This window comes from Xyrauchen texanus, chromosome 6 (genome assembly GCF_025860055.1).
Source record: "Xyrauchen texanus isolate HMW12.3.18 chromosome 6, RBS_HiC_50CHRs, whole genome shotgun sequence".
Lineage (NCBI taxonomy): Eukaryota > Metazoa > Chordata > Actinopteri > Cypriniformes > Catostomidae > Xyrauchen > Xyrauchen texanus.
The window spans coordinates 12,588,039-12,732,217 of NC_068281.1; the positions used below are offsets into that span (position 1 = coordinate 12,588,039).

The 144,179-nt window shown below is 38.2% G+C and overlaps 1 protein-coding gene across 5 annotated transcripts; it reads left to right on the plus strand.

The window, feature by feature from the left end:
• The first annotated feature begins 5,423 nt into the window (after positions 1-5,423).
• On the plus strand, positions 5,424-72,548 carry epha4a (eph receptor A4a). 5 transcript variants are annotated; one of them, XM_052129298.1, is made up of 18 exons: positions 5,424-5,589; positions 6,844-6,911; positions 9,054-9,717; positions 36,595-36,750; positions 49,867-50,202; positions 51,859-51,983; positions 53,310-53,469; positions 54,899-55,010; positions 61,560-61,618; positions 61,869-61,982; positions 62,138-62,323; positions 67,327-67,388; positions 67,484-67,693; positions 67,887-68,063; positions 68,158-68,351; positions 69,358-69,553; positions 70,092-70,999; positions 71,382-72,548. In XM_052129298.1, the coding sequence occupies exons 1-16, from the start codon at positions 5,499-5,501 to the stop codon at positions 69,518-69,520; spliced, it is 2,877 nt and encodes a 958-aa protein (XP_051985258.1). In that variant the 5' UTR covers positions 5,424-5,498; the 3' UTR covers positions 69,521-69,553; positions 70,092-70,999; positions 71,382-72,548. The 5 variants fall into 5 exon arrangements, with proteins under 5 accessions (XP_051985258.1, XP_051985256.1, XP_051985259.1 ...); XM_052129296.1 differs by having other exon boundaries at positions 69,358-69,516; XM_052129299.1 differs by having other exon boundaries at positions 67,914-68,063.
• Positions 72,549-144,179: the final 71,631 nt, after the last annotated feature.

The following is a 144,179-nucleotide window of genomic DNA, read 5'->3' on the forward strand; positions in this document are numbered from 1 at the left end:
GTATCAATATTTGCGATTGTATTGTGTGTGTGTATACAAATGTAGCAAAATGTAAAGTTTGTTACGTGTTTGAATAAAGTACAATGTACAGAGTTGTCTAAGTAATTGTCTGAATTCAGAGATGAAATGAACAACCGTCTAACAATCTCCTGTGATTAAGTGCATGAAAAGAATAAAAATAAACAGTCAAATTAAACTCTTTAAATGTAAAACTAAAGGGGAGCAAACAATGCAGATTTGTGATTGGTCCTTGACAACGCTGTTTGCACATGCACAGCTCATTCATGTCTATGTCAGCTGCCGTGCGGTCAACTGATTGTGCTTCTCCGCCTTCTCGCCTGCACACCTCTCTCTCTGTCACTCTCACTGAACAGAGTAGAAGCAGAGAGAGGTGTGCCTCCAAGTCCGGGCAGGAAAGCAAGACCACGCACTCGCGGGACAGTATTGGTGACTTTGTTCTACGGAAGTAGCTACGGTTTGTCCAAAAAGTCGCTAGATTTGTCGCTAGTCACTTTTTGGAATAAAAGTAGCTAAAGAGGTCTGAAAAGTTGCTAAATCTAGCGACAAAGTTAATAAGTTGGCAACACTGTTAGTTTCAGTGACTTGGGCTCTGATTAAAATAAAGCTTTTTCTGTGTATAAAAATACATGCAAACATGATAGCACATGCAGAAAAAGTCTGAGCTAATCAACTAACGCAGTCTTCAAATGATTAGTTAAAGAGATAGTTCACCCAAAAATGACAATTCTGTCATCAGCATCACATCTGATGTGTATGACTTTATTCTACAGAACACAAATTACATTTTTTAAAGAATATTTCAGCTCTGTTGGTCCTCACTATGCGTCAATTGTGACCAGACCTTTGAAGGCCCAAAATTCAGCATAAAAGTAATGTAGATATCTGAAGCGATATGATAGGTGTGGGTGAAAAACAGATCAATATTTAAGTTCTATTTTAACTGTAAATCTACAATTTAACTTACACATTCTGTTGTGGATGTGACTTTCACTATCACATTCAGCCATCTCCTAGTTGGGGCTGGTCAAAGGGAGACTGATAGTAACTGTGGAGTTACATTTTGATCTGTTTCTCATCCACACCTATCATATTGCTTTAGAAAATATGGATTTAACCACTGGAGTTATATGGACTACTTTTATGCCTCCTTTATGTCATTTTTGGACCTTCCGAGTTCTAGTCATCATTCACTTGCAGTGTGAAAGTCATACACATCTGGGATAGCATGAGGATGAGTAAATTTAGTAAAGTAAATGTACATTTTTGGGTGACCTATCCCTTTAACTAATGTTAACGAATATTGTGAAGTGTTTACAATACGGTTATGTAATTTTGGCCAATAAGTAGCTTCAGTGTAGTTGGCTACTTTTCAGTATAAACTTTTTAAAAGGTTAGCTTGACTGTACTTTAACTACTTTAAATTATGTGTATCTTGTTGCTTGGAAAACAACCATTTCAAAGTAGCTTTCCCAGCACTGTTGTGCATGTAGCATTTACATAAAAACTGCCCAAACTCCTTTTGAGTGCCCAATACATTGATTGTTGGGTATTTGATGCTTTAGTTAGAAAAACATCAGGGACTCTCTTCTGCTGGTGATTAGAAGCTCTAACGCTATCCATTGATTTCTCCTCTACCCAGAGATGAACGGTTGAGAAGACAGAGCAGGGCTGATAGCTTTTTATTTGATTTGCAGAGTCTGGAATCCATTCACACACTCAAGGGAAGGGAACAGGACTCTATCTCAAACAAAAAGGTCTTTGGGAAAATCATGCATAGAGACAGAGAGCGTGAGACTCATTCCTCATCTTTATCGGAAGGAGGAAGAAAGTTTTGTGCAAAACCTTCAGCAAGGTATTTAGGATTTACTGAAAGACATTTTTCTCTCATTTGATTGCTCTGAATGGCTATAAAAGCATGTAGTAACCATACATCTTTATTGAAGATTTGAGACCAATCAATCTCTTTTTTCTTATACTGGACTTAGTCTCATCTCAATCTTAAAGCTGTGGGTGAAATAACCACCTGTGCTGTATTATAAGCTCATGTAAAATATGGGATTTGTAGCCCCCTAAGAAGAAGCTGAACTACCAAACCCTCTCCTTCAGTTGCTTTGTTCGTCTATCACAAACACCCACACGCTTTTCCAGACTGCTGAGCCCATCCTTTTCATTTGGCCTGTCTGCATTCAACCCTCTTTATATTACATCCTCTACTACATTTTAACCAATCTATCACACGTTCAGTTTTTGTATGTACACAGGATGTACACATTAAAGCAGAGTTCCACAAGACATGTGAGTGCATTGTGTGAACATTTTTGAGAGGCCAGAAAGTGGGGCTTACAGCGCGTAGATGACCGTTATCTTGTTCGAAGTTGGAAATTACAGACCGCACAGTGTCCCTTGGGTTTTCTTGGTGCACTTAGTCTGAAGATTTGTGTTTGCATCACACAATACAGATGTGTGGGCAGATGCCATCTGGGGCTCGGAGAACAAAACAGAGTGTGGGGATGCCTCTCAGGGAATTCTGTCAGGAGACCCAAGAATCTAGGAAGGGAATGGAAAATTATCTGACAGTAATCAATCAAAAAAACTGTGACACAAATGACCAAACACAACGGCCCAGAGCAAAGCCTCACAAAACACAACCCCTCTTGTCACTGCTGCCTGTGGCGACTCCCCGCCCACCAGCTATAACACGATCAATAGGCCTTCACCGATATAAGCAGAAGCCATTGGCCGAGACAACTAAAAGCAAACCGCCTCTTCGCTGGGTAATTGTGCCTTTATGATTGCGCAGTCTTTCGTGCACTTCGAGAAAATAAAACGCCATTCTCTTCATCAAATTGAGTGACAATCGATGTTGAGCACCCATCTCGGAACGCCAGATGCTCCATCCGACTTCATTATGCTCGGTGAAATGGTTTCGCCGGAGCAACGGCATCGCCACAAAGCGTCTTGATCATGGCCCTAGAGACAAAGTCCCGAACGTCACCTGCTCCTCAGTCTAATGCTATTAAAAAAAAGGGATCCCACAGAGGCCCCAACCACATATGGAAAAGAACAAAAACTTAACTCCTCCGGCCTATACATAAACAGGAAATGTTAGCTGTGGACATAAGTAACTTGAATGTAAAAGTACGAAAAGACTGTGCCCAATTCCTCAACTAAGGCAATTGGTAAATAAACCATTGAGGAGCTTCTCGCCTTCACCCAATCTGCAGAGACCACTACAACTTTCAAAAAACAGCTAAAGACCTTTTCCTCAAGCACCTTTTCTAAAAAAAAAAAAACTAAAAAAAGTCAGCTATTATCATTTATTAAAAATCAGTTTTGCAATTTCCTTGCTGCTCTAGCATTGGTAGTATTCTGGTTTACTGTTGAACCTCACCATTAGACCATTTCTAATATTGTAGAATCCTTTATTGTAGAGTCCTAATATTGTACAATACTTTTGACTGATTGCTTGTGTTTGGATAAAAGCAACTGAATACATATCAATATAAAATTCAGCTATCACTTTCAGTAGCAAGGGACATAATTATTGCTTTATTTATTTGTGCAACTATGCACATATTGCACAGTCTTTTATGTGTAAATACTGATACATTTACATTGTAGGCTGTTTGTAAACTGGCAGGTGGATTTCCGGTTGTCTAGCTATTAAAAAGGATCAGTTGATGCATACATAAGTTATACTGTATATACATAATGCTGATGGGTGGATGGATGGATGGATGGATGGAAAGATTTACATTTATATTTGGCTAAATATTTTATCAAAAGCATTTACAAATAGACAGACAGACAGCCAGACAGACAGCCAGACAGACAGACAGACAGACAGACAGACAGACAGACAGACAGACAGATAGACAGATAGATAGATAGATAGATAGATAGATAGATAGATAGATAGATAGATAGATAGATAGATAGATAGATAGATATTTTTGTTAGAGTGTTATCTGAGTTAGCTTGATTATTGAACATTTTCAGTACAAAAACACTGTTGATATCGCTCTTTATACGAGGCAGGAACATTTATCTTCAACTGACAAAACAATGAAGTGCTACAACTGTTAATGTTCAAAGTATAAACATTGGCTTGGCTCTTTCAGCTCGGTCAGCTTCGAGGGCGGCACCCAATAACTCACACAGCTACTCTCCCATGCCGGCCATCCATATGCAAACACACTGTTGTCAAAGTTGTCAACACACAGTCAGCCCCGCCACCCGTTACAGGATGTGGACTGGCTCATCAGGTGGGCCGCATTTAAGTCGCATCGCAGAGCGTGAATGAATCGAAATCAGCGCGATCTGCGAGCATCTGCAGAAATTGGTGGAATTCTACAGTGAAAAAGACACGTTTAATGCGCAACTCTGATTGTGGGCGTCATACTAACGCGTGATTGACAGGGGCCTGAGAGGTCATAAAGTGTAGGCGTCCAGTGGATAAAGGATGAATACATAAAAGGTCCTTATAATAACGTGTGGTTTTGCTTTGCAACAATAGACCTTATTCAGGGTAACGCCATAGGCCTATTTGATTTATGAAGGGATTAGGGAATGAAAACTGTGATAGACTTGCATTCTCTTTAATGGGTTGAATTATTGTTTAGGCCTACTTACTGAAACTGTAAGACTTAAGCGCTAAAATGTACATCAGGATGCAACAAATGTCGATTTACATGTAAAGCATTTTCATGCAACCTTAAATTAATGCATTAATTTAATTATTGTTTTATAGTAAGATATTGTAGCCTCAAATGTCTATTAATAGTAAACTCATTGATTAAAAAAATATATAATAAATTAAAAATAGTCCTTTCACTTTGTTGAGTGTTGTGGCCTTTAGAGGGATTGGTTCCAAACACTAGACGGCGCACTTGCTCTTCCCACTATTGGGACTATAAGTGACTAACTTCACTTAGATCAATGCCGTTTTGTGTATGACGTATAGCCTACAACAATAATAATTATGATCAGGGTATTTCCCATATATTATAAACCATGTCTTGTAGGCTATTTAAAACAGACTTTGCATTAAAATCTTCTTCTTATTATTATTCTTTTTCCTCTCTCTCTCTCTCTCTCTCTGTCTCTCTGTCTCTCTCACTCACACACACACGCACGCACGCACGCACGCACGCACACAGACACTTTTAAACATATACGCGTAGGTTTATAAACGCATACTTATGCGTTTATACGCATATGTATAAGTAAAAAAAAAATACTTATACATTCTTCAATTGCCATGTGGGCTACCTGACAAATGGGCTTGCTATTTACCCGGGCGGACAGTCTGTTGACATTTTGTGTCTCGCTGTGACAGCCGCGTCAGGCAGAAAAGATCCGCCCCTTGGCGTTGTTCAGAGCACTCGATGCATCACTCTCAAACGCTTATTCCACTGGGATAGACGCAACTTCGGTCCGTGCGCGGAGCGAAGGAGACGCATACCGAAATAACACCAATGGCTGCTCTTGTGTTCACAGCGACTTTTGCGCTAACAATTTGGATACCGACTTTCGCATTAACCGCACGGGTCTACCCACCTAATGAAGGTAAGGACTTGCCAAACCGAAGGAGTAAACGTGTATCCAAAAGTTGTTTTTCTTTGGGGTTACGACTTGAGACGGTGTAGAATGCACACTATTTCTTAATGCCATCTGGGGTTTTTGTGGAACTTTGTCGCGCCAGCGAAAAAGGAATTACATATATTTTACATAAAGTCCCTTTGGGCATCTCCAAGTGTCTATCGTTCCCAAATCCGCAGTCCAAATCGAAGACTGGGCCGATGTTTTCATCAAACGTATTTCAGTCAAACGCGGACTCTATTGGGACTGAACTAAACTGGTTCATCCTATTTCTGCTTTTATTGGAATGTACACAGTCCATACAATTCCATAAAATAGCCTATGCACGGACGACAAAGGAAAATATACCATTGGCTATTGGTAACGGCGGTATTTTGACGGTAACTTGTTTGACGATGTTTATTTATGTGGCGTGTTGAACGAAAATGTACGAATTTCGTACATCGTATTCAGCTGGGACGCTCAAAAGACATATGAAACATGCATTTCAGTCTAATTTAACAGTCTCTGTTAAACTCTTGGAACTATAACTTTACAGTGACTGCACGGTTTTAATTTACGAATTGGAGTGTGTTATATATATTTATATATTTGCATATATTTTGGGGTGTGTAGGCTATATATATATATATATATATATATATATATATATATATATATATATATATATATAGGCATATACCATCCAAAATTTAAGAGAGCTCTATTATAATGAGTGCTGCAGTCAAAGCCGCATCGAAGCAAAATTGAACTGCTTATTTAAACTATTAGTGAATCTGATTCTGTAACGCTTAGAATGATAGAAGAATAGAAACGTGTAAAAACGTACTGTGTATTACACGTCTTCATATTCCTTCATTCATTACCGGTCTCAATTGACTTAATTGTGCATGCAGAACTCGGCTTATAGAATATTGCTTAGCACAATCAGCTTTATAGCATTATAAAGCAACCCTTTAAAATATATATTTTGACTAAATTTTCGTCTGAATTATTTAACCATTCACAATCAATGTATTACAGCAAACGAACAGCTAACTTAAGCATAAATCAGTTAAGGCTACTTCGAGGAAATTAGGAAAAATAAATATATAAATAAAAAACAAATAGTGTAGCAAAAGAAACAAGTTGTGAATTAAGATTTATTTTGATCTAGTCATTATGGATGCTGGACGTTGATCATCCATCATCAGTGACTCACGGCATATTGTCTCTCCGCAGTGACGCTGCTGGACTCGAGGACTGTTCAAGGCGAACTGAAATGGGTTGCGAGTCCGACGGAAGGAGGGGTAAGTCCACAGACACAGAGGAAAGAAAATGTTGCTTTTATTTATTTTATTATAATTTTTTTAAGTGGAAAAAATGTATCGACAACTCCTTACAATCCTCAAAGCTGTTAAATTAATACTTTGTCTTGGGAACTATACACAGGGATAAAACAAAACAACACAAATTAAAAGACAGAACTTATTAATCTTGATTAATACTAATTCATAAATAAACAGTTGTTTATTGTTGGTTCATGTTAGCTCATGATGCATGAACTGGTGTTTGCATATACAACATTTATTGGTATTCAATTTATTAGTTGGCCTATATGTTGGTATTAAAATGACTATAGATTAGTAAGTGTTGTAAAATAATTTTTCATTGTTCACTTTACATTTTACCCACAAATTAAAGAACCTTTTTTTGACCACAGCAGAACTGGACTGTAAACCAGAGGGACTGTACAGGGTATTATTGAGGTCTTGTGTCTTGCCAAAAAACACACAGAAATGTGATGGAAAACAGCTTAAGAGGCAACACACTGCATTCATTTTTCGAGCATTGAAAGGGCACACAAAGACTAATTAAGACCTACACAAACATCTATAATTACAAATCCCGACATTATAATTTGATGCTTTACGCATGCTGAAAAATTACTTGAGTTTAAGTCATTTTACTCAGGATAATACATTTTCAAATTATATGCTTTTAATAATGCTAATTTATTTAGGTTATTTATGGGTTGTAGTCTAAGAATGAGTAGGCCTATAATGGAAAACATACTAATGTACCTGTCCTGACATCTTACATGCTGAGAATTTGATGTTATTCAGTTCATGCACCATCGTGGCCTATTCATTTTTCTTTGGAGAGGCCAAAAGAAAATATTTATTTTAGTTTCAAATTACAGTTTGTAAAAACTAATCTCAGACTGTCCCAACAAAAGCATATTTGCTCATAAAAAGGTTACTTTTTGGCCCCATTTAACATTAATTAATTGTATTTTCTGTAGATGTAATCAATGTAATATGGACATTGTAGTGTTGCCATTGTTGCCAATAAAAAAATGCCTAATATTGCATTGATTATGCCTAGAAAAACTTTCAATTATGTAGCTATGCTTGCAATATCTGAAGTGATCTTGGAACATTGTGTGAGGCAAATTATCTGCTCCATTTGATCAGCGATTAATTTAATTACAGCACAATTAGACTTCCTTGTCCAATAGGGCTGCTCTCTCTCTGTGCCAACTTTGGTTGGTTTCAGGTTCAATGCTGAACTTGGCATTTGAGAAAATGTGGTCGCCCTCCACTGTCGCTTTATCTCATCAACCCAGTTGATTGACAGGGTCCCGGCAGAGCCCCCCTCCCTTGTGCATTCGGGCCAAATGTACCGCTTTATCGGCATGACAGCTGGGATTTCTTCTTACAAAGACTAAAAAAGTGAGAAGAAAAGAAAGCATCATGGATCATGACAGGCCTTTTCAAAACTTTCCTTCATTCCATACATCTCATTTTAAACTCTCACCAGCAGGGAGCATCAAATTCTTAGGCCCCATAGTAGTACAATGGACTAATATGGGCTTAATGGTGACCAGGAAGTTAGTGGGTAATTTTTTTTTAAATATGTGTAAGGGTTTCACTAATGCTTTATTATTATTGTATAAAACAATTGTTTTGAAACATTTAGGGGCCTTAAAATTTACTTTAAATATTACTGTTCAGAAATGGTTGTAGACTGTAGTGCACACCCAGATATTTAAGTAGATATCACAGCCAATTAACTAAGATTTAAGGAATCACATTATCCTCATTTTGGTTATCAAACAATGTTCTTCTTTATCCCATATCTACAACAAGATCTTTAAGTCGCCATAATGTTTCCACACAATAGAGTTTATTTGCACAGCAGTGTACTGTTTACGTATTTTAAACTTGTCTTAAGCTATGGAGCAGTGCTTGCAGATAATAAGTAAACAGAAGCTGACAGATGTGTGATTAAATTCTAATCATCATACTCTAATCAAAGGAATCATTGCATTATTGCAGTCGTTGGTCTGTGGAAAATCTCCAGCATTGGGCCTGGAATTGTGTGCACCTGCATAGGCAAAGTCTTGCTTGATACTTACTTCTCTCTCTATCTTGGTTTCTTTTTCTCAGTGGGAAGAGGTGAGCATCATGGATGAGAAGAACACACCAATCAGGACGTACCAGGTATGCAACGTAATGGAACCCAGCCAGAACAACTGGCTCCGAACAGATTGGATACCCCGTGGCGGAGCCCAGCGCATCTACATTGAGATCAAATTTACCCTGCGTGACTGCAACAGCCTTCCTGGAGTCATGGGAACCTGCAAGGAGACCTTTAACCTCTACTACTACGAGTCTAGCAATGACAAAGAGAGGTACATCCGAGAAAACCAGTTCACCAAAATTGACACCATCGCTGCTGATGAGAGCTTCACACAGGTTGACATAGGTGACCGCATCATGAAACTGAACACAGAAGTGCGGGATGTGGGAATTTTGACAAGGAAAGGCTTCTATTTGGCCTTCCAGGATGTCGGGGCCTGTATTGCTCTAGTGTCAGTACGGATCTTCTATAAGAAATGCCCCCTCACCGTACGCAACCTGGCCCAGTTTCCAGATACCACCACAGGGGCGGACACCTCATCTCTAGTGGAGGTACGTGGATCTTGCGTGGACAACTCAGAAGAACGGGAGGTCCCAAAAATGTACTGTGGAGCAGATGGAGAATGGCTGGTGCCTATTGGAAACTGTTTGTGTAACCCTGGTTATGAGGAACATAGTGGATCTTGCCAAGGTAAGAGCCTGGATAACTCACTTGCTGAAGTTCTTAAGTTCCTTGTGGCCTGAGTTTAAAGAAATGCGTCCATTGTGATTAGAAATGTATGCACCGCCCACGCAGAAAACGAAAATGTAAAACAAACCCCAATCTCCCAGCAGCAGTATGTTCTATAATTTAAGGTTGCAAGGTGAGAGAACAATGAGATCATTATAACTGAAGCTGGCCTGGAAGTACTTTTCCCGCAGGGATGTTAAGGTTTACTCAGATGTAGAGAGCAGGCCACTCGGCGCATCAATGTGGATTAGGCGAGCATTGCTATTCGAGAGGTATGGTTATGATTATGAATTGCTCTGTTTGATATCAGAACACCTCCCTGCGGATTTGCGCATGACAATTTTAGTGCTAATTATTTTGTTGGAGCAACAGCCATGTGGTTTATGGGCAAAATCCACTTAATTATATCATGGGCGAAAACTCTCATGCAGCCTTTTGCTTTTTCGCTATCTCTCAAGAGCATGTGTGATGGTTTTCAGTTCACATTAAAAGGTAAGACGTAATTGGCGCAAGACTGAAAGAGCTAGAGAGATTAAAGAAGAAAAGGAGAGTATCAGATAGATTGCTTCTGTCACCAGAGGGCCGTTCCTCTCTCTGTGCTGGCTTTTGATTCCCAGTGTCCATAGTCAGGCCATACAGCACTAAAGCAGTGATATAGTGTTTGGGGTTATGCTGAGGTCAGAGTAGGCAAAAGGAAGAGCCAGAGAACATGTAGACAGTTTGAACACACCCCTTCTTTTTTTGTAAAAAAAAAAATGCATCTGGTCTAGGAGAGGATCATTGCTTGAGCAGGGTGATAAACGGCTGACTGGCCAGTCCATTGGCCTTTATTTATGAGTGCTATCTCAGCGGGCTAATTGCATGACAAATACGGGCTGTAATTTAGGGTTCTTGCGGGCCAAGGGAGGCAGGCGGCATTCACCGCGGGCAGTCTTACAGTGGATGTACTTGTGTGGGTCGTTAAAGGGGTACACTGGAAAGGCCTTTCTCTGGGTTTGGGCCGTTTCTCTAGGCCACTCGCTGGCAGCGACCGTGTTCCCCACTCGTTCCTTTGCTTTCTTTGTCTCTCCATCTGATTCTCTTTTTCCGTTCAGCTATGATGACATAAAGGCTGGAATTTACTAGGAACAGAAGGCCATTTCCACACAGAGACAATATTGCTGAAACAATTAGTGTTACATCTTAAATGCAATTATATTTAATGTATTACAGCTTTATAAAAGTTTATAAAAGTGAAAAAATACACTTGTATACATAATACAGTTATATTTAAGATACATTCTCTTAAAGCAAGTTTAAATATCTTATATATTGCTTCTCAAGTAAATTGATCTTGTTTTAAGGATTTCTAGACAATTTTAAATGGAAAACAAGACAAAAACACTTGATAACAATATGACTTTTTGCAGTGAATTTCTTTACTGAATTAAACTTAATAAGAAGTATTTTTCCCCCTTTAATTCAATGAATGTCAATTAGAGGTATTTTTAAAAGATGATTTTGTCATGTTTAATACAACTTTTTAAGTTGGTGCACAAGCTGAATAACCAGTAAAGAGCTAATGAATAATTGTTGAAATAATTGCTGAATAGTCAAATAATCATTATAATAATTATTAGATTAATGGATTATCAAAATAATGTTAGTTGCAGTCCTAGTTTGCAACAATGATTTCATAACTTTTACATATTTGGAAAAGGGCATTTTTTCTTCTCCCCAATTTGGAATGCCCAATTAGCGTGGTGGTGTAGTGACCTGCCTCAATCCAGGTGGCGGAGGATGAATCTCTGTTGCCTCCGTGTATGAGACCGTCAATCCGTGCATTTTATCACGTTTCTTGTTGAGGGCATTACCGCGGAGAGGTAGCACGTGTGGAGGCCCACGCTATTCTCCGCGGCATCCACGCACAACTCAGAGTGAAATGCAAACTGCCCCACCGAGAGTGAAAGCCACACATTATAGCGACCACAAGGAGGTTACCCCATGTGACTCTACCCTCCCTAGCAACCGGGCCAATATGGTTGCTTAGGAGACCTGGCTGGAGTCACTCAGCATGCCCTGGATTCGAACTCGCGACTCCAGGGGTGGTAGTTAGGGTCAATACTCACTGAGATACCCAGGACCCCGGAAGAGAGCGTTTTTAACATTTCTGAAGTATAATTTCTTTGTTGGCAGCTGCAGTCACCAAAACTTTACAGATTTAATTTCTCACTTCTCCACATCAATTAAAAACCCCTACAAAGTCCCAAAAGCTGAAATTGTATTGCAAGATATATGGGCACTTGCGTGTTGTTTAAATGGAAAAGTTTGCAAACTGTTAATATTTGATATTGTTAAATGTAAAAAGTGACCAATAAAAAGAAATCACACCTGCCTTAAGTGAAAAAATATGTTGTCTATTTCTCCTTTTTTTCTTAAAGAGATGTTTCAGCTTCAGTACAAGTTAAATTCAGTCGACAGCATTTCTGACATAATGTAGATTATCACAAAAAAAAAGCATTAACAATGGAAGTGAATTGGACCAGTCTATAAACATTAAAATACTCACTATTTCAAAAGTTTAGCCACAAGACATTAACATTATACATGTTAACTTGGTTTTAGTGTGATTAAAAACTCAGACAGGGTTTACCAGCATTATGTTGTCATGGCAATGAAGTTGTAATATTGGCTAAAACCTTACACTGATAATGTTAAGTAGCGATTTTACCACACTAAAATCATTTTAACATGTTTATTGTTTACGTCTTGCGGCTGTAGTTTGGAAACAGTGTGTATTTTAACATTAATAGACTGGTCCAATTCCCTTCCATTGTAAGTGCCTTACTATAACTGTGATTTTTGCTTTTCTATTTAAAGAAATGAGGAATGAGTCAATCTGTGGTAATCAACATTATGCCACAAATGCTCCTGATTGAGCTTAAATTGTATTGAACTCACAACATCCCTTTATCTATGGGCCTGTCATCATTGGCTGATTAAGCCATCAAATGCTGTCTTCAGCTATGCAACAGGGAGTTGCTTCCTGTTTCAAGCGGGTTCAAAAGGTGGCTTTCTCTCCCAGCATGGAGATGAGAGTCAGTCTGTTTAATAAGTCCATGCGTGCAACTAAGGCCTTGGTAGGCATGCCAAGGTTCACCTTCAATGTAAGGGCATAGGAGAGGGCGAGAACTTTCTAAATGGGGCGTCCCTAGGACCTTGTGAAAATAGCCCATTGAGGATATGGTATACAAGCCCCATACCCCAGAATGCATCAATGGGACCCTTTCCCCAATTGTTGAGAGGTTGGGATAGGGGAAGAGGGTGAGAGTGGAGGAACACAAGACAGGGTCAGGGGTGACCCCTGGCTTTATCCACCTCTCCTTCCCGAGAGACGGGGGTCATGGCTGAGATTTATTAAGATGTCAAAATTTTGACAGCTGCAACCTAGACGAGCAGGTCCAAGCATAGATGAGTGAGAAAAGGCCGCAAAACAGCCGCCTTTTGTTCGGTGAATGGAGCTGAGATGAGGCCAGAGGATTTTGTGCCTTTTTGTTTATTATAAGTGTTTGTTGTTTTCTCACTGCTCATCTGCTGTGTTGAGTAGGAGGTGAGGACAGAGAGGAAATCTCTGCTTGGTAGTGGGCGTCCAACGAGCTGGAGACGTGTAAGTGCCTGCTGAGGTGCTAGGCTGCAGTGGGAGAATGACAGCCCATCTCAATGTTTGTAGTGAAATAGCACATCGACATGTAGAAAAATTCACCCAACCAATCTTAAAGGGATTTAAGACCAAAAGAGATTGGAAGAATGTTTGTCTCAATCACCATTCACTTTCATTGCTCTTTTTTCCCATACATTTCTACCTATTTCCTTTTGTGTTCCACGGAAGAAAGTCATACAGCTTTTGGAAAATATGAGTGTGAGTAAATGACAAACAAAACAACCAAACTAGGGTTGCGCAAAATATTGGTGGACGTATTGTATCGTCTGCTAAATGTGAATTTTAAAGTTTCGGTTATCGGCACGATAAGAATATTTAGCCGCTATATTAAAACTGATAAATGATGGCTTTTTCAGGTACATGCTACTCACCATGTGGGTTTTGATTGGTGCCTTCTGGCTTTGCTTTGGAAGATCATACTGGATCTGAGTAAACAGTGTTTATTTATGTCACATGTTTGAGACTTGTTTGCATATTCCTTAATTTTGTCGTTTCACATGTTTGAATCAAGTGCAATGCATTGTATTTATAAAAGTATTTCACTCGTCAAATTCATTTTAAATTGCAGAGTCATTATAATTTTTTTTTTTAAAGGAAGTTGGCCGTAGGAATGTACAATGTCTTTATTAACTGATTCAAAGTAGGCTACTTTTGTTAAATGATTTCAAAATGTTCTATTTCTTGCAGGTTCCTTGTTTTCTGCAATTTAATTTGTTTTAAAATAAAAACAATTACTTTACATGACTGATTTAATTACAAGTGCTCCAGATGTGGCTTTATAATGTGTGCCTTTTGTTTTTGTAACCAGACAGATAAAATGTAGATTTCTATCCAGATTTATCTATACAAATATATCTGTTATCGGCCTCTAATTAATTATCGGTTATCGCATCGGCCAAAATTTCCATATCGGTGCATCCAAAGCCAAACTACTGATATACTAATTACACAAACATACCATGGCATTACTGCAAAAATATACCATAGATAAAACACAGTGACACCACCATGATGGCAATACCATGTTATTCTTTTAAGTGCTTTACAGTACCATTTCAGAACCATGGTAATTGATTATTGTAATTATATAATACCATTATAAACTACCATGGTATTACTCTTTCTATCTGATACTTTCACTGAACCATGGTACTTTCATTCTACCACAGTACTTTTTTAAAGGGTGTTCATTTAAAACAGACTAATGAGTTGCATTTAAGTAATTAGAAAGAAAAAGGTTTTTGAAATTGGCTTGAATAACTTGAAACATTGACTTTTGAATAAGAACAGACAGCAACTTGTGTAACTGGAAGAAAAACGATGCTTGACAAGACATTGTTTATGCATGAAACCCAAGATAATCTCTCAAGAGAACAGGATATGTATCGACTTTACTGTGCAAAAGCAAATTTTATTTCTAATTGCACACTAAGCAAATTGGTTTACTTAAGCAGAGATATTGATTGGTCTTCTAATGTGTTATTGTTGAGGTACAGCTTTTCTTGTGTATAAATTTGGCTCTTTAGTGGTGTTTTGCCCATGTGAATACTTTTATTAAAAGTTATAAAATGAGGTTTCTTAGACTATGATCTAAAACCAAGTAACATTGAAGCCATTTTTCCCAGTTTCAGTCAAGTGTCCTTTCTAGGCAAGTCAGTCCACTCGGCGGCCATCTTGGGAATGCTCCCAGGCAGCTATTTTCTTTGGATACGAATGGTTTATAAGTACAGCTCCTATCTACTTGAAATGGGGAAAGACCGTAATTCCAAAATGGTGTGTCAAGATTACGATCAAAGAACATATTACAAATCTGCAGTAAAATCAGACAACAATGATATCATAAATCCACAGGGACTACATTTTACATTTATTGGCAGACACTTTTATCCAAAGTGACTTACAGAGCCCTTATTACAGGGACAATCCCTCAGGAGCAACCTGGAGTTAAGTGCCTTGCTCAAGGACACAATTGTGGTGGCTGTGGGGCTCGAACCGACAACCTTCTGCTTAACAGTATAGTGCATTAGCCCACTACACCACCACCACTCCATAATGTCATTATTCTGCCATTGTAGGGATGTATATGTATGTGCCAAATTAAAAAAAGCTTGCGTGCGTATCTCATTGCTGTCATAATTATGGGCAGGTGTAGGAGACTCATCCTCAGTTGTGCATAATTTTTGCTCTTTTCTTTTATGTTTAACAAAAGCCAGTGCCTGCCAAAACACTCCTACCTATGAATATTCATCGCTTCCCTTTTTGCTTTTGATGGCAAGCACATATGTTGATTCTTGTCACGATCCTCCTCAGTTCTCCCCTATGCGCTCCTGCAACGGCCAGTGAATGGACTGTCAGTTGTCCCAGGAAAGAAAGATGGAGAGAAAGAGAGAAGAGATGGAGAGACATGCTCTTTGATATCAAACAAATATGTAATTTGCATATTTCACTTGTCCATGAAATGCAAAGTGAGCAAACTTCTCTCTCAAAAACAATGGTCGGCTCATCCTTTCAGAGAGAGTGAGCAAAGGTTGGGTCCATCCTCTACACCCTGTTATTATGACAGCATGCTGTATATGTATGAAATCATTTGGATAATATGATTTGGATGATTAAATACATTTTACATTTTTCGGCAGATTCCGGACATTTACATTTAGCTAATTTTCGCCAGTCGACAGCACAATGTCAAAAAATCCACCCAACATGAGACAGTTTTCAGCTCTCAGCAAATTGAAATACACCCCTTACTAGGTGTTATGGTATTACTGTACCAAAAAACTATATTTTTGGACACTACTGTGGTGGTAATACCATAGTATTTTTAATTATTGAGTGAATGGCAGAATTCTTATTTTTAGGTAAACTAGGAACTGTATGGTATACCGTAGGGATGAAACAGTTACCGGTTTTATGATAAACCATGATAAAATCCCTTGACGGTTAGTATTACTGTGTCATATTTAATTATCATTAAAACCGTGCGCGATTATCACGATTTGTAAAACTCGCATTGGTAAATGCTGTCAACACACACCCAGCATGAGTCTGATGCATGGACGCAGCATGCAACATGTTATTGTTGTATTTTTTGTGTTAAAACATGGTGGAAGGCAATGAGAGAAGAATTTCCAACCTTCCAAGAAGACCAAATCAGAAGTGAGGTCATATTATGGATTTTATAATGCTGAGGGGAAACATACTGTAATAGGGGACTGTAAGAAATGTTTTGTCAGATAACCTAAAAAAAACCATCTAAATTAATTGAAGAGAATGGGCGACTAATATTTCATGGAGAGTGAGTGAAGTTTTGGTCACTTTGTGGTAATGACAGCATACTGTGTACGTTTGAAGTCCTTTAGATTATGTTATTTGGATGATTAAATACAGATCTTTTGAATCGCCTGAGACCTGACATTTTCAACAAAGCAAGCTTCACATGCTGAGTTCAATCACTTAAGTGCATCTGCATCTCTCTCTTTCTCTCTCTGTATGTGTGCTATTGCTTGCTCATGTGTGTGTTGTTCTCCTTGACCTCTTCCTGTCCATCATCATTCGGTGCTCCTATACGTAAACTCCCCTGACAGCTCGCAGCCCTTCAGTTGTCATGTTGTGATAGATGCACTGGGTGCAGAAATTGGCCTGAAGGACATAACTGGTGTAAAGTGTGAGAGACTGCCTTTTAAGATTTCTTTTCAATGAAATTACTGGAATAGCCAAACATGGTAATAAGAATGGGGTGCACACATGTACATTTGATCATGAAGTGTTTATATCAAGCTACCATGGTATTCCCATCTGAGATGATCAATGTACCGTGGCACCACTTTAGAACTTTTTTGGTAAGTAACTATATAGTAATTTATTGCAGTGTCCTTGATAAATGCACAAAATTTCCCAAAAAATATTGTTGAAACTACATGCTAAGCATTTTTTCGCTAATGCGAACTACACTGACGCATGTCCTTTTGATAAATTCTGATACCGCTAGTCTCATTTCTCAGGAGTTTAATTATATTTGAATTTTGCTGTGTGGCACATGTTTTTCAGTAGCGGCTGTCTGGATCAGTTAGATCAGAAGAGCTCTCTTTAAGAGGCTATGGTATAGCGGCATGGACAGCGCTGTCTCAGCGTCCCCTTGTAAGGGTAAATACTGTATATTTTCGAGTGGATGAGCCTTATTGACTCACTGCTTGAGAGTGTCCACCCATTCTCCCTTATTAACCCAGGATCCATTTACCAGTTGCTCTCCACACATGCTTCATGCCAAAGGACCCATGTTCATTTGACAAGATGTTCATCAACAGCATACGTGATAGACCAACACAGATACTTATTCAAACTTCCTTGTTAGTTAATGCATAGATCCTTTCTCTTTACACTCCTTAAAGTTGGCTTCCTCCCAGAGAGGTCAGAGTTCAGCCTGAACTGGTGTCAGCGGGGGGTTTGATGGCAGGCTGGAGACAGAACGAAAGGAAGACCCGAGCCATCATTTTCCTTTAAAAGAGCTGTTTAAAGCAGCTGACCTGTTTTATGTAAGGGGAGCATGGATAACTTTACAGTCAGCACGACTGCTGCGCTCCTTTATCTTTGGTTTTGATTTGGATGCTGCCAAAATTTTTCTCTGTACAAACGCACCAGATGGAGATCATGAATGCAGTTGTTCTTGTACTAATGAAGTGTTTATGAAGGCATAATATGAATGGTTCGAATCATGATGATGGATGGCACAAATTAATCTTAGTGCTTCCAGTTCGAACAAAATGGCAAACCTTTTCTCTACAGTATGAATGACAAGAACTGAAGGGACTTTTTGTTTTCGCACTTAAAGGTAAAGTGTTTAATTTCTGCTGCACTAGCGTAATCAATTGGAATTGCAAAAATAATGACCCCCTCTGCCATTGGTTAAACAAAGATAGTCCCTCCCCCAAACTCATGCCATTGGTTGAACTGTTTCTATATCGGCTGTTTGTGATGTTCCAAATAAAAAAATTGAATATTGTATCGATTCCACTAAAGTTACAGTGTTTACACTTTCCGTGGAGATACAGATGGTTTACTTATGGTTGACTTTGCATATTAAGCTGGGTTTGCCATATATCTCAAACTTTTTAATTAATGGCTGATTTGTTTCTTGAAGGCACTGAGAATCGCCTCCTTGCATATGAGACACTGAGACATGTAACGACCCGTCACAGTTCGTTTGTTACATTTCATCGTGTTACTACAATAATAGACTGCTGTGCGACACAGTCTCATTTAAACGGTCCGCATATCAGAGCCGCCGCAGATGCGTTTGAGCTCAGAATGTTAAAGTGTTCACCTGTTGCATTCTCCCTCTCTCTCTCCCCAACATTTTCCTGTAACTTTTCTTTTCTAATGATTAAAAGGCAAATATCAATAAAACTAATATCATATACCATCTGCAAATATGCGCATATCTCTTTTAAACAGATGTAATAACCCAACCTCACACAATTCATCTGATCCAGCATCCTGTGGTGTGCTCATCTAATATCTTCCTCTGAAGTGCGTATTCCATCAGTCAGAATCAAAACTTCGGAATCAGGATCAAAAGTTGATCTGATTCACAAATCATAACGGTCAGTCTGTGTCAATCCAAGCAAGCAACCCAGCCAGTTTAAACTATCAGGAGATTGAGGCTCGAGCTGGACTCGCACGAGCGCATGTGTGCAACTTCAAGGCTGCCTACAAAACCAGGAAAATGCTGCCTCCGGAGGCTGTATACGGAAGTAGGTTGAAAATAAAATGCTTTTCAAACTGTTCGGAGACCAGTTTCATTAAGAGTTCTGTTCATTCAAAACAGCTGTCAGTTAAGCCATTAACTGATTAGGCAGCAAGGTAGCTGCCTACATTTTCGAATGCAGCCCAAAGTAAAAGCACTTTTAACCTGCGCTATAAATAAATGTCATATTCACTATTACTATTTGCACAACTTATTTGATTCTGTATTTGTTTGAGAAAATGCGATCACTATCATGGACATGCCATCCATTTTTGCTGGACTACTGTGTGTACTGTCATATCCTTCTTCCTGTATATATTAACAATTTATTCATGTGCAAATAAATGATTAAAATTTGATGACTAAACAGAAATCTGAAGAAACCGAAATCTACCATATTATTGAGTAAATATAGTGCTAAATATGAGTTTATAATATATATATATATATATATATATTGCAATTTTATGTTTCATATATCAGCGTTATATCAGCATTGTATCGGCCTATCGACCACCGTGCTCTCTGGATATTGGCATCGGCCATTAAAAAAGTATACAAATTACACACTCTACCTTTAAAGAGTTTACTCAAAATGAATATTCTGTCATCATTTACTCACTCTAATGTCATACAAAAAATGTATGATTATGTTAAGCAGAATGACGTTCTCAGTCACCATTAACTTCTATTGCATTTTCTTTCCATACAATAAAAGTGAATGTTGACTGAGAATAACATTCAACCTATCATTTCCTATTTCAAGTAAATGATTACAGAATTTTCAATTTCGGGTGAATCACTTAAAGGTAAATATGCAAACATTGGTGAAAGAAATGCTATTCATAAAAGCACACAAAAGCAGTTTTTAATCTGTCAGACTGTGTGAACACTCTGTTGCCCAAACATTTGTACTCAGGGATTCCTGACTGGAGTGCCCTTCCAAAAATTCTCACTCTGCACTTCTAAAAAGAGCTCCGGTAGGACATCAGTTAACAGATGTCAATTAGCTGAGAGTGTGTCTACAAGAACAGGAGCTGGAGAAAAGACAGACTTTGTAATGGGATTATTTTGGGGGTCGGCAGACCTGTTTCCACAACGCAATGCAACACTAGTGATAAGCCCGAAGGGGTCACTGCGGCGACTTCACAATGCACATTAATACCGGTAATTATTTGGAGGGGTTGAAGCATGGCTTGATCTAATACTCGCCATTAGACTTGAGGGTTTATTTCGTTCCTGGGGTTTCGCTGAAATGGATTGGTCTCTCTCAGACCAGCTGCTGTGGAAAAAGCCACTCAGTTTGTCACTGAATGCAATTAGATTTGACTTTATGTCTTTGTTAGTGCTGAGAGAAAAATGCTGAAGAGTGGGAGGGAAGGATGTAGAGCATTTGCTGAAGCTCTTCAGTTTATGTAAATCTCACAGAGGAGTTTTCGCTAAACATAAAGGAATGCAAGCCTTAAATAGCAGCATTAAAATGGAGCTAGACATTGTTGCTTGGCAATTTGTTTTCTTCAAATAGTAATGGTGACATCACAGAATAATGATAGTGAACATTATTAGTAGGCCTAGTGAGACAGTAGATCATCTGTTTTTAAAACAGCTAGGGCTGAAACACCTAGTCGATAAAATACATTTTCTTTGATTAAGGAAATCATCAACAACGAATTTCATTATCGATTAGTTCGATATATGCACGGAGAAGTTCTTTTACAGCCTGGTGAAAAATGTTTCATCATACTGCACTTTCAATGTAATCAATTGTGCAGCTTTCATTGATGTCACGATTATGTCTCAGAGATCAAAGTGTGCGGTTTAAAGTGTTTTAGATTGTTTCTCATCTTGTGAGCACATGTAATACAATGAGCAACGGGATGAGACTTTTGAGCACGTGAGTAAATCTGCACTGCGTTTACAGATTATTGTACTATATTAAACTGTATATGCTGAATATAATGTGCAATAATGCTAAGGGTCCTGATATTTGATCATCCTGATAATACCAGATGTATTGTCTGATTCCACCAGTGAATTTATACCATGGGAAACATTATTTTACTGGATAAACAGACATATTTTTGAAAAAGAATACTTTAGAAAAATGTAATCAGTGGCAATACTATTTAAAAACCAACAATGTTCATTTAAAATACTTAAAATGTATGTAATCAGAGACAGTGTTCAAGCATATGTATCTAACATAATTATGTTTTTTTCAGTTGGGCAGAATTATTCATATTTCTATTCTGGTGTCACCATTGCTCTCTGCTGAGCTGATTTTTTATCCCACTCCATCCCCGATGGATAATTTTACTTGTTAATGAACAGTACCTTTTGTTCTACAAAGTTTTACAAGTAATCAAAGATTTTGCATATGTCCTGAAAGTAATAATAATAATAATAATAATAATAATAAATTCAAACTAAACTTTTCATGATTCAGGCTTTGTTCAAAGTTTTGTGAGAGTATAGAATCATGGGTTCATTCAAAAAATGTTTTTTTTTTTTAAATATAAAATACAGGAAATACAAATATGTTTTTATCTGATTAATTAATTAATCAAAGAAATAATCAACGATTAATTGATTATCAAAATAATCATTAGTTGCAGCCCAAAAAACAGCTTTTCCAGTGGCAAGCTACATTTATTATCATCAAATGGTAGATTGCCATCTTTTATATCACATTGCATTGAGCATGCATATGTTTTGTCCTGTAGATAGTTTTCTAGTTCTGTAATCATGTATCATCATAAAAGATATGATTGAATATCTTTTAAAGTAGTTAGCTACGTTTTGGTAATACCTTGAAGTGTAGCTAACTACTTTTTAAATGGGTTACTTGATAGAATTTTAACCAATTTGATCATGTAATACAAGATGAAAACAATGCATTTTACCAAGTATTGAGTAGAAAGAAGACTGTAATCTGAGATCTTTCTTTTTATGCAGTTAAAGCAACTTTCCATTAGCAGTAGTTGCAGTGGTATATATTAACAAAACACCCACTTCATGAAATGATTTCTTCACTAAGTTGCTCCATATTTCACCAAAAGCTAGTATATGGTTAAATCAATATTCAAGTAAGGAACCCATCTGAAGCATTTTATAATTATCACACACACTCCTCTGCTGTGTGAACGACCCTTAACAGGATTACGAATGTTGTGTGGGTCCTCTAACACATGTGGCTCACTGAAATAAGCCAAGTATGTTCTCTTAAAGGAACAGTACAAAACATACATTTATGATAATTTACTTGCACTTAGGTTGTTTCAAACCCAATATATTTTCTTTCTTCCTGGGAACACAAAGTAGATGTTAAGCAGAATGTTACGTACGGACTGACAGCTCAAGTTCCCATTCAGTTAAATTATTTGAAAAGTGTTCTCAAAGTTTCTTATCAAGAAAGAAACTGATATGGGCTTGGAACAACATGAGGGTAAGTAAATTATAAAAAATAAAAAAATTGGGGACAACTAAACTTTTAATGTATGTGCGTGTTCACAGACTTGTACAACCCATTCCCACACACACAGACATGTCCTTCACTTATATTTGTACTACTCAACCTTCAAAAACTATCATACATGACAAAAAAAAGCATGAAATTTAAAAAGAGAGTGTTGCAAAGTGTAATTCAGTCATCATTGCCATGGTGTTGACACATTTACCCTTTAATAGCCCTGCTGGATATTAATCTGAGAATGCAGAACTCCTTGTCGCTCACCACCTCGTCCACACACACCTCTGCTTTGAGGCACAAGTACGTGACCGCAGCAAGCATGACACACATACATACAGCCTGTGGCTCAGGCGTTCCACCACAACCCATAGCACTTTACATGTGTGTTTCATATATCTGAGATATTCTTGTGCTGTGTCAAATATTGGCCTACTTCTGCCAGAGAGCCAATTTATTCTCTAATACAAATGTCATTTTAGTTTATTTTATCTGTGATTTGTAACTATTTTGGCTCTGGTTTGTTACATGTAATCAAACAATTCTGATTAAACAGATAGTTTCGGCTCTAAGTTCTAATTGCATGAGTCGTCAACACCTAGAAGGGTGAGATTCTAATGAAACCGGTCAAGAAAACGTTCTGGTCCATTTTTACTCCAAATTCCAAAGAAATAAATTGTAAATTACATTTTGCATAAAGAAAATGAAGCCTGTTTCTAGGGCCATCAATATTCATATCTTTATATGACACACATTTTACCCCTAAATTCTCATTACCATAATGCGGAAAAAGATGGTCATTATAATATTCTCCAGAAAAAGAAAAAAAATATTATTTAAATTGTAAAGTATTTATACATCATAGCAGAAGTACTCCCTTGGTAACAGGGACAGATTACCAACCGGGATAATGGGACCAGTGCACAGGGGCCCTTGACTACCAGGGGCCCTTGACTGCCCTGGGGGCCCCTGGGCTTTAAGGTTGCGCGATCCAGTTTGGCAGATTCCCCCACTCAAAATCCCATCAACAAACACAGAACAACAACTTTTGGAGGGGGGCACTTGGAGATAATTGGCCCGGGGCCTTTGCAAGTCATTATCCGTCCCTGCTTGGTACTATTTTTAAATTTACACATCTTTTGTTCCCTGTAAAATACAGTTTAAAAAGTAGTAGTGGTAATGAGAATCATCATTGAAAACAACAGTAAAAGTAAAACGTCTGGACGTGTTACGGTAATGGGAATTGGCATGTAAAATGTTCTCAAGTGTCCTGGAAAATTATGTCACAATGCAAAAAAATATGAACGGTCTAAATCTATGCCTCATTTTCACTATGCAAAATAGAATTTATATTTATTTGTATTGATCTGGGGTTAAATATGAACAGGACATATTCTTGGCAGGTTTATGAAGAATCTCCGTAAACATTTAACCATATATTCAATGGCCATGGCCTCACAAAAAGGTTTTAAGTTTCCTAACATCATCATTTTCCAAAGTATACGGTACAAGAAAGCATTTTTGAAAATCTCTGTTTTCTGTGGAGGATAACAATTTCCATTGTTGATGAGAGGAACTAGGAAAGTGGCTTATCCTGATTAATATTCATAAATATAATTGTTTATTGAACAATTGTGTCTTTTATCATACTGCTGTTGCCGGCATTTTCTAAAAGTAATAAATAGACAGGTTTTTACCTCGGGTATAGAGGTTTTAGGAACTCTAACTTGCTTTCACAGTGTTAAATTCACTGTATTGCATTGCTCAATGCTTTATTTCACCAGCTCAGTTTGGAATTTGGAAGAGACTGCATGTTTCTCCAATGCAGTGGTCTCCATGTCATGAGCTTGGAACAGGCGTTTTTTAAGGCACAGATTGCTCGTTAAGCAAAAGCGTCCATTCAGTGGGCAGCACAGTGCATTCTCCCTGTCTTTGTGTGGCAGCCTCACTTTGAAGGCCCTTGGCTGAGAGGAGGTGGGGGACCAAACATTTGCATGTCAAAAGCTCCCTGAATCAATAAGGGCCTTTTCTATCTCTCCTTTTCCCTCTCATTCTCTACCTTTCTCTCTCTCTATCACTACCCAGGGGCCACGACCCTCTCTGGCATCTAACAGCAGCACACAGACCTTCTCATTTATCTGTGTTCACTATGGTCCTCATAGACCAACTGTATCATAGGTGCTACCTTAATAAGATCACTGTGGGAACGAGAAATTTGAAAACTGATGCCCTAACTTATAGACCTCAATCATTTGCAAGCTTTACATAGAGGTTTTCTTGGTTATATTGGCCATTTCGGGCAATTTTATTGTGCTGCTTGACCACAGCTCTAAGAAAAATGGGAGCACAATTCATCACAAAATTTGTAGGTTTAAACATTTAGTTAAAAATGGATAGTTGCAACTGTAAATTCTGATTGGATGACTCACGTTCGAAGCCGTTGACTTTAAATGCACACCTGCAACCACATCTTCTATAGACATACAGATATATATTTTCACATATACAGTAGTTATAACTGATAGCATACTTGTACACAAAAAGACGTTTTCATATATGTCTCATATATTTTCACAAATATATATTTTGTTTACATATATGGCCATATATCAGATTTCTGTATGAAAATGTACCATGTTGCTGCATTGCTTGGCAGAAACAGCCCACAGTTAGGGAAAAGAATATTACACTTTATATGAATATCCTATATAATGAAGAATGTGTTGTTCTGATAATTATTAATTATGAACTGAATGTTTATTATACATTGGTGTTTTTATCAGACTACTGTTGCTGCCGGATTATAAAAGTGAAATCATTGTGATCCACAGCCTCTTAGTGGCTTAATTCTTGAAAAGGATTTAAAATAGATCTAAATCTGGATGATTTATCTCGCAAAATCTCTCTTTTAACTTCACCATGTGTTGTCAAAGCACATCCTGCTGGTACTGGCTGCGGCTCAGCTCAAAGTAGCCCTTTGCAGTCTCTTTGGTCTGGCTGCTGAACATAATAAGTGGATGGGACACGGCCCGTTCTCGTTTGTGTCAGCTCTTCAAGTGAGCACCACTTAGCCAGAGTTCAGGCCAGACGGACCCGCCCCAACCCCTCTGCAGAAGTTTATGTAGTAGTCCTGTGCCGGTACTGAGAGCCAACTGCCAAGCCTGCTTGAAGAGAGTGCGGTTTGCTAACGACTGTAAGAGTAATTCAGCCTTCTGCTCTCTGAGATGTGTTGAAAGAGACAGACAGAGCTGAGGGGGTGGGGGGTGCTTATGGAGTGCCAGAAATGTGATTGTGGGACAGAGCTTTTACAGTGAGGGGGAAAGAGTTGGCTGTGCAATGAGGGGACAATGATTCTGTTCCCTCTGGAGCGAGGTAATTATTACCACAAGTGAGTAAAAGACCTAAACAGAGAGAGAAAGAGAAAGTGATGAAAAGAGAAAGTCGGTGAGAGTTTGTGTGGAGAAACTGTATAGCTTGAAAAACTAGTGAGCTGCCTACCTGGGGATAACTTCAAAATAACAATTCTATCTTAATTAAACCTACTCTAGAAGATATATGGCAAAAATGGGAAAAAGATGCAATGAAAGTGAATGGTGACTGAGGCTAACATTTTGCCTTACAGCTCCATTTGTGTTCCACAGAAAAAAATTAAGTCAAACATGTTTGGAACAACATAAGCGTGAGTGAAGTTTAATTTTTGGGTGAACTATGCCTAGGGGTGTAACGGTTCTCGGTAAAAAACCTAACCTTACGGTTTGCCACCGAAAGTTCTGTTAGCATTGGCACCGTGGTTCACCAAAAATGTAATAACGCATCTGGAGCACAAGGTTTGCTGAAGAAAACAAACGTCCAATGGACACGCACAGTTACAACCTCCACTAATGCACCTGAATGGATCTGTAAATGGATACGCTTTGCCTTTGTTTCACATTGGTCAACTTGATGACATCACAGTTCTGCACACGTTGTGTATAATTGAAAATGGCAAGCGCCAAATGGAGATAACAATCCACTGTGTTGACGCGAGTGTTGTATACTGATAATATATTAGTATATGATTAGTAATTTACGCCGACATCACCCAGGAAATTCCGAAGGTGAGCACGAATCTGCATTCACTGCAACACTCCATTCCATTTCTAAGCAGGCACTCAGTGCTTATTCGGACATGAAACGATAACTTAAGTTATTTTGCCCTACTCTGGGGATAAGTATGCGGGACTTCCACATATGAATAAAACACTCAAGACCTGTTATGACTGCCCTTCTCGTATCCATATTAATAGCAAGGTTATTCCTTCTGTAGTGATGTACAGCTTCTGAATGTTGAATATGGGTTGAGGTGAATTTGAAATGCACTTTATGTTGATATGTGTAGCATAATAGTGCAGGTACCTGTATTAAGTTAAAATGTTTATTTAGTGATTAGAGAAAAAGATTTCTTTTAGTTAAGGTCCTTAACAAAAATTAACATTGGTTTTACTATAGTAATATTTAAGTAACCATGACTGTAATAACAATGACTGCTGTCACCATGGTTTTCTTAGCAGAAATCATGGTTTTGATACAATTAACCATCGTTTTACAGCAATAATGCATATACATATACATATAACCATGACAGTAACGATGTTGATTTTGTGGTTACAATGATTTTACTACAAATACCATGATTAAACTATGGTTACTGTAGTAAAACACAATTTGTATTATATTAAGTGTTTACAACATGTATTCTTACTTTGGATTTGGAAGTGATATTTTTTTTTATGAACATTGCAAATATGGACTGTGACCCAAAAAACGTGATACAAAAAAAAAAACATGTACTTCTAAAATCGAAATATTTTACCTCAGAAATATTTAATTAAATATTGAAAAAACCTGTTAGGACTTAAGATTTAATCTAATTAATAATGTACTACATTAAACATTATTTTTGTCTACTATGTACTTTAAACTTATTAGAGAAGTACATGGTTAGCTTAGCAACATGTGAACTTCAAACTCTATTGCAATCAATTGCTGAAACTCGAGTCACTCATGAGTTTCAAATGTATTGTTGTGGCCAAAAATTTCACTGCCAATGCTGAGGACTCCAAATCAGTCACTTATGAGGTCCTATTTAACTTATGAAGTTGCATATGAAGACCTGGGTTTTGAAACAGAGCTTATATATTTAAAATTCTCACACATTCATGCATATTCACGCCCACTCGCATACACACACCTTGGAAGGCATCTCCTCCTTGTTTGCTATGCTGGAATTGTTTGGAATGTGAGACGTTTGGCCCCCTGCCTCTCTCAGCTGCCCGCTACCCTCAGAGGACAGCAGACAAGACAATGAGCTGCATTTCTTAGAGACTTTACCTCCACATTCCTGCTGCTGCAGTGTCCCTAACCCCAGAGCAGGCAGACAGGGAAAAAGGGATTTCTTGTCACCTGCTTCAGCCAACCTTTCAGAGAGACCTTCCTGAAATGTCTTGTGAGTATGTGTAGGTGGAGTTCCTGCCTATCTGATCTGAACCTCTGGCTGTGATATTGATATGATGTAGAAAGGCCAACCCTGGAGATGCTGTCTGTGCTGCTCTGCCCCCTTCTTCCCTTCCTTCAACGTTTTACAAAAGCTCTTTACATAAAACACTGAAAATAATCTGGTGCTGTTATTAAGAATTAAGAGGCTGTATCTATGAAGAACTTAGTAATTTAGTAAAGTAATTTAATCCTAAACAAATTGACAGTATAGATATGAATGGTGATGACACTGCAATACTTTCACACCCACAAAGCATGGTAAACGAGACACAAAATCGAATAGAGCGTACATTTGAGCCATCATAGAAATGAATTAAAAGCGGTTAGCTGTGTTGAACTTGCTCCTCAGATGCTGACTGGGAGTGAGAGATGCTTTGCCGAAGCAATGACGCAAATCACAATGTTATAGATCATTTATGTTATTATCAGAAGTGTAAAAATATTTTTGGTTCATTATGAAACTGTGGCGGGACAAATTAGACTGGCGGGCCACCATAGTCTATGAAATTATTGGGAAACACAGCTATTTCTACATTTATCACAAGAACAGGCAACAACAAAGAAAGCAATGACACATTGTGCATGCTTTAGTGGTCTATAAAATAAATAACCATTCAAAATCAGCAAATCTTTACACAAAATTGACAAAGGCTGTTCTTTATATAATAATAATAACCCGACCAATCTACCCTCCAAACTTCAAAGTAGGCCTATGTTCAATTGCAACAATTAGGCTAAGTGCGTTCTGTGTACTTAGGTAAAGGGAGCCGGACAATTCTCTTCCTTTTTCCAGTTACACTTTCAAATCTGAGCTTGTAAAGGGCCTGGACTATTGTTTTGAAATGACAATCAGTTGGCTTGCCTACAATTTTCAGTAAATTTTGTGTCACAGGAGTAAGAATCGCTAATTTATATCTTTAAGCTTTTGCTTAAATGGGTGACAGGTCGGCTAATGTTTCTGATATCTAAATATGATTGACTATTAACCACAACATGCATATTTATTTGTTTCAGTTGCCTGACAAAGGAACTGGCCTACCGATGTTCACTAGTTTTTCATTGACGACAGCATCACAATGCTATATTATGCCAATGCCAGACTAGCTTGCTTGTTGTTAAGCTTAATGGAGGGCTATTGCCTAAGTTAGTCTGGCTGTATTAAGATGTTTTAATAGTGGTTTAATTTCAGAAAGTGACAAACAATGCCAAGGCTTAGGGGAAACACTATTGTTACCTAGTTGTCACCAATGAATACAGGTCAGAGTTAGATGGATGCTGCTCCGCAGGGCACTCGATTCGCGTGCGTTAACTGTGGTGGCTATAACAAGGGAAGTAGAAGAGGAAGGGACAGTTCTTTGTGTGGTCTTGCAGAATTAGAACTAAAATGCAGTTGTTGGGCTTTACAACACACTTTTAATTGAGAATTTATGCCATTGGCCAAATTTAAAAACTAAAATATAAAATGATGCATTCAAAATTGGCACTTATCTAGTCAGAGGCCAAAAGGGCAGGTGCTTGAGCACCACCTGGGGTCTATCTCTGTCTGTGTGTGTGTGTGTGTGTGTGTGTGTGTGTGTGTGTGTGTGTGTGTGTGTGTGTGTGTGTGTGTGTGTGTGTGTGAATGTTTGTCTTTTTTGACATGATTCACCTAATCAGCAAGGGCATATTTTTTTTTAATCCGGCCCTCACAAGTGAAGCAAAACCTGTGCACACACACACAGGTCAACTCTTTTTGTACAGCAGATGGCTAAGTAATGATTTACCTCAGAGTGGAACTCTCACATATAAAGGTTAACGCATGTCCTTTGTTTGTGTTCGCCTCTAGCTGTACCACCATACCTCACTTCAGCGAGACCTTGGGACTGTCTTTAGAAAAGTTTGAGGTAACTTTTGAAAATTTGTAGAGATTAGAGAGGGAGAGATCGAGGGCAGAAGAAGAGTACATAGAAAAAGAAACAGAAAAATGAGGGTCAACAACAGAGAGCGATAAATAAAATGTGAGCGAATGTATGGATTAAAGCCAGTAAGTTTTTATATAGATTGGCCCCTCAGATACAAATGTGCTTCTTAGGGTTTAGGGACACTATCAGTCACACAGTCAACAACCACACACACACACACACACACACACACACAAATGGTAGCAATGAGCAGTGTTTGCATGCAGTGAGCAGATCAAGATACATTAGTCACTGCAGATGTAATTAATAAGTAGATGAAGGCGGGAAACTGATCAATGAGGGAATTGGCATGTTCGTGCTTGAAGGCACAGATAATAATCATCTTTCATTTGTTCTATTTTTCTATGTACTTCTCTCCTTCTTTACTGTGTTCTTTCAGTCATATCATCAGATAAGAGGGAATGTAATGTTTGAAAAGCTCAAGAAAATGCATAATATGGGGAATTTCATGGAAGTGGAAACTAGGGTTAAATCAATATGGGTTTTTCCAATGGCTGACACTGATATATGTAGAAGAGGGTGGGCGATGACCAATATATAAGGGAAACTGGGGCTACTTGTCACACAGGGAAGTTGTCACAAAGGCCATATCTCTGTAACGATAAGATTTAGAGTCAAAAGTCAAATTGGGCAAATATGTGTTTTCTCCAGCAGAGGTTTTGAATGTTGGTTTTAATCCACTAGTTGAAAACCCTTTTGTGAATTCCACCCTCCATTGTATCAAAGGAAGGGTCTACTAGCCTATATTATGAAGGCACATTTTTACTGAAAGGTTTAAATGTGTTCTTAGGCCAAACATTTAATCATTACAGTATTTATTGACCAAAATTCTGTTTTGATATGTTTGTCTGTTTTCATTTCCATTTGTGTTGTTTAATTAATTGTTTTGTGCGCCATAATTGTTTTGCTTTATACATTTTGCTTAAAGCATATAATGTACTTTCTAATGCAGGCATACTGTAGATTTAAAGAGAGGCATAGATTTTGTTTAGGTGGTCACGATGGGGGAATGTTTCCTCCACAATGTTCATATGAAACCTACACTACTGGTTTAGTGGCAGACTCCATTGTGAAAACGTATCCCATATAGTGTGAAAACATGCCCCACAAAAGGTCAACCTGTTTAAAGAACTGAATATTTTTTCCTGGGCAAGAATGGTGAAACTTTTCAAAGCTTTTTTGTAGCCAAGACTTCAAGGAAAAGGGCTATGCACAAATTGACTTTAAAAATAAACCTACCATAAGAAATATTCACTGGAGTAAAAAGTGTCTCCTTTGGCAAATTACACTTATATACATGGGCCTAGATTTGGCTTGAACATTGTTTGGGGCGGACTTACATTGCATCCGGAAAGTATTCACATCGCTTCACTTTTTCCACATTTTGTTATGTTACAGCCTTATTCCAAAATTGATTAAATTCATTATTTTCCTCAAAATTCTACAAACAATACCCCATAATTACAACGTGAAAGAAGTTTGTTTGAAATCTTTGCCAATTTATTAAAAATAAAAAACAAAGAAAATCACATAAACATAAGTATTCACAGCCTTTGCCATGACACTCAAAATTGAGCTCAGGTGCATCCTGTTGCACTGATCATCCTTGAGATGTTTCTAGAACTTGATTGGAGTACACCTGTGGTAAATTCAGTTGATTGGACATGATTTGGAAAGGCACACACCTGTCTATATAAGGTCCCACAGTTAACATTGCATGTCAGAGCTCAAACCAAGCCATGAAGTCCAAGGAATTGTCTGTAGACCTCCGAGACAGGATTGTATTGAGGCACAGATCTGGGGAAGGGTACAGAAAAATTTCTGCAGCATTGAAGGTCCCAATGAGCACAGTGGCCTCCATCATCCATAATGGAGTGAAGTTTGGAACCACCAAGACTCTTCCTAGAGCTGGCCGCCCGGCCAAACTGAGTGATCGGGGGAGAAGGGCCTTAGTCAGGGATGTGACCATGAACCGGATGGTTACTCTGACAGAGCTCCAACATTTCTCTGTGGAGAGAGGAGAACCTTCCAGGTGAAGGTTCATCTTCCAACAGGACAACGACCCTAAGCACACAGCCAAGATAACAAAGGAGTGGCTACGGGACAACTCTGTGAATGTCTTTGAGTAGCCCAGACTTGAACTCGATTGAACATCTCTTGAGAGATCTGAAAATGGCTGTAACTTAACAAAATGTGGATAAAGTGAAGTGCTGTGAATACTTTCCGGATGCATTGTATGATAAAATGATAAGATGGCTCATTATTGTGTGTTACCGCTAATCACAAAAGACCAAATATCAGCTGATTAATTGACCTGGCTGATTTATAGGTCTGTGATTGTGCATATCATTTTTAAGGTTGACTTCAATTTAATTTCTGGAGGTACAGAAGAGAACAGGGTGGCAATATGTTAGCAAGACATTTAGCGTAAATGTTAAAAGATATGTAAAGAAAAGTACCTGAAATTCCAAAGTGAACCTGGTCACTGGATAATGGATCCTGGATAATCTCTATGTGTATTAGGTGGATTATCTGCTGTTGATCCCCCTGAGCAGTGGCTACAGAGATAAGCCAGCCTCATAAACTTGTCATAAATATGTTAGCCATTAGCTCATGAAAGCCCCACAGATCTTGATTTCACTTTCTCTTGTGTGTATTTGTATGTGGGTGGATGCTTTTGAGTGTATGAAAGAGAGACTATTCTCTCTTTTTTTCTGAATGCTGAAAATTAGATTTTAATTTTGAATAATATTCTCTGTTACATTTTGTATGTTGTAAGCTCAGTTTCTGAGTTGCAATATGATTATTGTTGTGCTTTTTTATTAATTATATTTCTGCTAGTGAACATGTGGTGGTAGAGGAAAAAGATGGACAGAAACGGAGACATATCTCAACTCTTTTGTGTGTGTGTGAGGGAGAAATATAACCTGGCAGATTTACATCAGTGTAGGATTTCCAAGTGGACTCACACTCCTAGACCACCCAGTACTGAAGCTCCATTTCCCACTTATTTTCCTGTATCTCTCTCTCTCTCTCTCTCTCTATTTGTTTGCTATCATTTCTATTTATTTTTCATGCAGTCTTACCTCTTTGTATGCCATATATTTATTTGTGATTGTCTAAATGGAAACCATTGATGTTTTTATTTACCCGAGTATCTTTCAAGCTTTTTACATGCTCAACCGAATGTCATCAAATTACATGCATCTAATTTAGGCCCTTTTGTCCTGTTTACATCTTTCAGTACTTTGAAACTGGCATGCATGCCTTGTGGAATTCAATAATTCATTCACCTCAACCTCAGCACAATATCCCATTCCGCTTTTGTCTCAACTCCACCTGCTCTTTTCTTTATAAGCAGGACAACAGGTGAATATTTTAAGGTATAAAGCCCATAAAAAGCATTCAGAGCTCCATCTGAGTTGGTGTCTCCATTTAGTAGAACATTGTCCCTGTGGTGGATGGTATGACGAGAGCGCTGACCCTGAATATTGGGGCATGGGCTGGTAATTACAACCCTATTATGTGACAGGCAGTAAGCTCATCTCTTCAATCAGGAACAATGAGACAATGATTGTCAAGCCCAGTGGCCATAGGCTCCATGGAGTGAGAGTGAAAAGGTCAGATCTGTAGGGTGGGGAGAGCTGCATGTGGAATGGAGACCAGGAACTGTAGAAAGGTCTCATGGGGGCCTAGTATGGAGGACTTAGGGAAGGAGGGGACAGCTGGAGGTCCTCCGTAGGGTCTGGGACTGAGAAAACACTCTTAGCAGGTGGAGGGTATTATATATCCTAAGTGCTTGAGAAAAGTGGTACAAGTCAATGAGTGCCTTCACTCATAAACAAGACTGAAGGGTGTACTGATCTCTCAATCATACATACAAACCCCTACCGTGGGCACGTTAAAGCTCCCCAAGAATCCTCTTCAATTAATTCTGTCCTCCAGCCAGAATTCAGATGAACCAAAGCTGATCAGATGAAGCCTCCGTCTCTAATTCCCATCCTTCCTCTCCAACGCACGGCATTAATGCATGCTGCCCCATGGAGGTCGCGATCTACAGAGCTACTTCTCCTCAACTTGAGCTCGACCTTTCTCTTTATACCTCCCCCCACCCCGGACCCTGTTATTTACACTTACCTCTGATCAAGCATGCTATTGCAGCTGATTGCGAGTGTTTGGTCCCTGGGCAGACTGTGATGGACAGAGAGACGTGGAGAGCTTGAGGAGAAATGGAGGAGAGCGGAAGGTGGTGATTCCCCAGGGCGAGTGCTAATGCGACCACAGGGTTCCTGTCACTTATGTGAGATTAAAAGAATTGGTCAGGAAAGAGAGAAAAAATGAAGAAAGAGGATGAGAGCGTGATGAGGATACACTTGTTTGAAGTACAGTGTGTTTAAAACTGTCTCTTTTATATTTTTGAAAAGAAGAGAAGACCATTTTGTCATAGGAACAAAGCTTCCTGCGTTGAGAAATTTTTATGTCCTCACTGAAAAATTTAATTGCCATTCAAAGTGATGAAATGATAGCAAATAAGGTTATATCTTTAATTGAACTTTTAATAGAAAATTACCTATAAGATTTAAGTGTGGGCAGGGCTAACCACTGTAACATGTCTCACAAAATAGAGTCCAACAGTGCTTGCCTTTTTTTCAGCCATCTTGATTCCTTGTATATTTATATTCCTTTTTTCCATTGTGATTTCATAAAATCCTTAAGCAAAGTGTTCTAAGTACTCAAACCAAGCAACCAAGCTTCAAGTTTAATGACAAGATTACAAACTTTGATTTGAAGCATACATTTATTTGAAAATTCAAGAAAAATACAAAGATACAAGACTGTGCACTTAACATTATAATGAGGGAATGAACTACAAAACTGTTGATTTTAAGTATATAAATTATATATTTTAATTGCAAAATATTCAGAAATACAAATATGTAAGTAGTTTCGAAGTGTAGGGAGACCAACTCGATTGCATAATTTGCAGTGTATCATGGGATTGGGAAGTCGCTGCAGAGCTCTTTTGTTTGTTTTCCTCAATTCTCTGATTGACTGAGGGCAGAATCACCTGATTGACCAATCAGAATAAAGTATTCCAGATATTAGTGTAAAAAGACAAGACAACACTAAGCGACCAACAAAATGTCTTATTGCCCATTGCTACTGTATTTAGGACACAGTGTAACATGTATACTTTTCTTAGGAACAAGGTAGTTTAAATTCTCTCAGCACGTTATAGCTTGTTTGTCCTATTTGTCATATGAAAGCCTTGTGTTTCATCCCCATAATGCTTTGCTAAGAGCATGTATGATTATCGCTAAGAGCATTACTCTGATTTGTGATATTCTGTGCTGAGCCTTTATATTGATAGGACCTTTTAGGGAAACACATCTGTAAACTATCTAAAGATCGATAAACTCTTAGATAAATGTCATAAATTGCACGCCTTTATTCTTGTTCAAATGCTATCTGTGTTTATATGGGTATCGATGGCCTTGTGGGAAAAAAGTCAATAAAAGACCTCAAAGCATTCCTTTGTCTCTGTCACTGTAAATAGGAAATTATGCTGTGTGTGCTTGTGCGTGGGCATATTAGAGGGAGCAACCGAAATAGAAAGAAAGTATAGAGACAAACAAACAAAAGAAAAAAGATTAAAGAAGGTGGAGGGAGAACAAAAATGGTCGGAAAGCTGACAAACTTGAAAAGAGAGATTGAGAGAGAAAATAGAGATGGAGGACAAATGCAGAGAGATAGCAAGGGAAAGAGAGATAGACAGAGGGCTTGGCTTGGGTGTTAGGATTAATTGCATTCCTCTGGTATCACTTCCTCTCTTCATTAGATTGTCATAAAGCCATACGGTGATGCCTCTCATTCAAACATTCCACACCAATCCCATACAGTGTCTTTCACAGGCCTACTGTGCCAAGAACACATGCACATAAAACAAGCTACAATTTCTTAGTAAACAAAATAAGATATTTAGACCTGTTTTTGGAGAATATCTATTAACTTGAATTAAGTTGATTTTTCTTACATCATTGGAAACATGTTCTTTCTTTCTTTTCTTTCTTTCTGCATAATAGGCTACTAATATGCTAATGACTTCTATATTTGTGCTTAAAACAAGGAAAAATGTATCACCAATGGGGTTGAAAAATATACTTAATTCAAGACATATTCCCTGAAAACTTCTCTGTATATTCTCTGAAAAGTATTTTTATCTTACGATTTGTTTTATTCTAAAGTGAATGGGAACTTGTTTTAAGGATGTTAAGATATTTTTACTCTGAAATAAGTTAAAAATACTTATTAAGTAATTCAATTATTTTTGCTGTGCAGAGACTTCAGATGCAAAACATTCAAATGATGACATCAATGTAACAGTATGTTGAATACTTTGTGATTATTAATGTAGATTACTTGTTCTTTGCAGCTTGTAAGATTGGTTACTACCGAGCGTTAGCTACCGAGGACAGCTGTTCTAAGTGTCCCCTGCACAGTTACTCTGTGAGGGACGGATCCACTTCCTGTGCCTGTGACAAAGGATTCTTCCGGTCTGAGACGGACCATGCTTCTATGCCCTGCACACGTAAGTGTATTCCACATAACACTAGCTATACCCCTAGCCCAGTTTACATCACATATGGCATGCCCATAGACTAACCACAGACTGTCCATATTTTACACAAAAATGTAAGAGCTGGTTGACAACACCAGATTTGATCTGGTTGGCTGGCTTGACACATTTTCCCAGGCTGTGAGCACTTCTTAGGAAGAACTAGGTATTGGATTCGCCCAAATTAGCAAGCTCCTCGCCATTGAATTGTTGATTGAAATTCAGTTTTGTTTCAAACACTTGGTGGCATTTAAACTAGCCATAATAGAGCACACCAGTATATTACACTCTGTTGCAAAAAAAATATCCAATTTCAGATTGACTTGTCCCTAAACATCACATACAAATATCAAACTGTGGTTGATCACTGTCAATCAGACATAGTTTTCCAGTCTAAATTGGTGGTTTTTGGCCATTTCATGCTATAATGTGGACCAGATTTCATGGCAACAGTCAAACGCCAGGCTACGTGAGATTCCTGGAGATTCCAGCATCAAAAACATAGATGCAAACAAACTTCCCTGGACATGAGTAATCATTAAACCGGGTCATGGGATTTGAAGGGTGAGCACAGAGAAACCACATATCACTCAGGAGAACCAGTACTTCAGGGATTTATGTCAGTATGCAGCTGTTCACTTCACACACCAGTGGGACTGTTATCCTTAAGGCCATGACCAGAAGTTAAAGACAGAAACTCACGTGACAGTGATAAATGATTGGATGTCCACCTGCACCTCTTATAAACAATGCTTGTGTTTTTGGTACATTAAACTGTTCATTTTATTTCTGCATTTTCTTATGAATATGTTCTGGAAACTCTTAAGTGTTAGTATGAGTTTGGGTCGGTTTTGTGTTTAGGCTATATACTTAGGGGACAAAATGATCCAGTAAAGTTAGCTTAATCTGACAAAAAATCCATTTGGAGGAAAAAAAATGATTCATAAATAAAGTAAACAATGATATAAAACAAGGCTTTGTGGTTAGCCTGTAGTAATTAATTTCATTTAAAAACAATGAAGTCCATAGTATGTATTTATGTATGGCCTAGCTAATTGAATGTGTTTTGTGTGTGTGTGTCAGTGCATTGGAAGGAGCCCTGCCTTGATGAGTAAAGATAGATGTGTGTGTCAGAGCCTGAGGTGACTAATAGACTTGATAACAGTGTTTAGCTTGTTAAACAGAGACCTGCATTGGCATTCAGCATGCCACAGCTCTGAGCTGAGACAACAGGGTTAATCGTAAGAAGTACACATGTCAAATTTTCAAGACAAGCTCTCTCTCTCTCTCTCTCTCTCTCTCTCTCTCTCTCTCTCCTCTCTATCTGTGTCTCTTTCTCTCTCACATACACATATCGGATGACCTCACCCAGGGAATGACGCTAGCCTGGGCTTCCACCATTTTATGCATCAGATCATCTTGTTTGCCAGACCATCACCCTCCGTTCAATATGTGCGCTGTCTAACCTTATTTACAAACTCACTCTTTCGCCTTTCTACCTCAATTTTGCTTTCTGTCTCTCTACCCGATCCTCCCTTATCTACTTTATATCTGTCGCTAGCACAACTATTTTTGTGATAATAAGTACATATACATGCACACCAATATGTTGAAAAGTACCAAAAGTCATCTTATTTAAAAAATGTGACAACGCAAGACAACTGCGTTTACATGAGAGTTAGATCAGGTTAACTTCTGTTCTGAAGTAAATACGTAGTCATGCGCATGACATTTGCCCACATTGGAAAAGAATGTAGGTAAACATGTACGCGTTGACATGCAACATGTAAAGGGCAAAAATCGATGTGTGCCAATCGGAATATGCTTACACCATTCATGACCAATAGTTAGCCAGTCATTGGCCTGTAGTTCACGGCAATCCATTTTGCAAATGAATTCGTCAGTCTGTCTGAGATAGATTTATTATAAGAGCTTGTCTAAGGATGCGTCAATGTACACATGCGTCAGACGGACTCTTTTGGAGAATCAGACTTTGGTTGCGTAAATAACCTACCATCATAAACATACCGTTTTTATGCTGCTGTGTCAAATTTAACATAGTTTGAAACTTGAAACACATCTTGAGATCCCTGCGTTCGGATTTGCACTCCATTAAGGTGTGTTTGACCTCAAGAATGAGACTCATCTTATGCTGTATGTTGTAGTATGTGTGGTTTGTTCTCTGTATAAGATGCATTTTGTCTAAACAGCTGGAGTTTTGCTTACTGCCCCTGGACAAATAGATGGTACTTCAAGCTTGAATTGCTCCGATGTTAGGAATATTCCTTAGTACTTTCCACGGACATGATTAATTGCATTAATGTATTAATGTTTATTATTTATATAATTAATCACACTGAATTAAACATTTAACAGTAGACATCAAATATAAATTGTCAGTATTGTCTTTATTCATAGCTAATTCACAGTTCTCAATTAAAATTATGTCTAGTGTTTCCCAATCCTATTCCTGGAGGTTCCCCAACAGTTTGGGAGGAGAAACACTGAGCTATGATTCATGTCTTTATCTTTCGCTTTTACAACTGTCTTTAAATGGAGCTCTCTTTACTGGAGCCTCTTATATCAGCATCTGTTGTCAACCCAGAAGCACCCCGTCAAACACTGAAACACCCGAGATACTAAATCCCCACACAAAATTAATTTTTTTTTTTAAATGGAGCAAGGTTGCAAGGGAGGAAAAAATGTGAAATGGCGATAAAGGGGAAGACAGACAGTTAAGAGGCGAGAGAGAGATGACCTCATTACGACTGTGGAGCTGAACCGATCTCTCACCTTAGCGTATTAAAATTCAGCAAACCCAGTTGACTTCAATCAGTTCCTGTCTATCACAGAGACCATGTGGCACCGCGCCACCATGGGAGCACACGGTTCACCCTAGTCTAACGAGTGGGTACAGCAGCCACATACTTAATACAGGATAAACAGAGTTTAAAGTCCATTTACACATAAACCTCAGCCAGAAGGATTTCAATTTAATCCAGACCCAGATTGTTGAAGTGTTGAAATGATTTGGAAGATATAGAGATATTTGAAAATGTTTTATTGCCATATGGGGAGACCTCAAAGTCGGAGAATGAGGCACAGCCTGTTTGAGGATGTTTGTCCTCTTGACTCAGTTCCTTAAAGGAGAGTCAGTTTGATGTTGGTCGTGCAGTACTCGAGGCCATCCATAGAAAAGAAAAAAAGACAATTGAGATGTGAAGTGTGTAAAATCTTTTGGTGTTTTAAAATAATTTTTCCTAGCTTAATATACAGAGACAGCTTTAATGTGGTCATGGCACGAGGAGTAAAATTATCCTTAATCTTTTGATATTTGTATAAGAGGTCAGTGTACTACAAAAACATATTGTAAGTTTCAGAACACAAAACTTCCTCATTGCACAATTGTTTTAAACCAAGCTGTCAAAACAACTCATTGTCTACTTCCTCAACATTGTGATGTCTCTGACCACCTCCACAACAACACATCAATGCTGACTTCACCTTATCACTTCTGTAGCCCCGCCCAGTAGCTGTTAGCAGTGAGATGGCAGGTCAGTCAAGAGGAGAGAGCCAATCATAACAGTGGGCGTTTACTGTCAAATCTTAAAGGAGAAGGAGCACCAAAACCAAGTGTTTTTACAAAGGGTCAGAATGAGGGTGGAAAATATATATATATATATATTTGTGTGTGTGTAAAAATTTTACTGATATTATAAGTAAACCTCAAGCAGGGCTGGACTGGTAATCTGGCATACCGGGTATTTTTCCGGTGGGCCGAAGCTCTTTGGGGTCGATCAATGGCAGACTGGTCAATGGGAGAACTGTGCGGGCCGGTGGGTCGGCCGCAAAACGTGCCGAATGGGCCGAGATAAGCTAAAATGAGCTGCCGAGTTATGCGGAACGGACCACAAAATAGCGCCGCAATATGCAGAAAAGGACAGCGAACTCCCCCGCCCCCGCCAATTTCTCTTCTCAGTCCAGCCCTGACTTCAAGGAACATAATTTTTCAAAAGTGCATGTCATGACCCCTTTAAGTAAGCACCCTTTAAGTAAGCTACTCGTAGGTTTATACACTGATATCACACTGAGGCTATATTTTGAAATCGAAAGTGAGATGCTGGCGAGAAGTATCTCAGAGCTTACATTAAACAACATGTCTTGGACCACTAACCTGGAGCTGCTGCTGTGATTTACGAGTTTTGATGTTGAAAAATGGGCTGAGGAGGGATGTTGAATCCCACGAGCTGTTTTGCTGAAAGGGCACAGCAATTGGATAGAGGGTTTTATCACCGAGATCGAAGGTAAGGTTGTTTTACGTTGACATTACATCTAGCCAAACTAGCTTGCCATCTACTTCTGACTTTCTGATTGAAATACATTGTGTTTATTCAAGCTGTGTTCAATTGTAGCAAATGTTAGCTGGCATTTTATGTAGCATGAACTTCGATCATGTAATTTCAGTGTTTACAGTCAGGAATAGCAAGTCAGGCATTGTTGTGAAGGCAAGGTAATTTCGCTCAATGCAAAAAAATAAAACCCCTTACATGATGCAGGTAACGTTGACTAGATTGTAAACAACATACGTTCAAGTTCTTATGTTCAGGTGCCAGAGTTCATGCACCAAAGGTCTTGCTGCTTCTTGTTTTTAATTTGCAATGCCATGAATTGCTCACCTGTTTGCGGTGAGACTTGCTGTTTGGGGTGGTCGGATGTTCCTGGAAAATTGGCCAATTTGCCACAGTTTACATTCAAATTAGTAATGTTATTTGTCAGGATAGAGATACTTTTACATTTTGATGAATGTATTCACGTACACCTTAACATTTCGATGTAAACACACAAAGTTCAGGTCATAAGTTTGCACACCCCTTGCACAATCAAACTGTTTATCATGTCTTAATTATAGCAATTGCATTGTTATTTATTTAGTACTGCCTTGAAGTTTTTTAATAGAATTTTTTTACATTTATTAATTTGGCAGATGCTTTTATCCAAAGCGACTTACAAAATAGGAATACAGTATAAGAGAATCATCTTAAGTAGAGAGTGGTACGAAAAGTGCTGTATTCAAAGTTTCACTAGCATCAGAATAGTAGTATTCAAGATAGATTAAAGTGCAACATTAATATTATTTATTATATTTATTGACTGATTAAGTGCTCATGGAAAATATGTGATTTGCTGTTTTTTGAAGACAGAAAATGAGTTGGGAAGGTCATTCCACCAACGTGGTACGATGAAACTGAAAGTCCGGGAAAGTGTTTTGGTTCCTCTTTGTGTTGGCACAACAAGGCGCCGTTCCTTAGCCGACCACAGACTTCTGGTGGGAACTTAGCTCTGCAGAAATGATCATCACAGACATTTACATATATTCCACAAAACAATAAAAACTGAATGTACACAAAGGATCATGTTTAACCATTTACATGTGTACACCAATTAAACAAAAGGGGTATGCAAACTTATGACCACTGATCCGTATGTGTGTGTGAATGTGTGTAAAGCAATCCAGAATAAAAGACATACACTACATCAAAGCCTTTGTGGCAAGTTGCTCCATAGTAGGGATGTTGACAGTTGTGTGCCAGTTTTTACATTGTAGGCTAAGTTTAATTCTATGAATTTTGGCATGACAGCTTTTTTTTATATAATTACAAAAAATCACTTGTTGCAACACAAAACCATATTGGCTCTTGTCAGCTTACACTGTAGTTTCCTACCACCAGAACCAATAGCATATGGTGAACAGCAAACATGTATAATCAGTGTGCACACTAAATGGACAGCATGCTCTTTAGGAAAATATTGTTGGAATGTTCCTTAACATCCCACAACAACATACTGGACCTTTAGACTGTCATAATTTCATAGAAATATCAAGACTTGTCTTATTTGTGTCTTTAACTGTTTTTCCAGGTGGAATTTCCATCTTAAGATTCCTTTGACATCAGTCAGTCAAATTGCTATTGCAAATCTGGCCTGGGTCACTCTAATCATCAAAATTGGTTTACTGTATACCCTGGCACATTAAATTAAGCTTGAATGCAAATCTGTCCCACCTACTGTTAGTAAAACCTTCCTGCCACAGACATGGCATATTCGTCTCATACTTTGGGCCTAATCACTAAACCTATAAGTATGATACAAATTTCTAAATTAAAGCCACCAACAGCTCATCCCCCTCGAATGACCTATAAAAGATCTTGTCATGAAATCATACCCAGCATCTATTGTCCTGTTCCAAAACCCCTACATAGTGATCAGTGTGCTAATGATCTTCAAGACAACCTTGCCAAAATTCGAAGCAACAGCCAAATGTACAAGCTGCTGGTGGCATCAGGCAAATACACATTGGACAAAGTTGAAACTGAATTTGGACATCTGCCCTGTGAATCAGTCTTGACCTACCAATTCTTTGGCTTGCCCACCATCACCCCTGACCACCACCCAACGTTTCATTTACCACAACAACCATGCACTTATTCAGCAGCTCTCAGTGAAAAGGAGAGCACTTTTTACAGTGGTATAACTGTTACATTTACATTTATGCATTTGGCAGACACTTTTATCCAAAGCGACTTACAGTGCCCTTATTACATGGGCATTCCCACCCGGAGCAACCTGGAGTTAAGTGCCTTGCTCAAGGACACAATGGTGGTGGCTGTGGGGATCACCACCACTCCACGCTATCTGATGCTGAGGCACTAGAGTTAGAAACAAGAGTAAGAAACAAGGGGGCAGAGCACCAGTAAGATATGGCACCATGTAATTTCCCAGTGTCTGAATTCATCCACTTTTTTGAGGATATTCTCACGAGTTGCAGACTTAACCAGCCTTGCCACCAGTATGCAGTGTCAGAAGAGGTTAGTTCAGACACAGGTAATGAAGAGATGGCTGGATCTGGAGCCAGATGCAGCTGCACAATATGAGATGGTTACCGGGAACTGTGTAAACCCTTGTGGCTTTGTCATCAATCCCTTTGCCCCCCATTTAGGCGCATCTCCTGATCGAAAGTTGGTTGACAGCAATGGTCTTCTGGGATTACTTGAAATCAAGTGTTCTGAAGAAGACGACGTACTGGAGTGGCAGTAACTTTCTGTAAGAGCAGATGGTGTTTTTTATTTAAAAACCATCCATGACTATTATCAGATGATGGGTCAAATGGGAATCACAGGAATTACATGGTGTACGATGCAGAGAAATGGGAGTCAATGAAAACTAAGTTGGACTTATTATTTTTTAACTACTTAGGCAGCTATGGGGTGGCTGTGGCTCAGTTGGTAGAGTGGGTTGGCCACTAATCGCAGGTTTGAATCCTGGCCCACACGACTCCACATGCCGAAGTGTCCTTGGCAAAGACACTGAACCCCAAGTTGCTCCCAATGGCAGAGAAATGGGAGTCAATGAAAACTGTCAACATGGCAGCTCTGCCACCATTGGTGTATGAATGGGTGAATGTGTCACAGTGTAAAGCGATTTGAATACCGTTAAGGTTAAAAAGGCGCTATATAAGTGCAGACCATTTACAATTTTACTTTCTGCCTAACCTGTGCTGATAAATCCAAGAGTCTCTCTCTCACATGCACACACTTTTACCAGACATTAACACAAAAATGAATGCTATATGGATAGTTCACACAGGTCTGTGAACTATTCCTTTAACATTAAGGTTTGTGTTAAACACTGTGTAGGTCTTAAAGGGATAGTTCACCCAAAATGAAAATGTTCTGATAATTTACTCACCCTCAGGCCATCCAAGATGTATCCGAGTTTCTTTCTTCATCAAAACAGAACTTAAGATTTATAGGATTTCATTTCAGGCCTCCTTCACAATGCAAGTAAATGTACTCTATATTTTGACGGTCCAAAAAGCATATTTAGGGTGCATCAAAATAATACACAAGACTCCATTAGACAAATACATTTCTTCTGAACCCAAACTAATTATTATTTTTAGAAACAAAACAATACTTATATGTAAAATGTTTTGCTTCCGTACATATCTGTGATACGTGCTAATGAGAGGGATGACGTAAGCTCATTGGTAAGGTCACTCGCCACGTGGATGAGGAGTCAGGAAGCGCAGTGTACAATGTAGAGTGAAAAAAAGAGTTACATTCTCTTCTCACCCAAAACCAACTGGATCACTTCATATTACATTGATTAACCAACCGGTGTCATATCGATTACTTTAATGCTGCCTTTATCTGCTTTTTGGAGCTTCAAATTTCTGGCCACCATTCACTTGTATGGCATGGACCTACAGAGCTGAAATATTCTTCTAAAATACTCGTTGTTCTGCAGAAGAATGAAAGTCATACACATCTGGGATGGCATAAGGGTGTAATTTGTGGTTGAATTATACCTTTTAGGACTGCATAGGTCTTGTGAAAATAGTTGTACATATTTTTAAACAATTATACTACATTAAAAGCAATGACTGAAATAGATACAAACATTTTGTATTTAAAAATATATTCCCATGGACATTGTCTATCTACTGTATACACCTAAAGATAATTTAGAATTAAAACAGAGGTCCTTGGAAATTCGTATGTAGAGCACACACATGGTTGACGATACCATGTAGTGAAAGGGGTAGGACACCATCAAACATTTGAGACTCTTTGATCCGTCTGATTGCCCTTTCCATGTGTATACTCAAGCGAGCAATCTCTTGTGTGTGTGCAATTTCATCTTTACTGAATTGCCCACTTGGCACTGTGAATGTTGGGGTTACAAGTTTGACATGGATCTCAGCAAGAAGGGTCTCTGATAAGAAAGCCCTTATTGGTCATTACTTCATCACCTGGCTCGAGAAGGTTTAAGATGTCTGACTCTTTGGTAATTTCCTTTTCGGAGATGGGGCCTGTGAATAGGTTGCTAACTAGGCTAGGCAGTTCCATAGGGGGTATCCCAACCAGGGATTTCAAAGTTATGGTTCCTTTGTAATGAGAATATATCACTCTTAACACATTCTTATGCACCTTCGAACTTGCTGTTGAACATTGAACTCAGTACGGTCCAGCACAACATGTGTTTTGGGGAAGATCTTCTTGAAGCATGGTGGCATTAACCATCAATAGCCTCTCTACTTGGCCATGCTGACTTTGGCATTTGACACATTAACCTCACTGCTAAATCTGCAGAAAAAATTCCCCTTTCTCATGTAGAAGAGGAACAAGAAAAACTGGTCTAAGAGGCAAATGTCTTGACCATAGAAGCTAGCCTTTACCGTCTGTTCAGTTTTACTTAGTCTTTGCATCCGAGTACATCTCACTAAAGACTCAAATGTAGGTTGAAGAGATTGGTAAAGTGCTTTGAGGTTGTCATAATCAGACAAACTTCAGACTTCTTCAACTTTCAATTTCTTTTGTCAGAAGATCAATTTCCTTCTGTTGAAGTTGACATTTCCAGATAATCATGGTCATGCAGTGCCCCAAAACTCTGGTTTGATCTTTGTTTTGACACAAAAGAGAGAAAAAAAAAAGAAGAAGAACAGAATGAAATATCAAGTAGGTCATCGAGTCACCATGCAGCACCCATGATGCCTGTATAAAGCAACTCTTGTCTCTTTTGCACAGCTCTCCATTTACAGAGCTCTGTTAGACAGGAATGAGATGACAGCTACAGTATATGTGGTAGTAGATTAATTATTACTCTGAACAACACAAATGTAGTCTTACAAACTCACTCTTCTTCTGTGCTTGGATTATGAAACCAAATGGTCCTCCTCTTCCTCCTCCTCCTCAAGGATTCAGTATCAATAGGAGTGCTGTATAGGAATATCAAAATTAACATAGCCATGATATCAGTGATGGCCATTCATATGGTTTTCTTTTAATGTTACCATTTTCACAAGTAAGTGGTGGTACATCAAACCTTTAGGTCCAAAATATGAATAACACAGCAAGATATTCAAAGTCTGCTGTTGTCCTTTTATTAGGGGTGTACATGTTTTATATCACATAATGATAGTAGCATTAAGTAGCAAACAATGCAAGATACATGTTTCAAATGTATCTTAAAGATGCTGAATGAATGATGTTACAGTATTGTAATGTACAATATTCATTACAAATACTGTTACATTACATGCCTGTAATACCTATCCAATGTGTGATCAATGAAGGTCTGATGCTGCCATGAGTTTTTCTGTCAAATCTGAGAATAGAGTTTCTGTCAAAACAGGAAATGATACTGTAAGAGTTGTGTAACTCAGAATTGACAGAAACCTACAAAGGACAGGTATTATAGGCATTATGGATTTTATTTTGAGTATATGGTATATGACAATAGGACATATCAGTACTAAATTTAAAGATAATTCTGGTATGTTTTTGTGATTAAACCAAATGATCTCATTAACACAATCACAACAATATATATATAATATATAATATTTTTTTTTTTAAACAATGATTGTGTGAAAGGACATGTATGCTACCTTAATGAAAGCACAACATCAGGTTTTGTATGATGGACTAGCTGTGTTTCATGTGTAATTAATTGGAAAGTTTTGAAATTCACTGCTACTGAAAATAATACCAAACATTATTTTAAAACTGTCATTGTACATAGGGCTGGGTAAAATTCTCACATATTATATACATTATTATATATATTACATGCGTTAATGTTCAAAAAACACATAATTTCTTTCATACTGTACATTGCTGCAGCACCTCTTTTCACCCTCTGTCTAAAGCACTCTGTTGTAGCTCCTGTCTCTTTAAAGCCCCCCTTTCCGAAAAGCACAGTCTGCTCTGATTGGTCAGCTAGCCCAGTCTGTTGTAATTGGTCAACCGCTTAGAGCAAGTGTCACAAATGTAACACCCCTTACCATAACCAAGTTTCAGCTCTGAGTCTTCCTGAACAGCACATTCCTGAGGCGGGCATTATGCAAATGTGTCCTAGCTGTATTACGGAATTAATGGCTGGACTGCAAACCAGGCATTTCAGGCAGTTAAGAAGCAGTGTTTTCTGTGGGAGAGAGTAAATCCCTTTGGCGTGGACTTTGTGCTTTGTAACTTTGCAGAACTTTTACATGCACAAACAGCTATATTACAAACTAAAGGAAAGTTAAAATCCCCAAAAGTATAATGGGGCCTCTTTAATGACAAAAAATATATAAAATGAGTGCAAATAAGTTCTCACTGAGGTTTTTTTTCTAACACTGATGCATTTAGCCTGTTAAAAACAACATGATCTCTGAAGAGTTGTTACACTTTTGTGCTATCGAGTTTGAAAAATAATGTATTCCTATAATGACAAAGTAGTTAACGCACCTGAAATTTTGCTGAGTTGTCTCCTGGGTTTGAGATCACAGCACCACTTGAACAAAGTCGGCACACTTCCCCATCTCAGTCGATGTAAACCTGTGAGCGATTGAACTATGCAGTCCTTAGTAAAATGTTTTGAGCACACCTATGTGTTGTCTGTAATCTAAAGAGAGAAACGGTTAACTAAGGTGACTTGAGAGCTGCTGTATGTTCCATTCTGAACAGCTTATCTGGTCAAACTTTCAACCCAAGGAATCAACAGTTCACATACTAGCGTGCTAGCGTTATGTTGCTTACCTGAAAAAAAGGTCCAATACCCCTTCTTATTTTGACAACCCATTCACAACGTGCTTTTGGGTCACTCGCAAAGCAATGGAAGGATAAATCTTTATCACACTCTATCTTTTGGTAGGTTGTTACAACATCGCAGCTCCAGTGATCCAGACGATAGTTAGACGGTACTTCTGGTTTCTTCCCACCTGAGCCTCGCTTTCAATTTGGACATGGCGGGTGTGGGAAATCAGAAAAGTGTAATCACTGTCTCTGTGCATGTATCAAAGCATTGGTATATTTGTTTGAGCATCCAAACCAACCCGATACAGCAACACTGGCTCAACCAATGGCATAAGTTAAGAGTGGGGCTATCTATTTGACTGACCAATTTTAGATGGGTGAGTCTTTGAGAAAACTTTAGTCATTATTTTTAAAATCATTATTTTTAATGATTTAAAAAATAAGTAATTTTTTTCTAAGGCTGTTGATTTAATGTGTTAATTCAATGTAATTAATACAAAAATAAGGTTTATAAAAATCTACACAATGAATTATGCCTCCTGAGCATGCAGAAATTCCATAATAATAAATATATATCATTATTAGAATTATATTTATAAATAGAATTATACAGAATTATATTGATGATTGTTCTAATATAAATTTTATTAACTTAATTTGGGGACTTCTCACAGCAAATATTAATATATTTAATTAATTTGTAATTAATTAATCTGCATCTCATGTAATGTATTTGTTTAAAAGTTTTATTCAAATTAATAAAAAAAAAAAAAATCATTCATTGATGCTAGTGGCAAAGAAAATAAACTCTTCGTCTATAATATTTAAATTAACATAACTGGGGACTACATTATGTCTCCCAATCTGTGAATCATCAACCTTTGAACAAATATTTTCTGGACCAGCTTTGTGAGAAAGTCAACCTGGGACCGCTGATTCAGAGAACCATATTTGTCAGGAAAACATCACGGTTTGCTTATACCAGAGATGGCAGTGAGAGCAGCCAAATTAGCATTTATGAGATTCCTATCAGCAAGGTGCTCCGTTATGGAGATGTAATCATTTCTCTCTCTCTTCCACACTCTCACGGGTTGGTTGTATTTCCTTTTTGCACAGCTAGCACTGCATGTCACCTGTGGTGCTGGCTTGTCGTAAATGTAATTATCTTTAAATTCAGCAGGGAAAAAAACCACAGAGAAAAACAACGCTAACATACACAAATACACATACACATAAACAGACTTGAATGCGTCATAGCCTGTATCATCATCCGCCTGCAGTGGCAATTAAAGGGTGTGTAAGGTTGTGTATTTTTTTGTCATTTCAATGTAACTAAAGTTTCTCTTGCCAAGGGTGTAGTTGGAGAGCAATCTCTGCTGCACTCATAATCCTGTTTTGTTTGTTCCAAACTTCACTGTAACAAAAGTAAAGCATAAATCATGTGTGTATTTGCTCATAATATCTCAGAGCTGTGGTTTTTCTCATATTTCTTAACTTTCTTTTATCTCAGAGCCCCCCTCCGCTCCTCAGCACCTGATTTCCAATGTGAACGAGACTTCTGTAAATCTGGAGTGGACGATCCCAGCCTCGTCCGGCGGCAGACAGGACCTCAATTATAATGTTATATGCAAGAGGTGCAGCTCAGATGATCAGCGATGTCAGCCCTGCAGCAATAGTATCCATTTTTCCCCGCAGCAGCTGGGCCTGCGAGCCACCCGGGTTTCTATAAACGACCTGCAGGCTCACACTAACTACACCTTTGAGATCTGGGCCGTAAACGGGGTCTCTAAACAGAGCCCCGGACCAGAACAAGCAGTTTCTGTGACTGTTACCACCAACCAGGCGGGTAAGTATGTTTATATGTGTGTGTTCACATTTTAATAATACTAAACAACTGTCTGTGATGGTAATAAAGCACTTCCCATCTGCTGAAAATTATGGTCACACAATTATTGCATCATTAAAGACCCATAAATGACATCAAATTCCCAGTTTACTTTCCTGTGCTGAAATATTTTCTATTGAAACCAAAATTTCAAAAAAAAATTTAAAGCCAGAGGCCTGTAGTTCATGTCACAGCCATGGACCATGATATTCTACTTGCTATTCATTCTTAACAACATTTTATTTTCTATTCACCCCTGAGTACAGGAGGATTCATCTATTTTTTTATCTGTTTTTGCAGAAGAAAATGTACACATTTTAAATGTGATTAAATGTAATAGTAAAAATACTATTACATTTATATATATATATATATATATATATATATATATATATATATATATATATATATATATATATATATAATATAGCAGAAGATAAAAGCCACAAAACACTGGCATAAATTCCACAAAAATACTTTTTTTTGTTAATGTTGTATTTAAATACCAGAATGATGTTCTCATGTGATCTGGTGTAAGGCTGATGTGTAGAATTTGTTCTTAAAGTCTTCAGACTCTGTAATCAACTTCCCCTAATTCTTTCTGGCCCATATGTGTCAGAATAGGTTTTTGTGACAGTAACCAAGCATATATCTGGATCAAACTGTGCATATGTGTATTTGTTGGCTGTTCTCATTTGTTTGTGCTGAGTGCACTATTAACTTTTACAAGGTGTTTAATTTCAGGTGAGAAAGTGTGAGACAGGAAGGGTCTTTTTGTCTGACTTTTGGGAGTGAGTGCATGTAGGCCCTCAGTAACAATTCCTTTGGCCTTCTAAGTGTCTTTCTCACCATCATTGTCTTGGTGAACTCTGGTTTAGATAGCTGTCACACCTTCAAACAGACTTTCACTCTTGAATGTCTGTTCTTGGTCTTTCTATATGGCCCAGTATATATCAAGCAGACCTTACCCAACAGCACTGTTTCCAGATCAGCTAAGATCAGCGTAATTCAACCAATCATTAGTGGTGCAATTCTTAATGTAAAAATCTAGTTAATTTAGAAGTACAGTACCAGTATATTAAATACTTATCTGCTTCTAATCATAATGTTCTTCAGCAACGAGGAATTAAGCCAGAAATGTTCTTGGGCCTGACTTAAATTTCCCTTGGCAAGTGTAAAGTGTCATTGATAAAGCCCTGAAGATGACAGATAAGCATGTACTTGCTAGATGGCTACATTAGTAGACATTTTGTAGAAACAATGTGGAATTATGAGAGTATTGGAAGCACTGGCCCAATTGTGTATCGAAAATTATAATATAATGGCACATACATATAGGTTACATCACTTTGCCAATACAACAGTTCTATGGGAGGTTGTGGGGCAGTTGTTTGCAATAACTGCTGCATTCGTCTTTGGGCACTAACCTGTGTAGCTTTCAACGTATAGTTGTTTTTCAGTTTTTCTCTGTGTGACAACACAAATATCTCCCCTCTCATAGTCCTTTATTGCTTTACGGAACTAATGTGTTTATGTTTCTCTGTAACAGCTGTATTGGGGGATTGGGGTCCTCCTAGCAACACTAAGCTCCTTCTCTTTGCCCTGTTCCTTCTCCAGCTCCCTCTCCGGTTACCACCATCCAGGCCAAGGACATCACCAGACATGCTGTGTCTTTGGCTTGGCAACAGCCAGAGAGACCCAATGGTGTCATCCTTGAGTACGAGGTCAAATACTATGAAAAGGTGAGATGAGTCGTGGGAAATGTAGTCACCTGTATGCTATGTTTTAGACTAAGGTTAGCAGCATTGGATGCTGGTGTGCTGGTGTCCTAAATAGGCTTATTACTAGATTAACCAGCAAGACTACCAACAAGATCACCAGAAAAACGATGTCGGTTGACTAGCTTCACCTTTAGCTTCAGTTTTTGCTTTTAAATAGTATTATTTTGTCCTGCTGAAAAAAAAAAACTGCTTACATCATCTTACACCGGTCTTATTTGGTCTCCCAGCCTGGTCAGACTGGTCTGTCAGCTGTTAGGTACTTTTAAGCTGATCAGGCTGCGAGACCAGCCTAAACCAGCTAAGATCAACTTAAACCAGCAAATTGTAGGATAGTTTAAGCTTGAATTTAAGTAGAAATTCATACTGGTCTTTTAGCAGTGATCTCAAACTGGCAGCATGTGATCAGGCCGTATTAGTTGTTGATATGCACCTTCGAATATAGTTTGAGATTAGCCGTGGTGACATCACACACTAACAGCATGAAGTCATGTATCGGGTGAGATGCTCACTGGACACTGTAGTCTAAGATGTAGCAATCAACATGCAGCCTTTACTTAAGTCCTTAATATGAGCAGTATGAGGTCAGGTGCAACCCAGAGAGCTGCATTTTAGTTCATAGCCAGACCAGACTCACTCACTCGCTCGGCTGGAGTCCAGTCAACTGGCGAGTCTGAACAGTATGGGGTGGATGACAGGGCTGGGTTGGAGCATGTAGGCTTTTGGATAGAGAGAGGATAACAGCGTTCTCCTCTCTCTTCTCCTGCTGTGTCTTCCTCTGGCTGACTGATTACAGATTGCAGCCGTGGTCAGATTCCTTTCCCTCATGCTCTGAGGTTTTCCATAAAAAACACACATTAGCACACACTTAAACGCTTTGACATACACACAAAACCAAGACGCAAAGTTTCTTGTTCTGTGCTCCAACAATTACAAGGCAAACATTAGGGGACATCGAAGAAAAAACAATTAAACGTAGTTTTCTTTGCTTGTTTTGGTTTAATTCGACAGCGTTTAAGTGGTTTGGATGTAGTGATGAAACAGGGGAATTTTGAACAAGCAAATTCAGGTTACACCCAAGGGAGAGAGTGAAAACAAAGATGGCAGCCTTGTTTTTGAACAATAAAGCAGCTGTTTTCCTACAAAAGCCTGGCTGTCTTTTCTTTGTCAGACCTTAAACAAATCCCTCTTCCGTTTTTGTTTGATCAGGCTTTGATTTCAAATAAAACAAACCCTAACGACCAATCCCAGTGGTTTGTTCAACATTTCTTGTTTCTCTCATCCAATCAGGATCAAAATGAGCGGAGCTATCGTATAATGAAGACCTCGTCCCGCATCGCTGAGATAAAAGGCCTGAGCCCACTCACTTCCTACGTGTTTCACGTACGTGCTCGCACAGCCGCTGGATATGGAGACTTTAGCGCCCCCTTCGAGTTCATGACCAACTCAGGTAAGTTCACATGTATGTGTGTTACTGATACGGCATTGCGAACCGACAATGGCAAGTCTTTGTTCACACAATTAGAGACTGGAGTGTGAGTTTTTGGGTGGATCACTCACTCATCCGGAAACTATTTCTCCAAAGTAACATAATTATAGCCTCCGTGTATGTTTTTCTTTTTTCTTTATGATAGTTACTTTGTTTGTTCAGTACAAAGTCACTGGTATTTTTAAAGGCACTTTAAAGTAAACTCTTAAAAGGTTGGAATGTTTTGGAGCTTTGATACAGGCTGTTTCAAAACAGTAACTTAAAAGAGGCAGGATTTGGGTATTGTTGATGAAACGGCATGTGTAACTCCATAATGATAAAATTCTTGATGAAAACAAAATCATATATTTTACCTTTTTTTATTTTTGCTGCATTAAATGGCATTAATTTCAACCCAAAAATGAAAATTCTTTCATCATTTACTCACCCTCATGCCACCCCAGACGTGCAAGACTTTCTTTCTTCTGCAAACTTTTTAAAGATTTTTAAAAGAATCCAAGAGCTCTCTTGGTCCCCACAATGCAAGTGAATGGTGATTAGATCTTTGAAGGCCTAAAAGGCAGAATAAAAATAGTCCATAAGACTCCAGTGGTTAAATCCATATCTTCAGAAGTGATGGTATGGGTGAGAAACAGATCAACATTTAAGTCCTTTTTACTAAAACTCTACACTTTCAATTTCACTTCCGCATTCTGGTGTTAAAGTGACTTTCACTTTATGTCATTTTTTAACATTTTGAGTTCTGGTCATCATTCACTTGCATTGTGAGGACCAACAGAGATGAAATATAATTTAAAAAATCTTTATTTGTGTTTTGCTCAAGAAAGAAAGTCATATACATCTGGGATGGCATGAGGGTGAGTAAATGATGAGAGAACTTTAAATTTTTGGGTGAAATATCCCTTTAAGAGGGTGAATTTTAAGATTTAAGAAAGGCAGACGAATTTAAATGGACATCGTTATGAGAATTTTTAGGTTTCCCATGGTCATGGAAAACCTGAAACTTTTAGATAATTTAAAAATTGTGTTTTCGAGGCCTTGAAATGTCATAGAAATGTGTAAAATTACAAAAGTCATGGAATATACAGGGAAAATGTATATAATAAATACAAAATTTTTCAGGTTATGCTCTGCTCTAAAATATTTAATTGCCAAATCCTCTTGTGTAGAGTAAAACTGGATTGCAAACCATTGTGATTTCACCAAATTAATTGTTAGTGAGGATTTTTGTTAATAAATTGGTTGAACTGACACAAATTGGTCAGTAATTCCAAACCATTGGAAAGGACTAGGAAAGGTCATGGAGATTCCTTGATCAAACATTTTGGGGAACCTAAATTACACACATTTCAGACAGCTAACTTTAGTTTATGAATCTTTTTCCTCTCAGTTCCCTCTCCTATAATCGGAGATGGTGCAAACTCCACCGTCCTGCTGGTGTCTGTAATTGGCAGCGTGATTCTGTTGTTCATCTTCATCGGAGTCTTCATCATTAGCCGCAGGTAGGCCACCTAGCTCAGCTGTGCGTCAGTAATCTCACAGATACTCTGCAACAGGAAGCATTCCTCCCTCTGTCCCTGTGGGCGTCTCCGTCACCTCACCCTATCTGTCATCCTCTATCAGTCTCTCTCTATCTCTTTATCTATCTGTCATGCCCCTGCTGTCTTTCTCTCTCCCTACCTGTCAATCAATCTCTTTTTGCTGGTTCTCACAGCTCTTCCTCCATCTTTTCCCCCTCTCTCTCTCTTTTTCCCTGTGGTGTAGCTGGTGGTATTGTGACATGCCGTTGGCAGCTCAGCCTGATTAGTCTCTGCTGTGCTGCTATGGGTCTCTGTGCCGTGTGTGCTGGAATTCATAGGAAACGTGTCCTCTGCTCGCCTTCTCAAGGGAGTCAGGGACACGCAGGAGAACGGTCGTGTGTGCGTCCTCATGTGTGCATACTTGTACTTGTGTGTACCGCACTCAATCAGAGCAGTTGTCATACTCCCACAGGCGAAATGTCACGGTTGATTTACCTTAATCAAACAACTTTTTCTTGTGTCAAACTCACTCTCGGCCAGCCACACACCTACTGCAGTTATTATCTGCTCTCAACAGACCACAGATATATTTGGCTGATCGACTGCCTCCTGTTTTTGTGTGAGCCTCCTTTAAAGAGTACCCATTGTCAAAAAAAAAACAAAAAAACAATGGAAATTGTCAGGGTATTTCAAAATCATTACATTCATGCCTTGAAAAGTCTTTGAAATGGATAAAATCTTAAGAAGTCATGAAATTTGTAATAGTGAATATATATTTTTCGAGTTATGCCAAGTTCTAAAATATTGAACTGATTAAAAACTGCTGTTTGTGAGTGTATTCTCTATAAAATTATAAAGTTGTAATATCCAGGCCTGGACTGATCAAATGAGATAATGAAAATGATAAAAGTATTTAAAAAATTATAAAATGATGATATCCAGGCCTGATAAAGTCCTGGAAGTAGATAAAATCCTGAAAAGTCTTTAAAAAGTTATACAAATGTCAATAGCGACTAGGCAATCTCTCTAAAATAATACATTTGTCATATCCAGGCCTGCGATTATAAAATAATATAATGATGATAATAATACAAATATAGCTGCAAGCAGCGATGGCGGGCCCAAGCCGGTGGCACCGCCACCCCCGTGCCTTTAGGGTTGCTGTGCACGATGGGCAATAACGTAACCTCGCTTTGACTGTCGAGAAGATGTGTGCTGTAGACCTTGCATCAGTGTGGGCTCTACAAAAGTGCGCATCGAGGGCACATATCAACCACAAAGTATGCGTGAGCACCCTTCTGATACCTAAAATGAAAAATGAGACACCCTACGGTCTCATGGAGTTAATGGACACATGAAATAAGTACACAAGACTGAAAATTCATATGAAGTGTGCCATTTGGGACAGGGCCTATGACCGTGAACCACAATAGTCACATCTATGAGGTAATTCAAATGTAGAATAATTTTTAATGTCATAGGATGTCATAGGCCAATATCTTTTGCAGCACTTAAATGTGTTAATCCAGAAGGCCAGTATTTATCTGGAGGTCTTTGTACAGGTTTATTAATGTAATTATAATTTACGCTTATGTGTTCCTATGATATGCAATGGAAGTACATTTTTATGTTTAACATGGGTGTATTCACAATACATAGCATACGATATCATATTTTACGATTATTTATCATTATGTTAAGTAGATCATTAAAGTTAAGATAGTAAATGTATTTATATATTTTGTAGTAGCTAATATAACAAGCAAGTACACTGTGGGCATTATGAATTATACCAATGGAGTCGTATGGATTGCTTTTATGCTCCCATTATTATGCTGTCCTTTTTATTCATAAATTAATTTCCTCGCCACGGCCAAAACGTTGGAGATATCAAAAATCCATCCGCAATGTAGCATCCTCAATGTCTTGACTTCATGCTGACCGAGTTTGGTGGTGATTGGATTAATTCTCTAGGAGGAATATATATAATTCCAGAGCATGTGTTTCCAAACAACCTATAATAGCCGACTTCCTGTTGGGCTGGCGTAAAACTTAGAGCACGAAAGTTGTTCGGCCCGATGAGATCTAGAAGTGTTCCAAGTTTCATATTATTACATGCAAGCATGTTTGATATATGGACCAAGTTTTCAGACCCCGTTCAAGGGGCGCTGTCGAGCCCCCTGCCACGCCCGGTACCAGCTTCAGCCCGGCCCCGATGGCTGCGGGTTCTGACCCGTGTGCAAAGTTTCAAGAGTTTTTGAGCACGTTAAGGGCCCCAAAAGTCCCGGAAACCTTGAAAAACAATATCTTAATGCAAATCTCACCCAACAGAAAACCCTCTCCTCCCTCCCCTCCCTCCCCTCCCTCCCCACACACACACACACACACACACACAGCATCGCAGGTCTGTCTGTCAGAGAGAGAAAAATTCAGAGAAATCCACATTCAAACCACAATATCTGACTTTCTGTTGGTCGGAGCTAATGACTGTAAATTAGAAAGTTGTTCGGCTCGACGAGAACAATATACACGCCGAGTTTTGTAACTGTAGATAGAACTAACTAAGTTATAACACACTTCATGTGTCCTTTTTAGTCCTAAATCAATTTCCTCGCCACGGCCAAACCGTTCGAGATATCAAAAATCCGTCCGGAATGTAGCATCCTCAATGTCTTGACTTCATGCCGACCGAGTTTGGTGGCGATTGGATTCATTCTCTAGGAGAAATATATATAATTCCAGAGCATGTGTTTCCAAACAACCCATAATAGCCGACTTCCTGTTGGGCTGGCGTAAAACTTAGAGCACGAAAGTTGTTCGGCCCGATGTGATCTACAAGTGTACCGAGTTTCATATTATTACATGCAAGCATGTTTGATATACTGGACAAGTGTTTGAATCCCATTCCAGGGGCGCTGTCGAGCCCCCTGCCACGCTCGGGTACCATCTTCGGCCCGGCCCTGATGGCCGCGGGTTCCGACCCGTGTGCAAAGTTTCAAGAGTTTTTGAGCACGTTAAGGGCCCCAAAACCTTGAAAAACAAAAATAAAAGCATTTCACTCATCAGCAAAATCAGCCCCCTCCCCCCAGACACAGAGAGACGTAGGGTCAGTGGGAGAGGCAGAGAAAATTCTCCAAAAAATCCACATTCAAACCAAAATATCTGACTTTCTGTTGGTCTGAGCTAATGACTGTAAATTAGAAAGTTGTCCGGCTCGATCAGAACAATATAATTACTGAGTTTTGTGACTGTGAGTTAAAGTATAAAACCAACCCCCTCACTTTTGTCAAAAGGTGGCGCTACTGAGCCCCTGCACCATGCCCGTTTCTGAAACTTTGCACATGTCTACTGGCTAATAAATGTGATGTGTCTGTCGAGTTTCATGCAATTTCAAGTATGCTAAGAGTCTAAAAAGCATCAAAAAAGAATATTCGAGTTTGAAGCATTGCCGCTGCAACAGTATCCAAGATATCAATAATCCTTTCACATGTCTACATCTGCCGTGTGTTTACATTACACACCAAAAGTTTTAAGTAAATCGGGTAAAAATAAGAGGGTGATTTCAAAGCATTTTGAAAGTGACACACTTCCTTCTGCCAGTTGGTGGCGCTATAACTTTGACTCACAATAGTCACATCCATGCAATCGGGCTCTTACAGCGAACAAACTGCTGAAGTTTCATCGAGATCAATTAATGTATGCAGAAGTTATAACACACTTCCTGTTTCTCTTTTCGCGCCATCATTTCGTTTCCTCGCCACGGCCAAACCGTTCGAGATATCAAAAATCCGCCGGCAATTTTTCATCCTCAATGTCTTGACTTCATGCTGACCGAGTTTCGTGGCGATTGGTGGAATTCTCTAGGAGGAGTATTTCAAATTCCATTGCATGCCTTTTCCAAACAACCCTAAATAGACGATTTCCTGTTGGGCTGAGGTAAAAAGTAAAAGTATGAAGGATATATGAAACGATGAGATCTATATGTGTACCGAGTTTCATATTATTACATGCAAGCGTGTTTGATTTATGGACCAAGTTTTCGGACCTCGTTCCAGGGGGCGCCGTCGAGCCCCCCTGCCACGCCCCGGTACCAGCTTCAGCCCGGCCCTAATGGCCGCGGGTTCTGACCCGTGTGCAAAGTTTCAAGAGTTTTCGAGCACGTTAAGAGCCCCAAAAGTGCCCCAATAGTCGTAAAAAAAATTATAATCATAGTCATCCTAACGAAAACAATAGGGCCTTGCCTTTTCAAGGCTTGGGCCCTAATTATAAATAATTAAAAAAAGATACAATTGTGATATACAGGCCTAGAATGTTACTATGATAATGATACAATTATAAAAAATGATATCCAGGCCTGAAAAAAATCATGGAAATTGATAAAATCTTAAAACGTAATGGAAATTCATGGAATTATTTTATAGTGAATATACATTTTACTATTTATGCTCGGCTGTAAAATATTTAATTGATTTTAACCTGCTGTTTCTGAGTGCAATCTCTATTAAATTATATTTAAAAAACTACATTTAAATGTCAGAAATCCTTACTAATCACAAGGGTACTGGATAATCATGAGCAACTTGAAAAATAATAGAAATTATTTGGTCAAAAGGTGTGGAAACCCTTCTTTTAAACAACATTGCACTTTCCCAGACCGATTTTAGAGACAGCTCTAGCAATGGTTGTCATTGTATCATTATCAGCGGTGATAATCATCTTCGCTTTCTCAAAGTCGCTGAAGAGCCGCATCGGCCTCTTTCACAGTGAAAATAACAATCAAAGCTAATGAATGACACTTTTGTTTTGGCCAAGCAGCCATTAAGCACATCCTCACTGGATCCCTTCAGCAGGAGACAAGACTACACCTCCTCAGTTGCTCTCACCTTTGCCCTGTTCTTCTTACCTTGAGGGGCACCAACCGCTCAATCGTAGAGGGGTAAAGGGAGTACAGCCTTGAACAAAGCCACAGGTTCCTCGATTTAGTACTTGGATAGAACACCAGCTAATCGTCTTGTTCCTAAAATAACGTGCACTGGGTGCTCTGGCTGATGGCAGGGCCTCATCCCATGAAGGCATGGCCCCCTGCAGGCATAGCTATTTCTAGCGTGAGCGGAGCACTCTGGCGTTAAAGCCTCCCTCCTCCTGTTCTACCTGTGGATATGCCCCTCTCCCTCCGTCTCTCCTTTTTCTTCCTTCACTAACCCTGAACCTTTGGGGCCTTTTTCAATGCCAGAATGAACTAGAAAAACAATAACAGCAGTTGTGCATTCCAGGTTTTTTTTTTACTAACACAGCCCCCATCTCTATATAAAGGCAGGTGACCCCATACACAGCAGGGAGTGTTTGTTAGGGCAGCGTCCCAGGCAGGATTGTTATCTGTTCCTTTGCTTTTGTTTTGCCCTCTGTGTCCATGCAAAAAGGTCACCAGTTGGCCCCAAGGGGTCAGCTGGTGATTGGGTGAAAAGGGAACTTTGAAGATTGCACATACTAGCACATTTATACTACTGTAGACAGTCAAAGAGGAATGTTTTAAGTGGAGGAGGTAGTTTTAGTCCAGATTTTGTTGCTGTTTTGGCCACTTGATGAGTTGTAATCTTTCGCGCTCAATTCCTTTACCTTATTTTTTCTCTCTCTTTTTTGCTTTTTCTTCATCTTCATCAAATATTTTAAACAGGTTTGTTTGAACGATCTGAAAAGTGGGGGCAGGGAGCATAATTAAAACATAAAATTTTGCAATGAATATTAATTAATTGATGTCTCATTCGTTCAATAGTCCTATTTGCCTATAGACTTTGGAAAGTGGGCACTAGCCATAGTATAATTACCGCTTACCTGTGCATAGTCCTTTTTCAGTCCACTACCAATGCAACTGGTTGGACTTACATTCTTTGTTTTACACGCCAGCTACAGTTTCATTTTCTTCGCACTGCAGCCAGGCAAAACAAAACTCTAAACTTACCTTAACTTTATAAAAGTCCCTCCAGTTACATATTGCTACATTCCTGATTTCAGATATAATGCCAGCAGTCTTGGATCATGAACAAACCTTCTCTCCACTTTGAAGGTCTACTCTCTTTGCAGCCTGACTAATTTTACTGCCCTAATTTTATGGATAAGGCTGAAAGGTCATTCAAAAGTTTGACCATCTACAGTGGCTTGGAACGGTATATGCCTTCATGTGTCAGCCCACCGTGTATCACAGATATACCAGATAGTCTGGGTGAAGAAATACTTCAGCTGTAATCCCAGAGAGAAAATGTATTTCTCAAAGGTTGCTCTTTCAGATCTCAGAGACTTTTTGGAGTACTCAACTTTATCTTAGATGTTTCTACTGAAATTTCTTGGGGAAAATGTAAATGGAAGCAAATGAGACATACAGTAAGAGCTATGAAATGGTAGCATAATTTGGATGGGATAGCCCAGATTATTTGGTATTTTAAGAATAATTAATAGTTAATTGAGACTTTTGATTACAATCTTTGGTAAATCTGAGCACATTTTGTGATGCCTCTCATCTCTATGTGTTTACAGGAGAAGCAAATACAGCAAAGCCAAACAGGACTCAGATGAGGAGAGGCATTTGCATCCAGGTAACGCAGCAATAAAAACACACAATGATGTATTCTCCTACATGTCTATATAGTTTCCGTTAAAGCAGAGAGATGTACTGTATATGATGTTATTTATATACTTTGAAGGACAGACAGAAGCCAACAAGAGAGAGGGAGGAGAATGAAAAACAGATGTTATATATTTATCATGTTGTCTGTCTGCCAGCTATTCTCCTTCTCTCCTCTCTCCAGCTAACATGTAATAACCTCTCTCTCCTTCTCCCCACAGGAGTCCGGATCTATGTGGACCCCTTCACCTATGAGGACCCCAACCAAGCCGTACGTGAATTTGCCAAAGAAATCGACGCCTCCTGCATCAAGATTGAAAAGGTCATCGGCATCGGTGAGCAAAAGACCTGCTGTTTCTGTCTGTCAGAGTAAATTTAGCCAGACCACAACTGTTAGACTAAAATGTAAGCGTACTGTTCCAGACAGGTCACAAGGGTCATTACGTACTGCAGACATTTTTTATTCAAACTATGATTTTTCTGTTTAAAGGAGAATTTGGGGAGGTGTGCAGCGGGCGGCTTAAGATGCCTGGAAAGCGAGAGATCTGTGTGGCCATAAAAACCCTCAAAGCAGGATACACTGACAAACAGAGGCGGGACTTCCTGAGCGAGGCCAGTATCATGGGCCAATTCGACCACCCCAACATCATCAGACTGGAGGGAGTCGTAACTAAATGTAAAGTACCAATTTCCTTCCAAAACTGCAAAATCTGTACATTATTCCATACCTTTGCTGCCAGAAAAATATATATATACATTCTATCCTATTTTAATGCCATTCTACCATTTGGTAGAGTTAAAAACATATGGATAAATATACACGTATTACATATGCTTCTATGGTAATGTAGGATGTAATAAAAATGTTCAAGATTGGTGGAACCAAATGTAAAATATATTAATCTTCTGTTGAAAATCCCATTTTGATCCACTAGTAATCTCATTATTGGAAAGATGTGTCCATCTCAATGTGTATTCACAGCCCTGGTAACCACAGCCTTTCATCCTGATTTTTTCTTACATTTGCATGTCTTTTGCAAATCATGGTTTTGTTGATCTCACAATTAAGGTGTGTTTTACCATCTGCTTTTGTTTTTCATGAAATTCATTTCACAAACTAATGGTTTTCATTTAAACTTTTTGCTTTGCAGCACACTAAAATCCTTTGCTTGGGAATTGGAGCACTTTGCTCCTACATTTTTTACCATTGATGCCTGCCTCCTGTTTGCATCTTAATGCCTTTTGGAACCGTGTTCAAGAAATGACGCACTCCCCATTTTTTCAAATTTTATGGAAATCAAACATGCCTATTGAAAGTCACCCTTACCATTACAGAAAGGATTCTTGGCTGCTAGTCAGACCCAACATCAAACCTTTTAATATGCCATTATTGATTGAAAGTTGACTCTCTCTTATGTATAGTTGAGAAACCCTCGACGGTGCAGTTGTATCTGGCTCTCAGCCGGCATAACAGCTTATAATATTCTGAGAAACTGGTACTGTACATATGTGTGTGTGTGTGTGTGTTAGTGGAGAACCCAGAGCTGCGATTTGCATTTGTAGGCTTTGCATTCGACAGCTGGACTGAAGAACACCCTTAGTGTCTCCTCATGGTGATGGCTCATTCACTGTCAACCAACTCAGGATCCCTGGGGAGAAACTCAGCCACAGAAGCACAATGATGAATATGTTTTTTGAGTTGTTTTGGTGGGTGAGGGTTTCTTTCATATGATGGGGATTCTTCTTACATGTGACCATACCACTGAGTGACATCTTACCTCCAGACAGCCCTGGCAAATTTCTGTCCTTTCTTTCATGTATTAGTGAAGACAATGCCAACAGATGGGTTAGAGAGAGAGCAGTAGTGAACAGAAAGTTAAAAATGTCCTAAGGAAGTTATTTTCTCATTTTAGAGAGCATTTGATAGGACAAAATCGATGTAGTGCAAGATGAGTCATCAATATGTTTGGTCTGTTTTCACGAAAGGGAAGGAATTTAAATTTAAATACATATACGGCGATCAGCCACAACATTAAAACAACCTGCCTAATATTGTGTAGGTACACCTAGTGCCACCAAAATAGCTCCAACCTGCATAGCAGAATAGCATTCTGAGATGTTATTCTTCTCACCACAATTGTACAGAGCTGTTATGTGAGTTATCGTAGACTTTATTATTTCGAACCAGTCTGGCCATTCGCTGTTAACCTCCCTCATCAACAAGGCATTTCCATCCACAGAACTGCCTCTCACCAGATTTTTTTTGTTTTTGGCACTATTCTGAGCAAACTCTAAAGACTATGTGTGAAAATCCCAGGAGATCAGCAGTTACAGAAATACCCAAACCAGCCCGTCTGGCACCAACAATCATACCGTGGTCTAAATCACTGAGATCACATTTTTCCCCATTCTGATGGTAAGATGTGAACATTAACTGAAGCTCCTGACCCGTATCTGCATGATTTTTTGCACTTCACTGCTGCCACTTAATTGGCTGATTAGATAATCGCATGAATGATTGTTGGTGCCAGATGGGCTGGTTTGAGTATTTTTGTAACTGTTGATCTCCTGGGATTTTCACACACAACAATCTCTAGAATTTACTCCAAATGGTGCCAAAAACAAAAAACATCCAGTGAGCGGCAGTTCTGTGGACAGAAATGCCTTATTGATTATGAGGTCAACAGAGAATAGCCAGACTGGTTCGAACTGACAAAGTCTACGGTAACTCAGATAACCGCTCTGTACAATTGTGGTAATAAGAATAGCATCTCAGAATGTGGATTGGCACTGTTTTGGCGGCATGAGGGGGACCTACACAATATTAGGCAGGTGGTTTTAAGGTTGTGGCCTATCGTTGTACGTATACACTAAAAGGGAACTTTGTGAATATTTAGGATTACACAAACCTCAAAGTTAGCATACACACATGGATTAAATACCACACAATTTTAAGTAATTTCTTTCATAGATTAGTCATTTATTTAATTAATAGTTTTTGCCTTTTTTTTTCAACAAAGTTATTGGTCTATTTACATGCTAGTGAAGTAATATTAAAGATTACATCCATCTTTAAGGTAATACAGCATTTGAAATACCAAGGAACATCTTAAAAAATTGCATTGGGATGTAAAATATTTTTAATCTTTAATTGAACATTATTCCAGAAAATTGATACGTTAGGGCAAATTCAAAATGTATTAACATGCTCATAGTTATGACTACACAACCTCCAGCATACTGAAGAATCACTTTTAACAGTCTTATACTGTAGGTAGCTCAGTGAACACTATTATAGTGTTGTTTATTAGTAGCAGCCCTTTCCATAATCCTCAGCATGGTTGAAGTGTCTCCAGGATAACTGTTGTACAAACAGACAATGGCAGCCCTCTCCTCGCAGCCTATGCCTCCAACAGGGCCAATTAAACCTGTTAAATAAATTACTAATGATGTAGATATTGTCCTAAATATATAAAGACGAAATGCCCCTAAGCCTCGGAGAGAGTGAGTGAGAGAGGATGGCAGCCATCTATGCAGAAAGCATACACAGACGGGCATGGTGGGCGCAGTCTTTTACGCGCTGGCACTAAATGCAAGATTGTATTTGCATAATGAAGGCACCGCTCGAACATTGAAATGATTCCTCTGAGGTGAAGTGCGTATGTGTGTACGCATTTATGAGCGGCTCTGTGTAGGTGTGTGGGTGTGCGTGTGCCATTGTCCTCTATTGTAAAGTCCCTGGGCTCTTTTCTTTCGGCTTTATATGAGGGGCCTGCATTGCCATAGAGATGCCTTGTCTCTGTAGTGACTGGCAGGTAATGTGGGAATCCAGCCCTGATAGCCTCCAGCAACGGCCGCATTCAGTAAACAAACCCACACAAAAATCCCACTTGCAAACAGGAGCGGAAAGTACGTGATGGGGGTGTGTGAGAAAAGGGGAGGGGCTAGAAAACTGGTTCTTTTAGTGCGTGATTAGGAAGTGTCATTCAAACAGACCAATGTGTGCAGGTATGCAACCACCAAAGACATTGAGGGGGGATGTGTCCCCCCAATATTTATAATACTGGTTGCTTAAAATGGGGTTTTCAATGACTGATTCTGGAGGTTTAGATTTGGTTCCACCTTATATTGAATATTTGGTAACATCCTTGCCTGAATGTATACAACTAAAAAACGAATTATCTTCTATACATTGATGCACTATAGGTAATAAATCAGTATTTGACAAGTCTGTACTTTTGCCTTTGTTGAATAAAATCATTTATAGAGTCAAACCATGTAAAAATTTAGTTTCTAAAGCAGAAAATTGGTTCTGAACCCTGATTGGTTCAGAGTATGTCCACATCCACACTAATAGGTTTTTGTTTGAAAACATATTGATTTTGCAACGTCTTTGCCTCCACCGAATACAACGCTTTCCATACCTGCATACTTTGGTAGGGTGTTCAAAGTATGCAAAACGTCCCGTTTTTCCCAGGACAGTCCCGTATTGAAGTACTTTTTCTAGTGTACCGACTTATTCTGAAAAAAAAAGTTTTTTCCTTTATTTCCCCTCTCCTATGTCTTTAACTCCTAAAATGTCTTTATCGCCTATGCAGCTTTCTCGGTCACTTGAGTATTCTAATCAAAAGTAGCCAAGGATAAAGCTAGTAAAACCAATAAAATCACACCGTGTTATTTGAAGTACATGATTGGATTAAACAATCCAATCACAATCCCGTATCAATAGACGTCCAGTTAGTGAACTGATTGAAGAGCACACAGTGGCTGGAAAAATGTCAAGGAAGCGTGCATGTACATTTAATGAGGAACTTCAAAAAGAGTTTACATTTCTAAACATTGAGTCACTGACAGAGCCTAGTAAAGTGAGGTGTGAGATTTGTGGAGCTCGCTTTTCCATCGCCCATGGAGGCGCACGACATCGCGCTACTTGTTCATACAAAAAAGTATGTGGATGCTGCTAAAATTAAGTGTGCCACACCAAGTTGTAGCAATTTTTTTTTGAGAAGCAAAGTTCCGAATCTGATAAAGTGCATGCAAGGGAAAGACTTTTCTTATAATTTTCTTGTGCACGGCCATAGCTTTTCACATTCATGACATGAGAAAATTCTTGTAGGCCAGGCTGGAGGAATCATTCATACCCTCTGACATTAAAAAGCAGTTGGATGCCCTGGTTGAAGCTGGTGACATACGAGCGGATGATTTCTTTTGTGTAGTGAGAAACTTTTATTCAGCATTGGTGGATTACCTCCAAAATTGGAGCCGCTCATTTGAGAACACAGAAAAACTTGTGTGGGCCCTACTGAGAGACATCCTAGAGTGAAGGCAATACTTTTTGTACATCTTAATTTTGGACTAGACTGCTCTGCAAGCGCACTGAGAAAAATTGCTGCCAGGGAAAAGTTCAAGGTGACAACAGTTACAGATGCTGATGCACCCTCTAATTCGCATTGATCTGTGCCTAGGAAAGGATACAATAATTTTTCCTTTGAGTTAGCTGTCCCATTTTCCACAAGCTGGAATCTGGTCACCCTACACTTTGGAAAACAATGATGTTAGGAGACTGAAAATGTAGTTTTCAAAGGAAAAGGATTAGCATAAATTAATATAGTGGCCTAAGAGGAAACGGCATTTGAACTGGAAGTTATACATATGTAAACTTTTTATTTCTCTGTGCAGGCAAGCCAGTTATGATCATCACTGAGTACATGGAAAACGGATCCCTGGATGCTTTTCTCAGGGTGAGCCCATCCACTTTTCCTTTGTGCCAGTCTTTTGGTTTAAAGTATTGATTTAAACATAATTTAAAAATGATTCTTTGCTCTTCTTTCTGTAGAAGAACGATGGACGGTTTACGGTAATTCAACTGGTTGGCATCCTCCGTGGTATTGCTTCAGGGATGAAGTATTTGTCTGACATGAGCTACGTCCACCGTGATCTGGCTGCACGCAACATCCTTGTCAACAGCAACCTGGTGTGTAAGGTGTCTGACTTTGGCATGTCTCGAGTTCTCGAGGAAGACCCAGATGCTGCTTATACAACCAGGGTAAGCATAACAACCATTGACACTGAAGCGTTTAACCTGCATGCATGTGGCTGCTTTGCTTATAGGGAATGCCATTATCTTTTCAAGTAGTTTAGATATAGATACTAACCCCAGTATTGTGTGCTGAGTGTATGTGCATGCGTGTGCGTGTGTGATTAACCTCCATGCATGTGTTTGCTATCTCTTTTGGAAGGAATTAACAGGAACCTATCAATCGCAGGGTGGCAAGATTCCCATTCGATGGACCGCACCCGAAGCTATTACGTACAGGAAGTTCACCTCTTCTTCCGACGTGTGGAGTTACGGCATCGTCATGTGGGAGGTGATGTCATACGGAGAGCGGCCGTACTGGGACATGAGTAACCAGGATGTAAGTGTCCCATCAAACAAGGTTATTTCAGAACTGAAAGAAGACTACGTTTTTGTTTAACTTCCTGTTTTTGATGTATTCCTGTGTGTCTAAGGTGATAAAGGCAATTGAGGAAGGTTACAGGCTGCCACCACCAATGGACTGCCCAGTTTCTTTGCACCAGTTGATGCTGGATTGCTGGCAGAAAGAGCGAGCCGAGAGGCCGAAGTTTAGTCAAATAGTCAACATGCTGGACAAACTGATCCGGAACCCCAACAGCTTGAAAAGAACGGGGGGAGAGATTGCAAGGTATATCCTCTGTCATATGCAGTGGGGTCCAAAAGTCTGAGATTACACTGAAAATGTAGGATTGAAAATAAAATAAACTGATTATTTATAAACTGATAGTGCAGTCCATACTAGCATTTTACATTAATAATTTAAGCAAAAGGGGGACATACCAAACATTTTGACCAAATACTGGAAGAAATGTATGTTTATTTCTGTCCTGATAATATAATTTATAATAAAAATTTTTTGTTAAAGGTATATTCCGGGATCAATACAAGTTCAGCTCAATTGACAGCATTTGTGGCATAATGTTGATTACGGCAAAAATGTATTTAGACTCGTTCCTCGTTTTCTTAAAAAATTTTTTTGAGGTTACAGTGAGACACTTACAATGGGAGTGAATAGGGCCAATTTTTGGAGGGTTTAAACACAGAAATGTGAAGCTTATCATTTTATAAAGCACTTGCATTAATTGTTCTGTTAAAACTCATGTAATATCTGAGCTGCAAAGTTGTTTAAATTGTCATTTGTGTGACAGTTTAAGGTTTTAGGGTTGTTGACCTTACATCATCATGGTAAAAAAGTTGTAAAACTGGCTGCAATTTTACACTGAAAAGGTTAGAAAGTGATTTTATTACACTAAAATTGTAATAAAAAATTGTTTTTAAGGCAAAGGCAACTTGTATTGAACCCGGAATATTCCTTTAAACCGGAAAATTCCTGAAACATGCTAAATACCTGTAGATGCATTTTGACTTATATTCTCAAACTTTAAGACCCCACTTTACTGTAAGTCTCATTTTTACAGGTGATGGATTGGAGTAAAAGCATTTTGAGCTGTGGCACATAAGTGCATGTTACATGCATGACTGGCGCTGGTATATAAACATGTTCCACTAAAGTGATTCATACACCTATAATGTCTTTTATAGTTACTTCATAAGTTGTTAAAAAATGGGCAACAGAGATCCAGCCCAATCTCTTGGGACTCTTAGCTCACTGTAAGTCTCTCTTTCTTTTGTAGACCCAACACCACCCTCCTGGAGCCCAGCAGCCCAGAATTTACTTCTACCCTGGGCTCAGTTGCCGATTGGCTACAGACCATCAACATGGAGCGTTACAGAGACAACTTCACAGCTGCTGGTTACACCACCCCAGAAGCTGTGGTCCATATGACACAAGAGTGAGTCACATGAGCAAATACTGGGCTCTCTTAAAGGGTTAGTTCAGTGAGAAATTATCATTCATTCACCTTCATGCTGTTCCAAACCCATTTGACTTTCTTTTTTGCAAGGAATACAAAAGGAGATATTAGGCAGAATGTTAGTTTCTGTCACCATTCACTTTTATAGTATTTTAGTTCCATACATTTGCAGTCATATGGGTTTGGAACAAGATGAGGGGAAATAAATAATGACAGAAGCTTAATTTTAACTATACCTTCTAGATGTTAGGAGACTTTGTATATGTGTATATTGGACATAAAGAGATTTGAGCATGCTTTTGATTAATACAAGACAAGGAAAAACAGCTATTAAATCAGCACTCAGGGATACACGGTCTTGACATATGGGTTCTGTAGACACATTTCCGTGCAAAACCCCTGTAGATGTCAATCCATGAGACAATATTACTTTGGCATGCAAATGTACAGCCAAAATTCTTAGATTTTGTGTCACTTTTCTGTTTGCAGAGAGCAAATTAGAATAAAGTGACTGCCTGTTCTCATTCCCTCTATCTTGTGTTTTATTGAAACAGAGACATGGCACGGATAGGGATCTCCTCTGCCGTACATCAGGATAAGATCCTCAGCAGCGCGCATGGAATGCTGTCCCAGATGCAACAAATGCAAGACAGGATGGTTCCTGTCTGAACCCATGGGATCGGAACAGAAACTCAAAACATACTTTGGACTTAATTTTTTTTATTTTGGTTTCTAAGAAAATCCACTTACCTCATCCATGCACTTGAAAAAAAAAAATTTGGAAAATGAAAGAAAAAGCAAAATAGCAAAGTATTTCAGAGGAACGATACAGTCCTTTCCTTCAATAACGCCATCTTTGCACTTTGAGAGAATTGAGAGGATTGTCCCATGCTGTACTGATGCTCTGGATACAATTTTAGGAAGCTTTACATGGGTTCCTTCATTTCAATGACACTACGAAGGGGTTTATCTGGTTCTTTCGATTGTTTTATTTTGTATGTATGTGTCTGTAAGTATGTGTATAAATAGTACTGGATTTTCTCGTCCGATACTGCCATTTCACAGTTACTAGAGTCAGCGGCACATGGCAGATATTATGCACTATTTAGTGCACTTGTTCTGGTGAATTCGGAGAGGCATTCATCTTCCCGACGTCCACAATGGAAGACACCTCCGGGCCAGTTCTGGAAGGTCTTCAGGTCTCCCCACCCTCCCGAATGGAATATCTGTCTCATACTTCTCCACTTGGCTGGGATCTCATGCGCACCGGTTGGAATAGAAAATTCTGCCTTCGGTTTACATCTCTCTCCACCTCGGTCTCCACAGTCCCCCTTTTCTCACTCTCCCGCTCCATCTACGTCTTCCTCACTCCTGCCCTTGTCTCCTTGTCTCGGGAGACTTTCGGCGGGCCGTGAAATCAACACGTCTCACTTACTGGAAGTTCCATCATAGCTGATCTAAGGTAAGCACAAAGTAACAAGTCTGACCCAATGTTTATGAGTTCTGCTCTACTTCCCCTCAGTTCCCTGCAGTTATTTATCTACTCATTAGGTGGGATTAGAACCAGCTCCAATGAATATGTAGGGGGTGGGGGGTATATTGGCAGAGCTTTGTGCCATTTGATGGGATGAGCTCAAAATGAAAACGGAGCCAAAAATGTGCAATTTGTTTTTCTCATGCTCCCCAGCAACAGAGCAAACAGAACAATTTTTGTTTTCATACTTCTAGGATTACTTCAATTAATGCTGTATATCTGTACGAGTCCTGGTCTGTATACTGTATGAGCTTTGAATCCCAAATCCTAATAATTTTCTCTTCTCTTCTCTCTCTCTGTCTCTCTACAGTGTCACCTTCATACATCTGCTCCATAGCGATATCCTCCATGAAACTCCAGCGCAGCCTCAAATCAATGACAGTTGCAATAACTACATTTATCCAACACTAGGACAAAGGACTTTAATTCCATAATGCCTGCCGAATGCCAAACGATTCAGAAATGGGAGTCCGAGAACAAATGACGAACAGCCAGAGGAGCATGCAAGGGCCCTTCGGTTGTCTCCTAAGAGATTCAATGAGAGATAACAATGATACATTATTTTTTTTTTTTTTTTTTGGTCTCACTTGTGCACAGTTTGTACACATTTTGACAAAATATCTTCAAACTCTTCATTCTCAGAGCAGTGTTTGTTTTCTCTAAAAAGGATGAGTTTGTTTGAGAAAAACTCATGATGTGTGCTAAAACAGAACTCTTGAGTTGTGGCTAAACGTTGGAGATAAGCATACTGGAGTAGTTTGCTATTTACGGCAATCCACTGCTGTTCTCTGCTTCTTACGCCAAGACTGGGGATTGTCACTAAAACATGCAAAAATGTTTGGGCCTTTTGACTCAAATATGAATGAGTTAAGCTAATTTGAATGGTCTGCAAGATGAAGTGGACTGCAAGAAGAGACACATTATTTGTACATAAAATAAACTTATTACAGGAATGTTTATAACAAAGGGGAAAAAACTCTTAACATTTCAAGTGTTCTCTGTTTCACGTCAACCTGACTCATTCCGTCCAGAGACTCTTTTATCTGAGGGGGTTCTGTTAATGCAATGCATTCTCATATGAAAATCCTCTGTTTAGACCTTGAATATGTTTCTTTTTGTCATTCTTTGTTTATCCTTCTATATTCCCTCCTCAATATTTGGTGTCAGCCTTATAGGACCTGTTTGGAATATGCAATGAATGTGAGAGGAGAGGAATTCAATAGAATGTACTGTGCCAAGTCTCTTAATGAAGTTTATTTTGGAGAAACACACTAACAAGTAATTTTTCTCAGCTGATCTAGGCATTTAAGTTTAACATTGTGCATAATTGTGTCAATACTTTCATTGTTGTCTTCCATTTTTTATTTTATGAATTTAGGTACATGAAACCTGTCATTTATTTATGGTCTTTTTTATCTAGTTTGTAAATTGTAAAATAGAGCTATGAGAGAAATAAATGATTGCCAAGTGCATTGTAATTAACATCTAACATTATTTATGTGAGTAATTCACTTGAGCATGCTAAATGCTAGAAAGGTTAGCCGTCTGTCGGTTAGGTGGATGAGACCGTCTAAAGAGGTATTCTAACATGGAGAGAAATGTATCCACATAAAGTGCCAGCTAAGAGTGAGAGGGGACAGTTGGCTTTGTGTGACGCTGGTTACATATTACATTTTGGCAGCTGTTGAAATGAAATGATGGCTTGTGGTATAAACAGGTTTGTCTGTCTTTCCAGCAGCATTCAGATTATTTAGATTTTCTCTACCCTGAACTCCTCGCCTCTTTCAGTCAAAGCATGAAGTCAGTGTTTTGTGTAAACGCTATCGCTGATTGTGAGTAAAAGCAGCTTGGCAGGGAGAACCAACACATTAAAACATAATATAACATAAACAAAAAAAATAAAAAGAGCAGAAATGGGAAAATTCTCCCCCGAAGAACGATTTCAACAATCAAACCATATTATGATGAAGCGGCGGCAGAAGAGGAGGCGACTCTCTCGCTCAGCGCCTGCGTTTCGTCAGCCTTTCTTTTTTCCTCCCTTCCTTTTTTTAAAGCTTTTTTTCCTGTCCTTTCTGCACTATGAATGGGCCGTAATACAGCCGCTTTGGCATGGTACGCCTGCTTAATCAGTAAACATCTGTTTCCCACAGACGTCCCAGTCACGATGAGGGCTGATTGTGGAAAGCCTTTGATAAATAAAGGAGGATAAACCGTAATTTTAGAATCCAAGAAAACCCCGCCGTGAGCCAAGCAATGTTTTTCCTCTGGCAATCATTCTAATGAGAGATGCATTCATTATGCATGTATTTAGACACCAGTCACCATGGTAAAAAGGAAGGGTGGAGAAAAAAGTTAGAGGAATTAAACTTTGCACAGGAAAGACTACCAGACTGCATTTAGTTGATATCTAATGAGGAAGCGAAGCAGCATTCCTACAACAAGGCAGGGATTAAAGATTTGTACTTGCCCTGCCACTAGTTTCACTGGCCTCACAATATTTTTTTTTAATAAAATCTAAATGTAATTTTATAGCAGCATATATTTGTGTGAGACTATATTTTTATAATAAAAAATGTATTTATAACTTTCAACCCAAGTGATGCTACCTGGACTATTGCAATTCTCACAATTAGCCATTTTCCACTGTTCTCATTGTGGAACTGTACCTTTCCGTTACGATCAGGGCCACGTTCCTTTTTCAAATGTGGTGCTTCTAAATCAGAATTAGAATGAACTGACTTGGCAAGTGACCAATCGTGAGTCAATATGTCACTAAAGTGGTTCCATGTTCTCTGTCCTGAAAAATTTGGGCTACCGTGCTGAGAATTCTGGGCCAGGAACGGTTTGTAATTGAACCATACCTAACCATATTCAAGTGGAAATGTTACTGGAACTGTTCCTTACATATTCAGAACTGTTCAGCCCGATGGTGGAAAAGGACTTAATGTTAACCAGCTAGATAATGTTACCTTGGCGACATTTTAATCAACAAAATCCAAACCAAACAACATTCAATACTTTGCAGAAAACCAAGGGCATAAAAACACATGTACATGATCAACAAATATAAGACACAGTGACAACACAACAGAGGCCCAATAGGATGTGACAGTCTTGTCAACTGGCCAAAACTCTTTCACATTGGCTATTGTTGAGCCCTTTACAAAAGGGGAGTGGAGAGAGCAGGCAATAGTGTTTTGATAGCTTTCCATGAGGTTTAACAGGAATGGTGTGGACCGCTATTCAGTCTTTAAGAGGGTGGTGAAGGACAGCACATGGCTGAAAACCCAGAAATGGCTTACAACTGCAGTCTGAGAGAGTTCTGCCTCAAAACCAGCCCTAAAAATCCTACTTTTAATCCTTAATTTTAACCCTGGAATAGCACAAGCATCCTCAGGAGCCATAGGGACATAAACCAGGTCTTATATTTATATGGATCTGTTCTAGTGACCTGTATCAGTCCTCTGTTATCTCTGTGTATTGTAGAGCTGTCATCTGTTATCAGTTAGATATCAGTCTTTTTCAATAGCCACGTTAGCAGTTATTTTCAGCAGCTTTCACCACATGGATTAACAAAAAGTAAGAAACAGTCAAACAAGGGAAAGATTAACAATCGAAATATGGAGCAGCAGCAGCAAAGGAACTCATTCGCTGTCTTTCATCTTGTCCTATCCATAGCAAGCTTGGAAAATGTCTCAAGTTACTGCTAGCATGATGTAATCCAATATTCCAGATTGGAGGGGACCAAAGAAACAATTTTAAAATGGTCATTTTGTATCATAAATTCATATAATGTTTATCTGTTCAAACTGTCCTAATATAGTGTTTCATGGCCATTTTCATTCCTCTTTCTGAGATTTTTTCCTGCTGAGCTTTTAAGAACATCCCCTTTTAATGTGAAATGAGCAAAAGTGCTTATCCAGTAAAATCTGATTCCTCATGATGACCCCTTTAAGAATGTCATTCTATATGGGGAAAATCATATTGAGTGACAATTGTTCTGAATATTTTGGGGGACATGCCCTGACTTCTGCATTTGTATAAGCTATGTGAGTCCTCTGGTCTATTAATCCCCATTCAAACAGCTTTACTGCTGTTTGTTAAGATTGTTGTCTCAACCCCCTTCTGAACCAAAGGAAGCCTGTAGATCAAGACAACATTTCAGAGATAAACTGTACATTAATAATTCAGATCAAAACACAAAGTCATTAGATGTCCTTGAGAGATGTTCTATTTTTGTCAAGCCAAAAGGAGAATAACAAGAGGGAAATAAGACATGAGTAGGGTTGGCAATCAAGAACCGAATCTTATTCCACAAAAAAAAATGAAAAATGAAATATACTGGAACCGAACGATTTTCATGATGTTTGGTTCCATTAACGGTTCTTGGACATCTGCAGTCTTTTGCTATTGCAGATCGAGCAGCGTACTAAAATAAGTGTTTCCAGCACCATTGATTCTACAGCGATAACAGAGAAAGACTGTGTACTGTGAAATCATTAAATGCATTTCTATTGAGTTGTCCTCACTGGTTGCATCAAATATACAAGTGAGACAAGTATGGAAGGATATAATTATTTCATGATATATTTATTTAATTTAGTCTTGTTATATCATTTCATAGACCAGTGCTGTCCAAATGACTCATATGAGCTGGTTCTTTTTAATGAATCAAAACAATGAACAAATTATTCTTGAACTCATCTGTCTAAAACGGCTAACCCACTCACTGAATCAGTAGGAATGGTTAAAGAAATCCCTTTAAATGAGGCACAACTATTAAAAGTGTAACCCAGCTTTTTTGCTTCTTTTAAACAAAAGGAGCAACAAGTCGAAAATAATTTTGTGGTAATCAACATTATACCACAAATGCTGTTGATTGAGCTTAACTTTTATTGAACCTGGAATATTCCTTTAAGTGGAACCGGAATTAGAACCACTACATTCCTGAAGATAGTCTCTTTTTGGTGCCAGACATTTCATATGTGACCTTCGCTTATCCCCTAGCCCCTTCCGAATGTATGAAGCTGATTTGAACTAATCATTTGATACTGGATTACGATCAATACATTATCGACATTTCAAGCCTATTAATATGTGAGGTTTATAAGTGTGAGTGATTGACTATGGCTGTGTGTAGCTCCAAACAGCCTTGCTTGATTAATGAGAAAGAGATGACAAAGGTAATGAGGTTTGCTTAACAGTGTCATACTCACCCACATGCTTTTACTGGAACCACAAATCTAATGGAGAGAGAGAGAGCAGAGGGGGTTCAATGCAATTAAAATCTTTAATTTATTTTCCATTCCCACTGTCTCCCCACTACTGTCATTGAATCTTATTTAGTCAGTGAGTCTTTTCTTTGCTCATTTCCTTTACTTCTACTTCTCATTTACCTCCTTCCTCACACACTCTGTGATTCTTTTTTACAAACTCTCTCCTGGATTAACACACATATAATCTCTGTTCCAAAATCTAGTGAGTTGTTTGCTGTCTATTGCCTAGAGCTTACATACTAACTGTAAGTGAACCTCATCTAAAAACGCACAGGAGACTCGACTCTCAGTTTGGTGTTAGCGTGTTGCTAAGCTAATGATGTTATACTCTAAGAAGCAAAAAAATACATAGCACTTAACACACACACACACACATGTTGGGTAAACAGTCCAGTTTAATCTAGATAAAATATATAAGTATACATATAAAAAAATACAAAAAATTACATCAAGGGTATGTAATTATGGCCTCCACCGGTGCTCTTTCGAAGGAAGGTTAGGTATTTATCAAGGAAAAACAATAATTATTAGATGTCAAATTATTTTTTTCAGTTGTTTCCAAGTTTTCACTGAATTATTGTTAGATATGATGCATTAATATAGATTTGATGTTAATTAACAGTTTGTTACTATTTCTGATAAATCGCACATTTTTGTTTATTTGCAGGCAAGTGGCTTATTTTGAGCTTGTTTTTCTAGACCAGATTGCTTCCTTCTCTTGTGAGATCTGGAAATGCTTCAATTGGTAGTTCACCCACCCCTTAGCGCAGAATGCTGTCATTTTAAAAAGAACGTTATTAACCGTTCCATAATAAACTGCTCCGTAATAATTCTGCAGTTTTTCTGAAACTGCTGATCAGTTTTTCTCACCCAAACTATTTGTGGGGCAGGAAAAGCTGACTCTAAATCAGCGGCTGCGGTCAACAGAAACCACATTGCTTGCTGTGTGTATCTGCAGAGGAAATGTCATCTTTTTTATTTTTATTATTATTATTATATAATTATACATGTAAAACTAATTTTAAATAAAAGTAGTGAACATTATCATGAACAAATAAACTTAATTTTGACAGTTGTTTTGAAGGATACATTTTTTTAATTTTCCTTGACCACAATATATCAAACAGCAGGGGTTTAATTCACATATTTTGGTGTGTTTATAGTTTTAAAATTATTGCTTCAGATCATAAAGTGTTCCCTATTCAATAGCTGATGTTCTGGCAATGTACCTGACAAGTTTACAGTCATTATCACAAACTCAATGCAGTGTTTGATTTGTTTCTAAAAAATGTGCTTACCGAAGACATAAACTAAAAGATGAATACATGAAATTAAATTAAACATACAATATAACAGCGCACTAGTATAACTGTTCGAATGAATTAAGTTAAGAGACATTTTGCATTGTACAGTATTTTATAATGCCTGTTGACAACGTTCCCTGGTTTCTACCTATAACCACATTTAAAGGTGGAAAATTAAATTTTGGCTGGGCCGAAAATTATTTATTTCATTTTTATACAGAAACTAGACAAATTGAAAAAGAGGGGCAGGGTACGAATTTTCTGAATCAAAGTATATAATGGAGAGCAAAAATAACACGCACTCACATACACACTGATAAAACCAGCATCCATTTACTTCCTAACCTCTGCGCCATGCATTGATGTAATGCTAGAAAGTTCAGAAAGTTTCATCTTTTGAAGTCTGTCACGCATCCTGTCTCTCTTTAACACATGCATCACATCATCTCTCACAAAAGTACATGATGAATAAGTGTCCCACCGGCAGATATTTGTAAGGTATATGATTGGATCTTAAGAAAGCCAATTCACTAATTTGAGCCAATCACAACAACCTGTTCAAAAAGATACAGAGTCGATAGAACAAAAGAGCCGATGGAGTCGACTCCCCATCCCTAGTTCACATTGTATGTATTACTAATATTACGGATTACGAGATGACAACTTGGAGATTCTACTCTGAGCTTTTCATGTCCTCAAAATCTCACAGAGTTATTATTATTATCCATTTCTATGATGGTGTTAATAAAGCCAAAGCCATAACAGCAAAACTGTTGACAGCAAAATATTCAAAAACTACATTAATACACCTTGCAAAATTATTACACACAAAGTAAACACGGCTAACACTGTGTAGGATATTTGGTACTGATGAATTTAGATGGAAAACAATAACGTGCCCGTCTTCTAACACCAATATATGTAAGAGAATTTAGGGTCTTGAAATATGTGAGTGATGAACTAAATTAAACTGTCCTTATTGTACATTATTAGGTAATGAAATGTATAATGGAATTAGTCAAGTTCGACAACCATTATAAATTAGATAAATTACAAATAACTAGATTATCTGTCTGAATAAATTCTCCACCATTAAAATCATAATAAAACGTCTCATTGTATCCGCTCACAATTTCTACTGTAAGGAATTAGCTTTAATTATGATTAAATGGAATTAATTAATTCACTTATTGGAGTGATATTATTCTAATGGCTTATTGAAAATAATATCACACGTATTTAGATACAGCTATGAAGTTAAATCTTTTAGAAACAGGGATGAGATTATTTATCTAAATATACCACAGTCATTCATCTTTAGAATACAGACTAACTTTATTGCTATTCTAAACATAAATCTAATCTAAAACATATATACATAAGACAGGTTGGTGAGAAGAGTGACAGAATGTGAAATAAATGATCAATACAGTAAACATGAACTTTATGGAGTCTGTTGACAATACCTTAAGAACCATTGAACTTTATTTGAGAGTACATCGATTTGCTATCGGATTACCCAAAGTATTTAACAAATACACCAGCACTTTGAAGCAAGCCTAGGTATTGTATAAATTGTGGATATAAATTCATTCTGTACATTTTAGAAGATTAAATCGGTAAAGTACTGTGACTGTGTGTAGAATGTTTCTGGATTAAGATTTAAGAATGTGTTAGTATTCGAGTCGTGCAAATCTGATGGTCTTTTGGAAACCTTTCAAAGAGAAGTCTGCTTTAACTCTGTGTGGAAGTTCAGAAGGTCGTGCTGAGGGCCTTTTCTGAGCAATGTTGATGCCGGGGCCATTTAATTTATGACAGTGAAGAAATCCAGGATTGCAAAGGTTCGGTATTTCCTAGATTCAAATCATGTTGTTTCAATTATTCTGCATGTATAATACTACAACTGGATATAATTTGATTTCTAACAGAACGATTTGAACCCTCACAAGTGGATTGATGGTTAGGTGGGAGAAGTCAGAGTTTCCAACTTGTAATGACAAGTTCAACTAAGACATGAAAATGTTTACTACTTGGGAACAGTAAAATCACTCAAAAACGTAATCAATTAGAGATTATTAATTGCTCCTCTAATATTGCAATCAAAATACTTAATGAAATAAGTAATAACATTACTAATTACTTTACTTTTAAATCTAAAACATTTTAATCTAAAACTCCTACTTACAAAATAATGATAAATAATGTATATATTTCCTCTTTGTCCATTGACATATGCAAGTCATATGCTTAGCACCACTTGTTTCTACCTTACAATGACTTGTTATAGGGAGTACGCAGGTTAGCTGTCACAGAATAGCAAATAGTCGTACACATGTGTAATTCATGTTTGAAATGTGTTGCATGCAAATAATTAATAATATTTGTAACACAAGTAATGTAATGGAAAGTTATTTGAAAGTCAGTAAGTAATCTGATTACAATCATTTAAAATGTAAGCTATTAAATTACTTTTTGGAAAAAAAATAAAAAGGAAAAACAATTAGATCAATTGATTACCATGTAATCACATTACACCCAACACTGGTTTGGAACTTGTAATTACCATAATACTGATATGACAAAAATGCAGCACTTATCAATTAAGTCATTGCCATGCTGGAATTTTGGGATTGTCTTCACCGTGAAGATTGCACGCAATACTGCCTAAGAATTTGGCCAAAAGAAAAGGAATTATGCTATGCCGTCTACTCTTTAAACCAACCATCAGGAGCACATATATGATGCCTTAAATTGCTGTCTAAGTAGGCAGCTCAATAACTTTTGGAGCTAGGTTTCTAGTTCCACACAACAGAGGAAATCCAAGGAGACAAAGGTGATGAATTGGTCAATGGTGTTAACAGGACGAATCCAGACACAGTCTCAGCAAAACATTGCTAGTCTGTAAGTTCTGATATCCAGCCATTTCCCACAGCATTGAATATGCAGCGTTCTTCGTCAATAAACAAGGAGGAGTTTGGTCTTTCTATCAGCCTAAAACACTGCAGACACCACTGCAGCCAAAAAGCAGTCAGCTTACTTTTTTTCTCCCACTTGATAAGTATTTATGAGATTGTGTAAGAAAAACCCAGAAGTATAAATAAGACTTGTGCACGGTTTCGGGCTGTGCCAGCAATCTTGAAATGCTCAACTTAGGAAAAGTTCAACAGATCCATCTCTATAATATAACAAAGCCCTGGAACCTTTTCAACCACAAAGTGTGATATAAAGAACATTGGTGTGATTCATCAGAAATGAGGGATATAGAAAATGATAGAAAGACAGAGAGGGGGAGAAGGAAATGTTTGGACAAGGCCCTGAGCTTAGTGCCTAGGTTTGTATGTGCGCCACAGGACAATTCATACAGATTTCCATGCCAAAAGTCCCCTGCGCCGAGTGCAAACACATTTCATTTTGAGGCTTTTTCAGGTTCGCCATGGTCCAAGACCAATACTGGAGCGAGCTTTAGTATTTCTACAAAACCCTACATCTTTGTCAACTTCTAGAGTCTTCGGCGAGTGGAGGTTATAAAAATGGAATTTATTGCCAAATCCTACACAACAGGACAAATATGTATAAATTACATGTAACATGGAACAAGTAATCCACAGACCATCCTCATCTTCTCCAGCATGCAAAACACCACTCAATCAAAACATAAACACAACAATGAAATGACATTTCCATCCCATGTTTTAGTTCAAATCTGTCTTCCAATGCATGGGGGAGAGGGAGAGAGGACGATTGGAAGAGACACTGCGCTGTTCTGCAGTGGTCTGGACGTTGTCCATGACTGACTGCAGGAACAGGGTGCAAACGGAGGGAGGGAGAGAGAGAGAGAGGGAAAGCGTGTGAGTGAGAGTGCGTTGGAGAGGGATGCTGTGAGCCATTCTGTTGAAACGTTCAGCAGTGGAGGGTGGCCATCTGCTGCATTACAGCAACCTGCAGGAGAGAGAGAGGTGAAGGCGGTAGTGCAGAGCCTCAGGTAATAATCTCACCCAGGTTGGACTGAAACAAATGTACACAGTATTCTGCTACAGTGACTTCAACCTGCTACGACAGTTATGAACAGGTGAAAAAAATGCAGCCAAAACAGTACGCACACACTCTGACTGAAAAATGACCGCTTCTTAGAGGACTAGTTTATTACTTGCAGGTTGCTTTTTCTGAGCTCAGCAGGCTCAATATCGTTTATAGTTATGTTTCGTTTAAATATTAACTTTGTCAAAATTCCATACACGTAAGATTTAAACAAATTAATTCAATTAGTTTATTTACTGTAAATAGGCTATGCTTAAATTTGCCAAAGCAAAACTCAATTTATGCCAAAGCAAATAAAGTTGCTATGCCATTTACCAAACTGCTTTCTTTACAATTTATGAGCCAAGTTTAAATAATTCATTCTCCTCATTATTATTTAATTACTTTACATTTATTCTGAAATACACTATTTAAAGGTTCCTCATTTCAATTTAATTAAAATTCATAATACAACTAAACCGTAACATGCAATTGTAAATCTTAATTTTTTTTTTAAATAGCATAGCTCAGAAATTTGGTCTTGATTGAATTTGATGATACAAGTTTATATTGAAATCTCAATCTGGTTTTTGACTGGTATGTTAGGTTATAATTTTGATGCATAGATTATTATTCCATAGGAAAAAGAATCTCTTAGACAGCAGTGAGTTTAAATGGAAGGCAATGGAAACTTTTACTTAAAGGAATAGTTCACCCCATAATTAAATGTAATAATTTACATAAGCCTTAACTTTATGTAAGTCATTATTCCCTGAAAATCTTCCCATCTCTTGCAGCTTTGAAATCAAATTTGACACCATTAGTTGCGCTACTTCAGATTTGACGTCAACAAGTTTGGAACCAATGGCATCACATGCTGTAGTCCAAATTTGGTCTTGCCCTCCATTGAAACAAGAAAAACTTTTGAAAATCATCCATATCACTTACATTGTTCATTATGTTTTAGTTCTTCTGAAGCCATAAAACAATGTTGTGTGAGAAACACACCAATATTTAAATGCTAAATTCACCTTTTCACCCAATCGAATCTGGTGTGAACATGAGAACATATTTGTTTACATAAGCATAGTGCAGTGAGTGCATTTGACCCCACATGAGGAGAATCAGGCAGACAAAATAAATTGTGTATATTGTTGCTGCAGCAAATTTGAATGTGTGAAAGTGAAAGAAATTTGAGAATGAGGCAGTTTTCCGCACCCCCCTTACAATAATTTGCCTCACACTTGTTGTAGGACCACTGCTGTAGTACATTTGACTTTTGTCATCTGTTTTAGAGCTTCCCCAGGGGTGAAAATTATCAGACAATAACAACTTCAATTTCAGGCTATTACTCAGAAAGCAACTGTATGATTTTAAAAGACTTGGAATATAGTGCACGAGTTGTATCAACTGCATTTATGATGATTTTATGCTGCTTTATTGTCTTTTCAGAGCTCAAAAAGAGTGGTCAGTAAATTCTTGAATATTTCTCCTTTTGTGTTCCATGGAAGAACATAAAGAGTCAAACAGAGTCATACGGGTTCGGATGGTTAGTAAATGATGATTGTCCTGTGGAAAAACAATCAATGCATCTAAATGAAAAATGTATTAGGCTATCTATAGTATTTGGCTGCTAATTACATTCACAAAGCTTTTCACTTATTAATGCTGATAGAGAACTTCACAATGAAAAGATTTGTCATTCGGTTCACAGCCACCCATATCCCAGCATAGCACCCGTATCAGCAGTATCACAATGGTATGGCACCTACGGCACAATTGACCATGAAAAATGCAGAGATAAGGCCATTGTTTACAAGGGGAACACTTTATTTGGAGTACATCAATGGCATTCCCATTCAATGCAGGAACAGAGCTAACATGTAGCCAATTGCCATGCCGCAAAATTGCCATAAATATTCACCAGCCCTGCCCGCACAAAACAAATTGATTCCACATTCAAGGTTACTGATAAGATAACACACGTGAGTGAATACCAATCTACCTCCCATTGACTGAGGCACAGACGAACTGGGGCTGACTTTGGTTGTGGGGGGGATTCTGCACATCTTCTGTTGTTGAATGATGAATGGTCCAATTGAGTCGGCGGAGTTCTAATACTTTCCATCATCAAATGAAACTTGCTGAGGAGTGCTGCTCTCCATTTTAGAAAAGAAGCAGATTATGCATACAAAATGATGCATAATTTGCCTCGATGTTTGAAGACTGAAGGCGTTCCCTTTCTTTGTCTACATGTTTTTCTCTCTTATTTTTCCTACATTCTTTTTCCTGACCATTTTATAACACAGCTATCTCACTTTAAAATGTACTAGTTTGGAATGTTCAGTTCTGCCCCTCCCCCGTTTCGTCTATCCCGCTTTGCTCCAGACTTCTGCGCTCGAGTAGGTGTCCCTCGGGCTCAAACTAACTCCAATATGAGATATAAATATACTCACCATTAAATCTCTATGCTCTCAGAGTCTTCTTCATGGCCTGAGGCTTCTCTTTGCTTCTTCGGTTCTCCCATGTTTTTCCCATCCACCTAGAGACCGCAGCTTGATCCACTCACAACTGGCTGCAGGACTGCAAAACAGCTTTCGAGACACATTGTGTGCTGTTTTAGCTTTCGCATGTGTTTCTGGTGCATATCTGGGTCTCATAAGTTTTCCCAGAGGAAAATGTAAACACTCAAAGGTCGCTCTTTCATAGCTCAGGCAACTTAATGGTTCTCAGTTTTGTTTAATATGTTTCCCAGGTATGTTTTATTTAATCATCATCTTTGACTCAGATGTTTCCCCTAAAATGCCCTAGAAGAAATAAAAAACAGAAAAACAAAAATAGACCATTGTTGACATACAGTAAGAGCTTTAATATGTATAGCAGTTTTGAGGAGTTGTAAAAGGAATAATCTGGGTATGCCCATCCTTTTCTTTTAACAAAAAAAGCAAAAATCACGGTTTGAGTGAGGCACTTACAATGGAAGTAAATGGGGCCAATGTGAACCTTATAATTAATAACAATTAATTATTCTGTTAAACTTATAATATTTGAGCTGTTGAGTTGTTTCAATTTGTTGTATTTATAGTCTTTTTAGGGTTTACTGCATTATGTTGTCATGGCAACAGCATTGTAAAATCGTATATAACTTTGCACAGTAAAAATTAGTAAGCAAATTTTGAACATTAAAATCATGTTAACATGTATATTGTTTACATCTTGTGAAGGGCTGGGACAATGCGTCGACGTCATCAAAAAACACGTCGACGCAAAATATGCGCGTCGATTCGTCGGATCCAAAACAAGATGGCAGCGCCGGCGAGTAGTAGTAACACGAGTGGCTCCTCAGACTATCAGAAGTGCAGGCGGCATGCACTCGTTCCTCTAAAGTATGGGAATTCTTTAATTTAAAAGGAAACAATTCCGTGATATGTCGTCTTTGCAAAATGGAGATGGCCTTCCATTCTAGCACCATGGCAATGCACCAGCATCTGAAGAGGCGCCACCCGGTTGCAGCTGCAGATGACAGAGCACCGTAAGTTTTTTTTCAACTCCCCACTTTGCACTCGATGTTGGAGTAGGCTATAATACGTTGTCGACACCTAAAGTTTTCGCTTATAGCTATTAATAATGCGCTTATAGCTATGAATGAATGTCGTGAAAAATACATAGAGGACACTGACAACGCGCTGACAGACAGGACAGGCAGGTAACATTTAATGAAGTCTCAACTTTCAAATTTGGTCATTCAAAGAAAATTAAACCATAAATAGGCCTACTATTTTGTGGCTCTTTAATGTGTCGTGACAGATTGCCTCAGTTAAAGCTCCTCGTGAACCGATCATCTTTTCCTTGGTTAATTTATAGCATCAAATAGGCTAAACATGAATGTAGCCTACATCAGAAGGACTGTCGTTTTATCCGCGGAAAGATGTCAGTACAGTAGCATACAATCCATTATTCAAATTCAAATCCACCGACGTAAATCTTCTCTCTCCTGACTACTTTGTCGGACAAAAATGGCGTATTATGATTGATTGATCAGATCGCCAGTCAATCAAACATTTTATACACCCCCACCCCCGATGAAACCGGTATTACCGGTGTTGTCACAAGTCGATTAATCGAATCGAAATCGAATCGAACTGAAAAAAATGAATCATTAGATTAATCAATGCATCGAAAAAATAAATCGCTAGATTAATCATTTAAAAAATAATCGTTTATCCCAGCCCTAATCTTGTGGCTATACTTTAAAAATAGTACGTATTTTAGTCATTACGGACTTGCCCCATTTACTTTTGATTGTAAGTGCTTCACTCTAACCCTTATTTCGCCTTCTTTTTTTTTTTTTCTTTTTTATTATTATAATTTTTTTGTGATAATTAACATTATGCCACAAATGCTGTCGATTGAGCTAGACTTGAATTGAACCCAGGCATAGAACCCGGACTATTATGTTAAAAGTCGAAATCAAGTAACTTTTCCAGTAACTAGCTACATTTCCCAATGAGTAGTGCTGTAGTGACACAAAAAGCTAAATTTGTCCCATTGTATTGCAAACGCAGCAATGGAGCCACGGGAGTAATCAAACATGCTCACCTAAACCATCCTCTCTATATGTAGCACTGGGGAAGCCAAATCATTTAAATTAATCGGTTCTTTCAGAGAGTTCCTTAAAACTGATTAAATGAACCAGTTAAAATAAATGATTTGCTCATATTTAGTATTGGTATCTCCCATACCTTTTAGTGAGTCAGTTCTATCGGACGGCTCATGTAAATGAACGTTCACATTAACGATTCACTGATTCACATGAGACTCGTACAGCCTTAACAGGACTTTGCCTTGTTTTTTTAAATTACATATTTAGTTAATTGCTGCTGTTTAACACTATGGCTGCATCCGAAACCAAAGGTAGCCTCGCTGCCCTATCAGTCAATGACTCAACAGACAGCATTTGCGTACGAAGATACCTCCAGAACTGGTTTTCGACAGGCTACTGGGGCAGTGTAATGTTGCCTCGTTGCTAGGATACCAGCAACTGATTAATGCCGTAGTGCCATTAATGGTGTCCACTAAAGGTAATGTGTTTGCCTCATTCATTTAACTGAACCAAAATTATCTAATTATCAAGAACAAAATCAAGAGTTTTGGTGATAACCAAGTGTATAATTCATAACTACAAAACTAATTTCTGACTAGAAATTAAATCAAAAGTTGGAAAAAGTGGAGAAAAAAATGTGCATTATACATAAATTGGCTGTCAACTGCTTCTTCGGCCGCCATTTTTTTCTTCAGCTCAACCACTGTGGATCCGCACGCACAGTATTGTGGGATTTCACAGGCAGTGAAGGCTATATCTGTGCTGCCTTAAAAAATCGATCAGATGAAGGTATCTCAGTAGACAGAATGTGACACGAACTTTGCATTCGGACAACCACTCATCCCTTTCTACCTCCGTATACAGCCTCCGGAGTCAGCATTTTCCTGGTTTTGGACAAATCCAATATTTCAATTGAGTTATATGAAATAGGGTGTTTTCTAGTTTCTTAAGTGTAATGAAGTATAAAATTGTTAAATTTAATGTTGTCACCTGTCATTAGTGTAACACTTACATTTACTATGATTGTAGTAGCATGGTTAATTTTGTGGTTACTGTGGTTTTGCTCCAAATATTAAGCCAAAACACTAACACTAACCTAATCTAACTCTTAATCAAACCAATGACACTGATGCACACTACTCTACCAGTTGAGCTAAAGGAACATTAAGTAATTTATCAACTTGGGTATTAAATTACTTCTTGTTATAATTTTAGGAAAAAGCAAAAAAAAATAAAAATAAAATAAAAATTAAATAATACAAATAAAACACCTTTAAGTCTTGAAACAGTCTTGAACATGCTGGTACATCCTTGCTAGGGTCCAGGGGCTGGAGGCTTAATTTGTCTCCATTTGCTATCCAAGTAATCTCATTGCTGCCAAGGAGAAACAATTGAGATATTAAGGAAATCTCATTTGTGATTTTTCTTTCCAATCAGCTTTTACTAATGTTTCTCCTCCACCTTTCAATATCTCTTACTTTCTCTCTCTCTCTCTCTCTTTCTGCATTTATCTTCACCTCTCTCTGTCTCTCTTTGCTGATAGATTGGTAGTTGTGGCTTTGCTGACAGGATCAGCACATAGACAGCCCGGTTTATTTATCTCCCGTTCTGTCCCGGATCCATCTCCGCTGTCACACACGCTACTGCTTGCCCTAATCACCACCATCTGTGAGCAGCCGAGAGAAACAGGAAGCCGCACTTGGACATGTGACCTTCTGCAGCTACTTTCCGGGGCTAATCAGTGCCCCTGTTGTCAGCTGATAGAGAGTGAGAGTGTTAAGGGAGACCAAGATTGATGCAAATCAAATCACATAGCCTCAAATCTTTTAAAGTAGCCTCATGGTCATAAAGGTCACCCATAGTAACAGAGACAAGGGGCTTGACAATTTTGCTGCTCAAACAAGCCACTTAATTTGGATTCTCAGCATATCACAACAGCTTGATAATCATCGATTCAGAGTCCTGTAGTGCTTAAACTGATTATTCAAAAACTTCAAATGTATCTGTCATAATTTACTCACCCTTGTGTTTTGCAAACCCATATGATGTTCTTTTTTTTCCTGCCATAGCTCTCAAATGCAATTTGTGCTCGTGCTTAATTTAAATATGGCACATGAAAACGTGTCGTACCAGGTTTAACTTCAGTTGTGCAAACTGCATTATTTTCTGTGCATGTCGTATCTTTTATGGCACTTTTTCTTATTTTCAGAGCTTGACAGCTCATCTTCAATTTAAATATGGCAAGCAAAAATGCGTTGTGCCAGATTTGATGCGAGTTGCGCAAACAGTATTAGTTCTTGCAAATGTCGTAACTTTTATGGCACTGTTTTGTTATTTTCAGAGCTTGAAAGCTTGTGTTCAAATAAAATATTGCATGTGGAAACGCAGCCAGGTTTGTCATGTTTGACCTCAGTAATACCAAACTGCATTCGTGTGCGTGCGTGCGTGCGGCTGAAATTTGTTGGTGCAGGGTATCCGCGGGGTCTTGAAAAGTATTAAAAGGTGATAAATCAATTTTAGGAAAATTAAGACCCTTAAAAAGTATTAAAAAGTCTTATCACGGCTTTATAAAGTCTTAAATTTTGAAAGTATTTTTTCTGAATTAGCTGTCCAACAGTTTGAGTCTAGTCATTTAGAGTGAGTTAGAGTGTGAATTTAGTCATTTTTATAAAAAAAACGAACAGGTACATAAAAAACTAGGCTATTGTGGGTGTGTTCGTAAATTGCCTCTGAGAGCACCAGAGCGGGCAGAAGTTCAAAAGTACAATGTACGCTCTGGCGTTCCCAGTGCGTATTACAACGCACCGAAATGTTTTAAGAGAAGGTTGGTGAACTCATGAACAGAATGGGGAAGTGCAAATTTGCAGCGTCCTGGATGGAAATGCCGGACTTCAAAGAGTGGCTGCAGCCAGTCGAGGGGAATGTCAGGGAGGCATATTGTACATTATGCAAGAAAAAAATAAGTATTGTGTCAATGGGCATTAACTCGTTAAAGTCCCACATGTGTTGTGCTAGCCACAAAGCCGCTGCTAGCCGCCGAGGCGGCAGCTCTCCATCGCTAGCTTCTGTGGTAATCGCGTTGCACCACCACAACCTAGTGCCAACGTCGTTACACCACCGGCAGTCGCACCTGAAGCTACAGCTACGACCCGGGCTGTCTCTGCTTCCTCATCTTCTGCAGCCGACATCAGAGTGGCTCTGGGCGGCACAGCAACACTGCGTGCTGAGGTGTTGTGGTGTCTCCACACAACGGAGAAACACCATTCACTGAACTCAAATGGCAGAGGGGAAATCTGGGACATTAATGGCACAACTGATCACGAAGTCCAACATCCTCAGAAGACGTAGTAAAGAAAAACGGAACGAATTGGTCCAAACTGAGAAGCTGCTGGGAACAAAATCAGAAGAACTGAGGCACATGTCAGCATGATTGTTGTTGAGGGTGGAGCAAAGTTTTGTTTTGTTTTTTAATAAACTTTGCTTTGATTTACTATCCCAGCCTATTTGATTTTTTTTTTTTGTATCAGAGTGGTCTATAGTCTTTATCACAAACTAAAACTGTTAAGTTAAAAGTATCACTGATGTAAATGGTTACAGCTTGAAGTGGCGGTGAGGTATTAAAAAATATTGAGAAGTTCTTGAAAAAGTCTTGAAAAGGTATTAAAATTAACTTCAAGATTCCTGCATATACCCTGTGGTGCATTTTTGTTATTTTCTGAGCTCGACAGTGCTAAACTTTGGATACCAGATTTATTAGCTAAAAAGCTAAATTTCTCTTTTCTTCCAAGGAAGAAAGAAAGTCACATGGGTTTGGGATAACACTGAGGTAAATACAGAATTTTTATGTTAGTGTATAACCACTACTTTAATCAGAAGATAATTTTGCAGTAACATCAAAAATTTGCTTTGTTGTATTTGAATAAGCTTGTCAACAGGCACAGATCTCTCATACTACCCAAACACTTAGCTGATCTGATTCTGTGAAGGAGGAAGTCAAAGGAATTTTAGGGGAGCAGTTGCGTTGTGAGCCAGAGTTTTTTTATGTGTGAATCAGAGAGGGTTTTCTAGCCTGCGGGCGGTCTGGTCTGGGGACAGCAGGAAGTAGCTGCACTATGCATCTCACCAACTCACTCTGCACTGTTAGTATTCACAAACTTATTATTCAAGGCAAACAGATTACCGACCTCAATCCCTGTCTCTTTTTCTTTGCCTCTGTCTGCCATAATTACTTCTCCTGTGCTATCAGAGGTAAAATCATACCTATTGACACATACTTGACCTCAGTGGGACACAAAATAACATGCTGCGATGCAAACCAGACCAACATGCAGGGAAAAAAGGATGGGGTGAGAAAAGAAAAGAGGAATGTAAAAAGAGAAGGGCATGGAAATGAATTGAATTGAGACCCAGAGAAAGTGACAGAGAAAAAAGAGACAAGTAAAAAAGGTGAGGCTAAAATGAATGGCTGTTTCACAAAAGAGAGTGGTGCCAAAAAAAATGGCAATGAATAAGAGGATGTAGTTGGTGGAACAAAATAACCAGCCTTGGGCATAGCATTCCGAGATGCTATTCTTCTCACCACAATTGTACAGAGCAGTTATCTGAGTTACCGTAGACTTTGTCAGTCCGAACCAGTCTGGCCATTCTCTGTTGACCTCTCATATCAAAAAGGCATTTCCAAGGCATTGCCAGATGGGCTGGTTTGAATATGTCTGTAACTGCTGATATCCTGGAATTTTCACACACAACAGTCTCTAGAATTTACCAAAAACAAAACAAAAATCCAGTGAGCGGCAGTTCTGTGGATGGAAATGACTTGTTGATGGGAGAGGTCAATAGAGAATGGTCAGACTGGTTTGAACTGACAAAGACTACGGTAACTCAATCGTGGTGAGAAGAATAGCAACTCGGAATGCTATTCTGAGATGTAGGTTGGTGCTGTTTTGGCGGCACGATGGGGACCGACACAATACAATATCAGCCAGTCGATTTTAATGTTGTGGCTGATCAGTGTACATGTATGTATGCATGTGCGTGGGAGTGTGTGGACCTATTTTACTATAGTTTGGGGATTTTGCCCCCTAAAGTGAGCTTAATCGGACAAAACCTCCCTTGGGGGCCATTCATGGGCATATTTAATTGGAAAATGCATTAATAAATAAAGCTAATTCTATTTTATTTAAATGCAAAATGTTTTATTTATGGTTAAGGTTAGGTTTATTAAAGTATGTGTAGTAATTATAATATGCCCTATGTAAAAACAACTGAAGTCTATTGAATTTTCCCATCTAGATAGTTAAGGAACATTTATGTTTGTGCATGGGTTAGGTTTTGCTTACACTGTGGGGACCAAAATGAAATATTGATTTGGTACAAGAAAATCACTTGCCAGTATATCAAACAAAGTTGAAAGCTATTTGGTTCATTAAATTAAGCTTAACATTGTCTTTGCTTTTGTTTTTGAGATGCCACAGTATGCAATAGACTGGCATGTCTTAAGGTCAATATTAGATAACAAATTGCAGTATGAAGGCCATACAATGCTTGAAATGGCCAAAAAACTGAAGATTTCATACAAAGGCGTACACTACAGTCTTCAAAAACAAATGACAACTGGCTCTAACAAGGACAGAAAGAGATGTGGAAGGCCCAGACACAACTAAACAAGAGGATAAGTACATCAGAGTCTCAAGTTTGAGAAATAGACACATGTCCTCAGCTGGCAGCTTCATTGAATGCTCAACACCAGTTTCATATACAACAGTAAAGAGAAGACACATAAGGACGCATGGGATGAAATGTCACCTGAGTATCTGGACAAACTGACAGCTAGAATGCCAAGAATCTGCAAAGCTGCCATTGCTGCACGTGGAGAACACTTTGAAGTAGTTTAAGACGTTCTGAACATTTATTTTCAAATTGTATTAGTACATTTTCACTATATTAATGTCCTGACTATACATTGTGATCAGTTGAATGCCACTTTTGTGAATAAAAGTACCAATTTCTTTCCATAAGAGCAAAATATGTACATTAGTACACTGCCGTGGTCTGCAGGGGTCTGATTTCATTCATCCTGTGCTTGTAACTGAGAGTTGATGAGTTTGGCTCATGGGTCACCATGGATAGTCTTTTTGTGTTGAGATTCGCTTCGTGTTTGGTAGCCGGAAACAGCATCTCACTGGCCCAATGTAGAAGGTCATCTGTGCTGTGACATCTAACTCACCAATGACTCACTGTCCCTCAGACTATGACTCAAAAATTCACCTATCCATGATGACTTTGACAAGATTTTGTTCTTTTGTGCTGCAGTGTAGAAAATTATATCAAACAGAAATATAAAAATATCTCGTACTGTGCTCATATGTTGCATAACATAACTCTATTAATTCTCCAGAGCTCTGTAAAAGCAGCTTTTGAGTGGTTAAATTGTCCTCTGGGACAACCGCTAGGCCACTATCTCTCAGACTGTGGTGTTTCTTTTTAAATATCTGAAGAATTTCACCACTGCTGTGATTTTATCCTAAACAAAGGACTGCTGTATATCTACTTTGTTTGTTTGTTGCATAAATCCACTTTAGCTGGAACCTTATTTGTATTCACTGTGCATACATTCATTAACGTGGTGTGCCTAGCTTCAATCAGTCTTGCGTGGCCCAGTGTCTATGTATGTGATGCGTGTGTGGACGTAAGTGTTGACTAATGGAAAAGAGAGTTGTGACAATAACGATAAGAGCCGGTCCTGTCCCAAATGCATTTTCTTTAGAAATGAATGCATACAGAATGCATACAGAATTAAGTATTGTCTATCTGTCGCTTTCCATCCATCCGTCCGTCCATCTATCTATCTAGTTTCTTTCAGTTTAGTGCTCTCATGACAAATCCCTTTTTTTCATGTCACGAAAAGTAAGGTTTAAACTACAGTAAATCAAACAGCATTACTGAGCTGGCATATCTTAACAGCCGCTGTCAGGAGACATCTCCCACCACCAGCAGCTAACAACTCTCATATCTCTGTCTTTTCAGCCCTTGAATTGCCCAATCCAAAGTCCCACTCCATTCTCCTCGTCTGTAGGAATGCAATTTAGTTGTCTTCAACAAAATTGGATTAGGTTTGGGAAGTTAACCCTGTCTGTACAGGCACTCCCTCTCCTTAAGCTTGATTTTCTGCCTGATTGCAGCTCTCTGAATGAACCAATGAATGAATGAATGTTTCAGAGACAGATCGGAGGGAAAGAGGGTGCTTAAATGGATGAATAGCAGGCGCAGGCACAAAAAAAAAGAAGCTGATAAAACAGTAGTGAAATTCAGAGCAGATTTTTGGAACGTTGATAATCCAAACCATATGGTTTGAGATTTGCAGTCGACTGCAGAATGTTGAATGAGACAATTTTTTGTTTTTGTTGTTGCCACATAAGGCGGAATATCAGAAATGATTAGTTTGTGAAGGTTGTACCATTCACCCAAAAACCTCACTGTCACGGCAATGACAGCCACCACATCTCTGTCACAAGCATTCAAATCACCATCCTTTTCCAATCATTTGCATCAAGTGGAATCAATATTCCTGGAAACAAAGAGACAAGCAAATCGTTCTTTGCACACAAATTTGTGATTCACAATCTTATGCAATGCAGCTTTTTGCATACCATCCCAGCCCTGGGCTTTGTGCAAACAAACACACATACAAATACACTTAAAGGAATAGTTCAACCAAAAATGTATCTTCTATCATCATTTACTCACCCTCATGGTTGTTCCAAACCTGTATGACTTTCTTCCGTGGAGCACAAAAGGCTTTTCTTTCTTTTGAATGTTCTACCAAAAAAATCTCCTTTTGGATTCCACAGAAGAAAGATAGTCATACACATTTGGAACAAAATAAAGGTGAGTAAATTATGGAATTTAAATTTTAGGGTGAACTATCCCTTTAAACTGAGACATTAAGAAACATCTGCCCCATATGAGGCTGGACACGACTGCTGAAAGACAGCCCTTTGGGTGCGGGGTGCTTCAGAGACATACGAAGGGGGCGGCAGCTTTGAAGAGCTGATCTCTTTAACCACATTAGATACAGCACTCTTTCATTCTGCCCATTTTATTATGACATCCAGGCACAATCATCCTCTCTCTCTCTTTATCTTTATCACTCAGGTAACACCTGCATTTGATGTGTTTCTGCTGAACTGGAAAACGGTGGCAATTCTGTATGTCACTCACTCCTCGCACAGCATGTGATCCAAGCGTGCCAGATTCTTGCTGCTGTTGATCCTTATGGATTGTAACATGCAAGAATGACATATTGTACAATCAGCCAGAGAAGAGCAGTCCATATTTCATTACCAGCATATTTTAGGGTGGGCAAATGGAATCACTTGGACTGCAGAGGGAACCGGACAGAAATTAAGCAGGTTGCCAACCTTCCCGTAAAATACATTATCTTCCCGTATTTAAAAATAAAATGATGCATCCCATATCAAATCAATATGCTAAAACGTGGTAATACTGAGAAGGGTGTGGTTAGGGACCATCTGAAAAGTCCACAAATGGTGGTAAAACATATAAATATTCAATAAGATCAAACCATGGATGAATACAATCATAAAGAAAAGTACAGGTTAAGAAAAAATTAAACAAACAAAATAATACAAATTATAAAAAAAATTAAAAATATGTATAAACCATCCAAAATGTGTACATAAGATAAAGAAGACAAATAATCGAAAACATTTAAATAAATATATTTTTAACATATAAATTATGTATTTTTTTTAATTTTATTTTTAATAAGTCATGGGTCAGGGAAGTTCTCTTTTTACTAATAAGAATGGATATACAATTTTTATTAATAACACATATTCATTGCTAAATCTGTGGAGGATGTGGTTAGGGGCCGTGATCACCCCCCCCACCCCCACCCCAATTTAAGTGTCCTTTATTTTAAAACTTCGTAAGTGGAAACCCTAGAAGCAGCCCCTCTCTCCTCCCTCTTTTTCCTCACATTGTCCCCTTTATATCACCAGATTAGCTTCTGTAAAAGGATCTCCTAATCTTCTGTGCCTGAACTTTCGCTGTGTGCTGGTGGGGTGTCTTTGCTGCACGGCCATCCATGCCCAAATGTGTGTTGACGAGCTAAAGGAGAGAGTAGGGAGATGGCTTTAAAAAGCTGCCTCTACAGCCCCATTTCCATTGAAATGCCCACTGCTCCAACCAGGGCCTAGCTTTATGGGGTTCCCACAGCAACTCCGATTCCGAGCTGTACGAAGCGATGACAAAGGAAGAGATTTTGAATCCCAGGATGAAGGAATTTATGCAGTTGTTCTTTTCTTCCCAGTTGGGGTGGTTTATGATTTTGACAACTCAATGAGCTCATGGCAAGCTCCAGGGATACTGACTACAGATGAGGCTGAAAAGTGGAGCCTTTCAGTAGGGGTGGGTAAAAACATTGTTTTTTAATCTTCATTTGAACGATCTCGATATTGATTCTTAAATCCCAAGATCGATCTTTTACACTACAATGAGTGGAAATCACTCGCATTTGCAACCAAATTTCATGCTACGCAACTTAAGTGAATATATTTGGCAACTGGCTGGTAAATGTTTACACTTCACTCACAAGTGATTGTCTAGTTTAGTCACTAAGTGTTCAGCAGCAAGATCCTTTCACACCGTGTTAAGAGTAAAATTTGTTCCGTGTAATGTGTGTCCAAGACGAGACCACGCAACCCATTTGTCATTGAATACTGTCTCTTTTAATACCCTTTCTGTTCTTTAAAGTCAGTTGTTGACCAAAAACTAAAAAAAAAACCATTTAATTCTAATCATGCATAGCACAGATGAGGTAAAGCCCTTCATGTCCTCTCTAGTTAATATGCGCTCATTTAAAGGTGTGGTTTACAGAAATTCTTTTTTTTTGGTTTGTTAAAGAGACAGTACCGGTTTTAGCACATGCTCAACAAATCCTTGTAAAAAGTACAAATTATGCAGTTTAACAATAAATATGAAACAAAATATAATATCTTATTTATTGATTGAATACATTTATTGTTCATTATTAAAAAGCAAAATGTGAAAGTAATAAAATATAATTAGTAAAATTCTTATTTAATAAGTTGAAATTTCCTCATAAATTAAAGAATTTAAAGCATTAGCTTTGGGAGCTAATTTCTTTTACATGTAAGCAAAAGGGATTATACCTTAAATAAACCTATTTGAATCGATAGTGAATCGAATCGAGAGCTTGTGAATCAGTATCTAATTGAATCGGGAAATCTGTATCAGTACCCAGCCCTACCTTTCGTGTGTATTTCAGAAGGGCCCATCGTCTATAACTGACGCATGTTATTACTTCTACTGCTGTTATCTCTGCTGACAACTAACCAGCAATGTGATGAGAGTGATGTCTGTACATCTATCTCCTAATCATACCCCTAAACCTACACCTCACAAAAACATTTCTGCATTTTTACATTTTCAATAAAGCAACTAACATTTAGAATGTTTTTTTTAAGTGATTTTAATTATGGAGACACTAGAAATGTTCTCATAAACCACGTGTATAGCATAATACCATTGTAATTACCAGTTTGTAACCTAAAATATAGTCCTTGTAAACCACTTAAACCTGCTCATCCCCCCACACCCACACACACCCCACACACACACACACATGTGCATGCAACAGGTTCAGAAATTAACCAGGACCAAAAGGCCACTGGGAAAGACAAAAATACCCTAGATATATATATATATATATATATATATATATATATATATATATATATATATATATATATATATATATATATATATATATATATACACACACACACACACTGGTGGCCAATAGTTTGGAATAATGTACAGATATTGCTCTTATGTAAAGTGAACTATGTAACCAAAGTGGCATTCAACAGATCACAATGTATAAAAAAAATGTGTTTAAGTCTTTGCCAACCAATGACGAAAAATAGAATGTAAAAGCTACAGTAGATAACTAAGACATTACGTCCTATAAAAAACAAATAATGTAAAATAGTTACAGCCTGTTTTTCAAGAATAATGCAGTCATGTAAGACATTAATTATGTAATGTTACCCAACACTGCACACATGGAAACGCATACTCTATCTCACCATTAAGATCATCTCAAACACATCACATGCAATAAGCAAAGTAGTTATTCTATGTGCTGGCAGTTGAAAGTATTGTGCTTCTTGGATGCTCCTTAACACACATGTTGGGTTTCCATGTTTTATGGGGACTTTCCATAGACATAATGGTTTTTATACTGTACAAACTTTATATTCTATCCCCTAAACCTAACCCTACCCCTAAACCTAACCCTCACAGAAAACTTTCTGCATTTTTACATTTTCAAAAAACATAATTTAGTATGTTTTCTTCATGGAGACTAAAAAATTGTCCCCTCAACGTCAAACATTTCGGGTTTTACTATCCTTATGGGGACATTTGGTCCCCACAAAGTGATAAATACACACACACACACACAAACTGAAGATGTTAAAGGTACAAAATAAAGCCATAAACACACACTAGCTTATTCAGGCCTTGTGGATTAAGCTTGGCACTGGATGGGTGTACGACACTCAGGTCAGCTCACAGAGAGAAACTTTGTAATTCCTGGGGATTTTTCCCTTTTCTTGGTTCAGAACAATATACCAGTTCAGTTGTGTTTCAATGCACAATGGAATGGCCCAACATTAGGAAACCCAATCGTGTGGAACATCCCCTTTCCCCTTGAGTGTGTGTAGGTGGTTCACTGAGACAGTGTCCAAAGGAATGATTTGTATGGATGAATGGCTCCACCTGAGTAGTAATTGACAGATTGATGGCACTTAAGAGGTGCTGAGAGTGTGTGTATTTGTGTGTATCTGTGCATGCCTGTGGGAAAAGTCATGGGTCACTGTGACAAGATACCAGCAGTATCTATCTATCTATCTATCTATCTATCTATCTAGCTAGCTAGCTAGCTAGCTAGCTGTCTGTCTGTCTGTCTGACTTTTATCTGACAATCGAGACTCCTATATCACTTCCTGTCTGTCTATCTACAGTATCTATCATATACTGGAATTGAAATGACACAACAAATGCATTTGACTGTCTATGCACTACGTGTATGTGAATGTGACAAATAAAACACTGTGACTTCTCTCACAAGGTGAATGAAGGTATATTCCTCTTTTATTCACAATATCACTTATGTGAAAACAACCTTCCATTAGGAATCAATTTGTTTCTATCCCCCATGTGTCTGGTCGTCTCATATTTACTTTGATACCTTCCAAGATCGCACAGCCATTCTCAAGGGTCATTACCGATATTGCTAGAATCTGAACTGTACACTTTATTCAAAATAGTAAATAGCGTTTCCTTCTCTTTGATTGGAGCAGGCCTATTATCTTGTTTTCCTCCTGAGTCTGATTGCTTGGAACTAAAGTGATAGTGAGTCCTGAGGAGAATTTTCACCCAGTTTTCATGTCTGTGAAAGGCTGATTACTATTGTGAAAGATGCTTCACACAGCTGCTGAAATGTGACCGTTCCTCCGTGCAGGTAGCTGAAAATGAACAGTTATTATTTACATTATGTATTTTAGAGTCTTTCTTGCCTTCCTGTGCTTTTGAAGCATACAGCTAGTCTTTTTTCACTCCCTTTTGATCAGTTTTTTTTCCCCGTCACTCAGTATCTTCATCAAGCTTAGACTGATAACTAATTTAAGCAAAGTACAATAACTGAGGGGGAGGTGGGTGTCATTACTGACCTCCTTTCTCCCTGCCCTTTTTGTCTGTTTTCCTGTAACTGAATTCATTTACTTACAATCAGGAGGGTGGTATAGGACTAGGGCTGCAACTAACAATTATTTTGATAATCGATACATTTTTTATTATTTCTTCGATTAATTGGATAAATACTGAAATTGTATTTCCTGTATTTTATTAAAATATGATTTATTTTTTTCAAACAAAAATGATAAAGGCAGTGGCGGAGCTAGGGGGTGGCCAGGGGTGGCCGTGGCAACCATGGACTCCATTGGCCACCCCACTCGCAATTGCCATTTTTGAGCACAAGACTTAACATGTGCTGCCTGAACATTTCTGTGCCACCACTGACTGATCGCTGGCCCCTGCCTGGCCACCCCTGTGGAAAAACTCCTGGCTCCGCCCCTGGATAAAGGGCATAAGGATTTGGTCTGATTTACTGTATACTGAATTCATGATTCTGTACTCTCACTAAATTTTTAACAATGTCTGAATCATGAAAAGTTAGAATTTATTATTATTAGTACTTTCAGTACATATGAAAAACAGTTCCTTTCCTTTACATGTAAAAACTTAACAAAAAGTTCTGTTCATTAAAGAGTAAACAGAACCATCGGGGATGGTGTGGGACAAAAAAAATCAGCCCAGCATAGAGCAATGGTAACACCAGAAAAGAAATATAAATAATTTTGCCCATCTGAAAAATACATAATTATTTAGATATATATGCTTGTGCACATGCTTGAGATTACATACATTTTAAGTATCTTAAATTAATATTGTAGGTTTTAATAAAATAGTATTGTTACTGATTAGATGTTTCTAAACTATTTTTTTTTATATGTGTCTGCTTATTCAGTAATATAATGCTTGTCATGGTTTAAATTTACAAGTGAAATCAGACATTTCATCAAATATCAGGACCCTTAGCATTATTATACATAATATTTAGCATTATATACAGTTTAATACAGTGCAATCATCAGATTCAATCTTGCGCTGAAAATAGCATCTTTTCCTAATGTAATACATGTGCTGACAGGATGAGGAGAAACCATATGAAACACATTCAAAACCGGGCACAATTGGACCTGTTCTCCATTGTGAACGGTTTGATTGATGTGGATGTGCCTGTTCGTTTGTTTAGTGAGGTTTAACAGAGACACGCTTGTGGTAAAAACAGTTTTGCAAAATGCACGGAAATATGCACCTGATTTTGAATTCATAACATGTACGGTATACATCATAAAATATAGAAAATATTAGTAAATTGTAAATGCACTTCCTATCGAGCACGTCTAAACACTTTCTGCGAGAGACACAGCTGTCGTCACTGAGACGGTGTGCACCTGCGAAAGGCGTCCACGAAGTGCATGTTCAGCGTAGAACGGTCCGGCCATATCAAAAATGTATTCCTTTTTTAATGTAGTTCATCATAATTTGCAAATTTTTGTCAAAATGATTTTAAATTTGTAAAAAGACTTTAAAAAAAAATGTAATCCTTTGCCGTTGGGTCAACATGAAAATCATTGCCCATAATCAGATGTACATGTGATATCGGGTGGGAATTGATGTCAAATTTGGAATTAATGTTTTATTATTAACCATTTATTACTGTTTTTTCTCTGGTGCTGTTGTATTTGTTGGTACTTTGATTTATATATCATGTGATATATTATATCTATTTTTCCATGAAAATGTGGTTGTTTAGTTTTAGTGTCATTGTAGTTTGTGTGTTGGATGCAAAGGACAACTACAAAAAAGACTTTCATTAGGCATGTTACCCTTAAAATTGTTAACAGAGAGGCACTTGCACTATCAAAACATTGCTCTGTTTGTTTGAGCATCCCCCTGGCAGAGAGGGAGAGTGGTCAAGAACTAGTCATTTTTTTGCAATTCCATTTGATAATGCTATATTGGCATAGGAATTACAAACTTTGTCTTTAAACTCAATACACACTTTCTGCAGGTCTGTCTATCTTCTTGTCACTATCACTGCAGGTCTGTCTCCTGAGTATGTCCCTGTAAACACCCCTCCCTACTTGTTATGATGTGTCATTTCAGTCATTTGGGCCATCTGTTTACTGCCATCCACAATTACGCCTGGATTTGTGTGTGCATTTGCATGAAAGTGTATGAGAAGGAATGTGTGAGAGAATGCACACACAGGTTAAGTCAAAACAGTTTAGAACAGGTGGACTGCTTGAAGTGTCATTTTATAGCATGGGTTAGAATATTTATGTTGAGTTGGCCAGTAACTTTACACAACTGGGGTTAAGAACTGGTAGACTGCTTGAAATGTCATCTTATAGCAGGGCTTAGAATTTTTATATCAAGCTGAGCAGAAACTGTACACAACTGGGGATCTTCCCTTTGAAATCAGGTGATCAGCTTACACTCTTGCAGCATCCTGCATTGATACGGAGGGAGTTGTTTGTCATGTGGCATTGTTTGGCAAGGACGCTCTTTGTGTACAGTCCCCGGAGTGTGAACGGATGTGAGAGGAGGGCATTTCACTCCAGCGGTGAGCTCTGCTTTGCTTCAATTGAAATCAGCATGTTTGAAATCTAACTAACGAAAGAGAGAAAGAAAGAATATTAAAGAGCTCAGAAGGGAGGGAGAGAGAATGATAAAGAACAACAGACAGAAAAAAGAGAGAAAAAGCTAGAAAAGTTCATCTGGAATGTTTCTGCACTTTTATTACGGGTAATAACATTCCTGTACTGTTGATCAGACAAATTCGTCTGCTGGGCTTTTCTGACACCCCTGTACACTTCACTCTTTCATACTCTCACTTCTCATGCAGTGAAGCATTCAAAATCCATTAAACTGTACTCATCACACAATGCATAGAAAGATAGAAAGAAAGAAAGATAGATATATAAGCTACATTTTGATCACTGGCTTGTTCCACCCTCTGGTTTTCAAGGACGTGGCTAAACAGATAGAAAACAACTCCATACTTTTTTATAAATTGTGGAATGATAGATAGTCATTGAGAGAGAGATGCAGTAGGCTTTAGGTACACAGTCCACTTAGTCCTCAACTCCTAACTTTTCAAAACATTCCCTAAACATGCATTCAGTGGAAAAGAATGACAAAATGGAAGATCACTGCAATGTGCTTATAGCTTTTTGATGTTGGCGTCGTCTTTTCAGACATTTCAAATATGTTCCTGGTCGCCAGTGAAATCCATTAGTCCTGCTGGAATGCTGCGTATCACAGAACTGCAGTCTGCCTTTGAATCTAATAATCTGACAACACTAGACTAATGGCACATCAGTGGGGCTACAAAAGGAAGCGAACAACAAAGTTTTTAATTGCTATTGCGAGGGAATGAACGCAATGCTACGAATGTGATAGCATCTTAACGGAGTGCTTCATCCTGACAGCAGGCATAGCGTCATTGTGTGATCATTGTCAAATCCCCATGTCAGCACGTTTAGAGGGGGAAGGCCTGCGCCACAGGTGTCAGAAAAAGAGTGAAAAGGTGTTTGTGTGTAAGAGTAACAGCAGGTATTAGCATAGGGGCTGCATGGTAAGCCTTTGTGGCAGCGACTTGGCAGAATACTTTAGCACAGGTGTGTCTGAGCTTTGACTGCACTGCAGGTGAACTAAACATACACACACTCTCAAAGTTGTAGCCTACACTTTTACTTATAAGGGCCTCCAATAGACTTATATTTTGCTTAACATAAGCGAATGCTAATTACTACACCCAAGCCCTATTCTGAATCCCACCCCTAGACCCTTTTAATATTTTTAGATTTAATGACCACATTTTACATACAAACCTTATTAGGGCTGTGTTTTTAGAGGTTTTATATAAAGACACTGTCAAAAATATATGGCACTCACAAACATACAAATAAGACACACAATATTCCTGCACATATAGCATGAGGTAATTGAATATAAAAAAAAAGCTTTTACTAGTAACTACTGAAGTCTTTTAAATAATGTTGAAGCCTGATCCAAGACTTATATAATTTTTTTTTTTTTTTTTTTTTAAAGAAAGAAATGTTGTCATGAGTTTGGAATACTTTTTAACCATTATTTATCCCAATAAATGAGCAGTGAACATTTTTGTTTCAGAATATTACTATTTTGAAAAAATAAATAAATATATATATATATATATTAGGGCTGTCAATCTATAAAAAATTTTTATCAAATTAATTACATGGTGTCCCGGTTCATTAATCACGATTAATCGCATATACAAATATTTGCTGAGAAAGCCCCTCATATAAATATAATTCAATATATAATGATGAAATAATGATACATAGTTCTCTTTATATATTTTTAAAAAAATGATATTGTATATATACACTCACCTAAAGGATTATTATGAACACCTGTTCAATTTCTCATTAATGCAATTATCTAATCAACCAATCACATGGCAGTTGCTTCAATGCATTTAGGGGTGTGGTCCTGGTCAAGACAATCTCCTGAACTCCAAACTGAATGTCAGAATGGGAAAGAAGTGATTTTAAGCAATTTTGAGCGTGGCATGGTTGTTGGTGCCAGACGGGCCGGTCTGAGTATTTCACAATCTGCTCAGTTACTGGGATTTTTACGCACAACCATTTCTAGGGTTTACAAAGAATGGTGCGAAAAGGGAAAAACATCCAGTGTGCGGCAGTCCTGTGGGCGAAAATGCCTTGTTGATGCTAGAGGTCAGAGGAGAATGGGCCGACTGATTCAAGCTGACAGAAGAGCAACTTTGCCTGAAATAACCACTCGTTACAACCGAGGTATGCAGCGAAGCATTTGTGAAGCCACAGCACGCACAACCTTGAGGCGGATGGGCTACAACAGCAGAAGACCCCACCGGGTACCACTCATCTCCACAACAAATAGGAAAAAGAGGCTACAATTTGCAAGAGCTCACCAAAATTGGACAGCTGAAGACTGGAAAAATGTTGCCTGGTCTGATGAGTCTCGATTTCTGTTGAGATATTCAGATGGTAGAGTCAGAATTTGGCGTGAACAGAATGAGAACATGGATCCATCATGCCTTGTTACCACTGTGCAGGCTGGTGGTGGTGGTGTAATGATGTGGGGGTTGTTTTCTTGGCACACTTTAGGCCCCTTTGTGCCAATTGGGCATCGTTTAAATGCCACGGCCTACCTGAGCATTGTTTCTGACCATGTCCATCCCTTTTTGGCCACCATGTACCCATCCTCTGATGGCTACTTCCAGCAGGATAATGCACCATGTCACAAAGCTCAAATCATTTCAAATTGGTTTCTTGAACATGACAATGAGTTCACTGTACTAAAATGGCCCCCACAGTCACCAGATCTCAACCCAATACAGCATCTTTGGGATGTGGTGGAACGGGAGCTTCGTGCCCTGGATGTGCATCCCACAAATCTCCATCAACTGCAAGATGCTATCCTATCAATATGGGCCAACATTTCTAAAGAATGCTTTCAGCACCTTGTTGAATCAATGCCACGTAGAATTAATGCGGTTCTGAAGGCGAAAGGGGGTCAAACACAGTATTAGTATGGTGTTCCTAATAATCCTTTAGGTGAGTGTATATATTATATATAAAAATTTTAAAATATTCAGATAAATAAAATGCATTACATTCTTGTGGCTGAAGAGTTCATCATTAATAAGACAATACAAAAAGCTGAAGTTTCACTTACTGCCCTCTGGAGTAAACAGTTGGTACTACAATCTTCCATATCAGTGTGATTATTGTGATTAATTGCGTAAATTTTTTTAACGCTTTATTTTTTGTCAAATTAACCGCACTTAATTAACACGTAAAATCGATAGCCCTAATATATATATATATCAAAGTCAGGTGGTGTAACCAACATCCAGGTAGTAATTCTGTTGTCGTATGACAAAAAAAAATTAAGGGAAAAAACAGAACGCACCCCTTTAGACTGTGGGTGAAGATATTTATGTTATTATTATTATTAATTTATTTATTTTCTATTTATGTATTTCTTGACATTTTTATAAAAATGCCCATTTAGTTCAGGTCAGTAAAACTTGATATAGTGTATGTGAATAAAAACAAATCCCTTTCAAGTAATATATATATATATATATATATATACACACACATACACATACATACATACATACATACACAGTATACACGTTCAGTGACCACTTTATTAGGTACACTTGCACACCTACTTATTTATCTGGATTAACTGGATAATCTATTACATTTTAGTATTTCAGTAACTGCTGATCTCTTGGAATTTCAAGCACAACAGTCTCTAGAGTTTACTCAGAATGGTGGCAAAAAACTAAAAACATCCAGTGGGCAGCAGTTCTGTGGAAAGAAATGCCTTGTTAATGAGAGAGTTCAAAGGAGAATGGCCAGACTGGTCTGTAATGGTCTATACTGCAGAATCATCCAAACAATTACTTTTGGAATGGATTTACTTTGTGAACTAAACTTCTCTGCCATTTAAGATGTTTTCTTTAGAACAATGTACCATTTACAGAAACATTTTTATTAAAATATATTGTGATCTCAATAGAATGTAAAAGTGAATAGATGACGTCTGTAACATTTGAACATCAAAGCAGATGAATACATTTGTTGCTAAATTACATAAATGTTTTAATTTGTGATTAAAAGGCATTTGATGACACAAAGTATAATAAATGTCCAACAACACATTTACATAAAATGGGCATGCTTATATAATTATCATGCAAGTATTATGAGACCCATTTAATTATTTTTATTGTTCTAATTATTTTTACCCTTTCACTTGTGTTTTTTGTCCATACTAAACATTTAAGCTTAGCTAATCAAAGATATGGTATAAAATGCTGATGTGACTGTCCAGACACCTCATCAGGATGTGTTATTTCAGCAGATCTGGAATCTGGATCAGCCACACTGCAGCAGCCTACATGTAACTGACTAATCAGACTCCCTCAAGGGGGTCCGCACACTCTGACGTCAGTAATCTTGAGCGCAGCGTTAACTGCTAACAACCATGCCACCCCCAGACACACATATTATCCTCTCTTGCACAGTCATCCAACAGCTCCTTGGACAAACAGACAGAGTGATGATCATTATGTTTCTGCTAATCTGTAGTCCCTCCTTCCAGTCACCAGTTAATAAGTATGCAGCTTTTTAAAATAAGGGCATACAGTGATCCCATGAGGCAAAGAGGTCTCACAGGAAAGAGAGAGAGAAATCACTCTAATGCTTATCATTGTGACTGTTTGCAACCAGGGGACAAAATGGCAATAAACTTGAGTTGCAGTGGAAGCCAGCAGGGTGATAATATGCACAGTTATTTACATGTTTGCATGTTAATCTTTGCTTGGCAACCTCCCACCAGATCTGGGATGCATTCTTTACTCTTGCAGTGCGAAAAGTTTCTAGACAGTTACACACAAATACATGGTCTGATTCCTGCGCTACTTGAGTGTGTCTTCTAGCAGGAGGTATGACTGCATGATTGGATTGGAGATGTTTGCACACCCTAGAGAATGGTGGCCCAGCAGAAGATGGACTGGACAGTGACTGAAAATCTTAAAGAACCACAAGAACACTGTCTCAGAAACATACAAAGAGATGGCTGTTTGTCCCAAGGATGGAACATAAACAACTAGATTTTTACATTTTCTGAATGAGTACAAAACTTGCCACCATGGTACTAGAGAATAGTGAGTGGTTGCTGGAGTGTCACTATACAGTTGCTAAGGTGTTCTGACTGTTTGTTAGGGTGTTCTGGGTTGCTTTGGCATTACTAGGTGGATGCTTAATGGGCCAAGTGAACAGAGCCCACTCCAAAGACTCTGATCCCTAGAAATAGCATGGTTCGCAGTCCTCCTTCAATGTAAGTCTATCCACCTTAATTTTCAGCATGATTAGAGCGCCAGTATTATACTCTTTGAATGTGTACCTCCTTCAGAATAAGCCACCTCCAGCTATTTTAGAGACTCAAAAATACTACATTATGTTGCTTTTTATTACAGGCTGACAATATGTCAACATATTATTATCAATAATTATTTTATAAACAAATTGGTTTTAAGTGCAAATAGTTTACCATTTATCGCATTTTGCCATCGTGTTATCCCACGCTGTTGCACAGGCAGAATGAATGAGAAATCAGGTGCTGATTGCCATTTGAAATTAATAAAGGTAACATTGGAGGTTTTACATGGAGATATTAAAAAACTGCTTCGTCCTGCACTCTGTAAATTTAAGAAGCAGATTTTATTAACATCTCTTCAGTAACAACACACAGCAACAAGTTGATAATTACAGGTGCCCTTTAATATAAATGCTGACATTAGAAAAGTATCTGACATTTGGATATTAGTCTGCTGTACATCCTGTGGTTTTGTGTCACCAAATTCTGGTCATTTTTTCCTTCTTGTTATTTACATTGTGGTCAATGACAGCAGAACTCTCGCAGCTGCTTGCTTGCTTCTGAATTGCAAAATAAGATGGATAGGATTTTTTTGGCCTGTTTTATCATCCACCAGGTGATAATCGTTAGTACAAACAGTTAAAAAGTAATAGTGCACATCTCCTCAACAAGCCACACAATTTGAGGTACAATTCATGTTCATAACAAGTGAGCAATAGCATTAGTGATAGCAAGCATTGCTAATGAGACAACAAATAAAATAATATAGCCTACACCTATAAACGAGATACAAAATAAATTAATTACTGCTTGTGTGTGTGAGAGAGAGAGAAAGATTGGGCAAGAGAGGGATGAAAAAGAAAGATGAGGTTATGAATTTGGGTCATGAGAATTTATATAATATAAACAACACTTTTCCAGGATAACTTTGACATTTTTAGTGCAGAGATTTTCGAATTCTTCTTTTCCCTACTAATAAACATGACACATTCCTGTCTCTTCACTGTCTATTCTTTCTTTTCATATTCTCTCTTTCTATAGACATGATTCAAATAGGTCTGGAATGTTTCCCTCCATGGACTTCACCTTGATTGGGTGTAATGACAGCATGTGTAGCCGCGAGTGCCCTTGGCAAGCTCCCTCAACAGCCAAGGTTGTCCACATGTACTCTGATGCTTCTTCTTTTAAAAAAAAAAAGAAAGAAAAAAGAAATACAGTGGCTTGGCTACCCTCTGATTACCAGAAGAAACTTCAATTACTCTAGCTGACATCAAAATAACAGTACTAGAGCAGACACCGCAAGCTTGTCTCCAGGAAATCCCAGTCAAGGTCAAGGAATCAGATACACAGGTGCTAATCAGCTGAGACCAGAAGACTAGGGTGCTCTCACAGCTCCTGATGGGACAGAGTAATCGAGGACACGTGAACACAAGACTTTCATCTTGCCACAGCACCATACTGAGTTTTAAGAGAGGGGAGTCAAGTCTCATGAATTTGGTAGGAGATTACTAGGTTAATTTTGATTTCGGATTAGGGATCATTTTGATGCCAACACGATCACATGGAAAAATGTTGCTTACGAAAGTTCATGTAGCCTGAAATCAACCCCAATGATGAACCCCATCCCCAATTATAATTTGTTGCATCAATTTGAGTATAAACACATTTCTCCCAAAAGCTACTGATAGCGCAAGCAACCTCTGAGTGACCTCTGAGCAACCTTACTGCAGTGATGGTAAGGTTTAGGGTTTAAGTTTGCTTGCTTTGGTGACACTCTGTGGTCATTTCACCTGGAAACTGGAGCTCTCATGTGTCCATATGTCCAAGAACACTTCCTGCTTTGGCAGTGACAAATTTTTGTGAGCACAGATTTTAGCAGCAAAACTTTTCACCTAATGTTGCCAAAATTCTCAGTGTGATCATTCTGTTGATTCAGACCGACTTGCCAATGAATAATTCAGGTGGATTTGTGAAGTGATTTGACCAATTCATTAAAAAGAATCAATTAAAAGATTTGCTCACAAATTGGAAAGCTTAAAAGCTAAATCTAGTCTATAAAATAATAAAAAGCAGAACATAGCGAGAAAAGAAAAAAAAATCACTATTCACTATAGAATGTTCCATGATTTTTAAAATGCTAAAAAATTTCATGACTCTTCCAGACCATGAAAATACTGTTTATAAATGCTCTGATATGTTCAGGGTGTTCCATGACCATGTAACCCTGCAAAAATCTAAAACATGTACTATATATCATAATATAATACAATCAGAATGCACATTCGAAAGTAAGGATTGCTGTAATGAACAGAAATTATGCCTTTGCCAATAAAATGTTTGGCTATTTTAATTGAAAGGTAGAAATAACTTTCTTATCGGTGACATGTTGCAAATTCTCTTGAATACTGTTCAACTGTATTACCTGTATCCTCCCTACAATGTCTCTGCAAAATCTTGCATACAGGTGAAACTCGAAAAATTAGAATATCGTGCAGAAGTTCATTAATTTCAGTAATTCAACTTAAAAGGTGAAACTAATATATTATATAGACTCATTACAAGCAAAGTAAGATATTTCAAGCCTTTATTTGATATAATTTTGATGATTATGGCTTACAGCTTATGAAAACCCCAAATTCAGAATCTCAGAAAATTAGAATATTACATGAAATCAATAAAAAAAAAGGATTTTAAATACAGAAATGTCGGCCCTCTGAAAAGTATAATCATGCATATGTACTCAGTACTTGGTTTGGGCCCCTTTGCAGTAATTACTGCCTCAATGCGGCGTGGCATGGATGCTATCAGCCTGTGGCACTGCTGAGGTGTTATGGAAGACCAAGATGCTTCAATAGCGGCCTTCAGCTCTTCTGCATTGTTTGGTCTCATGTCTCTCATCTTTCTCTTAGCAATGCCCCATAGATTCTCTATGGGGTTCAGGTCAGGCGAGTTTGCTGGCCAATCAAGCACAGTAATACCATGGTCATTGAACCAGGTTTTGGTACTTTTGGCAGTGTGGGCAGGTGCCAAGTCCTGCTGGAAAATGAAGTCAGCATCTCCATAAAGCTTGTCTGCTGAAGGAAGCATGAAGTGCTCTAAAATGTCCCGATAAGCGGCTGCGTTGACTCTGGACTTAATAAAGCACAGTGGACCAACACCAGCCGATGACATGGCTCCCCAAACCAACACAGACTGTGGAAACTTCACACTGGACTTCAAGCATCTTGGATTGTGTGCCTCTCCATTCTTCCTCCAGACTCTGGGACCTTGGTTTCCAAATGAGATGCAAAATTTGCTCTCATCAGAAAAGAGGACTTTGGATCACTGAGCAACAGACCAGTTCTTTTTTCTTTAGCCCAGGTAAGACGTTTGACATTTGAAGCCCATGTCCAGGACCCGTCTGTGTGTGGTGGCTCTTGATGCAGTAACTCCAGTCTCAGTCCACTCCTTGTGAAGCTCCCCACACATTTGAATGGCCTTTTCCTGACAATCCTCTCCAGGCTACGGTCATCCCTGCTGCTTGTGCACCTTTTTCTTCCACATTTTCCCTTCCACTTAACTTTCTATTAATGTGCTTTGATACAGCACTTTGAGAACATCCAACTTCTTTTGCAATTACCTTTTGAGGCTTTCCCTCCTTGTGGAGGGTGTCAATGATGGTTTTCTGCACAACTGTCAGGTCAGCAGTCTTCCCCATGATTGTGAATTCAACTGAACCAGACTGAGAGACCATTTAAAGGCTCAGGAACCCTTTGCAGGTGTTTAGCTGATTAGAGTGTGACACTTTGAGCCTACAATACTGAACCTTTTCACAATATTCTAATTTTCTGAGATTCTGAATTTGGGGTTTTCATAAGCTGTAAGCCATAATCATCAAAATTATATCAAATAAAGGCTTGAAATATCTTACTTTGCTTGTAATGAGTCTATATAATATATTAGTTTCACCTTTTAAGTTGAATTACTGAAATTAATGAACTTTTGCACGATATTCTAATTTTTCGAGTTTCACCTGTACATTTTATGGGTGCTACAGCACACCTCTGGTGACCACCTCTAATGGTCACTTTATATTTCTCACCGCTGGGCTGTTGCAGTTCCTGTCAGGTTGGGTTTGAATGTCGTTGTGTGAGGGATGTTTATTGTTAATGTAATGGATAAGATTTAGTCATGCTACGAGGCTTTTTGGCAGCCACTTTTTCATTATGACTATGACGATGTCTATTAAGACCATTGTACTTCAATTAAATTAGATGAGTGGGTGGTAGTTCTTTCAGACACGCTTTGTCACTTTGAAGCCTCAGTGTCGCTTAGACACCAACAGGAAGCGTTGCCATAACAACCACCTGCCCCATGTTTCCCTCCCAGCCCTATGGTTCAAGCCGCCATTGGTGTTTACCATCCCTGCTATGAGGTCAAGCTTGTTGTTGGAACATGGCAGCTGGTTTGTTGCTGATTCAAGGTGGTGTTCTGGCTCTTTCCAACTAAACTAAAATGGTCAACCAGGTTAAACTAGGGATGTTCACTGACGTTTAAACTAGTGGTCAACTGATATATCGTCAAGAACGATACATTTTCCTGTTTGGCCAATTTGTTTCTTGAGGGCATGAAAATCTGCTTGCTTGCTTGTGAAGCGACTGTGACCTGTATCGACCAGTCATGATTTTGTTGGTATGTGCCATCATGTTACTACTACAATAGTAGACCGGTGTGCAACACAGTCTCAATTAAATGGTCTCCATATCAGAGCCGCTGCAGATGTGTTTGAGCTCATATTATGTTAAAGTGCTTGCCTGTTTCATTCTCCCTCTCTCCTCAACAGTTCCCTGTAACTTTTAACAGTCTTCTCTAATGATAAAACCTAATATAATATACTGTCTGCAAATATGCACATATCTTGTTTAAACAGATGTAATAAACAAACCTCAAAAAAACTTAAGATGCAGCATCCTGTGGAGCACTCATTTATTTACCTCTAAATCACGTATTCTATCGGCCTCTCATCTGCAGTTCACTGTCACTTTTAACTTTCTTTTCTAATGATAAAAGGCAAATATCAATAAAACTTCTATGATATATCGTTTGCAAATATGTAGATATCTTGTCATTCACAAACCTTACAAAAATCCAGTGTTTTCTTCCCATTGAGTGCTCATCTAATATCTTCCTCTGAAATGCGTATTCTATCAGCTGGAATCTAAATTTTAGGATCAGGATCGAAAGTTTGTCTGATTCACAAATCATGACGGTCAGTCTATGACAGTCCAAACAGTCGATCCAGTCCGTTTAAACTGTCAGGTGGTTGCTGCTCGCGCTGGATCTGCATGAGCGCATGATTGCAACTTAAAAGTAAAGGTGCTTCACGTGCACGATGAGTAAATGTCTTCTTCAATATGCATAGTAAGTGCAATTGGTTTGATTTGGTATTTGTTAAGAAAATGCGATAGTTAACGTGGACATGCGATCCATGGTTGTTGGACTACTGAGTGTTCTGTTGTTTCCTTCTTCCTAATATATTAACAATTTCTTCATGTGCAAATGAATTACTAATATTTGATGACTATACAGAAATCAGAAGAAACTGCTATCTAACAATTGAAATACAATATAAAAATGTTTTTTTTTTTTTTTTACAAAGTTAGTTTTGTGTGAAATATAGTAAATATATTGCTAAATAAGAGGTTCTTAATTTTAGCAATTTTATGTTTATGTTATTTACTATATTATATTGTGTGACATATTGACATTGTATTGGCCTATCGGACACCCTGCTCTCTGGATATCGGTTTGTCATAAAAGGTGTTAAAACTAGCAAAGTGGCAGAGCTCGCCGTTCACATGTCCAATCCTCACATGGTTTCACGTCACGACTCCCCTCATGCATCAAACTTTAATAGTTGGACCTCAAAATTGGAATACATGTCTGTTGGTAGAATTCTGCATAGAGTTTCTAAAAATAGTAGCAATACTTCCTCCTCGCCCTGAAGTTCGTGGGGAATTTAAAAAGTCACAGCCTGGCGGTATTCGAACTCCCAGGGCCATTTGTTTGCCAGGATTCAGCCAGGACTTGTGATAAATAAACAGTCCAATGTTCGTGAACAGTTTGATACATTCAGATGAAATGTGATGGGTCTACATTAAGTGTTAACCCTGAAATGTAGTTTTATTAATTCTAATGTGAAGCTTGTTCATTTTCTTGCAATTGAGTTTTAAATTTGGCTGTATTTGTGGGGCTGCATGAAGTTAGCCTATCAAAACAGTGGACCATGGCCTCAGATTTAGAGGTGCTAATCCTCATCCTAGCCGCTTCACACTCGACTGCCAAGTGATCCATTGAGAGCTGAAGGTCATGGACTGATGATGACATGAAGACAACACCATCTGCACACAGTCAGGACACGGTCATACGCCTTCTCCAGATCCACAAAACACATGTAGACCGGATGGGCATACTCCCAGGCCCCCTCCAGGATCCTTGCGAGAGTAAAGATCTGGTCGTCGTTCCACGGCCAGGACGGAACCCGCATTGTTCCTCTTCAATCCGAGGTTCGACAATCGGCCGAACCCTCCTTTATTATTAAAATATGTTTTGGTGCAAAAAAAAAAAAAAAAAAAACTTTACTAAAATTATAAGTGGAAAAGAAAATGTCATGATGCCTTTAAGCTTTTTTTTTTTTCTTTTTTCGGAAATGTATACACTAAAATGCCCAACACATAATGGAGGGCAGCACCTTTCTTGGTTTTACCCTCTTTTCACATCTTTTAAAAATAGCTATAGAGTTAAGGAAATTCATTGGAGGCTTGACAAAGCTAGTGAGACATCTGCAAGGTAGACATGAAATTGTCATTGCCAGAGAACACAACATCCTCCTCCCATCAGTTTTTCTCTATCTCTATTTATGTCTTAATGCAGTCCAGACCCACTCCACTGAGACTCACTATGAAGAAGTCGCAGAGAGTCAGAGTCCACGCATCAAAACCAGCTTTTCATATTCCACTCAAAATACCCAGACACGTCCCTTATTCATGACTGACATCAAGAGGAGGACACAGGATGAGAGGGAGAAAGAAAGCAAGAGAGAACGAGAGGGCTTCTATAGGAGAAAGTGGAAGGATGAAACACCCATATAGAGCTAAGAGACAAACAGGAGTTGTTCTTTGAAGTCGTTTGATGTAAGGGCTGATATATTTTTAAGCAAAGCTTTAGAGCTTGGAGCAAGAGACACAGAGTGAGCAAATGAGAGAGAGAGAGACAGAGTGAAGGTTTTATTGTGTGAGGGAGACATGCGCACTGACCTGGTCCAGTCAGCTGCTTGATGTGCACGCTGATGAATGCTGATGTGGTTTCTGCTGATGCCATTTATCCACTAATGAGGGCCAGTCACCTCTACAAGCACACACACACATAAACGCAAACACATGCAAGAATGCAGGTGTTGAGACTACTGTAAACACAACTATGACATCTATTATCATCAAAATGAATACATTAAAACAGCTCTGCCAATAATTATTGCTGTGCACTAAGGCAAGCATTTCACTAATGATCATTCTTAAGTATTAAAATTAATTGCCCAACTTCTCCACATAATTTGTGCTACAGACATGAATCATACCTCAAATTCTGGGGCTTTTTGAGAAAAGGTGTGGAATTTTGCCTGGTGGATAATAAAACAGCCACACACACACACACACACACACACAAAACAAGTTAAACACTTAAAACAGTTAAACCATACATAACACCTTAGCAATTCATTGCAACAACCTGGCAACCGTCTACAGCACTCAAGCAGCAATAAAGGAACATACTAAGAATCATTCGGAACACCGAAGCAATGCAGCATAGCAACACCCTGGTAACCATTCACAGCACTTTAGCAACAGTAAAGGATTGCACTACAATCATTCAAAACACTAGCAATGCATAGCATTACCCTGGCAACCATAAAGGAACACACAAAAAACCGACAGAACACCATAGCAATGCATAGCATTACCCTGGCAATCATCCAAAACACTCTAGCAACCATACAGGAATGCACAAATATCATTTAAACAGCTTATCAATGCATAGCAACACCATGGCAACCATCCAGGAATTAACTAAACCATACAGAACATCTTGTCAATTTTATTTGGGAGAGTGGTGGTGGCGTAGTGGCTAAAGCACAGGGCTGTTAATCAGAAAGTCGCTGGTTCGAACCCCACGGCCACCACCATTGTGTTCTTGAGCAAGGCACTTAACTCCAGGTTGTTCCGGGGGGATTGTCCCTGTAATAATTGCACTGTAAGTCGCTTTGGATAAAAGCGTCTGCCAAATGCATAAATGTAAATGCAAATAGCAACATCTTGACAACCATCCACAATACTCTAACAACCATAAAAGGAACACACCAAGAATGATTTTAGAACACCTTAGCAATGCATTGCAATGCCCTAGAAACCATTCATGACACATTTGCAACCATAAAGGAATGCACTTCAACCATTCAACACTTCAGCAATTCATAGCCAGTTCTCATTGCCCAACAAATGCCAACCGATGCAAACATTTCAAACATTCTAAAGTTGGATGTTGAATTTAGAATGTTATGCTCATATTGATCCAACAACTTGCATCTTTGTGTGTCATTGTTCACCTGTGGATGAAGCCAAACATGCACAATTTAATATATAATATATATGCACGATTGATTACTGTAAATATGTTTAGCATGTATTCAATGTGACATAATGCTATAACTTGCTTATTTTGGGAGTTCCGTCTTAGGACAGCAATCCAGTGACAAAAATATTTTACACATGAAATTGTGTCCATAAAATGTGAGAAAAGTGAATTCAGTGTTCAGTGTTTTATTTCAGTGTTTGCATTTTCTTTGATGCCATCAGAGAAATAAAGAATCTGTGTTTTTCTGTGTGTGAGAAGAGTGCTTCAGCACTAATCCATCTCTGTCCACATCTTGATATAGTCTATTTGTACAAATTGTGTCATCCACACAAACTGATGAACCCAACACTCATATAATTTAGTTTTCTTTAGAAAGGAGTGGGACCCTTTAACAAGTTCGCTAAATTTTTTTTATTAATCTTGATTTTCTTTGTATTGGCAGGGAAGCTTAACTCATTGTCATGGCAACAGTTTGCAATAAAGTCAGATTATGTCACAGTTTGTTGGGATTTGTTAGAAAGTCATACCAGACTGCTAAAACATTCCAAGACCCTACAAACACATATTGAATATGTTAAATGGTGAAAACAGATGACAACGAAAGCCAACAAATACCAACAGGGTGAACACACTGATCCGACAAAACCCAACAACTGTTAGATGCTGGTTTTCATTGCCGTTTCTTGGCATTTGTTGAGGCATTGTGAAATGGCCTTAAAACCCATTCAGAGCACCACACCAATGCATAGAAACAATCAGGCAACCATCCTCAGCAACAAGTCCAGCAAAACAAGCATCATGCCGGCAAGTTTTGCATGGGCAAGCAAAACTCACTTTTTATTCAGAGAATGTAAAAAGCTGGTTTAATCTATTGTCATAGATTATGTGCTTTAGTTATTTGTATTGCACGGCTGAAGATATATAAAGTGAGGCCTGCCATGATTTCACACACTGATGGATATTAATGGGCCATATATTTAAGTAACATATCACTGCTCTAATCTCGGTTCAGCCTGTGCGAACTGAACCTGTTCACATCCAGTTTGTGACCGGCTCCACACCTTCCCAAACCTTCTCTTCCCACACACACTTACAGTTCAGAGTACAAGGCCCAATCTCCCTCCCACACACACACACACACAGACACACACACACATATGGAAATGTGTCAATGTACTGACAACAGCTCTTCAGAAGAGAGAGGGAGAGACATAATGATGAGAGGGAGAGAAAGCTATGCATTATCTGCTTGTGTTGAAACAAAGGTGAGATTCAATATGCAGAGTGATTGTTGACCAGCTAATCCAGAGATCTCCTCCAAAACCAACCCACGAAAAATCTCTAAAGATTGTTTTCTTCCAAACAATGCAAAGACTTACATTACAGACACAATGATAAAGGCTATTAACTGTATAATAATAACAAGAACACATACGCACATACTTGTTAAGCCACTTCCATTCCACCTTAAAGAAGGAGGGAGATCCATTCAAAAGAGAAAAACCACAGAACAGAAAGTGTAAAACTCTCATGAAAAAGGGGATGGATGTTAGGACTACAACCATGGTGGTCCTAATAATGCCAGAGAGCTTGAGTACATAAGAGACACACACAAACTCATGGTGGCAGTTTGCTTTCTTCTGAATTAAAACAAAAGAAGTGCTACATTTCAGCTTTGGTTAGAGGCTTCTGGATAAAACATTGCATGACATTTCTCATTATTGTAGCAGAAACTGTGCCTCTCTTTTGCATCAAACTTGAAACTTAAATCATGTTTGTTTTCTTGCTAAGAATTTTTTAAGGCACAATCTGCAATCACGTTTTCAAACCGCACAATGACTTAGGCATTACAGACATTATGGGTTTATTTTCTGTTATAGCACAATTTTCTGTAAAGCTGCTTTGAAACTATGTGTGTTGTGAAAAGGACTATACAAATAAAATGACTTGACTAAAAAAACTATTAATTACTGTAATGCAATGTTGTTTCACAACACCATCCACAATATTATCTGGACAGATGGATAATCATCATCTGCTTTGTGAAAACCATAATTCCTGTCAGTAACTGTTGATAATTTTGGTCTTGGTTTAGGGATTTTGGTTATTTTTGAAAAACGCTAAGCCATGTATGTATGCTGGCTTGGATACCAACATAATGAAAACCTCACAAAAATGGGAATGAAATGTAGTTCAGTGATTTTTGTTTTTTGTTCTCCAAGCAGTCACATATTTAGATTTGATTTAGATCTTTATGCTGATGACATTTTTTGCACAGATCAAAACCTTTGATCTTAAGTAAAAACTGGACAACAACACTAATGGAACTGAAACCTTTTACCCAACAGAGGAATTTTTAAACTGATTATGTTCCTCCTCCACCTGGCTTTATCATCTTTTTTCTGTTTGCCATTCAGATGTAGTTTTGGGGAGACTCCACAAATGTACCATATTGTTTAAATAGAGTCCATTCAATCCTTGATTGAGGAATTTTACTCTTTCTCCCTCTCCTCACAAGCATATACATTCAGTAAGTCCCTTGGGGTCACATGGAGCAGAAATCCCCTTTAAACGTCCTCTGCTCAGAACAAAGAGCATTATTTACTGTTGACAAGGAGGAACATTGGACATAAACAATGGAGAACAGGAACCTGCTGTTCCTCTAAGATAGGTTAATTGCCCATGCAGACCAAACCCCCTATTGCACCATACACTAAAGAGTGACCAAGGGGTTATCTTAGAGCATGTGCAGAGGTGGGAGAGAGTGAACATATATGGGTGAATAGGCTTTTAGGGGTGAATTTCTAATTATAATGGGTTAATGACAATACTCTTTCCCATGTTAATCAAAACCCCTTTTTTGTTTTTTTTACAGAAACGTGGTATCAGGTGGAAAGATTGACAGCTGACCACACTGGAGATGGAGCATTAGATGGAAATCTTGGGACATTGAAGTAATAGATGATATTATTCTTTTGGAAATTGGGATTTGCAGGGGAAGCCAAAGGCACCACTGAAATTACTTCTTTCAAAGAGTCCGCTGTGCATTCTATCTCAGTCCATCATAAACCGCAGATGTGAAGCAGACTATTAAGTCTATGTGTGTGTGTGTGTGTGTGTGTGCTGCATATTGACGTCTTGTCTGCCTAATCGCATTCCTAAGACTCTCATCGTGTTTTCACTGGCTGTGATGATCTGATCCGAGCAGCACCAACGACCTTGGCTTTGGCCTTGTTTCAGACCCCATTATAACTGATTGCTCAGCACTGGAATTAACAGAGTTAAGAACTGGGCATCATCTGGATAACATTGTTCAGTTCTGCCCCGAGATTCTTTATGCCAATGACAACTGATTTTTTTATTCCATTTGTATGACAGCAAACTCTAGCGGCAATCATTGGGGGAGTTGAACAGGCTCAAACACAGCAAACTGGAATATAAATAAGCCTTGAGTTTGTCCCGCACTGGAATTCATGAATTCCAATGATGCAGACATCCCAGGGTCCTGAGTACTACTCGAGTCGCCCCGAGCGGCAATCCCTGGTATGGGAGCCGGACATACTAGCAAAGAGGCTATAAAAGCCATGCTGCTAGCCTCGGTCGCTAGTGCATCTCATAAGGCCAGGAGAGTGAGGTTTACACCAGTAGATCCCTGTTCCTGGAGGCCCCCCCAACACTATATCTTATTTGTATATCTCCCTAATCAAACACACCGGATTCAACTCATCAGCAAATTAGTGGAGACACAAAGACCTGAATTGTGTGTGTCAGAACTGGGATATATACAAAATGTGCAGTGTTGGGGGGCCTACAGGAACAGGGTTGGGAACCACTGCTTTTCACAGCTCACAGCTACCACATACTTGCTGGCTACCATTACACTCACCCCCCTAAACCTCACTCCCATCCGGGTCATACCAACAGTGTCACTGGTTGTCCTCGACCCATCTTGAGCGGGATTCGAAACGATGATCCCAGGCATGGGAGTCGGATGTGCTAGCAAGAAGCCTATAAAAGCCATGGCCCCTAGCCTCAGTCACTAGTGCTTCTCTTAAGGCCTGGAGAGTTAGGTTTACACACTGCACATGATCTGCTGATGGTGTGAATTGAATGGACTGATGAACTTTAGACATATGAATGAGTGATTTCTGACCCAGTTTTGTAGATGAAAACGTTTACCAACAAAATTGTGTACATTTTTCAAAGATGCTTTTTTTGGAAGCTGAATTCAAAATCTTCTTGGCTAAAAAACGGTGCCCCCTCTGTTTGAAGGGGCAAAACGCTTCCGCCTGCAAATATATTTTTTCAGAGTGAGAGTTTTTTATTTCCAGAAAGGTTTCTCCCCAGAAACAGGTTCCCCTGGTTCCAAATTTTGTTCTCTGAGATGTACACTGAGAATCAGAGAGCACTTCTCTTTTTCTTTCTTCACCACTGGTCTGGTGGGAACTCTGGTGAGAAGTGCAGATGTCGAGCCATAGCTTCGTCTTACTTTCAAAGTAGTACCTCAGAACCTCTCATACCCCTAAAGCCTCACTCTTTTCTTTTTTTCCTAACTCCCCATTTCCATGCATATTACCTTTCATGGGATTCTAAAATCTGGATGTATTTTTTCGACCCACGATGAGGGCAGCAAGTGCATGTCGACTGCACCGCACCCCCTCTAAGACCAGAGTACAGCAACCCTGCTGAAAAGGGAATAGTGAATACTCTTAATAGAGCACATCAGCCCAATGATCCTGAGCCCTCATCAAACCATCATTATTTCCCTAACAGCTCACGAACTCTGAGATTCTGTCTGGATTGGACAGTGTTCCCAGAGCAGCAGTACACCAATGGAAAATGTGGATGTAGTGTTGTACCGCTCTCCATATGACAGAGGAATATGAGTGGGAATCTGAGCTCTATGAATGAGAACTTTGGGATGTGAATAGAAACATGGGAATATGGAAAGGTGGAATATGAGCAATACAAACAGCCATTCGAAGAATATTCGCTCTGGCTCATTAGGGGCTGGAACAGTCGGTGAGGTGAAGCTGGGCACTGGCACGCAGACTACAATTCCACTTCTCATTTAAAAAAAAAATATATATATAATAAAAAAAAAATAAAGTAAATCTGAACATTTTGGCCTGGGTTGGCCCAGGTTTGCAGGTTCTCGGAATCACGTACCCTTGAAATTGTGTCATAGTTTTGCCAGGTTCCTGGTGGCCCTGGCAGCTGAAGGAGGACTGAGGGTCCAGGCATGCAGTGCCACCAGAATGTTCTCCATCTGTTGCTCTGGCCTAATTGAGTGATGCAGCTCCCGTCTCTCATTATGTTCTTTACATGCACAACGGATTCAACACAAACACACACTAATTCAAACACACTAGACGTCTGCAACTTCCAAATGTATGCGTATCAGGCCATGTTTAGGTCATTTTTGTAAACTTCAATTTATGTCGGATTCAGGTTTGTAAATAATGAAAATGTAAATTTGTATTATAGGTATCTGATTAAATTTTTTATTTACATTTTGATTAGATTTAACATTACTTATTTTGTGCTGAGAATGTTTTTTTGGGTGTTCTCACTCAGAAAGGAAATACAAATATAATAACAAATCCCAAAGAAAAGTTTAATAGATCAGGGGTTGTTATTTCATAGCTTAGGATTCTTAATTGAGTTCTCAGTTATGTTTAATTTCAGAATCAAGTTTGTCTCAGATGTTTCTGCTTAAATTTCTTAGGAGAAATATAAATAGACATGAGATAGTTGTTGACATACAATAAGAGTATAGAGCTATGTGGGTAGCACAGCTCATATGATTTGGTCTTTTTTGTAAATTTTGCGGTGCATGCAGTACTCAAATCCCACTCAAAGTGCTGTCTACACTTGTTGTAACCTAATTTTTACAGTTTAATTTTGTCAAATTAAATAAAAAAAATGTACTTGATTTATTAGGATGTCAGCACATGAAGTACATTTTTTTAGGTTACCAGACAAAACTTGTAATTTTATTTACTGATTTTTTTCCAGTGGAAACAATTCAGATTTTAAAGAGATCTGTTCGTCATTTTTGTTACATGTAGGATTCAGGTTAGGTTAGGTCTTAAAATGTAATCATTTTAAGTCTTAAATGTGCTTGTCAACTTGACTCAGGTTGGCTCAGGTCACAGGGTCTTGTGTACAGACTGGGTTAGTTCCTCAACTTACCTATGCAGACATCTAACACACATGTAACCCCTGTCCCAATATTATGTGTTCCACAAAGAGTCATACTATGTAACAACGGAGGGGGCTCCTGGGTATATAAAGTTAATTTGGCACTAACTCAGGTGTAAGATGTTTCTTTTTGTATTACATGTAAAATAGTCATTTTGTAATACAACCCCAATTCCGAAAAAGTTGGGACAGTATGAAAAAATGCTAATAAAAATAAAAAGGAGCAATTTGTACATTGTATTCACCCATTGCTGTATTGAAAACACTACAACTACACATAATATGATGTTTTCCCTTGGGAATTTAATTGTTTTTTGAAAATGTACAGTAATTTCAAATTAGATTATTGCAATATGCTCCAAAATAGTTGTGAGTCGAGTGTTTACAACTGTGAAACATCACCATTTCTTCTAATAACACTTATTAAGCATTTGGGCTCTGAAGACACAAGTTTGTTAAGTTTAGAAAATTAAGTTTTCCCCCAATCATCCATTATGTAAGTCTTTAGCTGCACAGTTGTATGGGGTCTTCGTTGCCGTATGGTGTGCTTCATATTGCGCCATACATTCTCAATTGGAGACAGGTCCGGACTGCAGGCAGGCCAATCTAGCACCCAAACTCTCTGCTTACACAGTCATTCACTTGAAATCCGGGCAGTAGTTTTGAAGGTATCCTGATGGAATATGCATGGAAAAGACTGTGCTAGATGGCAGTATATACTGTTTCAAAATTTTTACATATTTGTCTGCATTCATGGTGTTCTCAGAGATTTGCGAGTTACCCATGCGATACACAAATGGCTTGCAAGTGCAGCACGAGTCTCATCACATTTTAATAGTATTTAATCTCCCATTCAGCTGTTGAAAACATGTTGCGTGATGAGGAAGGATTGCATCAAGATGTAGATTGCAATGCAGTTGAGAAATTTAAATATTCTTCTCCCTTCTTACATTTTTGTGATCTGTAATCAAATAAGCAAATTTGTGACATTAACTGTGTTCACTAATTTTGTACAAAAGGACAGGCTCTGTGAAAACACAGGTTTTTGCATAACCTTTCAATCAAACAGTTATGCTGATAATATAATTTGCAATGAAAAATAAATGATTAAATTAGGAAAAATGAAAGGTGGGGTTGGATTAGCACAGCCATTGACCAGGAAAAATAAAATGGCACTCCATGTCAAAAAGGTTGCAGAATTCTGGGATAGAGCGTAAAAGCGCAGTCGATATTCGATAAATGTAACTCAGTTGGAATCTGCACAACTGGGAATTTCATGCAATAGACTTCAGGTGGCAAAGAACTTCCCCTCATGCATTTCTCATGGAGTTAAATTTTGGTGCACTTTGAGTGGGTGGGTAAATGTGACTGCACCTTAAAGCCCAAAGTATACTTTGGCAAGATGCGAATGTCTAGATTTCTGTTTTTACATATATTTCATACATCAGCAGAGTGCTCGAGCACTGAATATGCTCAGCCCAATATTTCGAACCGCGTTTACTCTGAATGCACAGAATGCGCATGTGCCTGAAATTATTTGCACTAATTAGTTGGTCCATCAGGTGATAACACTCACAGTTTAGCTGTTGTTTTCATGAAGAAGCACAAGATGTAATAGCTGCCAGTGATGCACACTTGGCAATTGTTGCTAGATTTAGCAACTTTTCATTCTACCCTGGAAACTTTTTTTTTTTTAAAAGCACCTAGCAACAAATTAAGCTACTTTTAAAATTTATTTGGAGCAACTTTTGAAAAATGACTCAAACATTGGCACCACAAAAAACATCAGCTCTATCGTGAAAGTTGTCTAATATTTCTTGGTGCTCAAGTGCCCCGCTGTGTTTCAAGTAATATGACTGACCGGCATGCCATCAGGAGCTGGATTTATGTGCATATCGATGTTCTTTAAATGAAATGACTGATGAGCTTACCTGTTGTTGGTATTTGTGTGTGTGTGTGTGTGGGGGGGCACTCCATGTCAAAAGGCTGCCGACCCCTGATGTAGGGGTTCTGCTTTGCATAGTAAATTCTTTACTTTACATGTGCTATACACAGTGAATAAATTATGTTGTAAATGTAAATATTCCTCAATTCATTCAATTGAGTAAATATACTACTAAATGGAGGCACCACCACTAAATAGAAGCAATTCATACAGTACATTACAACCCCAATTCTGAAAAGGTTGAGACAGAATGAAAAATGCTAATAAAAACAATAAGGAGTGATTTGTAAATGATATTCACCCTTTGCAGACAAACTGGTTTGAGTATTTCTGTAACTGCTGATCTCCTGGGTTTTCAGACAAAACAGTCTCTAGATTTTACTCCGTATGGTGCCAAAAACAAAAAACATCCAGTGTGCGGCAGTTCTGAATATTATTTACAAATCACTCCTTTTTGTTTTAATTCAGAATTGTGGTTGTAATTGTACTGTATGAACTGCTTCTATTTATTGGTGGTGCCTCCATTTAGTAGTATAAACTGTGTTGATTTACCCTACTAAGAATATTTTAATTTACAAATTATGTATTCACTTTATAGCACATGTAAAGAAATAACTTGTTTACTGAATACTAACGTAGGCAAAGTCAAATGTCTTTGACTAGAAAGGTTTTTGTATTTAAATGTAAGCTAATACAAATATTTATGAAGATAATAACAAAAACAAATAAGAATATCTTCAAATAGTAATCCACTACCAATTCAGCAAGAATAAAGTATTTTAGATAAAACAATGTGGCTGAACTCTTTGGGCTTTGGTTAAAATTATTTTGATTTACCTTAATGGTCGATACTTTTATTAAATGAACATAAAACATAAGTAAACTGGCCCCAGACACACTCTTTCTCTCTCACACATACAAAGTATTTTGTAAAACACAACGTTGCAGGCCCGTGTCGTTGCTTGAGTGCAGTGTGGCTGGGAAAAAGTAAACTGGCCTCTTCACTTATAAAGCAAACAAAATAAACTGATATGCAAGTGCATTTAATGTACTCACAACTAGAGATGCTTGAGGCAGACATCACAGGACAAATCAGAAGGCCAGGAAGAACCTCACACACCAAGAGAAGACAGGAGAAATAACTTTCCTCACTGGACAAGGAGAGCATCCTGGTATTTAAACTCAACCAAGTAACACCTGCCTGTTTTCCTGTGTAAGAGGTTATAATTACAAGTACAGCCAAAATATATTTTTATGTATTTCAATACAGCCAAATTCCCAATAAATCTGTTCTCATGTACATATTTGTTCAGTTTCTGTTGTCAGACAATGGAAAGGGTATGAAATAGTGACTGAAACGCCACCCATTCCAGTAGTCACTTCCAAGAAATTTCCAAGCTGCTGCTCTGCACTGCTAAAATCCTGATTTTATATCATAATTTAAAGACAATGGCTGTGCCGTGATTTTGGCTATTTTTACATGTAAAATGATCACTCAGAGAGAAAGTTAGAAGTAACAGAATGTCTTATTTTTTCTGTAACATCGCACGAAAAAAGCAAGAACAATTTTGATCAAATTAAATTGTTTAAATTAAAACAAAGGAGGAGCAAACCATACATATTATTTATTGGTCCTTGGTAACTCGGTTTACACATGTGCAGCTCATTCACTGAAAAAAGTGAGTATGACACTCCAAATGCAGCCTTTGAATGAGACCTTCTTTCATGGGAATTCGAAGGATGCATAAGGTGTATCCTTCGTAGGCACTCACAACCCACAATTCTTTGCTTCAACAGAAATGGCTGGAAAAAAAATATACCAATTTGCCTGTAAATATGACGTTCAAACTAAAGTAATGTTAATTCCCAAGTTGAAGTACCTCAGTAGATGGGTGCAGATAATACGTATAATTATATTAAAATATAATTAAAGTATTATAGACTAAAAGTACACCTGTAAAATATTTTATTTTCTCTTCTCTTTACATCATTATAACTCTCCTAAAATGTACCTCATACATTCCCTTCCAGAGGGACTTTGTTCCCTTCTCACTCAAAGTGCTCATGCTTGAATGGAACTGGATGTGCTCTGTATGCCATTCACTGAATGGAGTAGACGCAGAGAGAGGAAAAGGAAGACCTCAGGCTTGACGCAGTACTGTCGACTCTTCTACGAAAAGTAGAATGTTTGTCCAAAAAGTTGCTAGATTTGTCGCTGCTTAAAAAAATAAAAATAAAAAAAAAGTCGCTAAATGGGTCTGAAAAGTCACTAAATCTAGCAAATAAAAAAATATGTCGTCAAGTTGGCAACACTGCTCACGTTGCGAGCTGCAGTGCGCCTCAGATAAGCTCCGCCCCTCTTAAGCAAACTCAGCGAGATTGATGGATAGATGACCAATTAACACACATTAAACTAAAGAGAGCAACACTTTTCTGTGTCAACATGATAGTGAGTCATAAGCACATGTAAACCCAAGTACATTGCAACCAAACATTTTAACCATTTGTGGTTTGTAATATTTTATTTTAACTATCTACAAATTTTATTACATTTTGGTCTGGGCAACATACATTTGCAAACGCACACTTGCATACATAGAAAGAAATTAATGTAAAATTATTCTTATAATTACTTTCGTTCATGTTGCATTGTTAAACTGTTTTTGCATATTTTATATTGACCTGGGCACAGCTGCAGGTTACCCTTAAGGGGTTAGTTCAACCAAAAATGAAAATGCTCTCATGATTTACTTACATTTAAGCCATCCCAGAATTGTGTGACTTTCATTCTTCAGCAGAACCGAAGTGAAGATTTTTATCAGCAGATTTCAGCTCAGTTTATCCATGTAAATTAGTACCATCGGGCTGCTGGCTGTTTGAACATCCAAAAAGGCATATTTAGGCAGCATAAAAATAATCCACAGAACTCCAGTTGATCAATTCATGTCTTCTGTAGCAAACCAATAGATTGGTTTAAGAAACAATTAGAAAATTAAAATGTTTTTAACTTTAAATCATTACTTCCGCCCAGCGCTGTATTGCTTTTTTTGTTGTCTTATTGTTGTTCTGTTGCAATACTTTTTTTTTTTATTGCATTTTAACAAGAACAAAAAATAATTTACATACAAGAGTACATATAACCATACATGCCAAGGGTAAAAAATAAATAAATAAATATAAAATAACAAAATAAATAAAGAAAGAAAGACATTTTACAGAAAAAACTTATACTTATTAAATAGCTGTAAAGTTTTCCTTGCTTTTATGTTTTTACTTTTGTATATTGTTGCTAAATATATTTTAACATAGATTTTAAATTGGTATTTTTCCATTCCATTTGACTTTATGAATATAATAACGGGCAATTATAATAATTAAATCAAATATAAACAGAATATTTTTATCACCATCAAATGAAAAACATTTTAGCATAACATCAACTTCTTCAAAGTTAACAAGAATCATTGAGTTCTTTCCAAAACATTTGGATCTTGGGACACTCCCAAAATAAATGAATTATAGTCTCAGGGGAAATCTTACAAAAAACACAAATATCTTCCATGTTCACTTTAAAATGCTGCATAACAAGTTATTTAACAGGGTAAACACAATGGAATGTTTTATATGAAACCTCTTTCACTTTATTTGTGATGCAATACTTATGAAGTGTCATCCAAATTTTACTCCAATCAAAATGTTTTTTAAATAGAGAATTCCAATGAGTAGTAACAGCAAGTATATTTTTAGATTGAAGGAGAGAATGCAAGAAAATATTATTACATCCAGAACTTGTGAAATCCTTGCCCTGCAACTTGATACAAGCAGTAAATTCTTCAACTGTTTGTAAAGAATAATTACTATTACATTCTAATAGCCTCAAAATGTCCTTGGGAATTGCATGTAAAACCAAAAAATATTGGATAGGATCAACTGAAAATTTATAAATATGAACAAATTCAGGATAATTGTATAAAGCACCATCCTTTTTGATCAAATGTTTGACCCAAATAATTCCCTTTTCAAACCAATTCTCAAAAAATATTGATTTGTTTCTAATCCTTATGTATATCTAACACTTGATCAGTATAAACCAACCTAGATAAACCCTCAGCTTTAACCAGTAACACACGACCAGTTAAAGAGATATCTCTCGTCAGCAGATAATTCAGTTTCTTTTCAAATGATTGAATGATAGGAGCAAAGTTTATTTCACTTCTGACTTCCATATTTTTAGCTATCTTGATCAACAAATATTTGACAACTTCTTTGACTGGAAAATTGCATACTGCAGTAAAATAACAGGAACTTATTGCCATAACCTCACATTTATTAATATTCAGGGAAAGACCAGATACAGATGAAAATAACTGCTGACACTTAATTGCTTTTTCAATTTCAGTATAGTCTCTTAAGAAAAGGGTAGCTCCATCGGCTAATTGTGTACATTTCATTTCTGTATCTTCTATTCTGATACCATGAAAAATATCTTTCTTAATATGAATGGCCATAACTTGTGTAACCAACAAAAAAAGCAACGGACTAATAGGGCAGCCCTGTTGAATCCCCCTTTTGATTTCAAATCTATGAGAAGTTCCATATGCCAATTTTAGAGAGCTGTTAATCTTATTGTATATGTTTCTGATTACTTTTTGAAATTTGTCCCCAAAACCAAAATATTCAAGGGTTTGTAAAATAATGTCATGTTCGATTGTATCGAAGGCCTTGTAAAAATCGACAAACAGAATAAAACTATTTTCATTGATAATTTCATTATAATCTATAAGATCTAATACAAGTCTAATATTATTACAGATATGTCTTCCTTTTATAAAACCTGACTGCCCCTCATCAATAATAGTTTCTAATCCTGATTATAACCTTTCAGCGAATATGGAAGCAATAATTTTACTATCAATATTAATTAAGTTGATAGGTCGCCAATTATCTAGTAATAGTAGGTCTTTATCAGACTTTGGAATTAAGGATATTAGACCTTGTATCATGGAGGGTGGCAAAACATCCTGATCAATATATTCTTTAAAGACTATTAACAGAAATTCAACTAAATCGTCTTGAAATATAAAAAAAAAATTAGCAGTTAAGCCATCATTTTCAGGGGACTTGTTTAATTTAAGTTTATTATAGCTGTTCTAATCTCTAAAATGGATATTTCCTTATCACAAAGGTCTTTCAATTCTTCATCGATACTATCTATATTATGTTTTAGGGGCTTTAAAAAAAGTATTTTGTCTACTGAACATGCACTGCTGGAATATAATTTACCATAGATATTTGAGACATATTTTGAAATAATAATAGGGTCCTGTGTTTCATGGCCATTAATATTAAGCTTTCTAATAGATGTATACTCTCCATTCCTTTTTTCCAGATTATAAAATATCTAGAATTAGTTTCCCCTTCTTCTAATATCTTCGTGATCTAACAAATGTTCCTTTTGCTTTGATTGTATATAATTTATCTAACTCAGCCTGCAGATTCATTAACAAATTAGAATTCCTGTCAGTATTATTATCAGTGATGTTACAAATAGCTCTAATAATTTCCTCTTCCTTTGATCTATTAGATTTTGGAACTTCTTTGCCTTTATTAACTGCACTAAGTCTAATCTGAAACTTCATAAACTCCCAATTCTTTCCGTATAAATTTGTTTGCTTAGCTTGATTCCAGTATGTTTGTATTATTGATGTTTAAAACTATCAATTTCCAATAATCTATATTAAGTTTCCAAAACGTCTTTGAGCCTTTACATGAAGATACATTATTCCATTTAATGAGAAGGTAAATCATTTTGTGATCAGAAAATATTGATGGTTCAATTTACACTCTGTTTTGTATTTTGTTCTAAAGAATTAAAAATTAACCAAAAATCAATTCTTGACAGTTTAGGTTTATCCCTATTACTCCATGTGTACTCTTTCAAAAGTGGGTGTTTAAATCTCCATATATCAAGTTTTCACAAAATCCAGATAACTCTGAATCAGTTGTAGATGGTCTAATTGGAAAAGGAATTCTATCCATCTTAACATCTGGGACAATATTAAAGTCCCCACCTAGAATAATTTCAACATCATGAAATTTTCCCTTACCTTATTAATCTGATTTTCAATATCAGAGAACAAATCAACATTATATTTTTGAATATTTGAGGCATATACAGTACCTAACAAAAACATTTTCCCATCAATGGATACTGTTAGAATTATCCACCTGTGGACTTTGCTACTAACAATTTTACCTTTAAATGAACCCTTTAAAATTGCAACTCCTGCTGAGTGATTACTTCCAAAAAATGTCACTACCCCATTGAGACTTCCAAAAATTCACATCTGAAGAACAAGCATGCGTCTCTTGTAAGAAATACAAATCTACAGTATATCTCTTGCAATACAAAAAAACAGCCTGTCGTTTAGTTAAAACTCGAATAACCAGACATTAAAGGAACAAAATGATAATGACATGAACTTTTAACAATCAAAATTACAGAAGAAAAAAAATCTTAAGAGCTGAGGTACATGTAACTCAAAGGGTGCATAATTCCTATTAGTTTACAATTTAACCTGGGAGATTATAATTGTTTATTTAGTTTATCCTTACTCCCCCTTGACCATTCTCTTTTAATTAGTATTGCTTATTCTTTGATCAGAAACCACCAAAACCAAACTTTTATTTGTGGAAAATTTAAACGCCATCAACAAAGACTCCACTCCCCACAAAAAAGGCTTTACGACCTTTCTCTCTGGCATCTTTCACCGTGGGCCACAAGAGTTTTCGTCTCTCCACGTCCAGCGTGGTTAAATCCTCTGTAAACCGCAAACGCTGCGCTTGAAGGAATTCACAGTTCTTCGCCCTTTTCCAGAGTAGATCCCGAGTAGACCTGTTCGTGAACTGAATAATCGTCGCTCTTGGGCTTCTGCCTTGATCTTTCCGACCCAGTCTATGAACAATGTCCACATCAACCTGGCATCTATCCTTCAGCTCTGGAGCAACTGAACCACAGATTCCAATCACCAGATGCTTGAGATCTTCATCCATTTTCTCGGGAACACCGTGCAGCCTCAAGTTCCATCTCCGCCGATATCTTTCAGCTTCATTGACTTTTTGTTCAAGCTCAGCAACTTTCTGCTCATGTGATTTAGTGATTTCTTTCACCACATTAATTTAGTCTTTTGAGTCCTAAACTTCATTCAGCGCAAAGTCAATTGACTTTTTCAGGGTTCCAATGCTGAGCGTATTTTCTCGAATCAGATTCTCCAGGTGCCCCAAACTCTCATTCATTTTCTTGGATAAGAGAGTTACAATGTTCTCTTGCATCTCAAGAAGTGACGGCTCGTCTTTCATTTTTTTGGAACAAGGTTTTTCTGGCGTGTCATCTATTTCTGGCATACGCTGAAGATCTTTCTCGAAGGTGTCCGAGTACGAGTGATCTGCTATCTCAATGTCATCACTTATTCCTTCATTTTGACTTTTTTGTGTGTCCACTGGTTTCGATGTTTTAGAAGCTGTCTTCTCTTTTCGTTTAATGGCACCACCAGAGCTGTTAACCTTTTGTGAGAGGAAATCGATATACGACCAAGGGGGAACTATTCCAAAACCTATCGTCTAGTTAACAATAAAATGTAAAATACATAAAGTATGACAATTCATTTATCCCTTGACAAATATTTGGAAAAAACACCCCTAAAACTTCCGCAATTAAGAAAGATCATCCACCATATCTGCCATCTTGCCGCAAGGTCTCAGACGCAGAGGCAACTGAGATTTGTCCTCCGCCACCCGGATTGAGGTGAGTCACTATGCCACCATGAGGACCTAGAGTGCATTGGGAATTGGGCATGCCAAATTTGGGAGCAAATGGGACAAAATAATTTGCAAAAATTCTTGCAAATTCAACCAATGCACTCACATGCAGCAGTGTGGGTGTGTGGCAACAGGGCATTTCATCGGATGCCAAAGAAATGGTCAGGGTGTTGTTATCCAGCTTTGATGAATGTGGGTACATCTGTGTATTTACCAAACAAGGCACCTGGGGTGGGAAGGGAAAAAAGAAATGTTGAAATCTTGCCTGGGATTTTGCCAAAGCACTATGCAGGGTACACATTATCTGATCCGTGGACGACGCCTGGAGCAAATGTGGGGTGGTCATTGTTAGTACCCACTTATGGGTGGGTACAACGGTAACAATTAATAAGATAAATGGGCTAGCATGGACAGTATTAGCAATAGCTAATAGCACAGAAAATGCTTTGACAATGATAAATGATGAAATGAATCAGTTAAGAGATGCTGTCATTCAAAACAGGTTGGTTCTTGATATGTTAACTGCAGAGAAAGGGGGAGTTTGCAAAATGTTGGGAATGTCTTGTTGTTTCAATATTCCAGATTACAGCGACAACATCACAAATGTAATTGAACACATGAAAAAAAGCCATACAGGAGCCAGAACATGTTGAGAGTACATGCTTTATGAATCTCTGGGGAGGACGGGGGTATTGGCTGATTCAAACTGTGTTACCAATTGCGGTGATAAGACTGTTGATATTGTTATGTTTACCATGCATCATAACGTGTGTTTCCAGCTCAGTACAGAGACTGGTTAAAGCAGGGATGTCTGTTCAATTGGTAAAAAAAAATGACAGTCTATCCAGAGGATGATGAACACAAATATGATGATACAAGTAGCGAGAGCTACTGTGAAATGTGTTAAAATGAGGTATGTCTTCCCTTTCTGAGAATGGTTTGATATGTAAAGAGGGTTATAAGCAGCGGCCATCCGTGTTACGAGATGACGTGCAAGGAGAGGGTTTGAAATTAGGGATTTTATTATACTTTTATTCTTTGTATCTTTATAGCCTGCTGACATAACCAAGAGATGTGACATAACCAAAATGTTAAATTGATGTGTTTTTCCTACTTAATCTGTAGACTATGTCTTGTTTATACTGAGGTGACTGAGGGTCTGATTTTATGTCAGAAGTGCAGTAACAGTGTTTACTCATTTAGCCCGGCTTCAGATAAAGTCTTTACATGCTTGCTAATACTTAAGGGAATATCCCCACAAAAAAAAAACCAAAAAAAAAAAAAAACAGCCTAAGCTTTTTAACTTCTTCCAAATGTTATTTCACAAATGTTTAAGAGAGTGATCATTTATGCGAAAATCAGAGAAGAAGAGTGTAAGTGTGATGATGTGACTTAAAATTTGTCTTATTGTTTATTATTGTGATTGAGTAATCTGAATGATAAAAAGCAGGGAATTGTTGTAGAAATTGATACTCATTGATCAGTAATAGTCATTGCAAGGGAATGCCCCTGTGTCTGAGGAATGCAGAGGGGGAGGATCTGCTTCTGTTAGAGACCTTGGGATAAAAGAGGTATAAAAAACAAGTCAGCCCTCCCCTTCAGCGTCTCGCTCATGGCACAGAGTAACTCCTGTGTAATGACTGGGTCCTTCTTGCAAGAATAAATTCTTTTAAAAGACTGTTTGATTCAGAGTGTCTCTTACGCAGTGATAATGGTTGGTTTATAATATTTTTGCCACGACATCACAGATAGTGTTTAATCTATAGTGTTAACACAAAAAACTAATTTATATAAAGAATCCTTAACAGTTAAAATCCCCATTAGGTTTGTAGAAAAATGTGATTTGAATTAAATGGCATTTATTCAGAACACTTTGCTGAAAATAAAGGCTCATAAATGTTTTTTACTGATCACATAAATACAAATATGCAACATATATTGAAAAATATGACACAAATGGCATTTTCGTATATGTACATGTTTTTTAAACACTTGTGAAATTTAAATTTGTTCATAAATTCTCAAATATACGAACTGAAGTTATTGTGCACTAAAATATTTACATGTAATTGCATTTACAATCTAATTAACACAATTCATTTTAAACTTCTTTTTAAATAAAGATTTCCTACCAGGCATAATTTGTGTCCTAGTCATCTTCATATGTCTTTCAGTATCTGCTAACCTCATGGGCATTACATGCCACAATGGCACCTGCAGGTGTTCACCTAAACAGCCCAATACTCTGAAGATGAACATATCTCAAACATACACAGATCAGTTTATTAAGAAAACAATAATTTTTTATTTTATTTAAATTAGTTTACTACTTTTACTTTCATTTAGTTTTAGTTTTTCATTTAGTTTTAAATATTTATTTTATTTCAGTTTACGAAAATGTTTTTTAATCAATAGTTTTCGTTTACGAAAATAACCTTGATGCCTGGCTGAATAGATAAGAGAGTGTGTCTGAGTTCCGAACACTGCTAGGAAGACTTTTCCATAGTTTAGGAGCCAAATATGAAAATGATCTCCCTTCTATTGTGGATTTTTATATTCTCTGTATTGTTAACAGGTTGGAGTTTTGCGATCGTAAAGAGCGTGATAGATTATTGCATGATAGAATGTCATAGAAGTAATTTTTTGTCATCTGGAATGGCCTGTGTCTTATTCTAGTCCAAAATGACTTGTTTTTATAATTTATATGTAACTGATGTTTCTCCTAAATACATTTTTCTAGAACAGCCTATTGGGCCCCTTGAGCATTTTGCTGCTGAAATACAGGAAGAAAGAATTTTTGTCAAAATATGGGACGTTTCAGCTAATCAGGGACAGTTGTCTACCCAAATCGCACCTCTGCTGAAACATTCAGTTAATAACCAGACAAATAGTTTCTAGGTATGCAAATTTTAGAAATATCAATGCAATTTTGACCAGGTGCGACATACATTCTGGTACAAATAAAATATAGTGCTGGTCTTATGTTTAGAGCATACAGTTTAGGGCTGTTTGTCTGTCTATTTGTTTGAAAAGCAGGAACAGGCAGCTTGTTCTGAGGTCAGGCTCTGGAAGCATGACAGAAAAAGAGATGAAAGGAGAACTGACATGTCAATCACCGAGACCAGGCGCTGGTACGACAAATGAAGTGTTGTGCTAGCGAAGGTATGGGGCTAATGCAATTACAGTGAGTCTCAGCAGGGTCCAAACTCACACCTACACCAGTCCCTCTACCTCCCTCTTTCTCCATCCTGCCTTTCACTGCACTATAGGTCACATCGGAGCCAATCACAGGGCTTCCTCAGCCTGTTCTGATCCTGATCTGCCCTGCTGTGGGAACACCATTCCCGGTGCCCTTACTAACTGTATTTAGTCTCCAGAGCTTCATGGAGGTAAACCTAGTCTGGAGCGAAGGCCTTGCATTTGATATGAGAGAGAAAGGTTCTGACATGAATTAGCGGGGAACTGCGGGCCGTGAAATCCAATAAGGCCATGTAATGGTACGCAGTATATGCAAGCAATGAAGAGACATTAAAGTGGACGCCTGTCTGCCACCATGACCCTGCACTTCCTGCCCAGGGCCAAGAGGCACAAACAGAGAGTAAGGTTACTGTCATAATGTGAAACAGACCATGTGTGTGTGTGTGTGTCTGAAGGTAGAACTGTGTGTACAGAGCAGAAGATGGCAACTATTCAATTGTGTGTGAGTATGTGTGCATCCAAGACATTGAGAATCATGACCAGAACAACAGACCACAAGATGATGGCTGATTTAACAGTCATTTACCGTTAATTACTCTGTAATGGTTGCAGCAATATATATTGAATTTCAATCATTCTCACAATATATTTTTAAATAAAGCAAAAGAGGTTTATTAAAACCAAACATGAAAACAAGTATCCGGGAATACAAATCTAATTTTAATTAGCATGCTTCACAATTTTTTTTAACTCAGTGGTTGGACATGGGCTATTTCAGCACAAAACAGAATCTTAGATTTAACTCAGAAAATACTTACCTTAAGCAAACATATGTAACCATGAATCCATGGTCATTTTCAGAGGGACAGAAAAAGCAGTCTTATGTTGATATCCCACAAAGGGGTGGGGGGTGAGGTTGGGAGACAAACAGTGGAACCCTTACAAATCTCAAAGTGAAACCATATGATAAGATCCACAGTTCAAGGAACTTCTGGCATTCCAGCGCTATGACTGGCCTCACTACTGTCCTGAGCATTTTCTCAGTGTTATGTATTCAGAGAAGTCCAATCATGAAATTGTGTAAACTTTGAGACAGAGATTTGCATCTGCTCGCCTATAAATACTGGAATGCTCATCTGTTTGCTTCTTCACAATGCTGAGTACTTTCCAAGCTCTGATAAATGCATCTTCCCAAAGTACAAATATGTTTTGAATTTCTTCTCAACACTATATGAAAAATATGTATATTTATGATTTATAATACAATCATTGTACTTGGCTTCAGCTATGATTTGGGATTTGGAACAAAATACATACACAGAAAAAAACTATTTCTTTTTGTCCACAAATAAGTCACAAACAAAATGTTCTTTGACAAACTAAATGAAATGTAATATGAATCCATACTAGTTCTTTATAGTGTGGTTAAGCATTGGAAAACCAAATGGAGTACTCCCTCGTTCCAAGTCTGTTCAACTCAACCTTTGTTGACAAGGGACCAGAGATGTAAAGTAACAAATTACAATACTACACGTTACATCACCTTATCATGGTGGAGAGGTTTGTGTGCCCTTATGAACCTAAGGGCTGAGTTGTCTGGAGCCAGGTGCTCCTAGTAGGGTCTCCCAAGGCAAAGTGGTCTCAGGTGAGGGGCCAGACTAAGAATGGTTCACAAAGACTCCATGGACAAAACGGCAAGAGGAGGAATTACCCTGCCCGGAGGAAGCCTGGGGCCCCCGTCTGGAGCCAGGCTCAGATGGAGGGCTCGTCGGTGAGCGCCTGGTGTCCGGGCTTGTCACAGAGCCCAGCCGTGCACAGCTCGTAGAAGCAACTTGACACCCCCTCTACATCTCTTGGGCCCACCATCCATTGGAGAAACCACAAGAGTCGGGTGCACTGCCATATGGGTGGCAGTGAAGGCCGGGGGTCTCGACAGACCAGACCCGGTGGCAAAGGCTAGCTCTAAGGACATGGAATGTCAGCTCGCTGGGGGGAAGGAGCCGGAACTGGTGAGGGAGGTGGAGCACTACCAGTTGGATCTGGTGGGGCTTCATTCGACACACAGTCTTGGCTCTGGATCCGTACTCCTGGATAGGGGTTGCAAGGTACCGACAGGCCCGAAGGGCTGTGGCCTCTGCCGTGATGGAGGCAAAGCAGTGGGTTTGGGAAAATTCAGAGAAGTCATGGAGAAGGACTTTCGCTCTGCACCAAAGTACTTCTGGAAAACCGTCCACCAGGGCTGCACTTTGTCACCAATCCTGTTTGTAATATTCACGGACAGGATATCGAGGCGTAATCGGGGTGGGGAAGGTGTGCGGTTCGGTGGGCTGGGGATCTCATCGCTGCTTTTGATGTAGTTTTCATGTCATCATCGGTCCGTGACCTTCAGCTCTCACTGGATCGCTTGGCAGTCGAGTGTGAAGCGGCTGGGATGAGGATTAGCACTTCTAAATCTGAGGCCATGGTTCTCAGCAGGAAACCGATGGATTTTGTACTCCAGGTAGGGAAGAAGGAATTGCCCCAAGTCAAGAAGTTCAGGTACCTCGGGGTTAGCCAGAGATTCGCTGTATCGCGGTGTCACGAAAAGAGCTGAGCCGGAAGGCAAAGCTCTCGATCTACTGGTCAGTTTTCGTTCCTACCCTCACCTATGGTCATAAAGGCTGGGTCATGACTGAAAGAACTAGGTTGTGAGTACAAGAGGCCGAAATGGGTTTCTTCATAAGGGTGGAGGGCTTCTCCCTTAGAGATAGGGTGAGGAGCTCAGTCATCCGTGAGGAGCTTGGAGTAGAGCCTCTGCTCCTTTGCGTTGAAAGGAACCAGTTGAGGTAGTTTGGGCATCTGGTAAGGATACCACCTGGGTGCCTCCCTATGGAGGTGTTTCAGGCACTTTCAGCTGGGAGGAGGCCTCGGGGAAGACCCAGAACTAGGTGGAGAGATTACATCTCCACACTGACCTGGGAGCGCCTCTGGGTCCCCCAGTCAGAGCTGGTTAATGTGGCTGGGATAGGGAAGTTTGTGGCCCCCTGCTGGAGCTGCGGCCCCCGTGACCCGACTTCGGATAAGCGGTTGAAGATGGATGGATGGATGGACGTTACTGAATTGAAGTAGTTGTTCCCAGAAATTGTATATAGTTAAAAAAAAATATATACTTTTCCTTGAGTACATTTCATGTGCTGTAACTGTACTTTTCCAGCATAATTTACCCACTTCTGTGTTCGCTACTTCCCTGTCCTGATTTGATTTTGACTAGGGAGAGTCTCATGACTCCCTTCAAATCAAATCACACGTAAAAAACTTGAAGGGCAGCTGTAGATCCAGCGGCAACTGTTATGGATGTGGAGGATGTCTCAAGTATAGTTTAACACCTGAACATCAAGGCAGCATCTAAAAGGGCTTTTTGCAGTGAAAAAGGCCAGTTGCTTGATCGTATAATGTGAGTTTAGCTTGCTCAATCCAGATATCTAAATTAACTCTTTTTATGTGCCTATAACGTAACCTGTAGTTTAACTATCTATCACTGAGATTATTGGGTTGAAACTGATTAATGCAGTGTTATCAATAGGGCTGGGTGAAAAAAACAATCTTAATGTTTATCTAAAAAAATAAAAAAATAAAGATATCCTCGATATCGATGATAAACTTGTGAGTCATTTTCGATTCTTTGCCTATGTTCTACATCTAGAACATGGGTGCTCATTACATCGATCGCAACAGCAAGACAACCACTGGTTGATTGATCTAGATAAAATATAAAAGACTGACTTTTTATTTCCTGGTGTCTGTAGCTGTGTGCTGTTTGATTGACAGGCGGCTAATGTTTTTGTTCTGTGTGCTCTGAGCGCTAATGCTGGTACGTGCTTAAGCGGTCAAATACACTTCATAATACCGCCAATGCCCATCTTGGTGAGGCATTAACCTAAACACAGTCGAGCATGTCTACAATTAACATAAACAGTTGGACAAAAAGCTGATTTCTATAAAAATGTCAGACTTGAAGTGTACATGTACCTGAAAATAAAACAAAAAAAAAAGAGCAAGTCTAGTATGTCATTTAAAGGCTTTTAATAAAACAACAATAACAATAAAATGAGAAAACTACTTACTACTTTTGGCTGAATAACTTGAGTAGCTTTAAAATTATTATTGTAATATAATAAAATAGTGGCATTTTTAATAATAATATTTTTTAATAATAGCGTTTGTTCGTTTTTTAATAATAGTCTACTGACCCCCGAGAGAGAGAGTGTTAATATGTATAATAAATTACCAGGAATGCACAGATGATTACATAATTTATAATTACATATCATGTTTATCAGGTATTTTCCAATGCTGATATAAAGTACCAACCTTTGTAGAGCAATACTTCAGGCAGAATAGTCATTAAAATGAGAACACAACTATTTCTGGGCAAAATCAATGCATAACATTGTATCTCAAAAGGAATACATTGTGGCCTCCATGTAGTACTTACAGAAATAGGTCACCCAAAAATGAAAATTCTCCTGTCATTTACACATCCTCATGTCATCCCAGGTGTGTATGTCTTTCTGTCTTCAGCAGAACACAGATTAAGATTTTTAGAAGAATATCTCAGCTCTGTAGGTCCATACAATGCAAGTGAATGGGTACCAAAATGTTGACACTCCAAAAAGCACATAAAGACTGCATAAAAGTAATCCATATATTAGGGTGAGAAACAGATATTAAAAACAATACAAAACAATATTTAAAAGTGGAGTGTGTCATTTCTGCGCTACTAGTGGCACCATACGGAATTACAAAAATATGTTTTCAAACAACCTTTGCCAACACCCCTCAGACTCATCACACACTTTCGCACTCTGATTCCCAATGAACAAATCGGCCATTCTAAATAAAAGATGATAAACGTTTAACGTCTCAATAAACAAGACAACTACAACATAAACACCCGGACAGAAAGCATTGCAGAGGAATTGGCTTGTCCGATAACATTGCCGGTGTTATGGTTCAACTGATTTTCATGTTAAAGGTGGAGTAAGCGAATCCTGAGAAAAGACTGTTAATATTTGAACTCAACAGCCAAACAAACACACCCCTGCCTTCAGTGCTCCTTCAGAAGCTGCACCCCCAACTTCATGCACGCCCATTGCCACTGCTGTGTAATCACAACAGTGTTGTTTATTTTCCCATTTACAGAGCCAGGGCTGTGTACAAAAACCTGATTTGTTTTCCAGCGCTTACACAGAACAGACAGCTAGCAGACCGTGAAGAGATATTCACATAATTTTACAAAAAGTGTATTTGATTAAAATTAAACACTCCACCTTTAAGACAGTTTTGCTAGAAATTCTACTCCCTGCCCAGTAGGTGGCAATATGCATGAAGAATGTGAATCACCAAAAACACAAGAAGAATGTGAAAGTTAAAGTGGAGATTGTCTGAGCAAAATTGACTTCTCACCCAACCTATCATCTCACTTCTGAAGACATGGATTTAACCACAGGAGTATATATAGATTACTTTTATGCTTAATCAAGTCATGTGATTTTTGGAGCGTCAAAATTTTGCACCCATTCACTTACATTGTATGGACCAAAACAGCTGAGATATTCTTTTAAAAATCTTAATTTGTGTTCTGCTGTAAAAAAGAAAGTCATACTCATCATAAGGGATGGCATAAGGGTGGTAAATGATAAGATAAATTGAATTGTTGGGTGAATTATTCCTTTTAAGTCCGATGTGGAACCGTACCAAACAACTTTTCCCACCCCAGCTCTACCTCCTCTATTGTGGGATATGTTTTGAACATATTTTATGCACAAAAATAACTTGCTCTGTCTGCATTAAGGGGAATTTAGACCCTACATATAAACTGATTTTAATGTAATATTTTCATACATTATGATTTGAAATGGTGATCAGTGTATTGTAAATAACTTTTTCATCTTTTCAATTCTGTAATCATGTCGACCTTTTATTTATTTTTTAAACAGATTCATGTAGTGTTTACAGTATCATAGATACATTATGTATTTTAAAAGTTGGTAGTAAAAAACACAGATAAAATACCTATAATTTAGACTCAACAAAGATAGACTCAAGATTGAAAGAGATTATTTTCTTGTTGACAGAAAGGGAGAGAGAAACTAGTGAGTCAGAGAGAGAGAGAGAGAGAGAGAGAGCGAAAGAGCACCATGCAACAGTGCACACAGAGGCTTGGGGAAATAAAAACATTTTTTTCTTGGGTCTTCTCACCCCATAAAACTGAGCCAGCAATTCATCCTTCCATCTGTTCCCTTATCCACAAGAGTAAAAGAGGAGAGAAATAGAGACAAACTGTAGGTGCATGTAGAAGGGTTACTTCATCCTTGCGTCACTCATTGGAAAGTTTCAGCAGCTCATAGCTCAAAGTACTCCACTGTGGCATATTTTTTCAGCAATTAAACCAGGGGTCTCAAACTCAAATTAACCTAGGGGTTGTGTTTAAAAAATTAATTATAAATAAAAACGAATTTGCAACTATGAATTGGAACACAGCATATGCAGTGTTTTCCACAGTTATACAGTTAGAATACAACATAGTGTATGAGTGATGCCTATCCAAATATTGTGGGCTGAATTTGGCCTGATAGTTTTAAATCCCTGCTTTAAAGGAATAGTTCACCCAAAAATGACAAATCTGTCAGCATTTTGTCACCATCATGTCGTTCCAAACGTATGTGAATTTCTTTCCTTCATGGAACATAAAAGGTGAATTTATGCAAAATATTGACACTACCTTTTTACATACGTCGAAAGCATACCCTGACCAGGGATTGTCAAGCTCCAAAAAGAGCAAAAAAAGCAACATGAAAGTAGTCCACATGACTTATGTCCCATATTTGAAATCCTCTGAAGTCATCCCAAAACTTTGAGTGAGGAACAGACCAAAGTTTAGTCACAATTTAATAACTGAAAATCTTCCCCTCTGCCACAGTTTGTCAAAAACAATTTGAATATTCATAAGAGCTAATGATTTTCAAGAGCTGTGGAGAAAGGCAAGGTTTTTAATGAATAACAACTTACATTTCTTGTGGAAAATGGCAGTGTGAAAAGGCAAGAGATTTTTCATAACATCTCCTTTTGTGTTCCACATAAAAAAAAAAAAGAAAGTCATATGGGTTTCGAACATGACTGTGCATAAATTATAACAGAACTTTCATTTTTGGGTGAACTATTTCTTTAACACAACACACACAAGCAACATATAAGTACCTACTCAACTTGCACAGAAAAATGAAGAGTGACAACACCGAGTTTCAAAATGCCATGGTGATGTTAGCCACAGGACATTTTTTTTAGCTAGTAACTGATTGTGTACGAATTTATCGAACTCATTTATGCTGAGTTACGGTTTAATTGAGGCCAGTAAAGAGTCTCTCATTATCTAGATTACTCTGTCAGACCAGGAAATGAATGGGTCTGCCTCTCATCCAAATGCTGCAGTGACATAGCTTGAAACACACACACGCACGCATGCACACACACACACACACACACACACACACACACACACGCACTAAACAGAAGGACAGCAGTCATTAAACTACGTATTGTTGACCAATAAAATTACGTGTATGACAATATGGAGAGACACTGCATTCACTCAAGGCTGTTTCTGCTTAAAGAGACAGACGGGAATGTTGCAAACATCTAAGGGACTGTATAGCTTCTCACATTTCAGCTGATCTCTACAAATCAATTGTTTTTTTCCCCTATTTTTTATTAGTTCATTCTATAATATGAGGCATTTAAGAGTCAATAGAATATTTAAGCTGAAAACAAACACGGACACCCATGTAGTGCACTGTTAAACAGATAAACTGGAAATGAGAATATACTCTGGTTCTGGTGCTCTGATTCCCAGAGTCTGAGCAGCTGTGAATAATGTGTTCTACAGAAAACGTGCTCGTGAACACAAAGATTCATTACATGTTGTTTCCAATTTACCACATTCTCAAGGTTGGGGAGAACAGAACATAATCTCATAGCGTAGCATTGCCTCACGTACTATTCTGAAGGGAGACTGAGAGCTAGTGCTTTTAAAGGGATAGTCCACTCAAAAACGTCTAGGTTACTGTTGTAACCTCCGTTCCCTGATGGAGGGAACGAGATGATGTGTCGAATGAAGTGACACTAGGGGACTTTCTCGGTTACCTCAGAACTTGAGAAAAGGCCAATGAGAATTTGGCAGACAGAATTTGCATGTCCCTCCCCCAGACATACGGGTATAAAGGGAGGGAATCGTGCATCTGTTCATTCAGGTTTTGCACTGAGGAGCCGAGAATAAGGTTCGGCCATTGCAGTGGCTCGGATCAGCCCAGTGGCCGGGGGGATACAACGTCTGGTTCCCTCCATCAGGGAACAGAGGTTACAACAGTAACCTAGACGTTCCCCGTCTGTCGCTCACCCAGTCGGACGTTCTGCATTCCCAAGTTCTACATGCTCGGACCTGAGAAAACACGGGACGAGACCGACTCAACCCTGAGATTGTAAAATCTCGTAAAGGTATTGGGTGTTGCCCAGCCCACTGCACTGCAAATGTCTGCTAGGGAGGTACCGTTGGTCCACGAGGATGCCACACTTGAACCTGCAAGGGGGCGGGCACGGCCTGGGTGTGATAGGCCAAGTTAAGAGATAAACGAGGCCTTCAAGAAAGTCCCCTTGTGTCGCTTCATTACACAACTTCGAAGTGAGCGACAGACGGGGAACTGAAAATTCTGTTATCATTTACTCACCATTAGATTGTTCATTTTGCATCTTCTTTTTCATACAACGAATATGCATTTTGACAAACATCTCCTTGTTTTATTCCACATGAAAAAAGAAAGTCATACAGGTATGGAACATCACGAGTGTGAGTAAATAATTACTTTACATTTTAGGTTGAACTACCCCATTATCTGTGTCCTTGTTGAGAGTTTAAAGAAACTGAACAGCTGCAACTTTAAAAAGATTTTGTGCTCATAAATAAATAAAATAAATATGCTTATAATCAAAAAGATGTGGGTAAACTGCAAAAAAAATCAAGTTTCATATATCCAAATATATTTTGATTATATATATATATATATATATATATATATATATATATATATATATACAGGGTTGGGAGGGTTACATTTGAAATGTATTCCACTACAGATTCTGTAGAATGCATGCTGTAAATTGTAATTTGTAAAGTATTCCGTTAGATTACTCAAGGTCAATAATGTATTCTAGATATTTTGGATTACTTCTTCAGCACTGGTAGATTTTTTTCACTTGTTTTGACTATCCAAACTAGTACAGTAAGACAAAATACACATGTTAAAAATGCATTCTCTGAAAAACCTAAATATCTTATGCTGTATTGTTTCTAAAACAAACTCAATCAAATTGA

What these genes read in the sequence shown, in the direction of transcription:
- epha4a (XM_052129296.1), top strand. Translation starts at nt 5,499, where the DNA reads ATGGCTGCTCTTGTGTTCACAGCGACTTTTGCGCTAACAATTTGGATA. An exon ending in CGAGTCCGACGGAAGGAGGG is followed by an intron (nt 6,912 to 9,053) that starts GTAAGTCCACAG and finishes TCTTTTTCTCAG; the next exon opens with TGGGAAGAGGTGAGCATCAT. An exon ending in CCCTGGATGCTTTTCTCAGG is followed by an intron (nt 67,389 to 67,483) that starts GTGAGCCCATCC and finishes TTCTTTCTGTAG; the next exon opens with AAGAACGATGGACGGTTTAC.